General features: G+C 33.5%; 1 long non-coding RNA gene across 1 annotated transcript; it reads left to right on the top strand.

The window, feature by feature from the left end:
- Positions 1-75864: 75864 nt before the first annotated feature.
- Positions 75865-133804, top strand: LOC127540710 (uncharacterized). The gene is made up of 2 exons (XR_007948267.1): positions 75865-76114; positions 133651-133804. It is a non-coding gene; the product is annotated as an uncharacterized LOC127540710 (long non-coding RNA).
- The last annotated feature ends 10375 nt before the right edge of the window (positions 133805-144179 follow it).

The raw sequence follows: 144179 nt of genomic DNA, 5'->3' as shown, positions 1-144179 counted from the left end.
ATTTCCCAACTCATAGAGCAGTTCTCTCCAATGGGTTCTTAGCGAATCTCCATCTAATTGAAATCATAATTCACACACCAATGCCAATTTGTTTACCTTCATTAGACAGATAGAGAACACAATTAGTTAAAAGAAAATAGAATCAATGAAATATAATAGTAAGTAAAATAATGATAAAATAATATCATATAAAACTGAAGCCACCTTCACAAACATACAAAACATACCATTGACAAAAAATTAATACACATAGAAAACATGAGTACCTTCACTTTTCTTAATTCCAGTGTTTTCCTTCTCTTAATGATTCGCTATTTAACTTTTATCTCATTTACTTTGTATATATTTGCTTGCATGTCATCCCTATTGAGCTGTAAGTTTCTTGAGGTAAGTGACTGTCTTTTAAAATCATTAGCATTTAACACAGTGTATGGTACATAGTATCCATTAATAAATATTTATTGAATTGAATTAAATTGAATATGTGAAAACATATGTGACAAAGAAATATTTTCAGAGAGAATACATAGAGCATACATATAACCAGCTTTTATACATTGAATAACATTATCTTAGCAAACATGAGCCAAAGATTCATCATTCATGGAGGTACAACTCATACCTCCATCACTTCAAAGTTATTCATGTCCTCTGATGTCATCTGTTTTCTCCTGCCAAACCTAGTTATTAATCTCCACTGGATACTTTGTTTTTACTGACTACAAAGTTTGCTCATAGCACTTATTAAAATAATGTTTTTAGGGAATAAAATATAAAATAATACAAAGGAAACCAACTAAATTGGAATATAGTCATCAAAGTATTTTAAAAACAAATTTATACAGTATCTTTTGTAGATACAAAGGATGAAAGACCCTGAGGATAAATATCACTTTCTGTTCAAAGGTAACAGAGCTGCTGAGGATCAATATTACTTGGGAATCTTCCTGAATAAGATGAGAGTACATACTGGTAGGGATCACTCCTCTCCTTGGATCATACCACCTGAAAACTTCCAAATGCCCAGAACAAGTTCTGGAAAAAGCAGTGAAAAAAAGCCTGAAGCTTGAGACAGTTAGTTTGCCCCTACCTTCCCCATCCCACCTCTCTATGCACACACTGGAAACAGAGTTCAACATAAACAAAAAGTTTCAAATCAAGACATGGAGTAGAAAATTAGAAAAAAAACATAAAAAGTTTCTATGGTGATAGGGAAGATCAAGAAACAACCTCAGTAGAAGGCAATGATGGCAAAACATTTACAATAACAATCTCAGATATAAAAAAGAAGAAGAAGAAAATTGGAACTAAGCCCAAAAAGAATTTTTGTAAAATACTGGATGAAAAATGTCAAAATCAAATGAATGGTAGAAAAGAATGAAAAAAGAAATGAGAAGAATTCAATAAAATTATGAAAAGACAATTGTTTGGTGTTTTTTTAAAACACAAAAAACACTGAAGAAAATCACACCTTAAAAATATAATTAGACAAATGGAAAAAAAAAGTATAAAATTTCATTGATGAAAATCATTCCTTAAAAATTAGAATTGGGCAACTGGAAGTTGATACTATGAGACAATAGAAAACAATAAAAAAGTAGAAAAAAACGAAAAAAAAAATGTGAACTCTTCCATTGGAAAAAAAATAATGATTTGGAAAAGAAATTGTGGAAAGACAATTTTTAGAATTATTTAACTTCCTTCAACCATGATCAAAGAAAGAACCTAGATATATTTCAGGGAATTATAAAGGAAAATTGCTGCAGTAGCCTGTAACCAGGCTATTTAACAGAGTAAAATAGAAATTGAAAGAATCCGGTGGAGCCAAAATGGTAGAGTAGGTGGAGCCAAGATGTGGAGTAAAGTGAGGAAGCTGCTCAAATGCTCCCAATCTCCTTCAAGAACTACATGAATCCAAGCCTCTGAACAGAGTGCAATGGAATGAAACCACTCATCAGCTCAAGATAGACTGAAAAAACTTCAAGAAATGTCATTCTCACAGGTCAGACTCTGAGAAAGCCTGTGAGAGGATCTTACTCATAGCACATCAGCAACTAAGACTCTCAATTCTGGCTCAGTAGAGGAGCAAATCAGTGGGGGCAGCCTCCAGTTCCACCTCAGAAGGCAAACTCTGGGAAACCAGGCTATTTCCTTAACAGACTAGGAAATACTACCTCCTACAAATATAAGGGTCACTGTACCCAAAGCCAAAGCTCAGAGACGCACAGGAAGTTTGAGACAGCACCACCTTTACCCCCAGCAGTAGAGCTTTACCTTAATAGTAAAAAAAAAAAAAACAGAAAGAAAGAAAGAAAGAAAGAAACACCAAAAGGAAAGGAAAGGAAACATCAAGAAATAGAAAAGAACCTTGACCATAGAAAGCAACTATGGTGACAGAGCAGACCAAAACACAAACTCAGACTAGGAAAGAGTATATACAGAAGAAATCTCAGAGTGAGATAAATTGATTTCAAGCCCAAAGAGGCTTTTTGGAAATAATGATAAAAGACTTTCAAAAGGCAAATAAGAGAGGTAGAAGAAAAAAAATGAGAGATATGCACAAGAGAGTTAAGAGTTTGGAAAAGGAAGAAAAATTTGTCTGAAAAAAAAAAAACTCCTTAAACAGTAGCATAAATCAAATGGAAAAGATAACTGAAGAAAATCACACATTAAAAATTCAAATAGGGCAAATAGAAGCTAATGACTTTGTGAGACAGCAAAAAGCTATCAAACTAAAAAGAATGAAAAATGGAAGAAAGTGTGAAATATCTCATTAGAAAAAAAAGCTGACATGGAAAATAAATCCAGAAGAGACCATTTAAAAATTATTGGCCTATCTGAAGGCCACAACCAAAAAAAAAAAAAAAAAAGAACCTGGATAACATTCTACAAGAGGTCATTAAGGAAAACTGACCCAAACAGAAGGGGAAATATGCATTTAAAGAATCCATCCACCATTTCTGGAAATAGATTCCATAAGGAAAACCCCAAGGAAAACTTTTGTGAAACTCCAAAACTATAATCTCAAGAAAAAAATACAAGCTGCCAGACCAAAGCAATACCAAGGAGAAACAGTCAGAATTATCCACAATATGGTGACTTCTTTTTTATCTTTTTTTAATTTTTTTTATTTGCTGAGGCAATTGGGATTATATGACTTGCCCAGGGTCACACAGACCATGTTAAGTGTCTAAGACCAGATTTGAACTCAGGTCTTTCTAACTTCAGGGCTGGTGCTTTATCCACTGCTCCTCCTAGCTGCCCAGATCTGGCAACTTCTACAATAAAGGATCAGAGAGTCTGAAAAGACTATTCCAGAAGGCAAAATACCTGGGGTTACAACTAAGAATTAACTACCCTGCAAGATTCACCATCATCTTTCAGAGGAGAAGATGAAGCTTCAATGAAGTAAGAGACTTTCAATCCTTTCTATTGAAAAAACAGAACACAACAGAAAATTTAATCTACAACCATAGTACTCAAGAGAATTATAGAAATGTAAACAGGAGGAAAATATACATTTAAAGGCTAAACTGTTTACTCCCCTAGATGGGAAAACAATATCTGTAACTCTTGAAAACTGCATCTGTTACTGGGCCAGACAGAGGGGAGCAGCACATGGACAGAGGGTGTGGCTGTGACACTAAAGAAAAAGACATTATGGTGTGGGGAAATGCCTATACTGGTAAAAGAGGAAAGGGGAGATATATGGGGACAATTAGTTCAAATCAAGAGGTTCAAAAGATTTATTACAATGGAGAGATAAAAGGGAGGAGGATGGATGAGAATTGTCTGAAGCTTAATTTCATCAGTTTTGGCTCTAAGAGGGAATAACTTAATCATTCAGTTGGGTATAGAAATTTATCTAGTCCTATGAAGAAGTAGGAGGAGAAAGAGGAAAAGAAAAATGAGGGATAGAATAGAAGTGAAGGCAGAAACACTAGGGGAAAAGTAAGAGAAATGGGGATGGTTGATAGAAGCTAAGATAAGTGGATGGGGTCATTAAAAACACTAGTATGAGAAGGAAGGGGTGATAGTCATTAAGGTACTGTAGTGGGTTTAAAAAATACATTGAGAATAGGGTGGAAAGAGAGAACAAAAGTATATACATGGGAGAAAATAGAATAGAATGAAATAGAGAGCTGTAACCATAATTGTTCATGTGAATGGGATGAACTCTCCCATAAAACAGAAGCAAATACCAGAGAAGATTAAACAACAGAATCTTACAATATGTTGTTTACAAATAAAGACAGACACATTCAGAGTATGTGGCAAAGATAGACACATCCAGAGTATGTGGCAAGGATAGACACATACAGAGTAAAGGTAAAAGATTGGAATGGATTTTATTATGCTTCAGCTGAATTTAAAAGTCAGGGGCAGAAATTTTTATCTCAAATAAATAAAAAAATGAAAATAAATCTTATAAAAAGGTATAAGGAGGGAAAGTACATCTTTGTAAAGGGTGCAGTCGTTATGGGCCAGAACTTGAAACAAGGTGCTAAGTCACTGGAATTAATAGAAATAATGCTTATGTATTTGGTTCACACATTTGGAAGTTCACACCTTTGGGAGAGTTCACACATTAGAGTTCACACCTCTCACACCTTTAGAGTTCACACATTTAAAAGATCATATGTAAGGAGTTCCCACAACCCAACTAGAGACTTTGGGAGATTCACAAGTCAGGATTCAGTAGAAGATTCACAAGTCACAGCTCCCACAAGCCTACTCTCTTGGGGGAGGAGTCAGATCCATTCTATATTCCACCATTGTGCTGGCTGGAGGCTTTGGATTCAGAGGGAGCTGGAGGCTGAAGCTGGCAGAGGCAAAGGACTAGCAATAGGAGCTCTTGGAACCAAGGAGAGAGATAGGCCTCTAAGAAAGCTAACCAGGCTATTTTGAAGGAGACAATAAATGATCTGAACTTTTAGCTCCTGGCTGAATTTGAGGTGATTGTTACTTTGAACTGAAACTAAGGCTGCTCCCAAAAGCCCCCCCAAGAAACCTGCTCCCAGAGAATGATTATATTTTAGAGAAGAGAAGAACACTACATGCAGTAAATAATGAAGTATAATGATAAATGTATATGTAATAAGTGGTAGAGCAAACAAATTTCTAGAGAAGATTTTAAGCCAGTTACAGGAAGAAATAGATAGCAAGACCATACTAGTGGGGAACTTCAACCTTCCCCTCTCAGAATCAGACATATCTAACCACAAAATAAACAAAAAAGAAACTAGGGAAGTTAATAGGATCCTAGAAAACCTAGATATGACAGATCTTTGGAGAAAATCAAATGGTGACAGAAAAGAATACACATTTTTGCAGTACATGGCACTTATACAAAAATTGACCATGTAATAGGGCATTAAAAACCTCACAAGCAAATGCAAAAAGGCAGAAATAATAAATGCTTCCTTTTCAGACCACAATGCAATAAAAATTATATTCAATAAAGAACCAGGGAAAAATAGACTAAAAACTCATCGGAAATTAAATAATCTAATTCTAAACAATGAGTGGGTCAGACAACAAATCACAGAAACAATCCATAATTACATCCAAAAAAATGACAATAATGAGACAACATAGCAAAACCCATGGGATGCAACCAAAGCTGTACTTAAGGGAAATTTAAAAATTTTAAATAGCTACATAAATAAAATAGAGAAAAAGAGATCAATAAATTAGTCACCAAGGAGAAAAAAAGATAGAAAAAGAGCAAATTAAATCCCCTAATTAAATACCAAATTAGAAATTTTGAAATTCAAAGGAGAGATTAATAAAATAGAAACTAAGAAAACCAATAAACAAAATTAAGAGTTGCTTTTATGAAAAAAAGAACAGAACAGATAACCTTCGGTTAATTTTATCAGAAAAATGAAAGAAAAAAAATCACTAGTATCAAAAATGATACCACCAATGAAAAAGAAATTATAGCAATATTTAGGAGCTATTTTGCCCAACTCTATGGCAGCAAGTCTGACAACTTAAACAAAATGGATGAATATTTATAAAACTATAAATTGCCGAAATTAACAGAAAAGGAAATAAAATACTTAAATAGTCCCCTTTTAAAAAAACAAATTGAGCAAACCTTTAATGAACTCATAATGGTGCATAAAAACAGATTTGAATTTGCAAATCCCAAAAGCATTCTCTCTCAGCAGAATAAACTATTTTTTGAAACTTTATGCCCCAGCAGTCTTTTGTCTCCATCCAGATGTAGGTTCAAGATTGCATTCTTTGATAAAAACACACTAGTTTCATCTACATAAAGATTTTCTCCAGCAAGTAGGAACATTTATCTATTATTTTTGCAGGAACTCTAGGAACTTCTTTGATGCTTCATTATTTGTACTAGCAGCCTCTCCTGATACTTGCATATTATGAAATCTTACACAGTTTTTGAATTGTCCAAACCAACTACTGTCTGGTGTAATTGTGTTCCTTCAGGGAACTTTGAATCTTCAAAAAGGATTTGAGTCTTGGATTGAATTGTCATCAAGTTCAAAGAAATATCCTTCTGAATATGGTCTTCTAATCATATAGTTAATAATTTCTCTATCTCTAGAATAATATTCTCTTTATTTCAACAGACATGTCAACTTCATGCAAGCACTTTGTTTTTCATGTTTTTTTTTTACACAGACAGCTTCCTTCACTATATTATTCACAAATAACACAGAAAACTAGGCTGACATGTTACTGATTACAATTTTTATTCCTTCATATGGCCTAATTATTTCCATTTTCATTTCCAAGTCTATTGGCTTACATTTAGGAGTTGGCTCATTTTTCCCTTAAGAGAACTTTTGCCACCAACCATGGGAAAAAATATAATGATCACTATTGAACACAGGCAAAAACACTGTTTTATCCACTGTCTGCAGAAATGTAGGAACTGACTTAGAAAGGCTTCTCAGCTTCCCACCATCATTTACACTGCCCTCATTATAGTGTATTTTAACATACAGTGTCTACATTGTGTAAAAAATTATTGTAATTTTTTTGGAATGTGGATGCCTTTCAGAATTCTTTATATAATGTTGAATTTGCATAATGCAAATTTATGGAAAGTGAGAACTGTCGGTATATTGGAATGATCTCAAAAAAATGAGAGATAAGAAAACAGGGATGCACTAAGAGAAAGAGAAAGCAGAGGAAGAATGGAGAAAAGTATCTCACATAAAAGAGGAATATAAAGAGGGGCTCATATATACACATAAACATACATATAAATATGTATGTATTTTATATATATTTGTGCTTTTACATACATGTGTGTATAAGTATGTATTTATAGACACACTCAATTTGAATGGGGAAATCTATTTCACCCAACCAAAAAGTAAGAAAAGAAAAATATTTTTTAAAAAGATAAAAGAAAGGGGGAGTAGATAAAAAAATGAGGACAGATAAAAGAAAGCAGATAAAACAACCAAAACAGACTTTTGAGCAGAAACAGAGTATAAAAAATGAGAGTGAATACTTAATGGAAACAAATAGGATGTAAAGAAAGGCAGAATAATTATAACCATAAATGTGGATGAAATGAATTCACTCATAAAAACTGAAGCTGATAGTAGAATAAGTTGGAAACCAAAATCTAACAATATATTGTTTACAAGAAACCCATTTGAATTAGAGAGATATACAGAAATTTAAAATAAGAGGTTGGATAAAAATCTATTATGCCTCAGCTGAAGAAAAAAAGAGGTAGCAATCATGATCTTAGATAAAGCAAAAGGGAAAACAGATCTAAATAAAAGAAATAAGCAAGGAAACTACATTTTATTTAAAGGTACTCAATATATTAAAGTAATATTCATACAAACATATATATACCAAAAGGCATAGCACACAATTTTTTTTTTTTACAGTGAAAGCATTAAAGAAGGGATTAATAAAACTATGCACATGGGGGACCTTAATCTCCCCCTCTCTGAATTAGATAAATCTAACTATAAAATAAATAACAAAATTAAGATGAATAGAAATTTACATGTTCAATTTTAGATTTAGATTTAGATATCATAGATTGGATATTATAGACCTTTAGAGAAAAGTGTATGAGAACAGAAAGGCACTTTCACAAAAATTGATCATGTATTATAGCCTTACAAATAAATGCAAAAAAAATGCAGAAATACTAAATACAACTTTTTCAGACACTAATGAAACAGCAATTATATTCAATAAAGTGTCGTAGATACATATATTAAAAAATTAATTGGAAAGTAAGTAATCTAATCCTAAAGAGTGATTATATCAAAGAACAAATCACAGAAACAATCAGCAACTTAGTTAAATGTAAAAATAATGAGATAACCTACTAAAATTTGTGTAATTCAGTTAAAGCGGGATTTAAAGGAAGATCAATATCTTTAAACATGTACATCAATCAAAAAGAGAAAGAACAAGTCAATGAATTGGGCATCCAACTAAAAATAAAACTAGAAAAATAACAAATTAAAAATCCCCTATTAAGTATCAAAATGAAAATCTAGAAATTTAAATGACATTAATAAAAATCTTTGAACTAATTAATAAAACTAAAAATTGCTTTTATGAAAAGATAAAACAGATAAGTGATGGGTTATTTTTTTCAAAAAAAGAAAGAATAAAGCTAAATGAACCATTTCAGATATAAAAAGGGTACTTGCACATGATAAATGATAATTATTATAAAGCAATTAAAAAAACTATTTTGCTTAATTTTATGGCAGTTGAACTGATGGATGAATATTTACAAAATTATAAATTGTTCAGATTAATAAAAGAGGAAATACCAGTTATTGCAATGAGAAAAAAGAAATTGAAGGAAAAATTAGGCAATGAGGGGAAAAAACCATCACTGCAGATAAAATGATGGCATACTTAGAGAAGTTTAAAGAATTAATTTAAAAAACTAATAAAAACAATTAACAACTTTAGCAAAGTCACAGGATATAAAATAAACCCATAATATAACATCAGCATTTCTATATCTTATCTATAAACTCCAACAGGAAGAAGTAGGGAAAAATATAATTTTAAAAAACTGCAGACAATATGAAATACTTGGGAGTCTCCCAGTCAAGACAAAACACTTTTCACATGAATAAAGAGAGATCTAAACAAGTAAAGAAATAATAACCATACATGGGTAATCCATACCAATGTAATAAAAATTGTAATTTTACCTAAGTTAATTTCCTTATTCAGTGCCATACCAAGTAAACCACCAAAGAATTACTTTAAACAGCAAGAAAAATAACAAAATTCATCTGGAAGAACAAAAGATTAAGAATATCAAGGGAATCATTTTTAAAAAGTAAAGGAAAGCAACTTAGCATTTCCAGATTTCAAAGGACATTTCAAAGTGGTAATCATGGAAAAAAAATTTCAGTACTAAGAATTAGAGTTGTGTATCAGTAGAATCATTTAGATAGAAACTACTCATTAGTAAATGATCCCAGCAATACGTCATTTGGTTAAACCAAAGCTCAGATCTCTTAGATAATGATCTCATAATTTCACAAAAAATTCCTTGGAAAATTGAAAAGTAATTTGGAAGAAGCTAGGCATAGATCAACATCTCATACCATATATAAGATAAAGACAAAATGGATAAATGGTTTAGATCTAAAGGGTGATATAAGCAAATATGGAAGCAATGAAATTTACCAGTTACTTCTATGAAAAACAAAGCATTCATGAGTAAAGTAGAATTAGAGAGGATCATACAAGCATAATGGATAATTTTGATTACATAAAATTAAAAATTTTGCACAGATAAAAACAATGTAGCCAAACTTAGAAGAAAAACAGGAAACTGGAAGGGGCAAGAATTATAGCATTTTTCTCTGATAAAAATCTCATGTCTCCAACATGCATGCACGCATGCACACACACACATACACACATTCAAATATACTGCATAATAATAGGAACCATTCCCAAATTGAAAAGGTAGTCAAAGAATATGAATAGTTTTCAAAAGAATAAAAAAGCTACCAATAGCCACATGAAAAAAATACTTTAAATCACTATTGATCGGAGAAATGCAAATTAAAACAATTCTGAGGTACTACCTTTGCACCAATCAAATTGAATAATTTGTCAAAAAAGGTAAATGATAAATAAGTGATGATAAATAAAAACATTAGGACACTAATGCACTATTGGTGGAGTCATAAACTGGTCCAACCATTCCAGAGAACATTTTGGAACTATGCTGGCTGTAAAACTATATTTGCCCTTTGTTACCATGTGCCAAAGAGATCAAAGAAATAGAAAAAGGTTTATGTTATATATGTGCAAAATATATATAAAATGTTTATGCCACTTTTTTGTGGTGTTAAACAATTGGAAATTAAAGGGGTGCCCATACATTGAATAGTGACTAAAAAAGTTACATAATCGTTATATAATGCTATTATTGCTATAAGAAATGATAAGCAGAAAGGGTTCAAAAAGGAAAAAACTTGGAAATACATATGAATTGATGCCAAATTAAGTAAGCAGAAGCAGGAAAACATTTTACACAGTAACAGCAATATTGCATAATCAACTGTAAAAGAACTGGTTACTCTGTTCAAGACAATGATACAAAATAATTTTAAAGGACCAATTACTATATATATATGTATATATATATATACACACACACTTAGATAATATACTTAGAGAATGCTAAAAAATCATCCAAAAATCTACTAGAAACAATTCACAGCTTTAGCAAAGTTGCAGGATATAAAACTAACCTATACAAATCATTAGCATTTCTATGAATTATTGACAAAGTCCATCAACAAAAGATAAAAAGAGAAATTACATTTAAAATAACTGTAGACAAAGTAAAATATTTGGTGGTCTACCTGCTAATAAAAAACCAAGAACTATGAACACAATTACAAAACACTTCTTACACAAATAAATTTAGATCTAAATAACTGGGAAAATATCAATTGATTGTACATAGGCTGAGCTAAAGAACAAACATTACAATTCTGCCTAAATTGATCTACTTATATTGCCATACCTTTCAAATTGCCAAAAATATGTTATAGAACTAGAAAAAAATAATAACAAAATTCATCTTGAAGAGCAAAATGCCAAGAATATCAAGGGAATTAACTAAAAAAAAAAAAAATACAAAGGATGGTGGCTTAGCAGTAGCAAACCTAAAATTATATTATAAAGCAGCAGTCATATAAAGCTTTTGATACTGGCTAAGAAATAGAGTAGTGGATCAGTGGAATAGATTAGATATACATGACACAATAATTAAGTGTATAGTAATCTAGTATTTGACAAACCCCCAAATTGTAGTTGTGGAATAAGAATTTACTATTTGACAAAAATTGCTTGGAAAATTAGAAAATAATATGTCAGAAACTCAGCATGGACCTACATCTCACAATCCTTATCAAAATATGGTCAAAATAGGCATTTGATTTGGCATGGGGGATGAAACCATAAACAAATTAGGAGATCAAGGGATAATTTCCCTATCAGATCTTTGGAGAAGGGAGGGATTTATGACCAAAGAAGAAATAGGAAACATTATGAAAGACAAAATGAACAACTTTGATTATGTTAAATCAAAGTTTTGTGCATAAACAAGACCAACAGAAACATTAAAAGGCAAGTAAAAATCTGTGAACAAAATCTTCACAAAAAGTGTTTCTGATTAAGGCCTCATTTCTAAAATATATTAAAAAATGTGCCAAATTTATAAGAATATGAGCTGTTCCCCAATTGATAAGGGATCAAAGGATGTGAACAGACAATTTTCAGATTACAAAATTAAGGCTATCTTTAAACATACAAAAAAATACTCTATCATTGAGAAATGTAAATCACTTAAAGAAATGCAAATTAAAATAACTCTGAGGTACCACTGATCAGATTGACTAAGATGACAGGAAAAGATAGTGACAAATATTGGAGAGGATGTGAGAAATTTGGGACACTGATGCATTGTTGATGGAGTTGCAAATGGATCTAACCACTCTGGAGAACAATTTGGAACTATGCTCAAAAAGTTATCAAACTGTGCATACCCTTTGATCCAGCCATGTTACTACTGGGCTTATATCCCAAAGAGATATTCAAGAAGGAAAAGGGATCTGTATGTACCAAAATGTTTGTGGCAGCCCTTTTTGTAGTGGCTAGAAACTGGAAATTGAATGGATGCCCATCAACTGGAGAATGGTTGGGTAAATTGTGGTTTATGAATGTTATAAAATATTATAAGAATTATTCTTATATATAATTATATATATATATAAAATAATAATATATAATATATAACTCAATATATATTATATATAATTATATAAGAATATAAGAATTATAAGAATATTCTATAAGAAATGACCAGCAGGATGAATACAGAGTGGCTTGGAGAGCCGTACATGAACTGATGCTCAGTGAAATGAGCAGAACCAGGAGATCATTATACACTTCAACAACAATACTGTATGAGGATGTATTCTGATGGAAATTGATATCTTTGACAAAGAGAAGATCCAATTCAGTTTTAATTGATCAATGATGGACAGAATCAGCTACACCCAGACAAGGAACAGTGGGAAATCAATGTAGGCTACTTGCATTTTTGTTTTTCTTCCCAGGTTATTTTTACCTTTTGAATCCAATTTTTCTTATGTGACAAGAGAACTGTATAACTCTGCACACATATTGTATCTAAGATATACTTTAACATATTTAGCATGTATGAGACTGCCTGCCATCTAAGGGAGGGGATAGAGGGAGAGAAGGGAAAAGTAGGAACAGAAGTGAGTGCAAGGGATAATATTGTAAAAAATTACCCATGCATATGTTCTGTCAATAAAAAGCTATAATAAAAAAAAGAATAACTAATAAGGAAATGTGTTTTGCAAAAACTCATATGTATTAGTGATATCTTCCTTGTATTCTTAATGAATGGTTGAAGAGCTTTAAGAAGGAAGAAAATTTGGGACTCAAAATTTTAAAGAGCTAATATTAAAAATAAAATTAAAAAAAAAAAAAAACAAGTTCAAGGACCAAAGGTTAAGATCCCCTGACTAGTGTAATCTCCTCAATTGATAGTACATAATTTGGATCTAGTTACACAAGTATCAGTTGATAGAGTCAAGATTCTCACTTATCATCTCAGGTTCTAAAACCAGATTCCTGATTCTTCAAAACCAGGATCCTTTCCATTTAACAATTTTTCCTTCCAAAAGTTACTGATAAATCTGGAAACTTAGATAAGGCAGAGAAGATAAGGTCTGTGGGTATATACATACATACATACATACATACATACATACATATATATATATATATATATAGAGAGAGAGAGAGAGAGAGAGAGAGAGAAAGAGAGAGAGAGAGAGAGAGAGAGAGAGAGAGAGAGAGAGAGAAAGAGAGAGTAGAACATAGTAGATGCTCCATAACTGCTTATTCCTTTTCCTTTCCAACACCTTGTAGGTGATTAAGTCAAGAAGATCTAGAAAAAACTAATCTTTTGTCTTCTAGAGGAATATGAAAAATCAGAGCCTTCATGAATAAAGAAGTACATATTTTAATTAGAACTGAGCATCCAAGGCTCCAGCTCTCTTCCATCTGCTGATTTGCTTTTCTGTTTTTCCCTTTGTTTCTCAGGTTGTCAGGGCTGATTTTAGGACTGTGCTTTTCCATCAGACCTTTCAAAGCTTGCTATTTGAGGTTGGCTTTAGGACAACACCACAGATGCAAGCCAATCTCCCTGATTCTCTTTTCCTCCTGTTCCCCAATGATTTTTCTCTGAAGATTTCATTTTTCAAAGGCAAGAATTATTACTATGTCTGTGTTCTAGCCCTTTCCCTTTCCTATCACTATGAGGAATGATTCAGCTCCAAGTGGACTTACTGATTTGCAGACACCTCTGGCCATCCCTGTAGTCAGGCTGACATCACTGTAGGCTGTAAACTCACCTTCCATTCTTTCCAGAAGCATCTTGCTGCTTCTGCTGTCTCTACAGGGTGTTAATCACTACAATAGGGAGATGACCTCATGTCAGCAGCTTTCCTGTGTCACTCATGTTCTTCTGCATGGAGTGTCAAGCATCAGCACAGTGATAATTTTAAGCCTTACAATAGTTTTTATTTCAGACTAACTCTTCTAATAGGTAACATACTTTAGTGGCTAAAGAGCCAATTTCAGAATCAGAGTTCAGAATTCAAGTCCCATTTCTGACCCACACTGTCTGTGACCCTGGGCAAGTCCCTTAAGCTCTCAGTCCTACAGTCAACTCTCAAAATCAACACAATACAGTGCTAGCAATATCTCTGTTGTTGGAAGGAGTTTCCTCACCATAATTGCCCTACATTAATAAAATTAAAATATAGAACAAACAACAAAAATCAAAACTTTCCAAAGCACACTAACAGTTATTACCAACAAGTCACAAGGTATTTAGGACATATTCTATTGCTCTTCACATAGGAAGAATGTCAGAGACAAAGATCAAGGATAATATGCAGTGGACAAAGCAGATAAGGTAATTTAGCAACATTAGTCTTCAGAGGGCAAGTTATTTCATTTTATTACACAAAAATCTTTGAGCTCCAAATTTGATTAAACACTAGAATAGGCCATTTGCTAGGAACAAATATGTTTTGATTCAATATCTATGTATTTAGGAAGATGGTTTATAAGCTACTATTTCACCATGTATTTGTGTGAGATAAGGAACTGAAAGTTTAATTAACCTATCTCTTTTCCTTCAAATGGTATTTAGAGCATATGTAAATATGAGACTAAGATGAAGACCATGTCACAAAATGGAAATGGGAATACTTAGTCTAGGAAAGAGATGACTACAGGGGAGGGATAAATATATCTGTATTCAAGTATTCTAGGGCTATTAAGTATGTGTTAGAAGATTTGGACTTGTTTTGTTTTACCTTAAAGAATAGAAGTACATAGAAATTGTAAAGAGGTAGACAAATTTGTTGTTGTTGTTGTTGCTATTGTTGTTGTTATTCAATTATTCCAGTCATGTCTGACTCTTCATGATCCTTTTTGTGATTTTCTTGTCAAAGACAATGAAGTGTTTTCTCATTTTCTTTTCTAACTCATTTCACAGATGAGAAAACTGAAGTAAACTGGGTTAAGTGACTTGTCCTATGTAATACAGCTAGTATCTGGGGCCAGATTTGGTCTCATGCTCTCCTTTGTATTCATTCTATCACCTTGATGCTCAGAATTATAGCTATCCCAAAGCAGAATTATCTGATTCAGGAAGTATTAGGTTCTCCCTCATGAGAATTCATCAAATGAAAAATGTTTCTAGGATATTTTTGAATGATCCTGATTCAGATAAGAGATGTCTGGAACCTTTTTTAGCTCTGGCATTCTATGACTCTACTATCTTATTAAAACTAGTCCAAAAATAACCAAAATCTATTTTTTCTAATCTTTCAGAGAAAGGGATTCAGCATTCTACATGTTTTCTAAATATCTCGTTCTAATATACAGTAATTATTGTTTTGACTACTTAATAATCTACTTTACAATTTATGACTTTTTATTTTGTTTATGTTTTTAATCATTTAAATCTAAGATCTAAGATTTTCTGATAAGTTCCTTCATAAAATAATTCTCCAAATACTCATATAGTGTTAAGGGACAGACCAGTTCACCAAGCTGTAGATCATAACATCTGAAGGAGCTGCAGGGCAGCCTTTGCTAAATAGATATTGCAGACTGGGAATGAGATAAATTGAAGGTAGAGGGAAGAGGAGAGAGGTCAGACAACACAAAAGCCTCTCTGTAAGAGAGGTCAGAGAACAGCAACTGCCTCAAACTCCTTGTATCATCTTCTCACGAGAGGAGATCCATTCTGGACTGGATTTTCAGCAGCCACTGTCAGGTGGCTCCTGTATTCTCCAACATTCCTGTATATTCCAACAATATATAGAGAGAGATATAGATAGATATAGGCAGTTTTAGCAATTAAGAATACTAAATCCTCACTCTACTTCTGTCACTAAGTAACTGAATGACTTTGATATGAGTCACTTAAAACATATATAGCCTCAGTTTCCTAATTTAAAAAACAGGAAATTAGGCTAAATTTATTTTTAAGATCCCTTGGCTCTGGGTATAAAGCTAGGAAGAAGGCTTGACATTCATTCCATTGGTCTAGGTGACCACTAGTTGCAGGCCAGTAGTTTCTCTACAACTCAGAGTTGTTTAAAGCATTGAGAGTTAGAGAGACTTGACTAAAGTCACATAGCCAATATTATTCAGAGGCCGAATTTGCATCTAGATCTTCCTTTTTAAAAGATATGTTTGTATTCACTGTAGGCTATCTATTACCATTCATTCATTCCTTGACCCTAAGAAGAATTACAAAACTCAAAAGATAAAATGATATCAAGGCAGTATTTTATTGTCTACAAAGCTTTTGGCATGCAATCTGTCATCTGGTCATCACAATAAACTCATTTGATAAATAATATAAATTATAGTGTTATTTTTATCCCTATTTTATAGATGGTATACATACACATATAACAGAAATAGCTATAATAGCTATGTATTTCTACTATATATAGACAAAGAAAAGACAAAGATGTGAAGAATATCTTAATTATTCTATGAACATACAAAGGCAATTCGTGAAGGCAATACCAGTATGATGGTATTAAGAAAATAATCCCAAAAGAGGTCAGGTTATCAAGAACTTATTAATAACAAAGAAAAGCCAACTAAGAAAATACCCATAACTGTAATCCCACATACATTCAGTCAATTCTAAAAAATATTTACTCACAAATTCAAGGGTTATTCTCAATGAAGGTATGAGAAGAAACGAATAAAATCTCTCACAAATGAATTTGTGTAGGGGGCTCTATCTCCATAATCATACAGTTGCCTTAAAGATATAATGATACGAGCCCATTACACACACTATATGTTAACTGCTAAACGGCATTTAATTGAGTAAAGAAAAATGCTACCTAAAATGATTTTTTCTCAAAAGAGGTCCACTATCACACATAAGTTAAAATCACATAAGACACATAGATGATCAAGGGATATGACCAAAAATTTCTCAAAGGAGGAAATTATGTGTTGTTAACATATGAAAGAATACTCCAAATGACTGAGAGAAAAAAAAAGTCAAAACAATTCACAAGTTCCACCTCATAGTTAGCAAATTGACAAGCATGGCAAAAGAAGGGAATTTTTATGTAGAAGAAGTTGTGAAAAGATAGATTGGAGTTGTAGATTAATATGACCACTTTGGGGAAAAAATTGGAATTATGCAAAAAAGGTGTCAAAAGTAATCATGTCTTTTAACCCAGGGATTCTTCTGCTAGGCATATATGTCATGGATGTCATTTATATTGTATAAACAATATTTTTGGCAGTATTTTTCATTTTAGCAAAGAGCTCTTTAAAAAACAGTACATGCCTATCAATTGGGAAATGGCTAAGAAGATTGCTGTTTCTTGATGGAATAGAATATTATTTTGCTGTTAAAAAAATGATGGGCATATTGAATATAGTGAAACATCGGAAATTTTGCATTAACTAACAGAACAAAGTAATTGGTAAAAAAGGAAACAAGAAAAACAATGACTAAAAAAGTAAATTAAAAAAAATCAAAAAAGAACTGAAATTGAATGTTGAAAAATTACAAAGAACAAAATTTACCCCCAAAAAATATTAAAAGACACCTCTCTATAATCCTTTAGACAGTTGGTGTAGTGACATTAGAGCTAATGAACTAATCACAGACAATTTCAGGAATTTCTGTCTGAGCTAAATGTTGAGTATAAAGATATTCTATATCACAGAAGTCCATTGGCTGAGTTGAAGGAGAGTTTTGAAACGTTTCTATAACTTACTTCCACAGATTACAATTTTTCTGCTTTCAAAAAATAAAGAAGTACCAGAGCTCAATGATGCAGAATGGAAATGGCACCTTGCCTTTCTGACAGATGTAACAGAGCTACTCAACAATTTCAATATGCAACTTCAAGGAAAGGGGAAGCTCATCTGTGATATGCAATCACATGTCAAAACATTTGAAGTAAAATTAAGCCTCCTCATCAAACAAGTGAAGGAGGAAAATTTCTGCCATCTCCCCACAACTCAAAATCTGTTAGTAGAAAAACCGCTGCTTACATTCCCAAACAAAACATGTGTGGATTCACTGGAAAAATTGCAAAAGGAGTTCCAATTTATATTTCAAGAGCTTCATGTTCATGAACAGGACATACAGCTTTTCTGTAACCCATTTTCTATTGACATTCAATTTACCAAATGGAACTGACTAAACTGCAGAATTGTAACTCTCTGAAAGACGCATTTAAGTCAAGCAGCCTTCATAATTTCTATGCATCTCTCCCCTCTGAGACATATCCTCATCTCAGTAACCATGCATTCAAAATGGCAAACATCTTTGGCAGCATTATGTCTGTGAACAGACTTTTTCTAGAATGAAACATTTGAAATCTCCAACCAGATCAAGACTAATGGATGCACATTGCATCACTTGTTATGACTAGCAGTGACAAATATGGAACCAGACATTGACCATCTCATTAGCCAAAAGCAGGCCTATCATTCCCAACAAAATACTGGTAAGTTTGTTGATTTAATTTTACTTCATTTTAAATATTGCATTTGTTCCCATTTTGTTTCTTCCCTTCAAAATAAGACATATGCAGCGTGCATAGGAATTTGTTCATAGTTTTTGTTTTTACTATAGTCTGGCCCTCCAACAGTCTGAGGGACAGTGAACTGGCCTCCTATTTAAAAAGTTTGAGGACTCCTGGCATATACAGTCAAAGTTTTGTGAATTGTTGATCAATATTGCTAGTATTTTTCTTTTTAAATTATTGTTATAATGGATGGTTCCCACTTAAGGGGGTTGAACCAAGGATTTAGGGGAAAATTAAGACAATGTAAAGTTTCTACAAATGTCTCTCTTTGTGAATGACATTAGGCTGATGAAGTCAAGTCCATGGAATGTTATGGAATCTCATAATATAATACATAACCACTTCAAAAAGATTGGCCTAAATATCCACACAGGAAAATGTAAGAGATTAAAAAATAATTTCATGCCCATAATATGTAGGTGGATGAATAACCAACAGAGCTCATCTAATAGTATTCACATCTTGGACACACTACCCATGGCTAATAAACCAATCTCAAAATTTAACTGAATAGGAGAATGGGCTTAATTGCCTTTCAGAAATTGTTTAGTACTTTTGTTTACTCCCCATCTTATTCCTCAAACACCATCTGTTTTGACACTATTATTCTTCCAATGATGCTGAACACATACAAGTCATGAAATGCCAAAAACTCCAAATAATTAATGTATAATGTCATACAGAGACTAACTAGATGGTTCATAGTAAATATAAGGATCTTGTAATGTTAAAGAATGGTAATGTAGAAGAATTGGAGCAAAGAATAGCAACAAAAAAGTACATGTCCAAAAATATATCTTGGTCAGTCATGTATTAAGTGTAAAAGCTCCACTATGTATGTGTTACTTTTTTTTAAATAAAAGGTAACTCAGAAAGTCCAGAGAAAGTCCTTCAATACTTTAGCTGTTATCCTTATGAAGAAATTCTGCAAACAAGGGAACCAAAGTCATATAGAATAAAAGTTTTATTGGCTTGCAATCTGTGCCACTCACAGGGCTTAACCTATACATTGAGCTCTATTAAACAAGAAGCATTTATGAAGCACCTTATATGCTGGGTATTGCAAAGACAACCCACACAGAATTAAATAACATTAGTTCATAAGGATTTGCAATTTCAGTAGGAAATCACACTTGAGTTCATAGCACTGGCATTTCATAACATTGAGGCTCTTCATTACTGAACAATAAATAGATAATTTTCATTATATTAAGTTTAAAAGTTTTTGTACAAACAAAACTAATGCAGACAAGATTAGAAGGGAAGCAATAAACTCAGAAAAGATTTTTACATTCAAAGGTTCTAATAAAGGCCTTATTTTCTAAAATATACAGAGAATTGGCTCAAATTTATGAGAATTCAAACAATTCTCCAATTGATAAATGGTCAATGGATATGAACAGACAATTTTCAGATGAAGAAATTGAAACTATTTCTAGTCATATGAAAAGGTGCTCTAAGTCACTATTTATTGATCAGAAAAATGCAAATTAAGACAACTCTGAGATAGTACTACACACCTCTCAAATTAGCTAAAGTGACAGGAAAAGAAAATAATGAATGTTGGAGGAGATATGGGAAAACTAGGGCACTAATACATTGTTGGTAGAATTGTGAATGGATCCAGCCATTCTGGAGAGCAATTTGTAATTATGCTAAAAAATTATTAAATCATGCATACACTTTAATCCAGCAGTGTTTCTATTGGGATTATATCCCAAAAAGATCTTAAAGGAGGGAAAGGGACCCACATGTGCAAAAATGTTTGTGGCAGCCCTTTTTGTAGTGGCAAGATATTGGAAACTGAGAAGATGCCCATCAGTTGGAGAATAGCTGAATAAGTTAAGGTATATGAATGTTATGGAATATCATTGTTCTATAATAAATGATCACAGGATGATTTGTAGAGGCCTGGAAATACTTACATGAACTAAGTGAAATAAACAGAATCAGGAGGACATTACACACAATAACAACAAAATTATATGATGATTAATTCTGATTGACATGGCTCTTTCCAACAATGAGATGATTGAAGCCAATTTCAAGGATCTTGTGATGAAGAGAGCCATCTACACCCAGAGAGAGAACTGTGGAGACTGAGTGTGTGCACCACAACATAGCATTTTCATTCTTTTTTGTTGCTTGTTTACATTTTTTTATTTCTCTTTTTTTTTCCCTTTTTGATCTGATTTTTCTTGTGCAGCAAGATAATCATATAAATTTATATGCATATATTAGATTTAACATACATTTTAACATGTTTAACAAACATTGGGTTTCTTGCTATATAGAGGAGGGTATGGGGGATAGAGAGAAAAATTTGGAAAATAAAGTTCTACAAGAGTCAATATTGAAAAATTTTCCAAGCATATTTTGAAAATAAAAAGCTTTAATTAGAAAAAGAAGAAACTGAGGTTCAGAAGTTTGAAGTGACTTTCCAAATGATACAGTTAAAAAGCATCAGTGCTGTGATTTGAGCCCAAGTACTTTGACTATAAATCCATATTTCTTTCCTCATGTTCACACATAGCAAGAAGTCCTTTGTATCATAAAATCTTCTCTCAAAGCAAGCAGTAATTTGATCATTCAGGATATATTGGGGGTTAAATTACCTGAGAAGTCAATCATATTTCATCAGTATCCCTCATCTTTCCACATTATCTCCTACATCCTGCGATGGATGTTTGACAGTGCCATCTCCATACTTCATCAATAAACATTAATTTTCTAGATAATATACATTCCTCCAGAAAGAAGCATATATCTCGTCTTCAGCATGATTATTTCTATCCTGTTAAAAAAAAATCCTGACCTCATGATCTTACGTGTTGTAACACCATTATCATCATCAATTATGTTAATAAAACAGCTAAAAGTTAATAAAATAACTAAAAGTTAATAATCTTATTGTTCAAAGATCAAAATTTCATTTGCCTAAATAAGGTACCACCACTAATTTTAGATAGGTAGACAGATGCTTAGAAAGATAGAAAAATAGGTAGGTTGATAGATTATCAATATATATACTATGTATGTATACACACATATGCACATAAATATGCTGATTTTTCAATATACACACACGTATAAGTAATTAACTAGAAATATATACATATGTATGTGTGTGTGTTTACACATACATATACACTTCAAACTAATCTCAGACATTCTAGAATCTACAAATGACTTGGACAATTCAGCTTGTTTAAATGTCATATGTATAGCAAAGTATCAGCATATGGAAGTTATTTTTAAAAATAAAATAATTACATACCTTCAAATGAACTAGATCACCAGCATTTATTATGAGGAATGATGAATATTTCAACCAATATGTGTATTATGCCATTTTGGTATCTACATCCTTCTAGAAATGCTATAAAGCTACAGATCTTGTCACACGACGCTCAAAAAATAAAATAATTTCAAGAAGCAGGGTTTGGAGGTGGGGAGGTGAATAAAGGACAATAGAAAGATTGATGATAGGACTAGCTAGATATGGAATATTGCCAATAATGAATTGAGTGCAAGATTCCTTTCATTTATGAGTTGGACTAGTGGCTGTTGAGATCCCTATAAATTCCTAAATATCCTGATAGTATAAAGATATGACATGAAAAGTATCTTTCAGAAAATTTATAACTTTATGACATGATAGATGGTATACTAGACAGAGTTCTCAGCCCTGGAATCAGGACGATCTGAGTTCAAATCTGGCTTCAGACACTTATTAGTTGTATGTTGCTAGGCAAGTCACAATCCCAATTGCTTCCCCTCACAAAAAAAAAAAATTACAACTTTAAAAGACGGTATACTAGTCATGGAACGAAAGCAAGGAATTATAGATAGACAGGCAAATGATTTTCTACCCTTTGAATTGTTAAAACTTAGATTTCTAGTGTGTTGAGGTATGCCTTTGGAAATGGTGTTGAGATATACCTCTCTAGGGGCAGCTAAATAGCCCAGTGGATAGAGCACCAGCCCTGAAGATTTGATTTGACCTCAGACACAACACTTCCTGGCTGTATGATCCTGGGCAAGTCACTTCAACACTGAGATATGCCTCTCTGGAAATTATCAATGGAAGGCGTTAGTCAGGAAAGAGATAATTACTACTCATACAACAATTGTTAATCATTAAAGGGATAACATTGTTCTACCATTCTTCCTTCTTTTCTCCTTTTCAACTTACCTTTCTTTTACCTTTTTTCTCCCTTCTTCCTTACTCTCTCTTTCCTTTTTTTTTTTTTTTTTTTTTTTTTTTGGTGAGGCAGTTGGGTTTAAATGACTTGCCCAGAGTCACACAGCTAGTAAGTATCAAGTGTCTGAGGTAGTATTTGAACTCAGGTCCTCCTGAATCTAGGGCTGATAGTCTTTTCACTATATCACCTTTCTATCCATATACCATATTTTCATTGGAAAAATAAACTAGAGCACATAAATTAAACCCAGTACCATGGAAAGCTCCTCTTAGCACATGCTTCTTAGCATGGCCAACTTATTTTTCCAGTGTTCTATGTGAAGCCCAGTATTTGATTAAGTCATGAGAACCCCTTAAAAAATCTGATTTTATCCTGTCTTCTCTGGACATAAATCCACTTAATTATGATAGTACTGTGCCACTTTGTGGAATACATTTCCTTTCCTTTGTGTTCTCTACTTATGTGCACTTCAGAAATGGAAGACTTTTCATTTCCATATCAGATAGTACATCATTTTCCTTCTTTTCCTATGCTCTAGATCTGAAAAAAGAGTTGTTATTTAATTATCTACACATTCTTAAAATCCATTATAAACTTTTCAGAATGGACTTAAAATTTAAATCTGTTATTTAAATGTTTTGAAGTCTTTATAATTTTGCTTTTACAGAAATAAAAACTGTAGTGCAATTATTTGAAACGAGAATACTGTTTTGTTGAAAGTTTATGTTAAAAAAAAGGAGGAGGTCAATGACAAGGGCTGTATTGTTGATTATTTGGTAATGGGAAATCTAGATCAGGAAATTGCTATTATTTGTGCCAACTCACACCATTGCTGTAATTTAAAGTTTTAGAGAGTTGCCTAAAGCAAAGAAAGGATCCCATAGGGAGTACATGCACATCGCAGTGGGGAGATGAACCCAGATCTTCCTGGCTTTGTTCCAACTCCTTATCTACCATGTTTTGCTGATCAGATACAGCTGCCAATCTACTACATCATATCAATAAGAGACTTTATTAATTTTCTGTATGGCATAGGCAGCTACCTACATAATGACAAATAAAACACAATAAGAACTTTTCTGTCATATTTTCCCCTTTGTTTCATAGGAGAGGGATAAAAGGAACATGGTGGGAAAGTGTAGACGCTAGCATATCATCAACCAAACATTGTGCAGGAAAAAGTTAAAATAATGTCATAATAAAAAAATGTCCCCTTTAAAAAGAGGGGAAATGCAGTCATGTCATAACAGCCTATAGGTTTGGCAATATCCCTATAATGTCAAGAAAAGTATAAAAATATCTCTAGCATGTGCAAAGTTTAGAAGTGGACATTGATAAGAGTTTCATAGGATGAAGAAGCATAGATGGGTTATGATCTGTATTATCAGAGAGAATATCCATATTTTTTAAAAAAATCCCAGCTATATTAAAATAATAAGTATATCATTAGCTATGTCATCCAGAGCAAGTCATTTAACTCCAATTGCCTTGCCAAAAAAGGAATCAAATATAAAAATAATAAGTGCAAATGAGTTAAATTAATTGATGGAGGGTTTTTAATTAAGAGGACCATTCAATCTAACCAAAATCTATTATGCAGGAAAGAGCATTGGATTTAAAGTAGGGCAGAATTTAAGGCTTCACTGGTATTCACTCTCTAAGCAACTGTTGACAAATCACTTATTTATACATTTCATTTCATCCATCTATAAAATGGGAATAATATTCCCATAATTCCCTTCATTCTGTAACTATCCCATTGCCCTTCTATAAGAACCAGTGATTATTTTGGGATTAGGGAAGTGAGAAAGGAAGTGACATAGCTGGGTAAGTGCAGGAAGTAGTGATTAAGAGAGTAGTGAAAGGCGATTCTAATAGAATTCTGAAAGAGAGAACCATATGAATTTAGAGAAAAGACTTTGAGAAGTGAATGCAGAACACACCATAATATTTTTACCTTTTTTGTTGTTGTTTTTGCTTACTTGTTTTTCTTCTCTCACCATTTTTTTCCTTTTTAATCTATTTTTTCTTGTATACCATAATAAATGTGGAAATATGTTTAGAATTGCATATGTTTAACTCAAGATTGCTGTCTAGGGGAAGCGAGAGGGGGTTAAAAAGGGAAAAGATATGAAACATAATGTTGGAAACTATCTTTACATGTATTTTGAGAAATAAAATGCCATTGTAAAATGTAATTTGGAGATATTTAACAAAATAAAATGCAATAAAACAGAAAAAATGAATGTATTGAAAGGCTCACCATGACACGCTATGTGTATAGCTCCTTTCTGCAGGTGATTGCAGATTCTGTTCATTTTGTTCTATGATAAATTAACTATGGTAAGATGAAGTTAGACATTTTTTCCAATGAATACATACACTCATCATAATGAAAGTATCAACTTTCTTGAGTTTTTATTTATACTAGATCCCACATCTCACACTCTTGTGCCATACGTGAGCAAAAGCTCTTATTCTTGAGTTTCTTCATCTGTATTTGATGAACAATCCTATTGAAAATTCAAAATTCCTATGGGAAATAGATTGTTATATTTTGACTGGAAGGATCCTAGCTCTACATAGTCATAAATCTTGTATCCTACAACTGGAGAATGGTAAGGCTGCCTCATAATCTATAATATTAATTGTTTATGTGCATCATTTCCTTATTATTAAAATATATTTTAATAACCTGATTCTTTGCACAATAAAACATTGTAAACCATTTTCTAGTATGTACATCAACTTCTCTTGATAATGACCACCATTATTTAAAGGTCATGCAACTAATATTCATAGAAAGAGAGCAAGTTCAAAAGGAAGTAGAACTACCTAGTAGGTGAGGGTTCAGAGCGAAGTTTTAATTGGAAGATTATTATCACTTACTGCACAAATAGAAATCTGTAGTGTGTTTCTGGAGCCCCCAAGTTGGGATCCAAAATATGCTATGCTTTCTAGAGTTCCCACACTGGGGTGCCAAAATATACCATCTGGACTAGCTCTCTTTGGAAGTAGCCCGAGTCCTTAGTCTTAGTGGAGGAGTGATGAAGGCAGGAGATCCATAGAGATTGTCAAAGATGGAGTCCTTTTCTTCAAGTTCCCTCAGTCCTTAATTATCTTAGTATGATTACATCACCACAGCACACTGAGCATGTGCCAACTATAGAACCATTACATCACCACATCATCACTGCACATTGAACAAGTGCTAAGTATGGTAGCATTACATCACCACAGCACACTGTATGGGTGTTAACTATAAGTACCTTGCTATTGAAATGTAAATTCCTCTTACTGTAAGTATCCCTTGCTTCAAGTGGAACACAGGTAGTCACACCCTCCTTGACTTCTCAGGAAGGGTGAGAGCACCAAAGGGAGGTGGGGAGCCAAATCAGACATTGTCAGCAGGTTCCCACTTACCTGAAGGGTCTTATACCTTACTCAGAGTTCGCCCACTATCTGCGGTCCTCTACAGAAATCCATCTGATGAATAGATAACTTTGGACACAATGATAACAAATAAAACTACGATACTTTCTCAGTACTTCTGTGCTGTCTAACAAGTGGCTATTCATGCCACCTAAAAATTAAATTACTTTTACCATCTACCTCCCAGAGATTTTCTAAGGGAGGTGCTTTGTAACCATAAAACATTTGGAAAATTTGACTCATTTTTATTTTTGCTAATATTGGGCTCTTCCTGTCTCCTATCACTAAAGTATTATAAAAGATCGAGAGTTTGAGGGTCTCTAACAGCAGGTAAGTAGCAAAGGCTGACTGTTTCTCTGCATTCTTGGAGACATTCCTTTGTAATACATGTAGCCTTTTTTATCCAACTTATTTCTGATCACTATGAAAAAGAAAGATGGTTATAATGGGCCATTGGCAGAATGATAATATCTATTTTCTCAACAATGGTACTCAGCAGGTGATAAAGTGCTCCCTCCCTTGTAAAGGGAAAAGGGCAGCTGCCTACAAAACAACAGTGATCTTCTGTGGAGAAAGGAGGAGAAAAAGCATTGTGCAATAAATCTACTAAGCAGGGAGTTATTTCAGGAGTGTCGGATGACGTCAAATATGGTCTTTTGAAGGTCAGCAATTTCGTGATCGACGTTATTAGAAATTTCAAGGAGCACAGCAATTCTTTGATCTGAATAATTTGTCATGGAAATTATTTTCTTGGCCTTTACAACCAATTTAAAAAAAAACTACTTAGGGACATAGTGTATCCTTACTCCTCAGAAGTCCCACAATACCTATCTGCTCCTAATTTTAAGAATTGAGAAATAGGTATGCAATTGGTGCTGGGCTTTTTGATAAAATTATTACTTTTTTATTTAGCAATGATCACTGAATAAGTAAAATAATCTCACTGATTATTACCCTTCTTCCAATGAAGAGACAAAGATGCCTTAGACTGACAAAAATAGATACCTATAGATTGATAGACAGACAGACAGATAGGTAGTAGATAATTTATTAATGCCAAGTTTATTGATAAATGTGGAATATAAAACTGTAAGTAAGAGAGCCCCTGCCTTCAAGGAGTTTACATTTCAACGTAGCAAACCAACACATAAAGGGGAAAGAGGGAGATGTATACATCATAAGATATGTAAAATTACCCAGGTAATACAAAACATTATATAATGTCACTAATCTGTCTTTAAACACAATAGTATTTTGACCATTTCAAGAAATAATTTTCTGAATTACTAAGCAAATAAGCTTGCTTTGCCACTATGTATAATTCCAAATGCCATATTAACCCCATTTCAGAAAGCACTTTTTTAGAATCCTAAGGAAATATTATTTAATGAAATGGTTATCCTCAACTCTTGATTATCTCTCCTTTTTGATATCTAATCTGTTACTAAAAACCTGTCAATTTTATGTCTGTAATATATACCATTCTCTTTTCTGACAAGGACTACACTAGTACAAGCCCTCATCACTTCTTGCCTGGACTACTGCAACAGTTTATTGGTGGGTCTGTCCACCTCCAAGTATCTCCTCAAGCTCAATACACATTCAGCTACCAAAGTGATTTTCCTAAACTATAAGTCTGATGTTGTCATTTCCCTATTTTATATATTGTATTGACTCCCCATTATTTCCAATATCAAATACAAAATGCTCTGTTTGGCATTCTTTATACCCTATCTCTCTTTTCAGTCTTTTTATACCATATTTTTCACCATATACTCTTTAATTCAGTGTCACTGGATATCTGGCTATTTCACAATTCTATTGCCTAGAAATTTTCTCTGGATTTCCTCCATATCTATAATGTTGTTGCTCCTCATCTCTACCTGCTGACATCTCCATATTCCTTTAAGTACTAGTTTAAACCACATTTTACAAGATCTATCCTATGCCCTATACACTTTTACTATCTTCCCTCTATTATTTCCTATTTATCCTGGAGATAGTTTGCTGTGTATGTGTATGTATATATATATGTGTGCATATATAGGCACAAGTTTTCTCCCTTATAAAACTGTAAGCTCTTTGAGGGCAGAGATTGCCTTTAGCCTCTTTTTGTATCCTCAGTAACTGGTATATAGTAGGTACTTAATAAATGTTTGTTGATCGTAGCATTTATATAGCACTTGAAATTTGCAAGGTATATTATGTTATCTACATTAGCTCATTTGATTAAATTTAAATTCTGTGTCATATACCCAAAATTTCCTAAAATCCCTTTAAGAAAGCAAGATATCAACTTGCATGGCCATGCTATAAAAAGAAATGCTACAACTAAATTACTTGCTCAAAGTTCTTAGCAATGTTTTCAAAATGTTCATATCCACAGATGAAAGATGACATTAATGGAATTACAGATTTGTTACTGCATTAAGCCATCAAACACTGTATAAAACCTCTTCAGAAAAAAAAGAATGATTTTATTTGAAAGCAAATATTTAACCATTCACACTATAAAAATAAAGTGCATAAAACATTAATTGACAAGATACACTGTTGAATGGTCCAAATTGGTCCAAAATATTTGCAACAAAGAATGGATGATCCAACTGGAACTGAGTAGAAGGTAGAGATCAAACTGAAAAACAAATGTTCTTCACATACTCAAGGCTACACAAATTCAAACACAATTCTGTATAGATGTGAATCACAGAATTTAACAATTTGAGAAAAAATGAAAATATAAAGGACCCAGGGGACAATATAAAAACTCATCATCATTCTCAAGTAATATAGTTTCCCTCAAATGTGCTCCTGAGAACGTTACCACTTATCAACAATATAACTTTGATCTATTAACTTTTCTCTGAATACTATCTTTTCCTATGGCATTTGAGAACTGACACAGTTAAGCATTTTACAGCTGTGAGACTTTTGTCTTTATACCTCCTCCCTGCCCAAAAACTAATTTTCTAGTATGCCATGCCTATTTCTTATATGAACTTAATAAAAATTTCATGCTGTCTTATAAATATAATCTTGTGCCAGATCTCACTATGATAGCAATCAATGATTTCCAGTATCAAGAAGATAACTTGATGCTTTTATAATATGGAAAGTTATGATTTAATGATCCAAGACAGGCATAGCAACACTCCATTTTCCCCCTACATCTGTTTATTTTCTCTAGGGATTCTTAATCCTAACAGTACAGTGGGTGTAAAAAAGCTTCAACATATTGCCAAGAATAATTTATCATCGAGAAATAGAGTGAGAAAAATCACTGAAGACAGATATCACTGTAAAAAGAGGCTGGCATAGAATATAGCAAGAATGGAAGGTAAGAGGTTAAGAATGCAAGATGGGCACTATTTCTCACAGGATATCCTGAAAAAAGACATGCATTTTTGGTTTAAAAGATGTATAAAACAATTAAAAATCTCTGTTATAAGTAGCTAGCTGTGCATTCTTCATTCTCCCACTAACAATAAAAAAGAAATGGGGTTCTGAAAGACCACATCCATCTCTATCATTAGAACTGGGTCAAGGAAGAGTTACTGCTCTAGTCAATGTCTCTACTCCTCCTTTTTGTTCCTCCCTCACCTGTGATGCAACAGAGAAGAGGAATATTCTTCATCCTCAGGCACCTACAATTACAAACACAATAAAATACCGGCTCATTTATTCAAAGAACCAGTTTCCATTTTAAAGGATCTCTGCCCATGAGTACATTTATGAAGAAAATTAAGAAAATACATCAATATCTGTTTTCAGTCTGTTTCTCCTCATTGCCAATGGCATGGCTTTTCTCTACCAAACACACATACAAAAATCAGTGGGAAATAATCATGAAGAAGGAATATTAGAAATAATTCTGGTACAATATGGTATTACATATCATTGGTCTTTAATTCAGGGGAAGCTGACTGGACATCAGTAACCAAAGAAAGAATTAAGCCCTAGTACTAATGAACAAGTCTCTTGACTACAAAATACAGAAATTTAAAAATATTCCTTACCTATTCCACTTTTTCTTTTCTTCCTCTTTATTTTTTCAAACAAATTTAAACAAATATTTTCTCTTCATTTCATAGTGATCTATATTGTTTAATGAGAATGTTAGTAAACCTTTGTTTCCTAGGTAAAGGAAATTACCTTTGATGTTCTTTAATACTAGAAAGACCAGGTATGACAACTGACTAAAAACTTAAAATTTTACATTTACAAAACATTTCATTCAATTATCTTTATTTATTTGTCATATGGATAGTAATAATGCACCATGTCAAGACCTTCAAGGTCCTCTTAAATCCTAGTCCTTCTATTCTTAATTAAAGTCAGAATATGCATGTTCAAAGACTCTGAAGGGAGTTTTAGATCATAGAGTATAATTAGCTAGAGATCTCTCATTCCAATTTGGTGGCTTAGATATCTTTCCAGTCCTAGTAGACATGTTATCAGACAGCCAAAACCATCTGACTCTACATCTGTTCTTTCATTTTGATCATAAGAATTAAGTAGCTGGACAGTGAGCTTATTTTATTTTAAATTGCCACAGATTGATAGAATTCTCTTTTGTCACATAAGAGCACTTCTCTCAGGTAAAAAAAAATTACATATACTCTTATTAATAGCCTTCTTAGCTTTAATAGAATATGCAGTCCCTGAATTAAGGTTTATATTGCAACATTTTTTCCTGAAATTTACTGACTTCTCTAGCAATCTGAGTCGTACCATCATTTTCCAGGAATTCTAAGCCTATACCTAATACTGTGGCATTCTGTTGCTGAGATCTTTTGCATCATTCCCTCTTTTTTTATTCACATTGCAATAATGCAATAATGTATAAAGGGTATAGATTCATTATCTCACACCTTGATATTTTCAATAGAGTTTTAATGGATCTTCTCACATTTCATACTCTCACATCTTGAATTGATTTTATACACTCGGGGGTAGAGTCAAGATGACAGAGAGTAGACATGACTTTCTGTGACCTCTTCTGACCTTCTCTCAAAGTAATAGCAGATTAACCCCCTAAACTGGTTTTAGAGTCAAAAAACCCACAAATATTTGGAGTACAACACATTCCCAGAAGAGGATACCTTGGAAGAACATAAGAATAGATCTGTTCCAAATGGGCAGGGAGACAGTGTGCAGAGCCTAGACTGGGCTCTCAGGGAGACTGGGGCAAGGAGCTCAGGCCAGGAGTCATAGTGTTACAGCTTCCATGCACCTGGGAATCTTCTGTGAGTCTCTTAGGTTACTCTGTTGCAAGAAGGTGGTTTGGTAGATTTGCTACAAAAGGCAAATTGTAAATCACTGAGGCCCAGAAGAACGCCAGACCTAGCCCCAATTACCCAGCATCAGAAATCAATCAGTGAACTGCCCCAGGGCAAATTAAAGCAACTGCTGATCCTCTGCATTGAGCAGATCTCAATGAGTAAAAGAATGAGTAAAAACCCCAAAATAACTCTCACCATACACAGCTTTTATGGAGAGAGAGAAGAATAGCTCTCAAATACTGAGATTATTAAAGGCAAAGCAAAGGGAGATATGAGCTGGTCTCCATTTCACAAGGCTTTCTTGGAAGATTGCTTAAAGTATTTTAAAAGAGATACTCAAAAGCTACAGGGTAGGTAGGTGGCACAGTGGATAAAGCATAGCATCAGTCAGCAGGACCTGAATTAAAATCTGGCTTCAGACACTTAACACTTCCTAGATGTGTTACCCTGGTCAATTCATTTCACCCCAATTGCCTCAATGAGAGAGAGAGAAAGAGACAGAGAGAGAGAGAGAGAGAGAGAGAGAGAGAGAGAGAGAGAGAGAGAAGAGAAGAGAGAGAAGAGAAGAGAAGAGAAGAGAAGAGAAGAGAAGAGAAGAGAAGAGAAGAGAAGAGAAAAAATTGGGGAAAGGAAATGAAATTATTGAAAGAAGGAATGGAAAAAACATATAAATGCCCTACAAAATAGATATGAAAAAGATGCCAATTCATTGAAAAACAAAATTTGTGAAATGGAAAAAAATGCAATGAACAAAACATTTCAATTGGCCAAATACAAAAGGAGCTAGAAAAAGGTAACTGAAGAAAATAATACACTAAAAATTATAATTGAACAAATGGAAGTGAATGACTTAGTAAGACTTCAAGAATCAAACAAAAAAAAAAATGGAAACATAAAAGAAAATGTAAAATACCTCACTGGAAAAACAACTGACTTGGAAAATTTCCCTCTAGGAGAGACAATCTAAGGATTATTGGACTTCTTGAAAGTCATGATGAAAAAAAGAACCTAGATTTATCTTACAGGAAATAATAAGGGACAATTGCCCTGGAATCTTAAAATCAGAAGGCAAAATAGCCATTGAAAGAATTCACCCATCACCTCCTAAAAGAGACTCCAAAATTAAATCCCCAAGGAATATTGTGTCTAAATTTCAGAACTATTGTACCAAGAAAAAGATATTGCATGAAGGTAGAAAGAAACAATTTAAATACCAAAGGGCCACAATTAGGATTACCCAGCACCTAGCAGCTTCTGCCTTAAAAGATTGATGGGCCTGGAATCTGATATTACAAAAGGCAAAGGAACTTGGATTACAGCCAAGAATAAGCTATTCAGCTAAAATAAGCATTATCTTTCAGGAAAGAAGATGGACATTCAATGATATAGATGAATTTCATATATTTCTAATGAAAAGACCAGAACTGAACAAAAAATTTTATATCCAAACACAGAGCTTAAGAGAAATATAAAAAGGTGAAAAGGAAAGAACTCTTGAGAACTATATTTCTTTATGGGATACTTAGAGAGTGCAGATATAATTTGATTTTTTATTACGATAATATGAAAAAGAAACTAGAGATGGAAAGGAAATCATACTGGAAAAAGAGGGAAAAGGAGGTAAAATAAGGGAAATTACATCTCATGAAGGGGCAAAGAAGACCTATTATAATTGAGGGGGAAAAGGAAGGAAAATTAACAATGTGTGAATCTTACTTTCATGAGATTTGGCTCAAAGAGAGAATATCAGACATATTTGTTTTCACAGAGAAACATGTCTTACTTCATAGGGAAGTGGGAGGGGAAAGTAGGCTACAAATGGAAAGACTAAAAGAAGGGAAAAGAGAAGTATTATGGGAAAAGTGTAAAAAAAAGGGGAGGGTTGTTTAAGGGAGGTGGTCATCAAAAGCAAAATACTGGGGAGGAGGGAAGGAGGAAAGGAAAAAGGAAAGCATAAATTAGGGTAAATAAGATGGCAGGAAACACAGAATCAGTTATTTTAACTGTGAATGTGAGCGGAATGAATTTTCCCATAAAATGGAAGCAGATAGCAGACTGGATTAAAAGCCAGAATCCTACAATATGTTGTTTACAAGAAACACATTTAAAGCATAGTGATACATACAGAGTAAATCTAAAGGGCTGGTGCAGAATCTATTATGCTTCAGGTGAAGTTAAAAAAAAAAAAAAGCAGGGGTAGCAATCCTGATCTCAGATCAAGTAAAAGCAAAGACAGATCTAATTCAAAGAGCTAAGGAAAGAAACTATATTTTACTAAAGGGTACCACAGATAATGAAACAATCTCAATACTAAACATATATGCACTAAATAGTATAGCATCTAAATTCCTAGAAAAGAAATTAAGAGAGATGCAAGAAGAACTTGTGATCTCAGAACTAGATAAATTGAAAAACAAAATAATTAAGAAAGAAGTTAATTAAGGAAGTAAACAAAATGTTAGAAAATTTAGGTATGATAGATCTTTGGAGAAAATGGAATGGAGACAGAAAGGAGTTTACTTTTTTCCTCAGTGGTTCATAGAATCTACACCAAAATTGACCATATAATAGAGTATAAAAACTTCAAAAACAAATGCAGAAAGGCAGAAATATTAAATGCATTTTTTCAGATCATGATATAATAAAAATCACATGTAATATAAGACCAGGAAATTAATTGGAAATTAGGTAATCTAATCCTAAAGAATGAATGGGTGAAACAACAAATTGTAGACACAATAAACCACTTCATTCAAAAGAATGACAATAATAAAATAACATATCAAAATTTGTGGGATGAAGCCAAAATGGCTACAAGGGGAAATTTTCTCTAGATGCTCACTTGCATAAAACAGAGAAAGAGAAGAACAATGAATTGGGCTTACAACTAAAAAGCTAGAAAAAGAATAAATTAAAAACCCTCAATTCAATACCAAATTTTAAATTCTTAAAATAAAAGAGGAGATTAATAAAATTGAAAATAAGAAAACTATTGAATTAATAAAACTAAGAGTTGATTTTATGAAAAAACTAACAAAATTGATAGACTTTTAGTTAATTTGATTAGAAAAAGGAAAGAAGAAAATCAAATTGTTAGTCTTAAAAATAAAGAGACAACTTTCCACCAATGCAAAAGAAATTAGAGCAATAATTAGGAGTTATTTTGTTAAACTATATGTCAATAAATTTGATAATCTAAATGAAATGGAGGTATATCTACAAAAATATAGATTGCCCAGGTTAAGAGAAGTGGAAAAAATTATATAAATAGTCCCATTTCAGAAAAAGAAATAGAACAAGCTAATAATCAACTCCCTAAGGAAAAGTCTCCAAGGCCACATGTATTTACATATGAATTTTACCAAACATTTGAAAAACAATTAATTCCAATGTTATGTAAACTATTTGAAAAAAAAAAAAAAGGAAAAGAAGGAGTCCTACCAAGTTTCTTTTATGACACAGATATGGTGCTGATAGCTAAACCAAGTAGGGTAAAAACAGAGAAAGAAAATTATAGACTAATTTCCCTAATTAATATTGAAGGAAAAATCTTAAATAAAATATTAGCAACAAGATTACAAAAAATTATTCCCCAAGATAATACACCATGACCAAGTAGGATTTATACTAGGAATGCAGGTCTGGTTCAGTATTAGGAAAATTATTAGCATAATCAATTGTATCAATAAACAAATTAACAAAAATCATATAATTATCTCAATAGATACAGAAAAAACATTTGATAAAATTCAGCACCCATTCCAATTAAAAAACATTAGAGAGCATAGGAATAAATGGACTTTTCCTGACGCAGCATCTATTTAAAACCATCAGCAAGCATCTTATGTAATGGGGACAAACTAGAATCATTACCAATAAGAGCGGGAGTGAAACAAGCCTACCCACTATCACCACTACTATTCAATATTGTAGCTTTGGCAATAAGAGAAGAAAAAAGAGATTAAAGAAGTTAGAGTACGTCATGAGGAAACCAAATCATCACTCTTTGTAGATGATATGATGCTATACTTAGAAAATCCTGGAAAATTAACTAAAAACTACTAACAACAATTCACAACTTTAGCAAAGTTGTCAAATACAAAATAAATCCACGTGAATCATCAGCATTTTTATATATTACCAACAAAGCCCAGCAGAAAGAGATACAAAAAGAAATTTGATTCAAAATAACTGTCAATAGTGTAAAATATTTGGGAATCTATCAGCCAAGGGAAAGTCAGGAATTTTATGAACACAACTAACCATTTTCCACACAAATAAAGTTACATCTAATCATTTGGAAAAATATCAAGTGCTCATGGGTAGGCTGAGCAAATATAATAAAAATGTCAATACTACCTAAATTAATCTACTTATTTAGTGCCATACCAATCAAATTCCCAGGAAATTATTTTACAGATCTAGAAAAAAATAATAACAAAATTCATCTGGAAGAACAAAAGGTTGAGAATTTCAAGGGAATTAATTTTTAAAAATGTCATTGAAGATGGCCTAACTGTGCCAGACCTAAAACTGTATTATAAAACAGTGGTCATCAAAACCATTTGGAAATGCCTAAGAAATAGAGTAGTCAATCTGTGGAATAGGTTAGGATCTCAGGACAAAATAGTCAATAACTATAGCAATCTAGTGCTTGACAAATCCAAAGACTGCAGCTTTTGGGATAAGAACTCACTATTTGACAAAAACTGCTGGAAAAATTGGAAACTAATATGGAAGTATTCAGGGCTTGCTCCTCACCTAACACAACTTATCAAGATAAAATGTAAATGGGTTCATGATTTAGACATAATGATATTATAAGCAAATTAGAAGAACTTAAATACAAAATAGAAAAAAAGAATAGAAGAATATTTCCATGTGCACAGCAGAATATAAGAGAGGATTCAAAATACAAAACAATAAATTTCCACTTCAAAAAAGCTTGTATAATAAATACTATATATTGTCTTCAGGGATGTCTATTTTTTCTTCCACTGTGCATTTTTTACTCTATTTTTCCCCCAACAAGAAGGCTACAATTAAGTTCATATATTTTTCATAAACATACATACACACATATACACATGCGTACACACATATATACATATATATATATATATATATATATAAAATCAAACACATATATACACATAACAGTCTTATGCATCTATGTAAGACTATACTATGCTTGTTTGTCCTCTCTTTCTCTGGAGGTAGATAATATCTTCCTTCATAAGTCTATCTTTCAATATTTTTCTAACTCCACCAATTTATCATTTCTTACCCCACAGCAATATTCCAACTTTATTTTACCTGATTAGTTTAAATAATCTAAAGCAATATGGGTTAATATGGCTGACATATAGTGCAGTTTCCCTATTTTTCTCTGTTTATTAAATTTTAGCTTTAACTTTGTCTGAAATCATGATTACTACTCCCTTACCGAATAAATTGTACTTCTAATCCTTATTATTATGTTTGTGTATATCTTGTTTTCTAAACCTCCTAACTTTTCTGTTTTAATTCTATCCACTACTTTGCTCCCCTATTTCTTAATCTATCCTCTCTCCCAGAATTCCTCCCTTATCCTCTCTGCCCCATTATTTTGTTCTCATTGATCTACACAATTTATCCCTTTAAGGTTAATCTACATACTCTTCTATTAACATCCCCCTTTATTCAATTCTCTCAACTTCTTATTTCTTAATAAATTTAGAAGATTCTTATTACATTCTGAATGTATATATTGTTAATTCTTTAACCCTGATTGGATATTAATAGAGTGATGCTAAAATTCTGTTCCTTATCCACTTCACTTCTCATGCTCTAAACCTCTTATTTCTTTCTGAATATAGATGATCGAATAATTTTTAAATTATCTCTTTTAGATCTATTTGGGTTGCTTTTCCAATTAGATATTTCACATTGTCTTCTGTTTTTTCATTCTTTTTATTTTGTTTTATTGTTTCTTGATTTCTCATAGTCATTAATTTCCACTTATGCAAGTCTAATTTTTAAATAATGATTTTCTTCAGTGTACTTTTATATCTCCTTTTCCTTTTGACAAATTCCATCTTTAATTTTTTTTCCTTCAGTGAATTCTGTATCTCTTTTTTTATTTGACCAATCAGGGTCCAAACTTCAGAGGTTTTGGATTATTACTATTATTCTAGAATTATTACCACTATTATTCAACATTGTTCTACAAATGTTACCTATTACAATAAAACAAGAAAAATAAATTGGAGAAATAAAAATAGGTAATGAGGAAAAAAAACTATCACTATGCAACTGAAATAATGGTATACTTAGTGAATTCTAGTGAATCAACTGAAAAACTAGTTGAAAAAAATTAACAACTTTAGAAAAGTCAAGGATATAAAATTAAACTACATATCAAAACAGCATTTCTATATATTACCAACAAAGCTCAGCAGGAAGATATGAAGAGAGATTATCAATTTAAAGTAACTTTAAAATAATTACAATTACCTAATACTTTCCATGCAAATAAAATTCTAAATAACCCCAAAAATATTAATTAGAGGTAGGCTGAGCCAATACAATAAAAATGACAATTCTATGAAAATGACTTTGCTTATTTGGTGTCATACCAATAAAATTACAAAAGAATTATTTTATAGAGCTCGAAAAAATAAAAATAAAATTCATCTGAAGGACAAAAGGTCTAAAATATCAAGGAAATCAAGGCAGAGGGTGGGGGGGAAACATATGGAGTTGGCCTAGCAGCACTAGATCTCAAATTAGGTCACAGTGATAATCTTCAAAACAATCTGTTAATCACTAAAAAAAAAATTAATGGTGAATCAGTAGAAGAGATTAGGTACACAATGCATAGTAGTAAATAACCATAATAATCTGATAATCAACAACAACCCTTCACCCCCCTCAAAAAAAAAAAAAAAACCTTTTAGGACAAGAACTCACTATTTGACAAAAAAAAAAAAAAAACACTAAGAAAACTAGAAAGCAGAAATAAGGTACAGACCACCATTAAACACTACATAACAAAATAAGATCAAAATGAGCACATGATTTGGACATGAAGAGTAAGATCATGACTAAATTAAGGTAGCACAGAATATTTTTGCCTATCAGATTTAAGTGAAGACTTTATGACCAAATAAAATATAGAGTTTTATAGGAGGTAAATAGATAATCTTAATTACATAAAATTTAAATGAATTAATTTTGCACAAACAAAATAGCTTCTGCCAAGATTAGAAGGAAATCAGGAAACTGGGGGAAATTTTAATGCTAAATTTATTTAATGAAGGCCTTCTTTTTCAAATAGAAAAAGTAAAGTCAAATCTATAAAAATATAAGTCATTTTCTAGTTGATCAATGGTCAAAGGTTATGAAAAGGTGGTTTTCAGATAAAGAAATCAAAGCAATTTATAGTCATAAGAAAAAAATGCTCTAAATCACTGACTAGAGAAATTCAAATTAAAACACCCTGAGATAATACCTCATTCCTATCAGATTAGCTATTATGACAGAAAATTAAAAAATAAATATTGGGAGAGATGAAGAAAATTAAGGATACTAGAATACTATGACTGGAGTTGTAAATAGATTGAACCAGTGTGAAGAACAACTTGGAACTATATCAAAGTGTTACAAAACTGCCCATACCTTTTAACCCAGAAATACTACTACTAGGAATGCAGCATCAAAAGATCAAAGACATGACACAAGAACCTAATGTGCCAAAAATATTAGTAGCAGCTTTTTTGTGTGATGGCAAAGAATTAAACAGTGAGATATGCACATCAACTGGCAAATGGATGAACAAGTTGTGATGCATAGTTATGATGAAATACCATTATTCTATAAGAAAGGATGAGCAGAATGTTTTCAAAAAATCCTGAGAAGAATTATGTGGAGTGGTGCCCAGTTGAATGAGCAGAACCAGAAGAACATTCTAAACAGTAACAGCAACATTGTATAATGATCAATTGTGAATGATTCAGCTATTCTCAACACGATGATCCAAAACAATTTTATGACCACAATATAAAAAGTTACATATGGGTGGGGGGAGGAAAGAGAGGAATGAGTGGATAATAGAAAAGATTGTGACCAATATAGGGGTGATATGGTGGATAGATCACTGTGCTGCAGGTCAGGAAGACCTGAATTCAAATCTGAACTCAGACACTTATTTATTGTGTGATCCTGGGTGTAATCATGTTTGCCTCAGTTCCTTAACTGTAAAATGAGCTGGGAAAATTGTAAACTATTTTGGTATCTCCAGGGGAAAAAAAAAACAAAAACAAAGGTTACAGTTTCACACAACTGAACATGATTAAATAATAAAAACTACTTCCTGGGTCATTTCCTTGCCTTGGCAGAGAAGTGTACAAAGCCAATGAAACTATTAGCTATGTTGTATAAGGTTATCCAAGATGGACATATCACAGTGGAGAGGTCAAACAAAAAGTGATCCATTGGAGGAATATTTTTGCCAAGAAAACTCTTGTCAACAATATTAAAATAATAATAAAAATATGACTTTGGAAGATAAGCCCCTCAAGTCAGAAGCCATCCAACCCATTAGTAGGTAAGGCCAGAGGACAGCTACAAGTAGATCCAGAAAGAATAAAATGTTGGACCAAAGCTAAAGTCTGAGAGTGCAACAAGTACATAGGAAGCTGGAATGTAATATAAAGCTAGATGTGGTCATACAGGAGACAGAAAGATTAAACTTCAACATATTAGCTCTAAATTAACTTAAATGAATAGGAATGGATGAATTCAATTTGTTGATCATTACATATACTACTCTGAGCAAGGATCCCTTGGGGAAAAAAAACGAGTAGTATTAAGTCAGTAAAAAGGATGAAAAAAGCAACTCTGGGGTATGGTCTTCAAAATATAGATTATCTGGAGCAGCTAGGTTGTACAATGGATAGAGCATCAGCCCTGAAGTCAGGAGAATCTGAGTTCAAATCTGATCTCAGACACTTAACACTTCCTAGCTATGTAATCCTGGGCAAGTCACTTAACCCCAATTGCCCCAGGAAAAATAAAGTTTAAAAAATATATTTGCTTCAAATGGGAAAGCAAAGTCTCTAGTCATATATAATAGGGAATATGAGTGCCACTTCCAGGATTAAGGGATATGCCCTTCTTTTATATTAAACATTAGTAAATTCTATTTTAATTTTTTTTTTAATTTTTCTTAAACAAGACATGTTTTGGATGGTTGTTAGAAAGTTTTTCCAACATCCAAATATGTTATCAGTATGTTTTGAAAAATATTAAATTAATACCCCTTAGGTCCCTCTCTGCCTTGCTTTGTTGAAATATCCAGCATCCTGTTTGAAGCAAAAGAGAATATGTGCTCATAGCAATTCTAAGAACCAGATGAAGAAGCAAACTAATTGGTTAAGTCCATTTTGGCATATGGCTGCCAACTGGCAAACCAACAACTGGCAAGGAAGATAAATGAAAAAAGTGCAAATAAGTTAGACAAGGAGTGACTAGCAGTTGATGAGGCTTAGCACCAGTATCTCTTCCTTAGGCAAAGAGCCAATGACTAGTCCCTTAAAGAAAAGAAGCATTGAAATTTAAATGTCATGCTCAATAACAGAGGGGGTAAGAAATCATCTTAGTCAATGGATGCTAGTGTGATTATGCATATTCAATTGAATTTCTACTTACCAATATCCTTCTTGTCAACCAACCAGATTGCTTAGTGATTTGGATAGACAGGATGAGAAGTAATAGAGAAGAGCTATTTAAATCATGGAAAAATGACTAAAGAATATAAAGTGTTATAACTATGATATAATGGAAAGTAATACAACCATGAGGATTCTTAAGAATGAGAAAATTAGGTTCCTATTTTAGCATCCTTTCAAAGTTACCAATCACTAAAATTTAAGAAACTTGAAGTGCAATATGGCATTATAGAAAGAGAGCTATCCTCCAATTCAGGAAGGCCTGGGTTCAGATTCTGCTAGAATGATTCCATGCAAATAACATAACCTTTCAGAGGTAGAAGGTGTAGCAATATACCAAATAATGAGGATGACTTGAAAATTTTTTAATATGTAAGTGATAACATAAAATGCAAAAATGGATGTTTCCTGACTTTTTTTATGGGGAAAAAAAGTGGGATCTTGATTCACAAGTCCTAGATTTAAATGCTATGTGAGGCCTTGAACAAGTAATTTTACTCTTCTGAAATTCAATTTCTTCACATTTAATACAAATGGAGTGTTCTAAATGACTTTTAATATTTCACTTAGTCCTAAATTCATAATTCTTTGCTTTCAGGAAGAATGACGACAGAGTTGGCTGCAAGCAGGTGGTTTAGCAAATTTGTTACAAAAGGCAAATTGTAAAAGATTGAGCCCAGAAAGAACAATGTACCTAGCCACCAAAGGAGCTGTTGCTCCTTTGCATTGAACAGACTTCAAGCCTTAAAAAAAATGATAAAAGACCAAAAAAACTCTCACCATAGACAGCTTTTATGGAGAGAGAGAAGAACAGAACTGAGGTTCCTAAAGGCAAAGCAATTCCAGATGAAGCCCCAAAGGTCCCCATTTCACAAGGCTTTCTTGGAAGATTGCATAAAGGATCTTAAAACAGAGTTAGAAGGAAAATGGGGAAATGAAATGAGATCATTGCAAGAAGGATGGAAAAAGCATATAATGCCCTACAAAAGAGATGTGAAAAAACATCAATTCACTGAAAAACAAAATGTTTGTAAAATGGAAAAAGAATGCAATGAACCAAAAATTCAATTGGCCAGTTACAAAAGTAGCTGAAGAAAATAATACACTAAAAATTAGAACTGAACAAATGAAAGTGAATGACTTAATAAGACTTCAAGAATAGGTCAAACAAAAAAAAATGAAAAAAATAAAAGAAAATATGAAACACCTGCTAGGAAGAATGATGACAGACTGGAAAAACAAAAAAGAAAAGGATAAATAAAAAAGTATAATACAACTTCTATTACTGGGTGGGATGACAAATTTTAAAATTTTGTATAAGTTTCCAGTCATCACGAAAGCTGTGAGAAATATTTTAGTGAAATGAAGCTATAATTTATGAAAAACATTTTATTTACCATTGTTAACTCAAGGTTAATTATATTTAACCTAGCCAGGTATGGTGGTATATAGCTATAATTGCACTACTCGGTAGTCTGAGGCTGGTGGATACCTTGAGTTTGAGAGTTTTAAGTCCTAAAACAACTGGATATCTGTACTATCTTGCAGTAATATCTTGAGACCCCATTCTTATATCTGCTTAAAACTACATTAAGACTTTTAAGACACACTGTATATATGGAAGTAAGTGAATTATTTCCCCCAGTAACTCCTAAAATTATTGATTATTGGCACATTATATATTGTATCTATAAAGCCAAATGGAAAATTTATATATTTGATTCTGAAAATAATAGCCACTAGGCTCTCTGGAATAGGGAATGGCAATGGTCAGATATGCTCTTTAGGAAGATTAATTTGACAACTGAGAGGAGAAGAAACTACAATGAGGAAAGACTTGTAAGAGGCAAATCAGGTAGAAGCTTATTGTAGTAGTTCTAGAATAAGGTAATGAGGAATTGCATCAGAGTAGGAGCAATATTAAAGGGGAAAAAAAGGAAACATGAGAAATGTTTAAAAAGGTAAAAGTGAATAGGGATAAAGCAGGGAGGAGAAGGAGAGAGGGAAAGAGAGAGAGTTTGAGAGAATAAAGAGGCAAAGGATGAAACCTAGATTGCAAGCCAGAGTATCTATGAAACAGTAACTAAAAGTAGAAAACTAGTAACAGTAATAGGTAATTTCAGGAGAAATAATGAGTTCACTTTTGGATATGTTGAATTTAAGATGTCTCCAATTCAAAATGTCCAAGAGTGTTGGAGATGAGTATCAAAATAAAGAGAAAGGTGATTTTTTTTAGTTTTTATGACTTTTTGTGACCCTACTGAGGTTTTCTTGGCAAAGATACTGAAGTGTTTGCCACTTCTTGCTCCATTTCATTTTACAAATGAGGAAACTGAGGCAAACAGGATTAAGTGATTTGGCCTGGGTCAACACAGCTAGTAAGTGGCTCAAACCTAATTTGAAAATTGAATTGAATTGGCCTAGAACTTTATCCACTATGCTGTTTCACTAGCCCAAAAGAAAAGGTAAGACTAGATAAGCAGATTTGAGAATCAGCAGCAGAGAAAATAAGTGAATGTATATTTTACATATAATTATATTATATACTTTTCTCCCCTTTACCTCTACCATTTCTTTTGAATTAGCTGCTCCCTTCCAGAGTCATTCCTGCCAGGAGCCTCAGGTCTCAGTGACCTCAATAATATGTAATTTGCTCCAGCTCCTAAGTTGCCTTCCTTGTTACTAATATTCACTACAGTTGTGTACTGACATCTTAGGCCAAAAATTTTATTTTTGGTGCTTTTCTTAGATTTTTGTCTCCTGTAAATTTTTACATTTTTCTATTACTATTCTACATTATAGCTAACCTCTATTAAATCTATCATGGCATATATTCATAGGCATTTTTTCTCCATGCTGTTTAATTTAAATTCCTTTTGATTGGATTTATTACATTCCCAGAAAATAACTCAGTCATTGTTATGCACCCTGGTGTTATGTAATATTCCTATATTTTAAGTTATGTTCTAGAAATCTAAAAGCCATTCTCAGATACCATCTTCTTAACAAGCTGTTCACTTTTCAGGTCTTTCCTTTTTTAAATTCTTCTATGGCTTTTGTTTACCATTGACAGGAGTAATGAAAACAGCACCTTTGCTCCTAAAGTCTTCAATTTCTCGTTTGGGGCATGGCTTTCTAGACTTTTTCTGGCAGCATCATTTGGCTCTGTACCAATTACTAACTGTCTGTATGAGACATGAAGTTTGATAAGCATTTGGAAGCTTTTAATCATGTTTAGGATATACACAATAGGAAGAGAACAGTTCTTTTTATTGTTGTTATCAGGTTGTCCAATATCCACTTTAGTATTTTGTAGCAGAGTAAACATTCATCACTATTTGACTTTATTTTCTTCAGAATCTTACTAAGTGAGCCCTCATCTGATAACATCTAGATATATAGACCATTGCTCCTAAGAATTTCTACAACTGGTCTAAGGGAGCCAAGATGGCAGAGAAGGCACATATGACTTTCTAAGCTTCTCATGACCAACTATTAAATTCAGCCTCAAAAATAGGATTTGACTACAAAAATTCATGAAGATTAGAAGCACACAATTTACCAGCCAAAGATAATCTGGAAGATTGCCAGAGCAGGTTTGTCCTGAGGAGTGGGAACAGACTAGCTTGGGCAGGGAGATAGGAGAAACTAGCATCCTGAGCAGACCAGGAGCAGGAGTGATCTCTGTGGCAAGAGAAGTTATAGAGACGACTCTGCTATAGGCTAACTGCTCTGCCTTGATTATAAAGCAGTAAACTGCTTTTATTAATTAAATTAATTATTAGAGAAATTAAAGCCTAAAACAGAGAGTACTCTAAAAAAATGCCAGAACCTAACAAGATCTGGCTATAACCACCCAAAACCAGAAGTGACTCAGGCAGACCCGCAACACAGCCCTGCAGCCACATCCTGTAGTATGGGACTTTAATGGGGGCAGTTACAAATCTGCACAGCAGGGGGGCACAACCCAGGGCAGCATCTAATCTGCACAGTGAGGGGCTTGGCCTGGGGCAATAGAACTTTCACAGCATGACCCTGCTTCCCTGGGCAGGGACACTTCTAGTTCCTGAAGGGCTATTCACTGCTCAGGCTAATACCCACAGCCCCAGGGTGGGCTTTGGCTTGGGGTAGTGAAACTTTCACTGCTCAGTGTCTAGCCTCAGGGCAAGTATTAACCCACAGGTTACTTTCCCAGCTCGGCCCTGCAGATCTGAGTTACTTCCTGGTGGGGAACTCTTTCCCAGAGCACTCCTGTACCTTGCTGCTCTTTGTAGCCAGTTGGCAGGACAGCTACCTGTCCATACACCATCACTGCTCTGCAGAAGAAGCTGGTAACCTCCTGGCCCTGAAAGCAGAGTCTACAGGATCTAACAAAATGAGTAAAAAAAATCAAAAGGAAGATTGATAGCTTCTATACAGAAAGAGAGCAGCTTTTCAACCCCGAGGAGACTAATAGCAGACAGACTCCAGACAACTGTTGGTCCTCAACACAAAAGGCTATCCTAGAAGAGACTATTAAAAACCTTAAAAGAAAACTAGAAGAAAAATGGGGAAAGGAAAGAGAAGCTATGCAAGAGAGCAACAACTTCCCAAAATGTGAATTGGAAAAGGTAAAAAACTCCCAACAAGTGCAGGGAAACAGAATTTGTAAATTGGAAAAAGAAAATAATTCATTAAAAAAAATTAGTGAAATGGGAAAAAAATCCATAGAGCAAAACAACTCATTTAAAAACTCAATTGGACATACACAAAAGGAAGTAAAAAAATGCAATGAAGAAAATAACTCACTAAAAATCACAACTGAACAAATAGAAATGATTGATTCATTGAGACATCAAGTATCAATCAAGCAAAACCAAAAATATAAATAAATAAATAAATAAATGAAAAACTAGAAAAGAATGTTAAATATTTATTTGGAATAACAACAGACTGGGAAAATAGCTCTAAGAGAGATAACCTAAGGATCATTGGACTTCCTAAAAATCATGATTAAAAAAAAAAAAAGCCTAGATACTATTTTCCAGGAAATCATCAAAGAGGACTCCCCAGAAGTAACAGAACCAGAAGGTAAAATAGGCGTTGAAAGAATTCATTGAACACCTTCTGAAAAAGATGCTAAAATAAAAACTCCAAGGAATATTGTGGCCAAATTTTAGAACTATAAGACTAAGGACAAAATATTACAAGCAGACAGGAAAAAAACAATTTAAATACTGAGGTGCCACAATAAGGGTCATTCAAGATCTGGCTGCCTCCACATTGAAGGATCGAAGGGCCTGGAACCTGATATTCTGAAAGGCAAAAGAACTTGAAATACAGCCAAGAATAAACTACCCAGCTAAGCTGAGCATTTTCTTCCATGGAAGAAAGTGTACATTTAATGAAACAGAGGAATTCCATTTCTTTTTAAGGAAAAAAACAGATCTAAACAAAAAAATTGATCTCCAACAATAGAACTCAAGAGAAGCAGAAAAAGATAAAAGGAACTATTGAGAACTGTATTTCTGTCATGGATATACATAAAGACCACATGTATAATTTGATTTTACTGATATAACATTAAAGAAGGGAAGTAGAAATGGAAAAGGGATAGTGTCAGAAAAAGGGAAAAGAGGAGATTAAAAAGAGGGAAACTACATCCCACAATGAGGCAAAGGAAACCCTTCATATCTGAGGGAACTTAGGGGGAGAAACATTGTGTGAATCCTACTCTCATAAGAGGTGGCTCAAAGAGGAAATAATTGACATATTTATTTTACAGAGAATCTTCTCTCATTCCATTAAAAAGTGGGAGAGGAAAAGGGAAAAGGAAAAAGAGTAATAAGGTAAGGATACAAGAAAGGGGAAGGGATTCAAAGGGAGGAGGGAAGGATCCTAAAGAGGGAGAGCTGCATGCCACAAGTGGATCCCATAAGTTTAATACTAGGGAAGGGGATGGGGGGGGGGGGCAAGATAAAGAAAAGCATAATCTGGGGATATGGGGATGGCAGGAAATACAGAATTAGTAATTTTAACCGAAAATGTAAAAATTCTTCCATAAAGCAGAAGCGGATAGCAAACTGGATCAAAAGTCAGAACCCTACAATATGTTGTTTACAGGAAACACATTTAAAGCAGGGAGATACATACAGAGTAAAGGTAAAAAACTGGAGCAGAATCTATTATGCTTCAGGTGAAGTCAAAAAAGCAGGGGTAGCCATCCTTATCACAGATCAAGCAAAAGCAAAAATTGATCTAATCAAAAGAGATAAGGAAGGAAACTAAATCTTGCTAAGGTATACTATAGACAATGAAGCTATAAAAATACTAAACAAATATGCACCAAGTGGTATAGCATCTAACTTCCTAAAAGAGAAGTTAAGAGAGTTGCAAGAAGAAATAGACAGCAAAACTATAATAGTGGGAGATCTCAATCTTGTACTCTCAGAATAAGATAAATCAAACCACAAAACAAATAAGAAAGAAAATAAAGAGGTAAATAGAATATTAGAAAAATTAGATATGATAGATCTATGGAGAAAAGTGAATGGTGACAGAAAGGAATATACTTTCTTCTCAGCAGTTCATGGAACCTACAAAAAATTGACCATATATTACGACATAAAAACCTCAAAATTAAATGCAGGAAGGCAGAAATAGTAAATGCTTTCTTTTCAGATCACGATACAATAAAAACTATATTCAACAGAAAGTTAAGTGTAAATAGACCAAAAAGTAATTGGAAACTAAATAATGTCATCTTAAAGAATGATTGGGTGAAAAAGCAAATTATAGACATAATTAATAATTTCACTCAAGATAATGACAACAATGAGACATCATACCAAAATTTATGGGATGTAGCCAAAGTGGTAATAAGGGGAAATTTTATATCCTTAGAGATTTACTTGAATAAAATAGAGAAAGAGAAGATCAATTAATTGGGCTTGCAACTTAAAAAGCCAGAAAAGACCAAATTAAAAACCCCCAATCAAATACTAAATTTAATTAAAAGAAGAAATTAATAATATTGAAAGTAAAAAAACTATTTTTTAAATAATTTTTATTGACAGAAACCATGCCAGGGTGATTTTTTAACCCATGCCAGGGTAATTTTTTACAGCATTATCCCTTGCACTCACTTCTGTTCCGATTTTTCCCCTCCCTCCCTCCACCTCCTCCCCCAGATGGCAAGCAGTCCTTTACATGTTGAATAGGATATAATATATCCTGGATACAATATATGTGTGCAGAACCGAATAGTTCTCGTGTTGCACAGGGAGAATTGGATTCAGAAGGTAAAAATAACCCGGGAAGAAAAACAAAACTGCAAGCAGTTTATATTCATTTCCCAGTGTTCTTTCTTTGGGTGTAGCTGCTTCTGTCCATCCTTGATCAATTGAAACTGAATTATCTCTCTTTATCAAAGAGATCCACTTCCATCAGAATACATCATCAAACAGTATTGTTTTTGATGTATATAATGATCTCCTGATTCTGCTCATTTCACTTAGCATCAGTTCATGTAAGTCTCACCAGTCCTCTCTGTATTCATCCTGCTGGTCATTCCTTACAGAACAATAATATTCCATAACATTCATATACTATAATTTACTCAACCATTCTTCAATTGATGGGCATCCATTCATTTTCCAGCTTCTAACCACTACAAACAGGGCTGCCACAAACATTTTGGCACATACAGGTCCTTTCCCTTCTTTAGTATCTGAAAGTAAAAAAACTATTGAACTAATAAATAAAACTAAGAGTTGGCTTTATGAAAAAAAAACAATAAAATTGATAAACCTTTGGTAAATTTGATTAGAAAAAGGAGAGAGGAAAATCAAATTAGTAGTCTTAAAAATGAAAAGGAAGAACTTTCCACCAATGAAGAGGAAATTAAAGAAATAATGAGTTACTTTGCCCAACTTTATGCCAATAAATTTGATAATTTAAGTGAAGTGGATGACTATCTCCAAAAATATAGGCTTCTCAGATTAACAGAGGAAGAAGTTAATTGCTTAAATAGTCCCATTTCAGAAAAATAAATAGAACAAGCTATTAATCAACTCCATAAGAAAAAATCCCCAAGACTAGATGGATTACATGTGAATTCTACCAAACATTTAAAGAACAATTAGCCCCAATGCTATATAAACTATTTTTAAAAATAGGGAATGAAGGAGTCCTACCAAATTCCTTTTATGACACAGACATGGTACTGATACCTAAACCAGATAGGTTAAAAACAGAGAAAGAAAATAATAGACCAATCTCCCTATTGAATAGTGATGCTAAAATCTTAAATAAGATATTAGAAAAAAGACTACAGAAAATCATCTCCAGGATAATATACCGTGATCAAGTAGGATTTATACCAGGAATGCAGGGCTGGTTCGATATTAGGAAAACTATCAGTATAATTGGCCATATTAATAACCAAATTAACAAAAACCGTGATTATCTCAATAGATGCAGAAAAAGCATTTGATAAAATCCAACATCCATTCCTATTAAAAACACTTGAGAGTAAAGGAATAAATGGGCTTTTCCTTAAAATAATCAGTAGCATCTATTTAAAACCATCAGTAAGCATCATATGTAATGGGAACAAACTGCAACCATTCCCAGTAAGATCAGGAGAGAAACAAGGTTGTCCATTATCACCATTACTATGCTATTATTGTATTAGAAATGCTAGCTTTGGCAATAAGAGTTGAGAAAGAGATTAAAGAAATTAGAGTATGTAATGAGGAAACCAAATTATCACTCTTTGCTAATGATATAATGGTATACTTAAAGAACCCCAGAGATTCTACTAAAAAGCTATTAGAAATAATCCACACCTCTAGCAAGATTACAGGATACAAAATAAACCCACATTAAGTCATCAGCATTCTTACATATCATTAACAAAATCCAACAGTTAGAGTTACAAAGAGAAATTCCATTTAAAGTAACTACTGACAGTATAAAATATTTAGGAATCTATCTGCCAAGGGATAATCAGAAACTTTATGAGCAAAACTACAAAATTCTTTCCACACAAATAAAGTCAGATCTAACCAATTGGAAAAATATTAAATGCTCTTGGATTGGGCGAGCAAATATTATAAAGATAACAATACTACCTGTTTCTAATCTATTTATTTAGCATTATACCAATCAGACTCCCAAAAAACTATTTTAATGACATAGAAAAAATAACAACAAAGTTCATATGGAAAAACAAAAGGTCAAGAATTTCAAGGGAATTAATGAAAAAAAAATTCAAATGACAGTGCCCTACCTAAACCATATCTCAAATTACATTATAAAGCAGTAGCTACCAAAACCAGTTTGTGTTGGCTAAGAAATAGACTAGTTGATCAATGGAATAGGTTAGGTTCAAAGGACAAAACAGCCAATAACTTTAATAATCTAGTATTTGACAAACCCAAAGACTCCAGCTTTTGGGATAAGAACTCACTGTTTGACAAAAATTGCTGGGAAAATTGGAAATTAGTATGGCAGAAACTAGGCATTGACCCACACTTAACATTGTACACCAAGATAAAGTCAAAATGGATTAAGACTTAGGCATAAAGAATGAGATTATAAATAAATTGGAAGAGTATAAGATAGTTTACCTCTTAGACCTGTGCAAGAGGAAGGAATTTATGACCAAAGAAGAACTAGAGATCATTATTGATCACAAAATAGAAAAATTTGATTATATCAAATGGAAAAAGTTTTTGTACAAACAAAACTAATGCAGACAAGATTAGAAGGGAAGCAATAAACTGGGGAAACATTTTTACAGTCAAAAGTTCTGATAAAGGCCTTATTTCCAAAATATATAGAGAACTGACTCTAATTTATAAGAAATCAAGTCATTCTTCAATTGATAAATGGTCAAAGGATATGAACAGACAATTCTCAGACGAAGAAATTGAAACTATTTCTAGCCATATGAAAAGATGCTCCAAGTCATTATTAATCAGAGGAATGCAAATTAAAACAACTCTGAGATGCCATAACACACCTATCAGATTGGGTAGAAGGACAGGGAAAGATAATGAGGAATGTTGGAGGGGATGTGGGAAAACTGGGACACTGATACATTGTTGGTGGAATTGTGAATACATCCAGCCATTCTGGAGAGCAATTTGAAACTATGCTCAAAAAGCTATCAAACTGTGCGTATCCTTTGACCCAGCAATGTTACTATTGGGCTTATATCCCAAAGAGATTTTAAAAAATGGAAAGGGACCTGTATATGCAAGAATATTTGTGGCAGCCCTCTTTCTAGTGGCCAAAAATGGAAACTGAGTAGATGCCTATCAAATGGAGAATGGCTGAATAAATTGTGGTATATGAATATTATGTAATATTATTGTTCAGTAAGAAATGACCAACAGGATGATTTCAGAAAGGCCTGGAGAGACTTACATGAACTGATGCTAAGTGAAATGGGCAGCACCAGGAGATCATTATATTCATTCAATATATATATATATATATATATATATATATATATATATATATATATATATATATGTTCTATAACTTTCTTTTTCGGTTTTTATTCTCCCTAGATGACATATTAATACTAAATCTGTAACAAAAATAAATGGTAGAATCTCTTGCTACGCTTGCAAAAAAAAACCCAAACAAAACATAATGTTGGAATTTTTTTTGAAGATTTGCTAGAGTTCACTCAGGAGTCCATTTGATCCTAAAAATCCTCTCGTCCTTTGAAAGTTCATTTTTTGTCTTGTTCAATTTCTTCCTTTGTAATTTGGTTGTTTAAATTCTATACTGTGCCAATTTGGGTAGTTTACATTTTTGTAAATAATTATCTCTTTCATTTTAGTAGTTGATTTTATTTGAATGCTGGCAAAACTATTTCTAATACACTGTTTTTGTTAAATTGTTATGAATTCTCCTCTTTCATTTCTGATATTTATTTCACTTTTTTTCATTTTAATAAAATTTGCTAATGGTTATTGTTGGGAAAAATGAGCTCTTAGTTTTATTTCTCATCACAATTTACTGTTTCCAATTTTGTTCATTTTTTTCCTTAATCTTCAGGATTTCTATATTAGTATTTAACTAAGATTTTAAAATTTTTATTTTTTTAGTGTAGTTATATTCCCAATTCATTGATCCATTTCCTCTTATTATTATTATTAAAAGTATTCAAAGACTTATATTCCCCACTATGGATTGATTTGGTGGCAATCGGAATTTTGTTTCACTGTTTTTATTAATTTAAGTGAAATTTTCTGTGTGTTTTATTTGTTCTTTGAACAAATGATTCTTTAGAATTAAGTTATTTAATAACCAACTGACTGTTGACAGTTTTTAAAATAGATCTTTATTTAATATGTTATGGCATTTTGACTAATAAGGGATATACATATAGATAGATAAATGAAAGATAGAGATACAATATTTCTGATTTTTTTAGTATTTCTATTTAATATTTTCATGCTCCATATTCTTCAAATTTTTGAAGCATCTCTCCTTATCTAGGTCATGGATCTATTTTACCTTACTTGATAAATGCTATAAGATTTTGGTCTGTGCCCAATTTCTTCCCGATAACTTTTCAGCTTTATCAACAATTTTTACCAAATAATGAATACTCATCCCAAAAACTTAAATCATTACACATGTCAAACAGAATGTTACTACAGTCATTTGTTATCATAAATTATATACCTACTCTGTTCTTTTGCTCTTCTTTTATATTTCTCAGCCAGGACCACATAAATTTAATAATTACTACATTATAACATAGCTCAAGATGTGATACTATTAAGACTTCTTCTTTTACATTTTTTCATTAGCTCCTTTAATATTCTTGATTGTTTTATCTTTTAAGTTAATTTTGTTCTTTTTTCTAACAGTAAATATGTTTTTAGTAATTTAGTTGGGATGGCATTGAATATAAAAACAAGGTAACATTGTCATTTTTTATTATTTGGCCCTGCCTACCCATGACCAATTAATCCTTTCCAATAATTTAAATCTGATTTTATTTGTATAAAAGTTGTTTTTAATATAATTCTATTCATAAGGTTTCTAGATTTATTTTGGCAGATGTAGTTCCAGGTAATTTATAATATCTAGAGTTTTTCTAAATGGGGTATCTCTTACTATCTCTTCTTGCAGGGTTGTGTTTATGATATATAGAAATGGTGATTATTCATGTGTATTTATGTACTTTATATCCTGCTACTTCATTAAAATTATTAATTCTTTCAACTAACTTTTAAGTTGAATTTTTGGCATTTTCCAACAATATCATCACATTGTCTACAAAAAGAGATACACAATAAATTCCTATATATCATGGGCTTTACCAATATTTCCCCAGGATACAATGCTCACTCTGATAACAATCTTTACTGTATTTTACCAACTCCTACATTATCAGTATTCTATTTCCACACTGTAAATAAATGTTCCATCACCAGCACTCTATTTCTATACTTCCAGACAATGAGTTAGAAAGTTTCCTTCCTCAGATACTTACTAACCATAAGCATATCATTTAACCTCTCAGCCTCAGTTTCTGCATATACAAAATAAAATGATAGCAACTACATCATAGAGTAGTTGTTAAAATCAAATTAAGTAAAAGATATAAAATATTTTACAAATGTTTAGGTACTATAGAAGTGCTAGGAAGTATAATTACTATAGTTCTTCTCAATTAATCACCAAACAACAAGTGCCTGCTAAGGGCACAGATCCAACAGATACAAAGCCCCTAATAGAACAATTCCTCTTTTTATGCAGCTCACACTGTGTCAAAAACACTAACTCTCTAATGTTTACTAATTTTAATGTATTAGGTTTTTTCTGTATACATATTAAAGTTATATAAGATACTATGTATATGACATGTAACTATAAAGATAAATTTATTCAATCATCTGATGTTCTGACTCCAAGAAAAGGCTTAAATTTGGAATTATGTGCTCTCCCTGCTGTTCACCAATGCCCTAAATATTATTCTTTGTATTTGTGTATATAGAGTCTACCACAATGACTGACATATTGTAGGAGCTCAAAATAAATGTTTGCTAATTGATTGATAATTTGCAAGGAATATTTCATTAGTTTGGGAGGAATTATATGGAAGAGGGTACAAATCACCTGCTTTTTGTCTTTGCTATTACAATTAGTAATTTGAACAGCAAGGGCCCAAAGGAATAAAATGGGTTATTCAACAGTTCCCAGATAATTTTTATCTTCCAGAAAAAGTCAACCATAGTACTCTGAATCACAGCTGGAGCAGGTAGCTGGAACAGTATAAGATTCTACAGAAAAGAGGAATTCACTGGAATGCTGAAGTGTTATTCAAATCCTAAGTTCAGTTTCCTTCCAAAGAAAGCAAATCAAGTATTGAATGCTTTATATGATCTTATTTGCTTTAGATCTCCCATGAATCTTTTGTAGATCTTATACATTTTACTTGTTCATAATCTTCTATAAATTCATGCCTTTTTTCATTTTCTGTGTGGTGAAAAAATGTTGTTACATACCCCAAAAAATTAACAAAAAAACACTATCTATTTAGTGATGTTTTTCAACTAAAAGTGGAGAAGGTTGAACTTTTATTATGTACAGATTGTCTTCCACCCTAAATCTATAATCCTATGTATGTACTTGATATATTTTATCTTAGGGCCAGCAGAAATTAATGTGTGAAGTTCTCTTTTATATTCAGGTGTTCCAGGTTCCCCTCATGATTCTTGTAGGACTATGAGGTTAATATTATTGTAAAGACTGGCAATATTATGATCAAATGTTTCTAACTTATTAGAGAAAATTAAATGGCATTACTTTCAAAAATTAATTTTACATATATTTTCAAATAACCCTTCAATTCTGTCCTCATACATTTTTGACCTACTAATATAATGTCAGTGATAGCAAAATTCTCTTTTTCAGTAAGGGTCAACACTGAAGTCATTCTGTCAAAAGTTTCCCGCAGTAAAAAAAAAAATGGCAATTTACCAGAACAGGAGGCAAGAATTACCTTAAGATGCTTATATTTTTTGACTGAGAAGAAAATGTTTCTATGTAAGTAAAGAACTTTAAAAGTAGATTCATATCACAGAGCTAGAACAGAAGGCTGATGGGAAACACATACTCAAATAAGAAATTTGGGGGGCTCTCTTATTCATCTATCATACTTTGTAATGGCAGGAGGACTTATAAAGTTTGTAATTTGGAGAAATCATACTTTCCAATGGCAACCTGATGTGATAGCTAAAGAGATAACCTTGAAGCCAGGGTTCAATTCCCACACTGGCAAGTTACTTAACCTCTCAGTGCATTAGGACCTCTTTCTAAGAATCAAAATTGGAGAGAATCCATCAGTCTACACTGGTAGAAGGAGTTCTCTATATTAAGGACTCCTATCTTCAATTACTTCATGCTCTTTTCCCAAAATAGGGTACAATCTCTCAGAAACAACAACACAGAGATGCATGTGTGATGAAATGTCATAAGGGAGGAGTAGCAAGAAAACCAGTTTATTTGAGTTTTAATATGTTTGAAGAGAAAGAGAAAAGTTGATGGAAAAGTTGTGAAGGACATTATATTACAAATAATATTTCATCATAGAATTAATATGTAGTCAATGGAATTTTGTGAACAAGGGAATGGCATATCAGAGCAGTATTTTAGGGATATCATTTTGGTGGCTGGAAATATTTTGAATTGAAAGAGAGAGATTTAAGACATGGAGGCCAATTAAGAGAATTGCTTCTAGCTTTGTCCTTTATGACCATTTCCCAAGAAGCCTAATTCTGGTTTTGTAGGGCAGATGCTTGAAGACAGTAATAATGTTCCCTTTTGTTATTGCTCCTCCAATTTTTCTAATGATATTCAAATAGGATTTTATCCATGTCAAATAGATATGATTGCTTCATAAGAAGCAATTTAGGAAATAACTGAATCTCATATGGTCAAATATTCACAGACTAGTTATAACTGACAAGATATTGTTACAGATGTTCCAGCCTTCAACAGAGTTGAAAAGCAGGTTTCTGGCATTATTACCATTCTGCAAATCTAGCATTTCCATTAAACTGATACCCATAGACACAATTTTGCTAACCTTGCTACATCCTTTCATTAGAGACCATCCTGTCTAGGTTTTGCAAGGAGCTGGATGACAATGGTATATTAGCAAGTCTGATTCAGCTACTAATTCAGTCATGTGTTGAGACAGGGGGAGACAAGAGTCTTTAGTACAGATTCTTTTTAAAAATATTTTGATAATGTGTTAAGGTTGGTTTCATTTATTAGGAATACTCCTGAGATTTTCAGAAAGTCTCCAAAAAGTAAGAATTTATTTATGAATTAAAAAACTAACAAATTACAGACTTTGGGTTAGAAAGCTGGTTCACACACCATCTATGTGTTAATATAGATGCTTTACACAAAACTTTGAGGGGTCCAAGGTCACTAACTATCAGGGTCTTGTGATCACTGACAGCCAGGATATCATGACCACAGCCATGGATATCCAAAATAGATTAGGAAAGACTCAAAACAAATTGTGAAATAAGACTATTGATGACCATGAGATAGAGTCATCATAATACTGGCATTTCGTTTTTTTTTTACAACTAAGACTTCTAGCTGTTTACAGCACAGGTATTCAGATAACATATAACATATCTGGACAAAACAGAAAAATCACACAAGTAGCTTAATGTCACAGAGATATTTGACATGCCCCCAGTGAGCAATAATTTTGCATTTTCTGTCTTCTAACATAATTAACTTTTTGAATTGCTTTATCTGGATTAAGGAACATAAACCTCCAAATCTGGTCTGGTCCTGCTTTTATTTTCTGTCCATAGGCAGCTGCAAATTGAAAGTGAAATTGAAGATCCCATTTAGTGCTATTGACAGCTGCTAGTTTTTTTTTTTTTTTTTTTGCTTTATAAGCTACTTGATTTCATTAAAAGTGTGAAATCCTTCCAAAATTATGACCAAGCTCTAGTTATAATAGTAGATGCAATAGTAATTATATTTTAGAGAACTGACATTCAGAAAATGTGTCACTTATCCCTAGTCACACAGAAAATATATGTCAGAATTGGGACCTGAAACTATATCTACCTAAGACACTTTAGTATAACAGGTAAAGTACTGAGCTAAAAGGGTGAAGAGGGAAAATAATTATGTCAGTACTTTTCCTTTTTGAAAAACATCATTATTTTTCAATTAATAAGCACTTTTTTATTTTTTCACAAAAGTATTTATATAATCACTTATCTGTCTTTTGTGCTGTTGTTTTTAAATGAAAAAATAAAACCTTCATTACAAATATGCATGGTATGGTAAAACATTTCTGACTACCCATGAATGTCTTATTCTGCATTGTAAATTCATCCCCTCACATGATAGAAGAATCATATTCTTCAGCTTCAGTCCACTAAAATTGAAATTTGTCATTGTATTTATCATAGTTCTAAAGACTTTCAGAATTGTTTTTCTTTACAACATTGTTATCATTGCTAAAATTTGTTGAATTTTTTTCTCCTAAAATTGCAAAAATTATTTTTTTTCTCTCCTTGCTCATCCTATCTCCTACACACACAAAAAAAGTAAAAAAGACTGTATGTAATCAAGCAAAACAAGTTTCCATATTGTCCATAGGCAAGGCCAGAAAATTACTGCTAAATTATAAACCCTCCTATGTCTAACAACACATACTTCTAGTAAGTAAACACCTTATATTTAACATTTAATTGTGCATTATAAGGACCTAAGCTTATACATGTGTTTAATTTTTAAGAAATGATTTGAAACTGTGCTTCTGACCACTTCTAAACATCCCAAAATACTACAACTCTCAAACCATGTCTGAATTTCACTCCTTCTTTATCTCTCTTTGATTCTTAGAACCCCTAGTTTTTTCCCCAAAAAGTCTAGTCATCTCCTCCTGTTTGAAGCCCCAAAATTCTTGTTATAATTTTCATTTATTTATATTTTAATAGTATTTCATTTTTCCAAATACATGCAAAGATAATTTTCACCATTCATCTTTACAAAAATTTGTGTTACTCATTTTTTTTTCTCTCTCTCCCCAATCTCCCAGGTCAGCAAGTTATCTTATATAGATTAAGCATGTGAAATTCCTTCTTTTTTTCTTTTTTTAATTAAAGCTTTTTATTTACAAAACATATGCATGGATAATTTTTCAATATTGACTCTTGCAAAACCATGTACTCCAATTTTTTCCCCTTTCCTCCTATCCCTTTCCTAGATGGCAAGTAATCCAATATATGTTAAACATGTTAAAATATATGTTAAATCGAAGATGTATACATATTTATACAATTATCTTGCTGCACAAGAAAAATCAGATTAAAAAAGGGAAAACTGAAAAATGCAAGCAAACAACAAAAAAGAGTGAAAATATTAAGTTGTGAGCCAACTCAGTTCCCACAATTCTCTCTCTGGGTGTAGATGGATCACTTTATCACAAGATCACTGGAATTGGCCTCAACAATTTCATTGTTGAAAAGACTCACATCCATCAGAACTGATCTTTGTATAATATTATTGTTGCTGTGTACAATGTTCTCTTGTTTCTACTTACTGCACTTTGCATCAGTTCATCTAAGTATCTTCAGGGCTCTCTGAAATCATCCTACTGATTGTTTCTTATAAAACAATAATATTCCATAACATGCATATGCCACAACTTGTTCGGCTATTCTCCACCTGATGGGTGTCCACTCAGTTTCCAGTTCTTTGCTACTACAAAATGGGCTACTACAAATATTTTTACACATGTGGGTCCCTTTCCCTCCTTATGATCTCCTTGGGATATAAGCCCAAAAGAAACACTGCTGGATCAAAAGGTATGCATATATTTATAGCCCTAAGAGCATAGTTCCAAATTCCTCTTCAGAATGGTTGGATCAGTTCACATCTCCAGCAACAAGGTACTAGTGTCCCAGTTTTCCCACAACCCCACCAACATTCATCATCATCTTTTCCTGTCATCTTAACCAATTTGAGAAATGTGTAACAGTATCTCAGAGTTGTCTTAATTTGCAATTCTCTGATCAATAGTGATTTAGAACACCTTTGCATATGATTAAAATGGTTTCTCTTTATTCCTGAAAATTATATTCTTTGACCATTTATCGACTGGAAAAACCCTGAATTCCTATGAATGTGAGTCAATTTTCTAAATATTTTAGAAAAGAGGCCTTTATCAGAACCCTTGAGTGTAAAAGTTTTCTTAATGCATTGCTTCCCTTCTAATCTTGTATCACTATGCTTTAAATAAGTTTATTGTAAACAACAAATTGTAGGATTCTGACTTTTAATCCAGTCTGCTATCTGCTTCTTTTTTATGTGAGAGTTCATCCCATTCACATTCACAGTAAAAATCACTAACTCTATTTTCTGCCATCTTATTTTCCCCCAGTTATAATTTTCTCTGCCCTTCCTCCCTTTTCCTCCTCCCCTGTATTTTGCTTCTGGCCACCCCCCCATCAACAAGCCCTCCCCTTTTACAGCCCCTCCCCATTTCTTATCTCTTTCTCCTTCTATGTCTGTTCTCCTTTCTATCAGCCTCCCCCTTTTCTTTCCCCTTTCCCATCCTACTACCCTATAAGGTTTAATAAGTTTCTATGTGAAATTAAATGTGTCTGATATTCTTTGAGCCAATTCTGATGAGAGTAAGATTAACACAATGCTCATTTCTCTCTCTTATTTACCTCAATTGTAATAAATCATTTTTTTCCTCTACATGAGATGTAATTTGCCCCATTTTAACTCTATTTACCCCTTCTTCCAGTAGAATCACCTTTCCTCCTCTAGTTTCTTTTTTATATCATCATCCTGAAATCAAATTATACCCGTACCCTCTAACCATACCCATAAGAGAGATACAGATCTCAAGAGTTAAACATATCATTTCCCTATATAGTGATATGAGCTTTTTAACTTTTAAGAGAAAGTTATTTTTTCTTTCCTTTTTACTTTTTTATGCTTCTTTTGAGTTGTGAATTTGGAGATCACATTTTCTATTTAGTCCTGGTGATTTCATCATAAATAAATGTAATTAATCTGATTCATTTTATGTCCACCCTTTTTTCCTGAAAGATCATGTTCAATTTTGAAGAATAGTTGATTCTTGGCTGCAATCCAAAGTTCATTTGCTTTTTAGAATATCAGATTTCAGGCCCTTTGATCTTTTAGGGTGGAAACTGCTAGGTCCTTGCTAATCCTAATTGTGGCTTGGAGTTTTCATTTTTGGGTCTCTTTCAAGATTGGTGAATTCTTTTAATGACTATTTTATCCTCTGGTTCTAGGACATCAGAGCAATTTTCCTAGATGGTTTCCTGAAAGATGATATCTAGACTTTTTTTTATCATGGTTTTCAGGAAGTCCAATAATCTTTAGATTGCCTCTCCTAGATCTATTTCCTAGGTCAGTAGTGTTACCCGTGAAGTATTTTAATTTTTTTTCTTTTTTTTAGGTTTCGTTTGATTTTTGAAATTTTTTTGTCATTCCCTTCCATTTGTTCAATTCTGATTTTTAGTGAAATTATTTTCTTCAGTTAGATTTTTTAATATCTTTTTTCATTTGGCCAATTTAGCTTTTGAATGAAGTGTTTTATGCATTGCATTTTTTCATTTCACAAATTCTGTTTTTCAAGGAATTGTTTTTTTTTTTACCATCTCTTTTTTACATCACTTATAGGCTTTTTCATTTCATCAAATCTATTTTTTAAGGAGTTTTCTTCAGATAATTTCTGTTTCTTTCTTTTTCAAATCCTCTTGCAAAGTTCTCATTCCCTTTCCCCATTTTTCTTCTATCTTTTAAGATCCTCTTTGAATTCTTCTGAGGGAGCTTTGTGAAATTGGGTCCAACTCATATCACTTTTCAGGGATTCATGTGGATATGATTTGCCTTTAGGATTCTCAGGGTTTGATCTCTATACTTATCTTTCTCCATAAAAGCTTTCTATAGTCAGAATTGTTTTTGTTTATTTGCTCATTTTTTACTCCTTGAGGTCTACTCTTAAAGTAAAATGATGATGCTCCTTTAGATTGCCCTGGGGTTGGTGCTATGAATTGACTTCCAGTACTTGGTAGGTATGGCCCAGTCTTTTGTTTTCCTGGGGTCCAGAGTTTCACTATCTGTCTTTTGTATTTGCTTTGGATGTCTTACAGCTAATCTGCTTATTCATTGGCTTGTAACCAAAACAATGTAGCCTAAGAGCTTCCCAGCAGATTCCCTGGTTCAGAATGTCACAACATAGCTGGCTCCCTGCCCTAGCTCCCTGCTGCACTGCATCTGGTCTCAGCTGCCTCCCTCACTGCCCAAATGCAATAGACCTTTTTTGAAGTTCTTCCAAAGTATATTCTTTTGAAAATTTGTTACACTCCAAACATTTCTCCATTCTGTCATTCCAAAATCAGTTCAGAGGCTTGATCTGGTGTTGACCTGAGGGACACTAGGAGGAGCTTAGATAAATATGTGTCTATTTTTCACAGTCTTAACTCAGCCTCCTGCAATTCTTCTAAATTATTTGCATATTCATCATGCTCTACAAGAAAAATCCAATCAAAAGAAAAAAATACAAGAAAGAAAAAAGCAAACAAACAAAAAAAGTGAAAATATTATGCTTTGATCCACATTTGGTCATCATAGTTCTCTCATAAGATGAAGATGGCATTTTCTATCACAAATCTATTGGAACTGAATCAACACAATGTTGAAAAGAGTCAAGTACATCACAATTGATCTTCACGCAATCTTATTACTATGTACAATGTTCTCTTGGTTCTGCTCACTTCACTTAGCATCATTTCATATAAGTCTGCCCAGGCTTTTCTCAAAACAATCTGCTCATAATTTCTTATTGAATAATAACATTCCAATGTAATACATTCATATGTCATAAATTATTCAGCCATTCCCAAATTGATGGAAACCCCCAAATTCTAATGTCTCCCATCATATCCATTTTATATACTTTGATGCATGCATGTTATGTCTTCTAATAATCCATTTTTTTCAGGGATAAAACTGTTCCTTTTTTTCTTTTTTTTTCCCAGTGTTTGCCTGGCAAATAGTAGGCATGCAAACTTTTTTTACTGATTGATTCTAATCAAAGGTCAAAAGGCAATGTTTAGTTCAGGATAACTGAATGGTGCAGTTCATAAAGGGCTAAACCGGGAGTCAGAAAGACCTTACTAGAAATCTCAATTTAGAAACTTTTTACTTTAGGCAAGTCCCTTAACTTCTTTTTTCTTCAGTTTCCTCATATTTATAATGGGCATAAAATAAACCTACCTCTGAGATATTTGTAAACATAAAATGAAATACTATTTTGTAAATCTTTTCAGTCTCAAAGGACTATATTAATTCTAACTGTGTTTTTAAAAGTATTATCAATACAGAGACATCATGTGTTAATTCTCCAGGAGTTATCACCCCACAATTTGGGAGCTATTAGGTTGCACTAAATGGATTCTAAATTCCCTGTCAATTCTATTTTACAAAATTTCTAAGACTCGACATGTAACCAAAACCCATTTCATCTGGGAAAACAAGATTTAGGAATGAACATGAAAAGAGGGCTGATAATCTTACTAAAGACATTCTGTCTAAGGATGTCAGTCTCAGTACCACCACACTGAAAAAAATTGGTAGAGATTGGGAATAGTGAGGTAATAATCAATAAGCATGGGATGCATTCTAGATAGCACCAGTTGCCACATAGAGGTCTGTGTCTAATAGCCTACAATCTATTGAGAAACATAAAGGAAAAAATAGAATAAAGAGAGGAAAAGGGAAAAGAAGGGATGAGGGAAGAGAGCCAGAAGGAGTCAGAACTAAGGGGAAGTAGGAGGAGAGAAGATGGATGGAAAGAAAAAGAACTTTAATACCATTTAAAGCAAACTAATCTTATCCTTTTTCCCCCTATCTTATTAGTTTGATTCTTTTTCAGTTCATGTCTTGAGATGACTAACCTGTAGTGATGCAAACACAAATACCACTCAACTACCACCAGAAAATATCAAGTATTTATTTGCTATTCTTTATCATTTACTAGAATTAGACATTTTTAGCCAGTTTTAGAACTAGCCACCCACTGACTGATCCTTGAAATGTTTTTGGAAAACAGATACATGAATCTATCCATGATTTCATCAAAGAAAACTTTCTCTTCACTAATGTCAATATCTCCACATTTATTCATTCTGTACTTTTCTGGTTCAGTCTCTTCCATAAATCCTATATGCAACACAATATATTATTTCTTTCACTTCTTTCCATATTCAATGGATACCAGATAAACACATGGATCCCTCACACTCATTATGATTGGTCACCTCATTTTCTGAATATACATGTCTTGAAACTATAATATTTTTTCACGAACAGGTTGCTTTTGCCAATATAGTACAGCACATTTCAACTTCCCACACCTTTTTTTGTCCTTGGTTCATATGCAGTTTGATATTTTGTGATCAACCAACTTGGTGATGAAAATGTCAATGTCTTTTTTTTAATATCAGTATTCTTCTAGGGCAGGGAAAGAGGAAAGAAAGTTAATATCAAAATATTTGATCTGATGCTTTCATGTAGTGTTACCTCATGTGAACTCATAGTATAATGGGAATTAAATTACTCTTCTTCTGAATCACAGAACAATTGTCGAAGGTGAAAATATGTGTATAGTGCTGTGGTTTAAATATGTACATTATTACTGTGCATTATGTGTATACACATATGCTTGGCTGAACATACACTATAGATGTAAAGGACAGAACTCCGGAAAAGTATACTTAAGGCTCAGTGTAAAGGACTCTTGAGTCGATGCACTGATGCTGGACAACCGAGCACTTAAGGCTAATTACTGATTGCACAATACTCTATAAGCATATGCTTGGAAAATGGCCCTTCCCATTATCCTGTGCTGGCTCAATAATTGGTGTATACAAAGAATTGTAGGAGGGACTAGAGGGTGGAGTAAGACTAGCCAGGGTCACTTCTGGGCAGGAGATGAAGGAAGGTCACAGAGATTCTACTTTCATCCAATTCAATTCTACCTCTAAAGACTGAGAATAAAGACCAAGGACTTTTGCTTATCCTGACTCTGTCTGATTCTAAGGTATCCAGGGTGCTAACATGGTCATCACAGCTCAGTATGATTGATTTAGTCCTACAACAAGGTGTTAACTCAGTGGAAATGGTAACACAATGGTTATCTAGTTTAGCATGTGAGTTCTCTACTTCAATATCTTACAACAAATAATGGGTTCCTTAGTGATGTAATGATTAGTTTATACTCAGTATACTGTAAGTGATATAATTGTAATAGAGTATATAAACTGGGATAAACTCAGCCAGAGACAGACTCAGAGAAGACAGAAGACTGGAGGCTGGAGCTCAAGCTCTGGGACTGAGACAGACTTCAAGATGGAAATCTTCATGCTGGTGGAGAACCTCCAGAAAGCAAGCCAAGTCCCACATGAAGGAGACAGACTGTGAAGGAGGTAATAAAGAATTTGGACTTTATCCCTGGCTATTCTTCTGGTGATTACTCTGCTGAAATGAAGACCTCAGAAAGCTAACCACAACATTACATATAGACATTTAAGATACATGTATAGGCACAGATTATATATTACGCAGATTTTCCTTGGCGAATGGGCTTTGCTTTGGCTGAAACATCTTCCTAAAATCCAGGTATAACTATGCTATTCCCCTGTTCAAGAATCTTTGTGCTTCCCTATTACCTTTAGACTAAACTTCAAAATCTTGAGTTTGGCACTTAGAAGCCTTTAAGGTCTAGCTCTAGTTACTTTCCCAAATGGCTTAAATTGTCACTCACCTATCCCAATCTCACCCAGTTTCATACCCTTTCACTTCAAATCAAACTGGCTGACTTTTTCTTTCCAGTGCTCTGACTTCCATTGCCTACCATTTTACTTTTTCATAAGTTTTCTTGCTGTCTCCTTATAATGATATTCAAATTCTTGACTTCCCTCAAGGCTCAACTGAGGCATTTTTGAGTATTCTCTCCTTTCTCAAACTATCTTATATTTCTCTTCTTAAATAGTTTTGTTTTATAGAGGGTTCATTTTTATTTTATCTTTGTATCCTAAACACTTTGTTTAAATTGGAGTTAAAATGGGGGGAGCCAGTGCTTGATAAATCGTAAAGACAAACAATTTTAAAAGATTTCAGAATAACGATAGATGCAATGACCAGCCACAACTCCATAGTACTATTAATGGAGAGTGTTATGAAATTCCTGAAAGAGAAATGATGAATGTAAGGAGAAGAATGGGTCATGTGTTTTTAGATATGCACTGTTAACTTCTACTCTAAGTTTTGCTTCTAAGAGAGCATATTTTTCTTTTTTTTCTTAATTTGGGGTGGATGGAGACTCCAAGTTATTGAAAACAAATGAAATGGGTGAGTATTTGAAAAGGAGAAGGGAATTAATGATGGTGATGCCCCCCCCAAAAAAAAAAAAGAAAAAAAAAAGATGCATATAAAGAAACTGAATATCAGAGGGAGGAAGTGACTTTTTTTTGGCAAGGCAATTGGGGCTAAGTGACTTGTGCCCAGGGTCCCACAGATAAAAAAGTATTAAGTGTTTGAGGTTGAATTTGAACTCAGATTCTCCTGACTCCTTGAGTTGGCTCTATCCATTGTGCCATCTAGCTGCCCCTGGAAGTGACTTTTTTAATGTCATGAAGATAATAAAACTAGGATTCAAATTTACTTCCTTTGATATCTAATCCAGTTCTCTTTTTTTCTTCAACTGAAGAGGGCAAAATTAAGATTCATAGAAATATCATTTACACACCTTCAGCTATACATTTTTTTTCTCTTAAGGCATTCTTTATATGAGAGTTGTCAAACATACAGCCTGCAAAAATTCTGAGTGCAACCAAAATCAAATTAAACTATAATAGTGAAATGTTTAATGAATTTAACAAAAATGTAATATAATAGATAATGTTAATTTGTAGTACATAGATCCTTATTTAGAATACATTTTGTAGCCTGATCATATCTACAATAAACCTCACCATTGCAATTTGGTTTATCCTCAACTTCAGTTCTTGGAAGATGGGTATTCTATGACTTACACTGTCACAAAATCACCAGAAGAATGTTGGTGGTTAAAAAAAGATGGGTTTTTTGGTTATCATTTTTTCTAGGATTTAATATAAATTTTATATTCTTTGAGCTATAAATAAACCTGTTCATTTTTGGAGCCTTGTGAACCAATTTGTTTGCAAGAATTGATAACAACCAATTGGGTGATAGCACACAAAAATAACCAGATTATCTGAGTGAGAGTAACAAATTGGAGAAATCTTCCAAGTTGCATACAAATTTTACTAATACAAGGCTTATGTGTAATCCCAATTAGACTACTGTTCTAGAGAGTAAGAATTGTGTCTTATATTCCTTAGAATCTTTCAGTGTTCTCAGAAAAGATGCAATAATAAATGTTTTTGAATTAGATTTCATTTCTTCTACACCAAAAAGAAAGAAAGAAAAATGAAAAAAAAAAGAAAAAATATAAAGACCTTTGTTTCAAAAAGAAGTTAAGAAATAACAGATTTTCTTATCATTGTCTAGCATGGAAAGCTACAGGCATAGTTGGGAAGCATTCTATGTATTGTTTAATGTAATTGTATTGTTTAATGTCATTGTTTAATGTGAAGTGCACTTTTGGCTGAAAATCTGCTGTTGTTGAAGCAGAGGCGGAAGAAGGAATTTACTGAATAGAATTCTCGATCCATCTCTGTCTCTGTATCCCTTTCTGTCTGTCTGTCTGTCTCTCTCTCCCTCTCTCATTCTTTCTCTGTCTCTTTTTCTTTTTTTGTCTCTTTTTTTTATTTTTCTTGTTCTTTCTGTCTGTCTCTCTCCTGTCGTTCTTCTGTCCATCAGTGAGTGTATTTAAAAAGCAACTGGAAAGGAAGTGGAAAATGTTTTCCTCAAAGTACTTTAATGCCTATATTTTTGTTTATCCTTTTGTGTTTCTTAAATGCTTTTCTCCCAATGAAACTAACCCATCTTTTCCCCCCAAAATAACCCAATACATCATCATAAGCCAAGGGATCTAGAACAAAAAGATTATGCTTGCTTACGTAGGTGAGTATGTGTGCATGCTATGCACAGACATTTAGACACATACAGCCTCACACATTCACTTCAATGACATTCCAAAGAACACATGCACCAAGGAGACTAAAGTATATTGCCAGATCAATTTGTCATTTGAAAAATATAAAATCTAATAAGTTGTTTCTCTTAACATAGCAGTCTTAGGATTTAAAATAATTTAATAAAGATTTTAAAATTAAGTTGCAATAGGCAGTGACTCATAGGTCAGAAGTGGGTGGCAGGTGACAGAGGGGAAGGCCTAAGGCAATAATGAGACTCTTGGAAGCTGCCTTCTATTCCCAATGTTGGAAGGTATTATTTCTTCTGTCATTTTAGCAGTTCTTTTTTTCACACATCTGTTAATGAAAGTCACTCAGGAATACATTTGGAGAATTTCTGCAAAGAAGAATTGCCATTCCTCCCCCCAACCCAGAAAAACAAAGCAACAACAGAAAGGTTAAATGCATTTTTAAAAGATCCATAACATTGCTTGCTGTGGGGGGAGGGGGGAGGGAGAATAGGGGGAAGGAAGCAAGAGAAAATTTTGGAACACTGGGTTTTAGAGGGGTGAATGTTGGAAATATTCCATGCATATATTTTGAAAATAAAAAAGCTTTAAATGATTAAAAAAAAATCCATGAGGCTAGGATTAAAGTTAGTGTTTTTCTCCCAAGCCAAACCCAATAGCATCTGCTGCCTTTTAAAGAGTTTTATACTACATATATTGTATTTAATTTATACTTTAACATATTTAACATGTATTGGTCAATCTGCTATCTGGGGAATGGAGTGGGGAAAAATTGGAACAAAAGGTTTTGCAATTGTCAATGCTGAAAAATTACCCATGCATATATCTTGTAAATAAAAAGCTATAATAAAAAATAAAAATAATCAAAAGATAAAAAGTTGTATACTTTCTCAAAAACAACTTCATATTTATGAAAATAATAATAAGAAAAAAAAGAATAAGCATACTACCATCAAATAGCAGTTGCTAACATCTGTAATGTGCTTCAAGGCTTGCAAAGGGGTTGCAGATATTATTTCATTTGATTCTCCAAAAAATCCTGAAAAATGAGTTACTATTATCCTCATTTGGTAAAAAGAGAAACCAAAGCTTGTGATGGTTGTCATTTGCCCAAAGTCAAGAAACAACTAAGTCTGAACCAGGACTAGAATCCAAGTGATTTTAAAATAACATTGGAGATGTTGAGAGTGACCTTCAGTAAACATTTAACCACCTGCTGTGAAAAGATCATTGAGTGAACTGGGGAAGATATGTAAGTAGAAATCATAATCTTGGACCTTATGGAATTTACCATAAAAAGGATGGATTTTGATAGGTATACAATCATAACACCCAAAGCCTAAAGCAGGAACTTAGGAACTGGGAGAGATCAAAGAAGGCTTCATGAAGATAACACTCAAGCTGTGTTTTGAAAGATTAGGAGCATTTCAACAAGGAAAACCGGGCAGGGTATCATTCTTGCATAGGGGACTTTTTGAACAAAGTCACTTACATGAGAAATTTCTTATGAGTTGTAAATTGTAATCTGCATAAGGGATGAATGAAATTATTCTCATAGCTCTGTCCCAAGAATTCAGAAGGTCAAAATTAATCATCAAAAGTATTTAATATTATAAAGAAAACTCTACAATACTCTGAGGTTCTAAACTACAGTGAGAAAGTAAATTGCCTCTATACAAATGAACTCACAAATCCAATCAAAATTATGTCAATATATTGGCATAATATTGTCATAATGGATAGAATTCTGGACCTTAGAGTTGAGAAGACCTAATATCAAATATTTTTAAGATAGTTATAATCAGTATAAGTATGAGCAAATCACTTAACATCTTTGAGTGACAGATAATTCCTGAAGAAGATGACTTATGAATCAATTGCAATATATTTTGGTGGTATCTAAACCAATGACATATCCCATCTTTGGCAGAAAGTTGATCAATGATATGTGTTAACATGACATCAACCAGCTACATTGGAAAGCAATTAAGCTATAAATTTTGATAAGAAAATTTCTTTGAATATATCTGTCATTTAATATTTTATGGATTACAAATCACCTTCTAAAGTTTAGGTATAACCAGTCCCCATATAGAAAAGAGATAATAAGACAAAGTGTTTTGCTTAAGGTCAATTTATAACTAAGAAAAATCTGAGCTCAAGCCTTTAAAGTTCAAGGACAGTATTCATTATACCACATCACATGGCTTCTCCAAAACCAGACTTTATAGTACCAGTCATTATAATAAAGAATTCATTTAGTGAGTGTCAATAAATCTACAAAGAAATTATAATATTCTCAGAAATAGAAAGCAAAGATATACAAAGTAAAGAGAGAATATTCAGGTAAGAGACTGTGTGATTCTATGTTTATCTTACTCCATTGGTGATCTCATCCACTCCTTTGGATTTAATTATCATTTCTATGTTGATGATTCTTGTCCTAATTTCTCTTCTGATTTTTTGGCTCTCATATACAAATTCTTTTGTGACATCTCAAATCAGATATCCAGTAGATATCTTAAAATCAATATGTTCAAAATTTAACTCATTATATTTCCCATTAAACCCTATCTCCTCCCACCTTTTGCACAGATATTTAGGACATTACATAATTCTTCTCATAAGGATTGTGCTCATCTCTTCTTTATGTTTCATACTCCATATTCAATACATTCCAAGGCTATTCAATTTCACATCTGCAACATCTCTCACAAATAACCACTTCTCTCCAATGACACTGCCAACACTTTGGTACAGATTCTCATTATCTCATACCTGGACTTTGTGATAGCCTGCTAGTGGATTATCTACTGTAACTTTCTATTCACTCAGGGTCATTTTCCATTCAACTATCAAAGTAATTTTCCTAAAGCTAATCAGACCATTTCAGTTCCATACTTAATAAACTTCAGTAGTTCCATATAACTTTTATTATCAAATAGAATATGCTTTGGTACTCAAAGTCCTTCATAACCTAGATCCTTCATACTTTTCTAGTATTCTTATATTTTGCTCTGCCTCTCAATTTTTAATATTCAATCCATTATTGCTAATCCACGAACAAGATACTCCATTTCTCAGCTATGGGCATTTTCTCTGACTGTACTCCATCACTGGAGTTCACTCCCTCCACACAGGCTTCTTTGAAGTCCCTCCTAAAATTCTATCTGTCATATTAAATCTTTTCCAACCCTTCTTAATCCTAGTTCCTTCCCTTTGTTATTTCTTATTTATATTATGTATAGCTTATTTGTCCTTAGTTGTTTATATGTTATCTCCATCACTTAGTTGTGAATTTCTCAAAGGCAGGAACGTTTTTATTTTCTTTGTATTCCCAGCTATTAGCATAGTTCCTGGAACATAGCAGGTTCTTGATAAATGATTATTGACTGATATTTACAATGAGTACAAGAGGAATTCAGAGAAAGAAAGGATGGATTTAAGTCTGAAAAATTCAAAGAAAATTTCATAGAGGACATAAGTCAACCATTGATAGATGGGTATGTTTTAGACAGATGAAAGAAGAATTAAAGGGGAAAAACTGCAAGTAGTATAAAGAGAATGAATAAAAATTCAAAAAGGAGTTAAGGATGTGCAAAGAATTGATAGGCTAGGGAATGGAGTATAAAAAATACTAGCCTAACAAGAGCTGAGGATGTTTTGTGTGAGCAAGGTTGTAACAGGTTATAGAGGTTCCTGAAACCTAGGAATTGGAGTTTGGAATGGATGGAATTAGCAACATTGAGTCACTGTAGATTCTTTTATGTAACAATGGCATGTTAAAAGTGATGTTTATCAGCATAAGTCTGGCAGACATATACAAAAGGTGCAAAAAGGTAAAGAAATGAGAAATGAGGTTAACAAAAATATTCTTGCAAAAATGCAAATGTGAAAGGTTGAGTATCTAGGTTAGAATAGTGTCAGGCAAGGAAGAAATTGAAAACTAAGGAGATACTTTAAATATCAAATGATGAAATGACTTAAAATATGTAAACACTTTATAAATATTAACGTATTTCTGTATAAAATTACTTCAGGGAAAGAAACAACACAAACCAAGGACAAGATAGATATAGAGAATAAAGCTAAAGGAAGAACAAAGTAGAATGCAATTTTTTAGACTAGAAGCATAATGGCACCAGTGATATATTTGGGAAGGAGAGTTCAGTTTGTTAAGACCATAATGATTCAGTTTGAAATATGTTGAGTTTGCAATAATGGTAAACATTTAAGTAGTTATGTGAAAAGGTTGCTAAAGTTATAGAATGAATAAAGTTTTTCTGATGAATCCTAGTGATGGAGATTTGTATTTAACCATATAGAAATAGTTGTAATCTTGAAGGTTGCTTTGAGGAGGGATAGAGTGAGAGAGAGAATAAATGGTGGAGAAATACAATTAGCAATAGTAATTTGAAAAAAAATTCCAAAGTATGTTTCTTTGATAAGGTCTAATTTTTCAAACAGATGGTACTAGTCAAATTTATATAAAAAATAAGAACCATGCCCCAATTGATAAATGACCAGAAGATAATGATATGTATCCAAAGAACTGCAAATTTATACATATCTTATGACATATCTTGTGATCTAATAACACCATTACTAGACATAAATACCAATAGGCATTTGGGAAAAAATAGAATGTGCACACAAAATATTCACAGAAGCTCTCTTCTCAGGACAAAAAAAAAATAGAAATTGAGGGGAAGCCCAATAACTGGGGAAGAGATCAATAAACTGTGGTATGTGTTTGTGTTGGAGTATTATTGTTCTCTGGAAAAGCTGAGAGATTTATAATGAAAAATCCTATCCATGGTATGTATGAATACTGATTGAAGTATTCTTTATTTATCTCTTTCTTTTTATCTTATTTTTTCTTGAGGGTTTTTATTTTCATTAGGGTGAGAGATCTATTCTTTATTTTTCAACACGACTTTTTTGGGAAATGCTATGCATAACTTCACATGTCATTTCTTAATTATGGGTGAGGATAAGAGAGAGAACCTAGAACTTAAAAATCTTAAAAATGAATGTAGAAAAATTATTTAGAATGTAACTAGGGGAAAATATTAAACAAATATATAAATGTTTAAAATAATTGAAAAATATTAACCTAATAAAAGAAATGTTAAAATTATTAATATAAGAGAACTGAAAATGAGTCAAAGATTTTACTACACACAGAGCAAATTAGTAAAGACAACAAAAGAAGGGCATAGTCAAAAATTATACCATATCAATGCATAGTTGGTAGAGATATGAATTACTATAACCATTCTGGAATGGGAGGAATAGAATTATGAAAATACAATTTATCAAATATCTCTGCTCTTTGATACAGAGATTATACTGATAGATATATAACTCAAGACAGTCAATGATAAAAGAAAAAATTTCATATGAAGCTGAGGAGAAAATGAGGCCAAAAGAAAGAGATGAAAACAATTGCTAAATTGTGTACTAATACCTTTTTCATAAAGTAGAAAACAAAATAATTCCCCAACACTGAGAATTGGAATGGGAGGGCAGGAAAAAGAATGTAAAAAGAGAAGTTCTGGAATGACATATTAAATAGGCAATTAAAAATGAAGAAGAGTACTGATGAGTATGAGCAAGGTCAGATGAGAACAACATGATATTAATTTTTAAATCACTCTGATAGGCCATTTCACATTTTGTTTTAGCAATGGTCCAAAAGAAAAAGCAAAGAAATCTTATAATGAAGGCTGGAGTGCAGCATGATGGTGATTCAATATTGGAAATTGAACATTTGTATCTTTTAAACTTAAAGAAATATATAAAATATCTATTGGTGACTGGTTTAAGTGAAAATTCTTTAAATATATGTGAATGTGGATATGTACTTTTACAAGATATGTAAAAATATATGGGGATATACTTTTGTATATAGATGTAAATGAGAGACAATGATGATGATGATTCAACAAAAATGTATTAACTGCCTATTGTATATCAGGTATTCAGCACACGAAGAAATGATTAAACCATTCCTGCCCTTATAGAGCTTGTATAAGAATACAAATTCTAAGACGGTTAGAATGTATACAAATTATATAATGAAAATTGTTCAAGGTTAAGGATAAATGGAGAGTCAAAATTGTTGCTGAATAAAAATAATCTGAGTTGAGACTAAAAGGAAGGCAAAGATTCTGAAAGGAAAGTATGAGAAGTGATGGATTCCAGGCATGAAAGATAGCATGCATAAATCAACTATCATCGTAGATGGAATGGCAAATTTGAGAAATAGTGATCCAATTTGGTCAGAACAGAGGAGAATAGAAGAGAAGAGTTGTAATTCATTAAACAAGGTACAGAGAAAAAAATGCAGAACTATTGGGCAGAATATTGATATGGACAAATGCAATTTAAGATGATTATTTTAGGAACTCAAAGTTTAAAAAATGCTAAAAATTGTTTTTACATGTAACTGAGGGAAAATGAAATACTAAGTTTACTTTTTAAAAGATTATTTTAGCAGCCATGTGGGGGAAATTTGAAAGAAGGAAGATTAATTAGTAAGTTCTTAAGATAATCCAAAAGATGATTAGCAACACATCTAAGATGGTGCTAGAGTGAGCAGAATGAGGAGAAGAAATTAGATGTGAGAGATGTGAAGAGAGTAATGGCATGAATTGACAACTGATGTCATATGATTTGAGGATAAAGGAGAGAGAGAGAGAGACAGCACTCACCAAGTGATTGTGGTCTAGAAGTGGTAGTAGAAAACAAGCCTATGCCAATTCTTTCTTCTGGCCCAGTATTTTTAGGGACATGAAGAAGCCAGAAGCCCTAAAGAGTGGCCAGGAAACAGTAACTTCTGAAGAATAGTATGTTTTTATACACACAATATTGAAAGAGTGGGAAGAGAAAAACTTGAAGATGAAAAGATATTGATGTTTTTTAATGTTATGGGTTTTTAACATATGTATTGACATTTTCTATACTCCTCCTGGTTGTCTTCCGTTCTTCTTCCAGAAATCTATGTCTTAAAATAAATGTTTTTTAAACAAAATGAATTTATGACAAGTCTTAATATTAGCCCCATTTCACAGGTGTAAAAAATAAATACAAGGCAAGTAAAGGGCTTATAGGTAGTTACAAAGCTATAGAGTATCAGAAAACCAATTCAAACTTCATTTTAGGCTAATTCTAAATCCAGCACCCTGGAGCTGTCCTTTTTTAGGACACATAAAGCAGGATGAAAAAGACAGGCTCATTCAACATAGGATTTTTATATTAATTGTCTAGTCCAACTCCAAAAACCTATCCCTTTATGGGGTAAGAAATGGCATTTCTTATGTTATTATTCAAAGAAACCCACTCTGAGGCACAAGCCACATTTCATAATGTCTCATTTCTCCACTAGCAACAATTTATAATCCTATCATATACTTAGTTAATTCACCTAGATTTACTTCTCTAATTTTTAACTTCAGCTTCTTTTTGAGTATGTTTATCTCAGAATTTTGAATACAGTTATCATGATTTATTTGTCCTCTGTCTTTGTCTCTCTCTCTCTCTCTCTCTCTCTCTCTCTCTCTCTCTCTCTCTCTGGGTCTATGAGTCTCTCTGTTTTTCTGTGTGATTTCATGACTGTCTCTCTGTCTCTATGTCTCATTCTCTCCTTTCCTCTATCTTCTTCCCTCCCTCTCTCTCCTTCTGTCACTCTATCTCTTTTTTCTCCCTTCCTTTCTCCCTCTCTCCCTCTCCTTCCTTCCTCCCCCACTCTGTCTCTCTCTCTATGTGTCTCTGTCTTTCTCTCTGTCTCTTTCTATTTCTGTCTCTCTCTCTCCCTCTCTCCCTCTCTCTTACACACACACACACACACACACACACACACACTCCATAGCTGATCTGCTATGGGCCTTGTGTGAAGACTAAAGATGATCTAGTTTAATTGCATATCCTATATGAGAAATCTAAGTCAAGCCCAGAGAAAGGAAGTCAATTGTCTAAGAAAAAACAATCCGAACTCAGGTATCACACCCATAGAGCTTTGAAATTAAATCATCCAGGCCCTGGCTTCTGAAAACTTTCCAAATCTAAAGTCCCTTCCTTGAAGGACTAAAGATGCTAATAGCATATAAGGAAGATAGATCCCTGTTTATGTGGAATTGAGATGAAACTTAGTAACCTGATGGAATATTTTGGATGTTCAGTCTCAACCACAGGAGTTACCAGCAGGACATAGTCATGGTAGTTAATAAGCTGAAAGTTTCCTTTAACATCAGGCTTTGTGACCTCACAGATCTCACATTAGAGTCAAATGTCCCAAGCTACCACCTATGTATGACTTGGCCTGGTTAACTCTGCTATATTTGTACTTACTGAAACTCAGTACAACTATCACCCCCACCCCTCTTCAATCCTGATCCAAACAAGGAACTTGTTTTAAATTGGATCTTCACACTTGAGTCAGATCTATGCAGGGACTCAGCAAGACAGGAAGCTTGTCCAGTGTGAGTCATAGCTTCAACAACACTGTTAACCTGTAAAGATGGGAAACTGACAGAGAACTTCTCCCTGCCATTGAAGGTCATATCCCAGTACAGATGATTTCAAGGTACTGTTCAGGCTTTTTAATGATCCTAAAACTTAATTGGCCATAATATTGCTTGAAGTAAATAGACCATTGCATAGGACTTGGTTATTATGCTATAGGAAGAGAGATCTGCTATATGCCAGAAATTAGATGAATGAATGAATAAATGAATAAAAAATACTCTCTAGCTATGTGACCAAGGCCAAACCATTTAGCCTCTTTGTTCCTTAGGGAATTCTAGCATCAAAGAATACGAGGCCATAGAGTCCCATCCCTTTTTGAGCAAATGAGTCAAGTAGGAGCTCATCTCCTAAATCATAAATGAATTATGTGTTATATCAATGGAGGAATCTTATATCAGCAATTTGCCCTACTAAAGAAATCATGGATGTTTCATGCATTTGTCTTACTAATACAGAGACTCAGCATGGAAATGTCATCTGAGCCCAGCAGTGATGGCTCTAAAGTCAAGAGAAAGTCAGAGAAAAAATAGTTGACTAATATTAGTAGACCTCTGCCTTTAAAGTGGTGGTTTACTTCATTCAAAGGCTTAACTTCAGATAGCATCATTTTATACATGGATGGAATGTAAAGTTTTGACCCTCAACTCAGTTGAGCAACACACAGCTATGGACTCAAAACTATAGTTATCTTAGGACATGTCTACTCCCATTCAATATTCAATAGTACCCCTATAAACCTAATACCAATTTACATTGAGGCAATCTAAAAAAAAATCAAGATATACTTAACTTCATGGAACATTCCTATATTTACTAAAACAATCCAACTAAGTTAATTTGCCAAAAACTTACTTGGCTCACAAGCTTTCCCTCCTAAATTTTGCTCTGATCACTTTCACTTTATCCTATATCCCTCTCCACTTTAGCTAGATCATCACATTATAGCATAGTGTGGTTAATAACGTAACATAGAGGGGGAAAATTGGATTTAGAATCCCAGGCCAAGGGACCTGATTCTTCTACTATCTAGCAAATTACTTTCTCTTTCCATCCCTTTAGACAGATAAATAAAAGTAGAATGTTGGATCTGGATCCAAAAGTATCTGTATTCAAATCCTGAGTCAGATAATTACAATCTATGTAATCTATGTAAATCACTTTCTCTCCCATTTATAGTTTTTTACCTGTAAAATGGGGATAATATTCCTTACATCATAAGATTGTTATGAGCATCAAATGAGATGTCACATGCAAAGTTCTTTGCAAAATTAGAAGCATTATATAAATGTTGCTCAGTTCCTTTTTCAGTGGATTGTGACTCTTTGTGGCATCATTTGGGGTTTTCTTGGCAAAGATACTAGAATGACTTGCCATTTCCTTCTCCAGCTCATTTTACAGATAAGGAAAATTAGGCAAACAGGATAAAAGTGACTTACCCATAATCACACAGCTATTATGTATCTGAGGCCAGATTTGAACTCAGGAAGATGAATCTTCCTGACTCCAGGCTCTGCCTTTTATTTACTGGTTATTTCTCTATAAAAATGAGAAGACTGGCCTAGATGATCTTTTATATTTCTTACAGTTCTAAAATATTATCATCTGGGATCAGAATCAAGATAAGAGGAAGATAGGCTGCCACTCAGCTGAACTTTTCCAGTATTCCCCTCCAAACAACTTTAAAATAACCACACAAATCAAACAGTGGCGTGGCAGAGAAAACAAAATGTTCAGATGAAACATTTTCCTAGTCCAAGACAACTTATAAAGTCAGCAGGAAATGCCTATAATAACTGATTTGGGGGCAGCCCACAGCACAGTGTACCTAGTGAATACCAGCATTAGACCTTAAAAGTAATTGTGACAACAGCAGCAGCCATTTTGGGAAAACTAATCCCAGAGAGGGTAAATTGGTTAGAAAATTGGTCAGGAAGAAATTACAAGGGGCCCTTGGCAGTGGGTTTAGGGCCATGTAAATATCTATATCCATGAAAAATGTTCTGTATCACTGTTGATTAGATAAATGAAAATTAAAATAACTGAGCTATCACTTCACACCTATCATACTAGAAGAAAAGGAAAATGACACGTCAGAGGGAATGTGAAAAAAAATAAGGACACTAATGTATTATTGAAGGAATTCTGAACTGATCCAGCCATTTCAGACAGCAATTTAAAACTGAATCCAAAGAATTATAAAACTATCTATCCTTTGATCCAGAATTATCACTATCAGATCTGTAGCCCAAAGAGATTTTTTAAAAGAGGAAAGAAACCTATATGTACATTTTTTGGAAGCAAAAAGTATAAATTAAATGGATGCCCATAAATTGGGAATGTCTGAATAAATTGTGGGATATGATTGTGATAAAATGGCATCATGTTATAAGAAGTGATGAGTAAAATGTTTACAGAAAAATATGGGAAGATTTATATGAGCTAATGCAAAGTAAAGTGCTCAGAAGCAGGAGAACATGGCAATAGCCATTTTACGCAATAACAAATTATAAATGACAATTATTCATCAATACAAGGGTTAAAGACTATTCTAACGGATTTATGATGAAAAATGGCATCACCTTCAGAGATAGAACTGATGGAATCTGAATACAGATTGACGCATTTTTTTTAACACTTTCATTTTTCTTGCTTTTTTGTTCAACATGGCCAATAAATAAATACTCTTGAATGACTTTAAATATATAAATAATATCACATTTCTGGACTCCTTACTAAGTGAGCGAATGATTGGAGGGAAGGAAAGAATTCATGACTCACATTAAAAAAATAAATGTCAAAAATAAATAAGAATTTTAAATAATAATAAAATAAACCCTATAATTCCAGAGAAAATGCTAATTCATTCTGCATTTTTTAGCATAGCACCACTTTTATAGTAGCTGGGAATAATTTCTATGGCTGACTCTGTAACCTACTTCCACAGATATTTACTTTTGGTACTTATTAGATATTCAAGGATTTCTATTAAAATGATGTTGCTGTACTAGGGATGTAGCAATGCGTCATGTGGATATTTTTGATGTCAAGCTGAATCTAAGTTTTCTAAAAAAGAAAGAAAAATTGTCAATACTTTTCAGTCTTCAAAAAAAAATAGAAAATTGATGAATAGTGGCAAATGTGACTTTGTATGTATTAAATGTGTTTTAAGTATTCTCCAATAGATTTGTTAAGGGCTATCATTTTTATAACTGAAAGCTAATTGTTTTATAATGCTTTAGAACTCAGTTATAAACAAAGTATACTTACAGGTTAATTATTATCTAATGAGGCATTTTAAGAAAATAATTCACAATAATGAGGGAAAAAGCAATATCTTTAACTAGGAGATCAAGATGAATCATAAACTGCTTTTATTATAAAATTAGTAAATATCTATATAGTCATCTTTTCATTATTAATTTGTACACTACAAAGATGCAATTAATGTTTGTAATTTTTTAATTTACAAGTTCAAAATACCAGCAAAGCCCTGCTGCTAATTTGAGTCTTGGTTTAACACTTCTTTTACCTCATTTTACGTAATATCACCCAACTTAATTCAGAGGAGAATTTCTATATATAAACAGAGAAGGTAATTTTAGAAATTTAATTAGTGATCCCTCCCACACCACTGGTTACATTTGGCTTGGGCCCATTGATTTCCCCCCCCAAAATTTTTCATCTCTAAAATTTCCATGAGCTGAAAAAGATTATTTATTCAATATCTTACCCCTCATTTTTTAAATCTAAAATATAATTCTTTGAGTTGAAGTCAGTACTTATTTTCTGCCATTTGTGACCGACGTTTATAAAGCATAGTGGCATATCACTGTATGTTTGTGTATGTTTAAATATGGTTGTGTTCCTCCCAAATACTTTGAATTATGTTATGATGTGTGTAGTGGGGAGGGAGTTTTGATGCTCTATGAAACAGTCCTCTTTTAAAAAAATATGTTAAGTTTAGTAATTCTAAAAACACTCACTATCAGAATAGTCTAAGTACTTTATGATTATAAATTCCCTTTCTTAATTTTTTTTTGAATTTAGGTAGCAAACAGTTGAAGAGAGAAATCAGAGCCTAACTTGGTATCAGAATACATTCTAATCACACCATTCTGGAAGGACTAATTAGAAAGAAATAGCTATGCAGAAACCTCAGAAAAACAGAATTAAGTATATAGTAGGTGCAGTCAATACAGAAAATGACCAGGCTGCATAAGATAGAACTTACCCATTTTCAGATTTTTTTTCCAACCTCAGGCCTGTGTGCCAACTGTACTTATTCTGGATTCCTACAAAAAAAATTCAGCTTAAAGGGCAGCAAGAAATCAGAGGATATTGCTAAAGTTTTTTTTTTTAAAAAAAAAAACACCTAACATTGTTGGTAATATTCTATTACATTATCTGAAGAATTAAAATTAAGGAACAAAGTCAATGAGACAGGGAGACATTGTGTCATATGCTAGAATATTACAAATGAGTTAAAATAAAAAAGTTGTATAAAGCATGGAATCATAGAAAAGTATTGCTGGAAGAAAATACAAGTCAATTACATTAAAAGAATATTAAGTAAATATATTTCTAGATAGCTCACTATATTATTTCAAGAGAAAGAATAAGACTGGTTCAGTTCCCTGTGAGATATTAAAAGGAAGCATGTGTACAATATACATGGGATGGGTAGGATCAGGTGAATTGCAATGTATCATTAGCAGAAATACCAACATGGATACAATAACCTCGACTACAGTGTGGCAGTATTTCTGTAATAACAAATAAGCTACAACATACAAATGACCTTCAAGGTTTATTTAAATCCATTTAACTAGCAATGAATAAAGGATAAGACTATTCTAGAATTTGAAAAATAGAAAAATAAAGAAAAAACTCCTCATCAGACAAGCAGGTCTCAAACCTGGGGTGCAAGGAATTCTAGCATTTAGGTGCTGTTTAATCACAGATAACATTTATTTATCCCTTTACACAAATTCATTCATTTCATCCTCACAATATCTATGCAAGGCAAGGAAATTTTCGTCCTTATTTTCTAGATAGAAAAAAGAGCCTCAGAAAGATTAAATGAGTTTCCCATGATCCCACTGTTGGTAGGTACGAGAAAGAATGAAAACTTCCATTTGCCAGATTCCAATTTCATCACTCTATCTAATACACCAAACTGTATCCCAAGGTTTGATGAAGAAATAAAGCAAATCAGGTTAAAATCCAACTTGAATGAGTATCTTCACTATGCAAGATACCATCCTAGGCACTAAAAATATCTGGCCTCTCTATCCCTTCACACACTCTGAAAAAGGAAGTCTTTATCTCCAAGACAATATGTTGTATTGTATTCCTTCCAGGAAGGAAGAAAAGGTTTGGATAGAGAAAAGTTATTTATCAATCTAAATTATTCTAATTCCTCATTAGCACATCATTTGATTTTCCTTGTAAAGTGCTCTTGAGGAGGTTAAGGTCTTAACTTCAGAACATGGCAGTGTCCCAGTAAGAAGTGGGATAAAAAAACTATTACTGGTAAAGACAAGAGGAAAATATTTCTGGAAATGAATAGGGCAAATTTCAGCAGGTATTGGGTTTCTTGTCCATGGAAGAAAACTAACCAGCATCTTTCTTGATTTCTCCAGTGTTTCTAGGTTACTCAGCTATGTTGCCTAGCAACCTGGACTCCTCATTACCAGGGGTTTCCCCAAGGGTGATGCCAGCCCCCTTGTGAAAAAGAAATCTCCATGCTGCCCACTTGAAAATGAGGGTGGGTTGCTCTCCCTCACTGAGGGAAATATCCCCTACTGCAGAAATCAGATGGCATATAAGAGAAACATTTTAGGGTTAACAAAAAGCCATCCTGGTACCAGATTTTTTTAAAGGGTGCAAAATCATAGTATCCTCATAATAAAAAGGATGCTAGTGAAATTTGGGGAGGAGCATGATAAAATCAAAGAAATATTTTTATCTCACTAAATCCACCCCTGTCACATATAAACAGCAGCAATATTTTCTCACCCTTAACAATATGCCCTGAATACTTCATATGTAATTTTTTTTTCTTTTTCCTGTGAATGATTATTTTTTTCCCATCACTAAAAAATCTGTCTCTGAAATCACAGAGATCAGTCTTCTCATTTGTTTTGAAGTCTCTCCTACAGCTCTTCCTTGCATCCCCAGGGGCAACCCTTTACAAAGTCCAAGAAAATAATAAACCTGTCAATTGTCATATTGTCTTTCTTGGCAACCCCTCTCCCCAGCATCCATCCTTCTCCTTTGGATTCCTTCTCTGGAAGAAATGTTGCATTTCAAATGAAGTGAACCCAATTCTATAGCCACAAGTGACTAAAAGATCTGGAAAAAAAAAAGACTTTCATTGGTATGTTTTGGCATAACAAGCACTGGATGGGTCCAATTACCTCTTCCTTACAACACCAGGCCTTCATCTGTGAATGGACAACTACTTTGCTACTTCAAACAAGGCCACCCTCTGCTCAGCAGTTTCACTCTTGGACCAAAGGCCTTCAACTGTCTTTGGATTCAAACAATGTCAGCTTAAAACCTCACCTCAGAAGAAATAATTATTCTAAGAAAGTAAGCCAGTTTCATGTACATCTTTGGCCAGCTTCCAAAGAAGAGGGAAACAGATACTTCTAAAATATTATCCTCGAACTATTCTTCCAACTGTTTTACCAAACTCAAGAACCACTTTATGTACAAAATATTTTGCATGCAAATTGGAGCATATTTCATTCAATTGAAAGAAGAACTTCAAAGTGTGCTAAAACAATTTAATTTTAGGAAAATTATAGGATATTAGAACTAGAAGAGACTTAAAGGTTTATCTTCTTCAGTTAAATTATGTCATTTTGATCATGGTGGAATGGATTCAATGTTGGATTTAGAAAAAGGAAAATCTGTATTCTAAGCTTGCCTGACATTCTATATATAACCATGGACAAAGCACTTAAATTCTGTGAACCTCAGTCTTCTCATCTGTAAAATAGAGATAATATGAACTAGACCAAAACTCACAGTATTGCCATCAAGAATGAATAAAAATATTAAAGGTTTTTTTTTGGAAAACCTTAAAGTAACCTTTAAATGTAATTATTGTTATTATCATTTTAAAAATTGTTGATCCTATTTTCCAATTCAAAAACAAAAATAGCTAGATGATGTAATGGAATCAGCTCTATACCTGAATCTAAATTCAGCTTCAGATGCTTACTAGCTACTATATAATTCTGACCAGTCATTTAATATCTTTGCTTTAGTTTTATCAATTGAAAAAATGGAAAAATTATAATATCTATTGCCTAGAGTGGTGAACAGGATCAAATGAAATAATACTTGCAAAATGCTTTCTAAATCTTAAAGAATATATAAATGCTAGCTATTAGCATTATTATATTGAATGCCTACTATAATTAAAGCATGTCAAAGGCTGGATTCTAACCATTTATTTATTTTTTTACTTGTTAAGTTCATTTTTATTGATATAATAGGTAACATTGAAGGTTTTTCCTTTCCTACAAAGTATCTTCTCTAAAACCAGAAGAACGAGACTTCACCTAGGAAAGACTTCATGCTATAAGCTTCCTAATCTGACATCAATATGATCTGCTATATTGAAAGCAAATTTTATTGAACTAGTTTTGACTAGTTTTATTCTGATACAATATACTGTATATAATTACGAGAATTAAATAATCATACAGATTATAACAACCACTTAAAAAGTAGAATTGCCCAAATGGAAAAGGAGATATAAAATTCAAATGAAGAAAACAATTCTCTACAAAGTACAACTGGCCAAATTAAAAAAAAGGAAGTATAAAAGTTAATTGTGGAAAACAATTCCTTAAAAGTTAGAATTGTGCAACTGGGAGTTAATGCCTTCATGAAACATTAAAAATGAAACAAATTTGAAGGAATGAAAAAATAGAAAATAGAAAATACTTCGAGGGAAAAACAATTGAGCTGAATTATAGATCCAGGAAATATGTTAGAATCACGGCTACCTTAAACTCATTAGCAAAAGGAGGATATGGACAGTATCTTTCAAGAAGTTATCAAGGAAAATTGCCCAGATATTTTCAAACTAGAGGGCAAAGTAGGAATTAAAAGAATCCACTGATCACCTCAGAAAAGAAATCCCAAAACCAAAACTTCAAGGAACATTATAACCAGATTATAGAATTAGTGAGTCAAGGAAAAAATATGCAATTGTCCAGAAAGAAACAAACTATCAGGAAGCAGCAATCAGAATTACTCCAGACTTAGCAACTGCAAACATTAAAAAATCAGAGATCATAGAAAATGATGTTTCAGAAGGCAAAGAATTTAGGGCTACAACCAAAAATGACCTACCTGGCAAAATTAAGCATATATACACCAAGGGAGAGAAATGGCCATTCAATGAAGGATTTTAAGGTTTTATAAGACCAAAATTGAACAAAAAATTTGATCTCCAATAACAGGACTCAAGATGAGCCTAAAAAATAGAAAAGGAGAAAAGAAAATATAAGGATTCAAAGGAGATGGATTTCTTCCTACATGAGAAGGTGATACATGTAAATCTTAACAATTGAATCCCTAATAATAAAGCTAGAAAGAACATTCATAGAGGGTTTGGGAATAAGGTAAATTTGAGGAAATGACAACAAAAATAAGGCAGGATAAAGAACAGTGGGTACAGAAAGAAGAGATAAATCCTATGACAAATTATTTCACATGAAGAGGTACAAAAAGAATTATTAAAGTGAAAGAGAAAATGGGAGGTTGCTTTTTGGACACAGTTCAAATCACTATAAGAATAGTTGGATCAGTTTACAACTCCATTAAAAATGCATTAGGTTTGCAATTTTTCCATATCTTCTCCAACATTTATCCTTTCTCTTTTTTTGGTCATATTACCCAACCTGGTAGGTGTGAGATCAGAGTTATTTAAATTTGCCCTTCTCAGCAGCAAAATGATCCAAGGCAAGTATAGAGAGCTCACAAAAGGAAAATGTTATACACATTTACACAAAAAACTTATGGATGCTGAATGCAGATTGAAGTATATTTTTTCTACTTTATAATTTTTGTGTTTTTTCTTTTGATATGTTTCTTCGTTCATAACTGACTAATATGAAAATGTTTTGATGATAACACATGTATAAGTTTTATCAAATAACCTTCCATTTTAGGAATAGGGGAAGGAAGGGAAGGGAAGGGAGAACTGGAACTTGAAATCTTGTCAAAGTAAATATTAAAAATTATCTTGACATGAAATTTGAGAAAATAAATATTTTAAAAGGTTTTTTTTTTTAACAGACCTGAGTTCAAATCTGACCCTAGACATTTACTAATTATATGACCCTGAGGAAGTTACTTATATGACCCGAGGAAGTTACTTAACTTCTATTTGTCTCAATTTCCTAATCTGTAAAATAGAGGTAATAACAGTACCTATCCCCCAGGGTTGTGAGGATCAAATGAGATATTAATTGTAAATTGCTTAATACAGTGCCTGATGCATAGTAAGCACTATACAGATAAATGTTTGCTATTTTTATTATTAAAGAATTTACTGGAGGAGCAGAGCCAAGATGGTGGAGAGTAGACAGATTTTTGAGCACTACTTGACTTCCCTAAGATCAATACCAGATCAAGCCTGGGAATGACTGAACAAAAATATTTGGAGTATAACAAGTTTCCAGCAGAAAATATTTTGAAAGAACTTCAGAAAAAGCCAGTTTAATTGAGCACTGGGGGGATGGAGAGAGAGGTGGCTGAGTGTAGGTGCAGAACAGGGTGCCAGAGCAGTATGATTCTGCACATCAGGGGAAATCTAATGGGAAAATACAGCAGCATTGGCTACTCAGTTCTGGTTCACAAGCTACTGGATCAACAGACGAGCTGTGAGAAATCCAATGCAACTACAAAAAGGCAAATAATTAGCTTCTGAATCCCAGAACAATGTGGGAGTTTTCACATACACCAACATGGGAAGGAAAGTCAGCAGCATTGACACCAGGGCAGTGAGAAGCCACTGGTACCTTTAGAGGAAGCTTGGAACAATCTCCCCCTTGCCCTAAGAGTAGACCTCAACCTTTAAAAATGAGCAAAAATGCTAAAAGATTTTTGACCATAGATATAGCTTTTATAGAAACAGAGAAGAACAGACCTCAAACCCTAAAGACAATAAAGGAAAAATGTCTCCAAATAAAGCCCAAAAGGTAATATGAGTTGGTCTCTATCTCACAAGGCTCTCTTGGAAGAATTCAAAACGGATTTTAAAAGAGTTAGAAGAAAAAATGGGAAAGGAAATGAGAACTTTGCAGAAGAGTTTGGAAAAGGAAACAGAAATTATCTGAAGAAAACTTTTTTAAAAATAAATTTAGCAAAGTGGAAAAGGCATATAACTCCTTAAAACAGATTTGAAAAAATGGAAAAAGAAAACAACTCATTGAAAAACAGAATATGTGAACTGGGAAAATACATTGAACAAAACAACTCATTTAAAAATTCAACTGGCCAAATACAAAAGGAGCTAAAGAAAGGTAATTGAAGAAAATAATTCACTAAAAAGTAGTACTGAACAAATGGAAAGAAATGACTGAATGAAACATCAAGAATCAGTCAAACAAAACCAAAAAAAAAAAAAAAAATAGAAAAAATATAAAAAACACATTGGAAAAACAACTGATCTGCAAAATAGATCTGAAGAGATAATCTAAGGATCATTGCACTTCCTGAAAATGATGATGAATAAAAGAGTCTAGACATTATCTTTCAGGAAATCAAGGAAAATTGCCCTGATGTCCTAGGACCAGAAAGTTAAATAGCCTTTGAAATAATTCACCATCACCACCACCCCCCAAAAAAAAAAAAAAAAAAAAAGAGAAGAAAAAAAGAAAGAATTCACCAATCACCTCCTGAAAAAGACCCCAAAATGAAAATTCCAAGGAATATCATAGCTAAATTTCAGAATTATCAAACCAAGGAAAAAATATTGCAAGCAGCCAGAAAGAAACAATTCAAATACCAAGGAGCCACAATCAGGATTGCCCAAGACAGCAATTTCCACCTTAAAGGATCTAAGGGCCTGGAATGTGATGTTTCAAAAGGAACTTTTTGAACTCGCAAAGGAACTTGGATTGCAGCCAAGAATCAATTTGCCAGATAAAGCAAGCATTATTTTTCAGGAAAGAAGATGGATATTCAATGATACAGATGAATTTCATTTATTTCTGATGAAAAGGCAAGAGCTGAAAAAAAATGATTTTCAAATAAAGAACTCAAGAGAATCATAAAAAGGTAAAAAGGAAATAACTCTTGAGAAATATATCTGTTATGGGTATACTTAGAGAGTGCAGGGATAATTTGATTTTATTGTGATAATACAACAAAGAAGCTTAAGGTAGAAAGGGGATTGCACTGGACAATTGGAAAAAGATGAAAAAGGAGTTAAAATGAGGGAAATTATATCTTATTTATTATACATTTTTATTTACAAGATATATGCATGGGTAATATTGCAGCATTGACAGTTGCAAAACCTTTTGTTCCAACTTTTCCTCTTCTTCCCCCCACTCCTTTCCCCAGATGGCAGGTTGACCAATACATGTTAAATATGTTGAAGTATAAGTTAAATACAATATATGTGTACATGCCCAAACAGTTATTTTGCTGTACAGAAAAAATTGGACTTTGAAATAGTGTACAATTAGCCTGTGAAGGAAATCAAAATTGCAGGTGGACAAAAATAGAGGGATTGGGAATTCTATGTAATGGTTTATAGTCATCTCCAGAGTTCTTTCACTGGGTGTAACTAGTTCAGTTCATTACTGTTCTACTGGAATTGATTTGGTTCATCTCATTGCTGAAAAAGGCCACATCCATCAGAACTGATCATCATATAGTACTGTTATTGAAGTATATAATGATCTCCTTGTCCTGCCCAGGAAATTATATCTTATGAAGAGGCAAAGAAGATATATTATAATTAAGGGAAAGAAAGAAGGAGAGTGAACATTATGTGAATCTTACTTTCATCAGCTTTGTATCAAAGAGAGAATATCAGACATATTTGACTCCACAGAACAACTTCTCTTACCTTATAGGGAAGTGGGAGGTGAAAGGGGAAAAGAAAGGGGGAGGCTAATAGAAATTTAAAGACATAAAAGGGAAAGGATAAGAAAGGGTGAGGGGCTATAAAGAGAGAGGGCTGTTTGTGGGAGATGGTGAACAGATGCAAAACACTGGGGAGGAGGGAAAGGGGGAAAGGAAAGGGAAAAGCATAATTTGGGGTAAATAAGATGGTAGGAAATACAGAATTAGCATTTTAACTGTGAATTTGAATGGGATGAATTCTCCCATAAAATGATATTGGGTAGCAGACTGGATTAAAAACCAAAATCCTATGATATGTTGTTTACAAGAAACACATTTCAAGCAGAATGATATACACAGAGTAAAGATAAAAATCTGGAGTAGAATTTATTATGCTTCAGCTGAAGTTTTAAAAAAAGCAGGGATAGCGATCCTGATCTCAAAATCAAGCAAAAGCAAAAATAGATCTAATTAAAAGAAGCAAGTAAGGAAACTATATCTTTCTGAAGACCATAGAGTACACTAGAAAGTATAGGAATAAATGAGGTTTTCCTTAAAATGACCAGTAGTATCTATTTAAAACCATCAAGAAACATCATATGTAATGGGAATAAACTAGAACCATTCTTATTAAATTAGGGGTGAAACAAGGTTGCCCACTATCACCATTACTATTCAATGTTGTATTAGAAATGCTAGTTTTGACAATAAGAGAATAAAAAGAAATTAAAGGAAATAGAGTAGATAATGAGGAAATCAAATGATCACTCTTGCAGATATAATAGCATATCTAGAAAATTTTAGAAAATCAACTAAAAAACTACTAGAAATAATTCACAACTTTAGCAAAATTTCAGATCACAAAATAAATTCACAGAAGTCATCAGCATTTTTGTGTTACCAACAAAGTCCAACAGCAAGAGATATAAGAGAAATTCCATTTAAAGTAGCTGTAGATAATATAAAATATTTGGGAGTCTATCTACAAAGGCAAAGTCAGGAACTATATAAATACAATTACAAAACACTTTCCAAACAAATAAAGTAAAATCTAATTGATTGGGAAAAAAATCAAGTGTTCATGGATAAACTAAGCTAATATAATAAAAATGATAAAGACTATCTAAATTCATCTACTTTTTTTAGTGCCATACCAATCAAACTGCCAAGAAATTATTTTACAGAGCTAGAAAAACTACTAACAAATATCATGTGGAAGAACAAAAGTCAAGAATTTCAAGGGAATTAATGAAAAAAAAAATGGAAATGAAAGTGGCTTGACTGTACCAGACCTAAAACTATATTATAAGGAGTGGTTATCAAAGCCATTTGGTACTAGCTAAGAAATAGTTGATCAGTGGAATAGGTTAGTTTATAGGATACAATAGTCAATAACTATAGTAGTCTAGTGTTTGATAAATCCAAAGACCCCAGCTTCTGGAATAAGATAAAACATGCTGGGAAAATTTGAAATTAGTATGGCAGAAACTAGGCACTGACCCACACCTAACACATTATACCAAGAAAAAATCAAATGCATTCATAAATGAGACACAAAGAGTGATACTATCAGCAAATTAGAAAAACAAAGGATAGGCTACCTTTCAGATCTGTGGAGAAGGAAGAAATCTGTGGCCAGAAGAGAACTAGAATACATTATGGAATGCAAAATGGATAAGTTTTATTATATTAATTGAAAAGCTTTTTTACAAATAAAATGAATCCAGACAAAATTACAAGGGAAGCAATAAACTGGGAAAAATTCTTACATCCAAATATTCTGATAAAACCCTCATTTCTAAAATATAAAGAGAATTGACTAAAATTTATAAGAATTTTAGTCATTCTCGAGAAATAGTCAAAGCATATGAACAGACAATTTTCAGATGAAGAAATTAAAATCATTTCTAGTTATATGAAAAAATACTCTAAATCACTATTGATCAGAGAAATGTGAATTAAGACAACTCAAGGTTACCAGTATATCCCTCTCAGATTGCCTAAGATAACAGGAAAAGATAATGATGAATCTTGTAAGGGATGTGGGAAAACTAGGAAACTTAATACATTGTTGGTGGAGTTGTGAACTGATTCAATAATTTTGGAGAACAATTTGGAACTATATCCAAAGGCTTATCAAACTGTGCATACCCTTTGATACAGCATTGTCTCCACTGGTCCTGTATCCCAAAGAGCTTATAAAAAAGGGAAAGGGCTTACATATGCAAAAATATTTGTACTACCTCCTTTTGTAGTGGCAAGGAACTGTTAACTGAGTCTATGTCTATCAGTTGAGGAATAGCTGGGTATACTTTAAGAATGTTGTGGAATACTATTGTTCTATAAAAAAAAAGAATCAGGAGAATGACTTCAGAGTAGCCTGAAGAGATTTACATGAACTTATAACTAAAGTGAGTAGAACCAAGAGAACATTGTACACAGCAACAGCAAGATTATAAAATGATCAAATCTGATTCTTGCTGCAGGTTATTATTTTCCTAGATGATTTCAGAAGCCACTTCCAACTCTGAAAAATGATTCATTTTATAATTCTGAAATTTAAATTGGACATCTTTGTGTATTATAATGATTTTTTTTTAAAGAAAAGGAAACTGGCAATAGTAAGAAGTGAGCAACCCAGCATATTAATGCATGTTAGGTGAAAATGTGATCTGGCAACCATATCCATAAAGTCCCTAACCTATATGGATGTATCCTTTGATCCAGTGATACAATCCCTAGACTTACACCTCCAAATGAGTCAAGGATAAATAGAAAGGACCATTTGTATAAAAATATTTGGAACAGCCCTTGTATTGTTATAGAAAACAGTTTGGAACAAAGTAAGCATCTATCAGTTGAGGAAAAGAATGTTGAAAATTAAAATATGTAGAGGTAATGGAATATTATTAGCACATAAGATGTGGCAAAACAAATGGATTTAGAGAAACCTGAAAGGATATGTATGAACTGAGAGAATGAACAAAATCAGAAAAACAATTTATTCAATTAATTATAGCAATATAAAAGAAAAAAATATGAAACTAGCTTTTTTCCCATCACTAAAGACATGTCTCCCTCACCATAAACTGTGGTCAATCATAACTCTGGAACACTGAACATGAAGCAGACTTTCTTAAAGAAGTGACGAACTGAACATGCAGAATAAGATTTTCAAATACAATCAATGTATATATTTGGTTTGCTTAATCTATATCTGTTTTATAGAAACGACTTTGATTCTATTTTAATCAGAGAAGAATTAAAGGAGACAGTAGAGCAGTAGTGAAATCACTGTCAAAAGTGAAAAGAAGAGTCATGAAAATATACAGAAAAGAAGTAAATTTATAAGAAGACCCATAAATAGGGATATGGTGGTCCTGTGGTGTAAAATATAATGTATGTTTTAAAAATGATCTACATATGATACATTAATTATTTAGAGGTCATTTTTTCTGTTCTCTATATGGATTTATTCATATTTGTTGATGTTGATGAATTTCATCAGTAAGAGGGAAAAAGTAATGGGAAAAAAGCTTAAAGAAGACAGAAAAAAAAGAAATTATCATATGTATATATGTATTTATCATATTCACTCACCATAATAATGATTGTTGTTATATGGGCATCCTATTTTCATATGCATATATAGTGGTTATTATATAGGCATCCCACCTTAATATTTGCATATACATACATACTTATATATTTACACATATAAATGTTTACATTAAAACTTTGCCATCTTGTACACTTTAGCAACTGTTATTAATTTCTTTCTCCTCAAACCCAAAATGATTCTTCCATTTGCCTCTTTCTTGTCTCTCCTCCTTTTCATCTCATATAGCTCAGACCTCTTTCCTCACTATCAGTTCCAGATAATGAAATTGAGACGAGATTAAATGACATACTCAAAGTCATATAGTTAAAGATGGAGCTTGAATATACACAAAGTTGTTTTGAAATAATTCATTGAAAAAGGGAAAATTGATTGTTAGAGATGTGACCTAGAACAGGCAAAACTGATGGTTAAAAGTGAAGTTCAGAGAATAAACAAAACATAAAAGGAATGAATTATGGTAAACTGAAACAGATCATAGCGGGAAACATAATCCATGATTTGGGAGAGCTGGAAATCAGTAAGTACTTACAATAATTGTTTCTGTTTTGTTTTGTTTTGTTATAGATTTCTATTTGGAAGGTGCTCCAAGTACATTGTACTGTCTCATTAATTATTCCAGCCCCACTGTGGCCAAGCTCCTCAGTCTCTGATTATCTAAGTTGCTTAGAAAGATCAAGTAGCTTCTGACTTAATGCTTTCCATATAAAAACCTTTAATAGTCTCCATTTCTACATCAATTCAAGATTTACACATAATTTGTTGCATAATAGTCTGTAGGTAATAGTTATTATTATTTCCATATACAGATAAGAAAATTGAAGTTCAGGAAGTTTGGAAGAGCTCCATTAGTGAGCTCCTTAACAGGAGGGAGTATTTCTGTTGTTTTTCTTTTTGTAATTGTTGGCATCATTTTGTTCATCTTCTTTTTGTTTGTTTGTTTCTAGTGTTTAACACAGAGCTCAGTACATAGAAAGTATTTTAAAAATTTTAGTTGACTAACTGATTAGCCAGAAGTCACACAACTAGTATGTATCAGATTTAAGTAAGTATAACTCAAGTATCTTGATCCTAAGGCCAATGCTCTTTCCATCACACAACACTATCCATTTCTTCTTCCCTAACCTTGCCCAACTTTTGGCTGACTATACATCTTGGCACCAGCTTCTACAAGATTATGCTAAGCTTGGTTTTAGTTGTATTATTTGCAATTTTTTACTTCAAAAAGAAACAAAATACTCAGATTTTTAGTGAGCTATTCCAACTCCCTGGAAATAGAAACAGGGAAGATCTGACTTTTCCAAGATTCTTCCAAAGGCTTTTATTTTTGTAGCTATTTCTGACTTCTTATAGCTGTCTATAAAATTAGGCCTATTGTTTCATTTTATGAAGACCTCTAGCTATTTCCCAAATACTACTTTATAATCTGTTTTTTCTCATAATATAACTTTCAATAATTAAAAATAGGTACCACTAACCCTAAACCAGATGATGGTTTTATTTTTATGTTACATACACACACAACCACAAACTAGGAGAATATAATCCACATGTCAGACAAAGCAATTCAAGCAGCAAAGAGTGTGTGTGTGTGTGTGTGTGTGTGTGTGTGTGCGTGTGTGCATTTAGAATGAGAGGGAGGAATGCCCTCTAGTTACGTTCAGCATAAATGAGCCCTCTCACAAGAATTATTCACACCCAAATAACTGAGGGATTTTCTTGGAATCCATATCATTTCTCTAAATTTGGAACAAAGAGTCACAGGGTCACAGATTTAGGGTAGAAAGGTCTTTAGAGGCTATCTGGTATACTTCTTCATTTTAAAGAGAAGAAAACTGAATAACAGAAAGGACCTTTTTTTGGAGAGGCTTTTTATCTTCCATGTCTGCCTTATGATGCATACTGTTCTTAATGATAAATATTCTCTGTCCTCATCTCTATTCATTGGAATCTACAGTTATGAGCAGCCTCAGATTCAGTGGCTCCTATATGTAATCTCACTTGGAAACACAGAGCATGAAAGAAAAGCTATTCATTGATAAGAGTAAGGACCTCAAAACTTCTTTACTACCTCTAACATGAGAGACCCTAGGGACCCAAAGATATATAGTAGTAACCCATTTAAGCAATCTAGCATTGAAGAAATCTTTTCAAATTCCACATTCCATTCTCTAGAAAGTCTTCAGGAATTTTAACTGTCTTTTACAAATTATAAATATATAACCTATATGTGTTTACTGAGTCATGTATGAGCCCAGCTATTGTTGCTATTATGAAATTAAGAATACTTGGCAGGGATTGTTCATATGTCTTTTTTTTTTTGTATTCCCAGTTTTTGCATAGTGGCTGGCATATAATAGGTGCTTAACAAATGCTTACTAAATGACTGAATGGCACATGCTTATAATCTTTGCTTCCATGTACTCTGGCCTAGCAAATCCTTTGAGTTTGGGAGTTCTGAGCTACAGAAAGATAAGCCAATTGGATATCTACACCAAATTTGGCATTAACACAAAGAGCCCCAAGAATAGAAGTCCTTTAGGTTGTCAAAGGAAACCCATAAGTTCCTATGCTGATCAGAGTTTTGTTAATCTCATGAGTAGCCCCTTATCTCTTATACTGGGCAAGATGGAGAAGCCCAGTCTTTATATATGTTTTTAATTTTTTAAAATAATTATTTTTAAAATTTTAATTTTTTAAAAAAGTAACTAAAATTTTAATTTAAAATTTAATTTGTTTTTTAAAAAACATTAGAGTCTAAGAATCAGACTTCAAATCCTGTTTTAATGTCTATTGTGTAATATTGCCCATATCATTTTCTACCTGGAGCTCAGTTTCCAAATCTATAAAATGAGAGGGATAGACGAGATGGCCACTAAAGTCCTTTCATCTCTGAATCTATGAATCATTTATTCATCTTCTAACATGTTTATCAATAAGAGCCATCAAATCATTTTTCCTTCCTTAAGTGATCTTCCCAACAACTTTGATCAGTAAATACTATTAGTATTATTATCCATTTTACAAATAATGAAAATGAGGCTGAAAAGGTAGAATAATTTGCTGAGGGTCACAGAACTTGTAGATATCTGTGGCAGGATTCATGTCTTTGTGAATAAAAGTCCAATATTCTATCGACTGGGCCATCTAACCATTTCCTATCAGATAACTTACTTTATACTATCATGTATATTAATCATTATAAAGACTATTAAATTCAACGTGATTTAAGGAGAGACAGGATGAGAGCAAACTTCAGAGAGTGGATGGATCTGATGTGAGCTTAAAAGAAAGATGATGTTTCCAAGAGGTAGAATTGAGGAGGAAGAAAATTCTCTTGTTTGATGTAGCTTATGGTGATATTTAGAGGTAAAAGAGAAAACATTAAGTTCAAGGAATAGCTAGATGTAGAATCATAAATGGGACAATAAAGCAATATAGCTGGTAAAGCTTGGTATCAAATTGTTGAGGATCTTTATATACCAAATATTTCATCACAGTGGTGAATGGGGAGGCAGAGAAGGTTACTGAATCTTCTGTCACCTATGATCCTAGGTTCATCCTTGTGTCAAAGGAAGATTATTTTCACATCTATATATAATGGTGAGTTGCAGAGGAAAGACTTGGAAGTTTGACATCACCTATTTTGTATTGTTACAACAACACCCATGGGCCCAAAATATCTTTGCATGAATGTGAAGGAATATCCATTAAGAAACCATATGTCCAAAAATCATCAGCTGTGCAATATTTTTTAATATAATATCTGTCCCATGACTTCTTTCCCAGAGTGTTTCCTCCTTGAACTCTCTACCCCACTCCATTTCAGCTGAGGACAGTCAACTGATGCCCCAATTAGCTCCCAACTTCAAGTTAGCTTGCCCTAACTTCAGCAAGTGCTGGTGAAGAGTTACTTACAGTCTCACCACGAGCTCCTGTCTTTCCAGCAGGTGATATAGTAGCTATATTTTACATGAAGATTTATCTAGAGTGGGAAGAAGTCTTTCTTTTCCATAAGTGGAAAGTAGTCAATCCTCCTTCCAGAGCAAATAATAATGATAATTTTTAAAATAATAAAACATCTATATAGTACTTATTATGTGCCACACATTGTACTAATAGATTAAAATTTGTTATTTGATCCCTACAATCTTGGAAGATAGGTGTAGAGGGCTGAAACTCCAAAAAAGTATGCTTGAATCAGACAATTAAGCACTTATGGTTAATTAATTATTTGATGTGAGACAATGACTCTATTAGCATATATTTTGGATAATGGTTCTTCTCACCATTGGTACTTGCTGAATGTTTGGTGTTAAGATAATCATAGGCAAGGACTGGGGGAGGAGAAGAGAAGCAGAGTCACTTGGCTGCAGGATGAGGAGAAGAGAGGTTGTTGACTCCTGACTCCAGGATCCAGTATTCTGCTTGCCTGTCTCTTCACTTCTCCCCCTAAAGACCAAGGACTTTAATTTATCCTGACTCTGGCTGACCCTGAAGCCCTCCAGTGAGCTAGCCCACACTTTACAGATAGGGGCTATTATTATGTTTACTTTACAGATAAGGAAACTAAGGCAAACAGGTTAAGTAACTTGCCCATAATTACACAACTAATACATCATATTCATTTGAATTTTTCTTCCTGATTCTGAGCCCAGCACTCCATCTACTGGACCACCTATCTATTCTAATTAGTGGATGATCATTAATTAAATTTCATCTTTTTCAGAAAGCTAGTTTTCCCTCTTTAAGCTAGTGCCTCCTCTCTATAAATTATCTTCAGTTCTTCCTGTATAAAGTTTGTTTGGATATAATTATTTGTTTGTTGCCTCCCCATTAGATCTGTTGCTCCTTGAGAGGAAGGATATCTTTCTTCTTTCTTTGTAGTCTCAGTGCTCCCACAGCAGCTAGCACATTATAAATGCTTTATAAATACTTATTAACTGACTGATTGATTAGGGATTCTTAAAAACATATAGCTAGGTCTCTTCTAACTTTGAGATTCTCTGAATCAAATATTAAAATCCTTTTTTATAAGCACTAGGGGAGAAAAGAGAGAGTTAAAAGAAAAAAAAACATAACCACCACAAAATTAAGAGCATAAATTTATGTAGTGAGAAGGGATCTTGAGGATTAAGATCAAGTCATCTTATTCAGAAGAAAAATCTGGAGCCCAGAGATGGGAATACATTTCCTCTAGATAACACAGCTACTAGCAGCAAGCTGAAAGTAAATTTCAGGTTTCCTAATTCAAAGTACAGTGAACCATCCAAGAGCCACCTATTTGCTCAAAGACTATGTGAATAATCCATATCATTAAAATATGGGCTCTAATGTGGAGAGGTAGCACCTAACATTTTGATTAGAATATTATAAAGTTTATTCCACTTCTTGGAAATTCAAGCTACTCAAAATAAACTAACTTTGGAGCTCTATCTAAGATGAAGTGCCTGAGTCTTGTCCCTAAAGACCCAATATTTGGGATGAAACATGCTGCCTCTCCCACAAAGTTTCCTAGGTAAATATGATTCTCTGACTATAGCTGATGGTCCTCCATTTGCCATGTGTAACACTTCTCCCTTCCCTCACCAGGAATCCCACCTTTCTCCAATCATCTTTGTCTTTGTTCTTCACCAAATTCCTTGATTATTATCTTTTTCAGATTTTTCAGGTGACCAAGGATTACCACTATTCAGCTATGTATCTTAATCTAGAATGGGACTCAATGCCAGCCAGGACAAACTCCACACTTTACTAACCTACCACCAACTGCATTTTCCCCAGGCATCAGGATCCCTGGTAAAAATTCTGACCCAGCACAAGAGAAAATTCAATTCCATGATCCAGCACATTCCCAGACAATGCACAATCCGTATCCCCAGCCAGCTGTGCATACAGAGGATCCATCATGCACTTTACCTAATTTGGCTTTGTCATTGCCATGAGACTTATCAACATTTTATCACAAGATGACGCTATTTTAAGCATTCTTTATTTTGTTTAAAATTCCATTCTTAGAAGCAGTCAGAACACTTTATGCCTCAATTAAGAAAAGTTTATGTCTTTAGACAATATAACAATGCCAAGAAAAATGTCTATTTCTAAAGCTAAGCTGAGCTTATGGCTCTAAGCAGATTTGGCTACTTAGTAGGCTGCCCATGCAAACTTAATTTGAATTTTTTTGTCTCTGGAAAATTCTGTCTGAAATTTTTTTCCACTTAATGTACCAATGTTCTGAATGTGTGCTTTAATTGAACTGTATCCTATGAAATTCAGAGGAAAAGTTGAAAGAGAGATGGATTTGGCAAGAGGTGAATTAGATATGAATCCTCAATTAACTACTTTTACCTTGTTACATTAGGCAGCTTATGTGACTTCTCTGAGCCAGTTTCCTAATTTGTGAAATGAAGGAATTGAAGAAAATTAACTCTAAGGTCCTTTCCACCTCTAGATCTATCATCCCATGATTACCCTTTCCTTCCAAATACAAACATGTCAAAATGTAAAAATGTTATCAGTTCCCTAACAAATTTAAGCATATTCTCCACATTTTCTCACACCTTATATTACAAAACAAATAACAATAATAATAAAACATAGGGAAAAAGTTAGAACTGAGATATATTTTCATGACTCCTAATAACTAATGGCATTATTTAGAAACTCCCTCATTTTCAAAGGCTTTATCTGTATAATAAATAAATACCAAAAAATAAAATTATTTAAACTATTTTAAAGATTGCTGTGAGGCTCAAATCAGATAGTATCTTTTTAAAAGAAAAATAATAATAATAGTGATTTATAATGATGATGACAATATTATATTATATTATGGAATTATAGAATATTATAGAATATTTACAAGTATGAAGAATGGACAGTCTCTATGATTAGATGACATCTATGCAATGTCAAAAATTGAGAGTACCATGCTTACAATAGTGATTCCCCCTATAGAAAAATATAGACATGATAAGGCATGAATGGATTGCAATCAATGTCACTGAAGGGAATATACAAATATATTAATCCCCAGATCCATCACATATTGAAGAAAAAGAAGAGTGGGCAATAACAGTAGCCTATAATCCAGCTGGTAGATTTAATTCAATTCAATTTAATTCAACAAACATTTATTAAGAATCTACAATGTACATGACACTATCAGGCTCTACAAAAATTGAACTTACATGTTCCTTGGCCTGCAGTCACTGACATTTACATGAAAGGAATAACATGGATGCAGATGAGAAAATGTAAAATATATGAAAAGTAAAGATGAGTAACTTTAGATTTACTTAATATATGTGTTATATTTGCAAAGCAAATACAAAAGCTCATTATATTGGAATGAAGGAAGTGAAATTAAATTCAGTAGGAATACATGTAAAATCTTACATTCAAACATCTGTTTCATAGCTACATAAAAAGTGGATGATGGTTAGGCAACAATTTGTCTGCAAAATAAAACTGTGGATTTTAGTGAACTATGAGGTCAATATAAGCCAATAATATAATATGGAAATCACAAAAGCTATGATCTTAGATTGAATCAAAAGAGATACTTTTGTTTATTTACTTGTTGATTGATTCATTTGTTTATTCACTTCTATTTATTTATCCATCTATATATTTATCCACCCATCTACCTTTCTATCTCATATACATCCATCAATTCAGCCTTCTATTTATCTATTATCTACCTAGCTAACTTTATCTAGCTAGCTAGCTCTTTATCCATTTCTTTTGATGCTTCAGATCTGTGATTTAATTGATATGTGGAATCCATGATGTGGAAATTCTTATGTACCATAGTGGATCAGTTTATTATGTGACCAAACTATGCTTACACAAATAATATGTATAAGATGTGGAACTTCAACCTAAGTTCTTCTTACTCTGAAGAGAGTTATATATGAATGAAATATGCTATCTAGCTTCCAAAAATAAGGAGATGTTCTTCTCAAATTAGACCATACTTGGACATATTCAGTTCTGGACACCACAATTTAAGATGGAAATGGTAAATTAGAGATTATTCACAGAATTAGAAATAGATAAACCTAAAAGGTAGTAAGATGCTTAACCTGCTTAACACTTCCTAGCTGTGTGACCCTGGGCAAATCATTTAACCCTAATTGTTTTAGCAAAAAAAAAAGTTTAACCTGGAAAAGAGAAGATTTAGTGGGGTCCTGAGTTCTGCCTTCAAGTATTTATGGGGTTGTGATGGGGAAAGGTAAGTGGATTTATGCTTTTACTCCCAAAGGACAAAACCAGGATCAATTTGAAAAATTGTATATTCCTAGGAAAAAAAGGTCCTGAATAATTTGAGCTATTAAAAAGTAGATTGAGTTGTCTCAAGAAGAGATGAGTTCCTAATCTATGGAAGTGTTCAAGTAAATGAACACTTGTAATGCATGTTATTGTATGGAGTCATTTTGTATGTAAATTGGACTAGATGTCCACTTAGGCATCTTACAAATATAAGTTCTGTTATTCTCAAATTTTGTAAATTTGGAAAAAATTCACTAACAAATTAGGGGTAGGTTATATAAATCTAGAATCATTAGTGATAGATCTGTCTAAAATGAAAACACACACATCAATAAGGATCCAGATTTATGCTGGTTGTCTAAGAAGCAGTAAGGAAATACTTATCATCAGACAGCACAATAGAGAATAATAAAAAATATTTCAGTCTTTTCAAATCTTGAAAATCATTTATCAGATATGAAGGATTTCTACTTTGTGTTTGTATAAGAAGTACCCACACTTTGATGAAAACATATAAATGAAGGAAGAGGAGGAAGAAAAGGAAGGAAGGAAGGAGGGAGGGAGGGAAGGAAGGGAGGAAAGAAGAAAGGAAGGGAAGAGAAGAAGGGAAGGGATGGAGAGAGAGAGGATGAGAAGAAAAGGAATGTAGAAAGGAGAGAAGAAGAGGGGGAAGAAGGGAAGAAGGAAAAAAGAAAAAGAAAAAGAAAGAAGAATGGATAAGTTTTTGTCTTCTCTTGTCTAGAACCACACTTCCATTCCCAGTCATCAGTCCATTTTGCCTTCTCTTTCCCACCCTTTCGAGTTCCTTTGCATTTTATTCCCCTATTAGAATGTAAGCACTGAAAGGGGAAGGAAATATTTTACTGGCTTACATTTATGTCTACAGAGTTTAGTATCATTTATAGTAGAGAGTGAATACTTAATTAATGTCTAGCCATATTTATATCTTTCTGCCTATTTACCTACCTATTATCTTTCAGGGATTCTTAACCTTTTGTGCCATGAACTCCTTGGGCAGTCAGCCTGATGAAGTCTAAGGACCCCTTCCCAGAATAATGCTTATAAATGCATAAGACAATAGGATTACAAAGGCTATCAATTATATTGAAATTGTTATCAAATATTGGGGGGAAAACAGATTCACAGACCCTAAGTTTAAAATCCCTTAACTGACTTTTAAATCCACACAACTACGTAAACATTGGACTGTAGTACACACAATATCCCACAATACACCCAGTGATATACTTGTTCCTAATTAAGTTCTATGAGCAGCAGCAGAATAAAGATTTCCACAATTCCCTTGGTATCAAGGGAAAAATGAATGAGCAAATGAACTTTTATTAAAATTTACTATATGCTAGAATTAGAAATAGGAAAAAGACATTCTGTGCTTTCAAAAAGCTCACATTCTAAACGAGACAATAGCATAGAGACATTAATTATCGATGTCAGTTAAACTCACAAAGTATGCAACAGAGTTTGCCATGTCTATACAGAAATTTGAAAGGCATTCTGACATCGCTTATATCAATATGCCAATCCAATATAATTCTCAAAGCATTTATTAAGCATCCACTTTGTGTAAGAAGATACCATTAGAGGTATGGGAAATACAAAGAAAATAAGAAAATTAATTGTTGGCTTTAAGGAGCTTTTATTTAACTAGCCAGTACAGATATATGCACATGATTTTGGCCTGATTGTATGTGTTTGTCCCAATCTTCCACTAGGTGGTAGGAAAGCAAGTGTTCAAATGAAGCCATCATTACCAGACTTGAGAGATATAAGGTATAACTGGCCTTTGGGATAATGGCAACTCATTTTGGAGGGAGGGCAAGTAGATGCAGAATGAGAGAATTAATAATTATTTATAGAGAAATTTTAGATTTATAAAGTATATTGCCTACAACAACTCTAAGAAGTTATACACATCCCTACTACTCTTAGTTTAAAAAATAAAGTGAGACTCTGAGAGGTTAAATCATTTACACAGTCACAAAGCTAATAAATGCCTAAGACAGGAATCCAACATAGATCGCATGACTTTCTATAAAAGCCAAAATTGTTCAGAATAACTGAATAGTTTATGAAGAGAAATTAAGGGATAAGAGAGCTACAGGAATGTTTCAGCAATGGACTGGCAAGTGCTATGTAATTACAATCACTAAATATGACCCTGGAGAAAAAAATTAAGAAATAAACCTCCATCCTTTGTTAGAGAGATGACAGACTATGTATGAGACATATAGCATATACAGTTCAACTAAATCTGATGAGGTCACAGTGTTATTTGACTTTCCTTTGTTACAAGGCAAATGTTCATTGGGAGCAAGGGTTTGAGAGTAGTAATATATCCAAAATTTTCTATGATATTGTTGGGTTTTTTTAAGACATAAAGAAAATAAAAAGAAACTGATACATTAAGATCATAACATTAGGATTAAGATTAAAAGAGCTGATACATTAAGATCATACCTATTCTTGCTCCCTAAAGGGATCAGTCAACTAGCAATTGGGATCTAAGAACCATAAAATTATTATATTGCATGACATCATATTTTGAGATAAAATATTATAATAGATAAAATCCTAGATTTAGAATTAGTCTGACTTGGGTTCAAGTTTCCCTAAGAGGGGAAAGAAGATAAATGTCAGAGTTCTACAGCAGAGGCTGCTTACCAGTAAAGGAAACAGAATTGGGTAATAATGAAAGAGGAACTCAAATGGGGTTTAGCCACTAAGGAAGAGAGGGAAAGGAGAGGAACCATGCCATCTAGTAACTTCCCATGTTAATTACTCTTGCCAAATAGTTGATAAACTTCATTGTTTCAGTTGTTCCTATCTGCTGAAGGAATTCAACTGCTATCAGCACTTTCCAAATTTTAGTGCCCTTAATCCAAGCCCCAGCTGTTCTGCCCTAGTTACAATTCTCCTAGTGCCACTATTCACTGCTTGTTTAACTTTATGTAAATCAATGCTTCTCTGTGAGTTATTATATTTCTTCATCAGCAAAGAAAAGTGATTCTAGTAGATCATTTTTAAAGTTTAAAAAAAAAACTTTAAATAAATAAGTTTAAAAATACATTAAATAATTACATTATCCCAAGCAAAATTTGAGTGGGGGCTATTTAAATAAGGTATGATAAAAAATATATTTTATACCTATAATATTCCAGGCCTTGTTCAGAGAAATAATGATAGAAATGCAACAGCAAAACAGTCTCTATTTTCAGGGAATTTCACATTCTAATTAAACCAGATTTCTGTCCTCATAAAGCCTTTTCCTCTAATTAGTTAATCAATCCATCAATGAATATTTATAAAGTGTCTATTGTGTTCCAGGCTCTATGCTAAGGGCTGGAGATACAAAAATAGGTGAAAAGATAATTCTTGCTCTAGAACAGTTCATAATTATTTTCTTTATATCCCATCATTTGTGTGGAGACTGCCACATAGTAAGTTCTTAATAAATGCTTCTTGAGTTAACATCTGCAATAGAGCCTTGCACAAGATCCCATGACACAAGGATTTCAAGGAATTTCAAAAGGAAGGTTTCCAGGAGGTCACTAAGAAAGATCTCTTCTAACTCTTGCTTTCTATGAAAATATCAAGAAATATTGGAATCTCTGAAGGACAAAATCTGTGACTTCTGCAGTGGAAATGTAAATTTTGATATCTCCAAAGTATACAAAATGCTCTTGTGGTTGCCTTTTTATTTAACTTACCTTCCAAATGACTTCCAAGGAACACTTAGAACAAACTTTTATTCTAAATTTATCAAATTCATTTAAAAATTACCAGAAATGACATAAGGAGATGAATGTAATAGACACTAATGTTCCTTGGAGGAGTCATGGGGCAAGAGAAAGAAAGAAACAGATTAAGATGCTGCTGACATTTGTTATTTGAATAGCAGCAGGATTGGGAAGTGCATAGGAGTAGAATCTCAAAGCTGTGTGTGGGAGGTACTTGCACAAAATATTTTGTCAACAGGATTTCTGCATGCACCTCTCACAGGATGCTTGGGGAAATTTACCATGGAAGAGCATTTCTCAACCCTTTCCCCACCCCCTTTGTAAATAGTAGAAATGTTGGAATGAAAATATCCTAGTCATTGAGCATCCAGGCAATGACAAATCTAAGCTGCCCCCACTCCCTTCTCAGAGGAGACTACCAGGGACAGAACAGGCATCGTCATCCCACCAAGCAGCCATTGTGGAAACACACTTCTCCCTGATCTCCGTCCTCCAGTGATCTCCCTTGTGGATTTCCTGCTGTATCACTCCAGCCCAGTACCATTTACATTGAATGTGAGAGCAAGAAGAGACTTTAGCTGAGAGAGTACCAAACCTGGAAGGGAGCATACAATAAGGAATATTAAAGCTGGAAAGTCTATTTGAACATTGAAGGTGAAACGGCAAAGCAGGAGTGAAATTTCAAACACAGAGCATTGAATAACAGAGTTGGAAAAGGACACATACCATAAAATATTAGCCCTGGAGGGGAGCTTACAATGTAGACATAAAACGCTAAATTTTAATGTGGATAAGGAGAAAAGATTGTCAAGGCTAGAAGAAGGCTTAGAATACAGAGTATAGAATATCAGAGCTTGGAGAGAACTTAGAATACACAATCTAGAATCCTAAAGTTGGAAAGGAATAAAGCACAAAACATTAGAGCTAAAATACAAAATATCAGAATTGTAAGAAAACTTATGACACAGAACTGAGAATGCCAAAGAAGGGGATCATAGAATTAAGGAATGTTGGTGATCAAGAGAACTCAAAGAACATGGATTATCAGAACTGGAAGGAAACTTAGAACACAAAGAAAAGCATGCCAGAGAATCCTGCAACAAAGAATTCCGGAGATGGAAGAGACCTTTGAAGAGAGAACATAGTAAAATGTCAAGTTGGGAAAAAACATTGAACATTGAACAGCAGATCTGGAAAGCACTTTAAAGATCATGTAGACTTACTCTTTCATGCATAAATGTTCAAAAACAAGCAGTAAAGTCTAGATTGAAAGCCAGATTTTCAAAGTACAAGATCAGTACTCTTTCAATTATGTACCATTCAAGGCATGTTCTTGTACTTTTTAAGCACTTTCTATGCATATTTTATAACTTAAAGTATTTTGACCATGGGAAAGTCAGACAATAAAGAAGTCCCTTTTCTGTGCTAACTATTATGCTAAGTACTAGGCCTATGTTGTAATTCAGAGGAATTCAGGGGAATAGGAATATGGATCTATATCCTGACATCATCACTAACCTAATTGTACAACTAGATAATGTTTCTAACCTTTATTTCTTCCTTTGTTAGAAGAGAGGATTAAACCTGATGAAATCAACAATTCATTTCACCTGCAAAATTCTATGGAATCCATAAATGTATATATTCTGAGATAAATATGATTTATACTTAAAATAAGTATGCTGTGTTTTTTCTCCTTCCAAATTTGAATTCACTATACTACTACTATTACCACCCAAAAAAATCCCTCTTCCAAATGTCTCTATTATTCTTGGAAGCACCATGACCTTTGTAGGAAATCATGTTCACAAAACTAAGTCATTCTTCCTTTGCCTTTACCTCCCCTATAGTAAATAAATTGCAGTCTTCCCAGTTCTACATCCACAACATTCTTGACTTTCATATCCTTCTGTCCACTTATACAACTTCTCACAAGTTTTCCCAACATTTTTCTAACCTTTATTTTTTAGAATTCTAATCTTCTTTCAAGACATAACTCCAGTGCCATCTCCTTCTTGAAGATTTCCCTAACTCTCTATCCTTAATTATTTGTGCTAACTCTTGACTCTGCTTTCAATGACATTTTAAATATACATTGCATTTCTTGAGCTAGCTGTATGTCATTTCTTCAAAATTCAGTGGTTCTTAATCTTCTCTGTAGCCCTTTGGCGATCTGATGAAATGTATGGACCCTTTCCAAGAATAATATTATTAAATGCATAAAATAAAATACATCAGATTACAAAAGAAAAGAGTCATATTAGAATCAATATTATATAATTTTGAGTGCATGTATGTCTTTGTTTCTTAACTTTGCACTTTTGAAACAGTGAGGTGCTCTCATTCTTAGAGGGATAGATTTAAATTTTGTTTTTTGTAAAATCTAAACATAATTTTTAATTTGTGATATGAAAAGTTTTATATAAGTAGAGGTAATATATATGTACACATATTTGTATATGTGTGGATAGTATATATACAATATGTATACATATAGATACACATATATATGTGCACAAACACATATACACCCACACACACACACACACACACATACACACACACACATACATATACTTGTGTATGTGAGGTAAAACAACAAAACAATGACAAATTCAGAGATCTGGGATTAAGAAGCTCTGCATATGTTAAACTTCAATTGTTTAGTTAGTCTATGCTAATTATCTGAGACTGAGAAATGTGACAGGGACTTCCAAGGGTGGAGCCAAGATGGCACAATAAAGCCAGGAAGCTGCTCGAGCTCTCTCAGTTTCCCTTGAAAACGACACAAAACCAAGTCTTTGAACAGAGTTTGACAGAATGAAACAACTCTCCCACTTTAGATGCACTGGAAAAACTTCAATAAAGATCAGTCTCATTGGGATGAAAAGGGTGTTCAGCCCAGCTCAGACAGACTCTGGGAAAGTAGGTGAGAGAGGCTTAATCACAGCAAATCAGAAACTAACACTCTCAGTTCTGGCCCAGTAGAGAAGCAAATCAGTGGGGCAGCTTCCAGTCCCAGCTCAGAAGGCAAAGTCTGGGAAACCATGCTGTTTCCTGAAAAGCTCAATCAAAGCTACTCCCTGCAAATACTAGGGACTCCTGTTCTTGAAGCCAAGGCTCAGAGCTGCACAGAATGCTTGGGACAGAGCCATCTTTGTCCCAGGACTAGGCTCCAATATAAATGTAAAAAAGAGGTAATACCAAAAGAAAAGGAAACAAAATGAGCAAGAAACAGGGGGAAAAAACCTTGACCACAGAAAGGTACTATTGTGACAGGAAAAACCAAAACACCAAGTCAGAGAAAGATAAAAAGTCCATAGAAGAAATCACAAAGAATGATATGAATTGGTCTCAAGCTCAAAGCAGCTTCTTGGAAGTGTTCATCAAAGATTTTAAAAGGCAAATATGAGTGGTAGAAGAAAAAAAATGAGCAAGTAAATAAAAGGTATGCATGAGAGAGTCAACAGCTTGGAAAAGGAAGGAAAAAACTGACTGAAGAAAATAACTCTTTAAAAAGTAGAATTAACCAAATGGAAAAAGAGATACAAAAGCTAATTCAAGAAAATCACATATTTAAAGCCAGACTGAGTCAAAATTAATGACTCTGTGAGACAGCAAGAATTTTAAAAAATTAAATATCAAAGTAGAAATTCTGAAACCCCACAAAATTGAAACTAAGAAAATTATGGAAATAATAAATAGAATTAAAAGTAGGTTTTATGGGAAAAAAACAAAATAGATAAACATTGGCTTAATTTGATTAAGAAAAAGAAAACAAAACAACAAATTACCAACATCAAAAATAAAAAGGGATAAATTAACATCAATGAAAAAGATATTAAAGCAACTGAAATGGATGAATATTTACAAAAATGTTCATTGCCCAGAGCAGCAAAAGAAGAAGAAATTACTTACATAGTCACATTTTATGAAAATGAAATTGAGCAATCCATTAATGAACTCTCTAACAAAATCTCCAGAGCTAGATGGATTCACAAGTGAATTCCATCAAACTTTTAAACAATTAATTCCAATACTATGTTAATTATTTGAAAAAAATAGGCAAAGAAGCAGTATTGCCAAATTCCTTCTATGACATAAATATGATACCAATATATAAACCAGGAAGAGCCAAAACAGAGAAAGAAAATTACAGACTAATCTTCCTAACGAATAGTGACATAAAATTCTTAAATAAAATATTAGCAAAGAAATTACAGCAACTTATCAGCAGGAGATCAAGAGGGATTTTTAACAGCAATGTAGGGGCTAGTTCAATATCATAAAAACTATACTATAAATTGACCATATCAATAATAAAACCGATAGGATCATATGATAATCTCAATAGATGCAGAAAAAGCTTTTGACAAAATGCAGCACCCATTCCTATTAAAAACATTAGAGAGCATAGGGATAAAAGGGAGCTTTCCTTTAAGTAATAAGCAGTGTCAATCTAAAACCAATAGCAAGCATTATTTGTAGTAGAGAAAAGTTGGATGCATTCCCTTATTGGGATCAAGGGTAAAACAAGCATGTGCATTATCACCACTATTGTTCAACATTGTACTAAAAATGTTGTTTTTAGCAATAAAAAAAGAAAAACAAATTAAAGGAATTATAATAAGCAATGAGGGGGGAACAAACTATCACTCTTGGCAGATAATATGATGATATCCTTAGAAAATGCTAGAAAATCTTCCAAAAACCTACTCAAAACAGTTCACAGCTTTAGCAAAGTTTCAGGATATAAAATAAACCCACACAAATCATCTTCATTTCTATATATTACTGGCAAAGGCCATAAACAAAAGATAAAAAGAGAAACTATGTTTAAAATAACTATAGAAAAAATAAAATATTTAGAGGTCTACCTGTCAAGACAAACCCAAGAATTATATTAACACAATTACACTTCTCATACAAAAAAAAAAGTGGTCTAGACAATTGGAAAAATATCAATTGCTCATGGGTAGTCCAAACTAATATAATAAAAATGAAAATTTTGCCTAAATTGGTCTACTTGTTCAGTGTCATATCAAACTGCCAAAATATCATTATTACATAGAACTAGAAAAAATAATAATACAATTTCATCTGGAAGAACAAAAGATCAAGAATATCAAGGAAATTAATGGGAAAATATAAAGGATGGTGGCTTAACAGTACCAAACCCAAAACTATATTATAAAGTAGCAGTCATCAAAACCATTTGATACTGGCTAAGAAACAGTGATGGATCAATGGAATAGATTAGAAACATATGACACAATAATCAAGGCCTATACTAATCTAGTACTTGTAAACCCCCAAACTCTAGCTTCTAAAATAAAAATTCACTATTTGACAAAAATTGCTGAAGAAAATGAAAAATAACATGCCAGAAACTTGGCATCAACCTACATCTCACACTCCATACCAAAATAAGATCAAAATAGTTATTTGATTTGGGCATAAAGGATGATACTATAAATAAATTAGGAGATCAAGGGATAATTTACCTATCAGATCTTTGGAGAAGGGAGGAATTTGTGACCAAAGGAAAATGAGAACATTATGAAAGGCAAAATGGACAACTTTGATTACATTAAATTAAAACAAACACCAACAGACACCAGATTAAAAGGGAAGTACAAACCCAGGGAAATATCTATAGGCAATGTTCCTGATAAAAGTCTCATTTCTAAAATATATAAAGAACTATGTCAAATTTATAAGAAGATAATTCATTCAATTGATCAATGGTCAAAGGATATGAATAGATTTCAGATGGCAAAATTAAAGCTATCTGTAGTCATATGAAAAAATGCACTGTCACTATTAGAGAAATGCAAATTAAAACAACTCTGAGGTATCACCTCACACCTCTTAGATTGCCTAAAATGACAGGAAAAGAAAATAAGTGAAGGAGGGGATGTGGGAAAACTGAGACACTAATGCATTGTTGGTGGAACTGTGAAATGATCCAAACATTCTGGACATCAATTGGAACTATGCCCAAAGGACTATAAAACTGTGCATAGCCTTTGACCCAGCAGTGTCATTACTGGATCCTTAACTCAAGGAAACTATAAAGGAGAGGAAAAGGCTCACATGTGCAAAAATGTTTGTAGCAGCTCTTTTTGTTATAGTATAAAGAATTGGAAAAGGCGTGGACACCCATCAATTGGAGAAAGACTGAACAAGTTGTGATATATGAAGGTAATTTTTCTATAAAAGTGATGAACAAGCTGATTTAAGAAAGTCCTGGAAAGTTTTACATGACCAAATAAGCAGAAGCAGGAATACATTGTACACAATCACAGCAAGAATGTGCATTGACCAACTATGAAAGACTTGCTTCTTCTCAGTGCTTCTGTAATCCAAAGCAATCCCAATACTTTGAAGAGAAAATGCCATCTGCATCCAGAAAAAGAACTAAAGAGACTGAATATAAATCAACACATGCTTATTTTCACTTTTTTTTCTCTTTCACTTTTTTTGTTTTTTCTCTCTCCCGTGGTTTTCCCCTTTTGCTCTGATTTTTCTCTCTCAACATGATTCATAAAGCAATATGTATTTAAAAAATAAAGAATTTAAAAAAAATAAAAAGAGAAAAGTGACAGGACTGGAATTCAAACCCAGGGCTTCTGCTTCCACATCTAAATCTGCTTTCCTCTCCTCTTGTGTCAGTCTCCTCTAAACCAATATGAAGACTGAATTTATAGATCTGTGTGTTTCATTTCTATATCCCCTTCAGTCCCTGAAAACATCAGGTATTTGTTATTCTTTCTCTTTACTTCCCCATCTTTGGAAAAGATGAAGTCATTCTGGACAATTTCCCTTTCTCTTCCCAAAGCTCAACTCTATTGCCTGAACAGTTAGTAGTCACAAACAATATTAGCCATGTGGGAAGTTTCATATCTTTGTCTTCTCTTTCCCAAGTATTTACATCTACAAATAAGAAAGAACAGAAATTATTTTATACATCCCCATTCATAAGTTCCAGGAGAAGGTTAGGATTAAATACAACACTTAGAAAATATCCTTTCAAGTAAATTTTTCTTCAGTTCAAGTCAAGATGTTTCAAGTTGGACATCTGAAGGGAAAATGTCAATTTTCCCTACACCTCAAAAATGATAACTTTAAGGAGGAAACCATTCAAGAGTGTTTCATGAAACCCTTTCATGAGTGTTTCATCACTCACAACAGGCAAAAACAGATGAAATTGAGGCAAGGGGTAGCCAAATGAATGGCATAGATAGAGTATAGGGCTTTGTCAAGATAAAAGGAAACATGCTGTTTTCCAAAGCTAAAGCTTAGCAAAAAAGCTTGCCCTGAGTTTAGCACAACAACAATCCTTTGGGCTCATGCTTTGGCTGATCTGACCCTCTAGCAAAATCACATAATTATTTTATTGCTTTGACTAGCACTAGGTATTCTCTGAACTCTAAATTCTCATGAAACTCTACTATTAATCAAACTTGTCACATTGTTGTTACATCTCATTATCAGGGCTACAGCTCATGGCATAGACAGAAGTATAAGTAGTAAGTTTTACCCACATTGAAGCAAGTCCCTCCACTAGAGGTAGGGTTTTGGAATGTGTTCTTGCTTATAAGTCATTTCCCTCAACCTAAAATCAAATTTCTGTTTGATTTCTGATTCTGTCTCTATTCTGCTCTGTTTGGCTCTGGCCACCCACAGATTAGAGGCTAGTTCCATCCAGTCGACAGCTCTTTGTCTGTATAGAGTTACCAGCAGTGAACAGCAACTATCTTGGCTCCTTCCTTAAGGGGACAAGAGAGCTGTAATAATGAGGATGTCAAGATACAGAAAAAGATATTGAGCAATCTCTGAGTCAGTTCTCCATGTTGGCAATAAAAGGAAACTTCAAAGAAAACTACAAAAACCCTAGAAATAAATCCAGACATTGTTTTGGCATCTACAAGTGAACAAGAAAATTGACTTTATAAAAAATAAGTATGACCTAATAAAATGATTTGCAATCATTTTTCTTAAGGTTTAAAAAGTATAGTTTGGTGAACAGGTCTATTTTTTAGTTATAGACCTATGCCTAAATTGTGATGTGGAATTCCCATTGAAGAAGATTTCCTTTACCAAAGCAGAACCACACTGCTCTACAGCTTATTATTGAAATAAGAGAAAGTCAATCCACAAATCTTTTTTCTCAAAAACCTATTGTATTTTTTTACTCAAGAAAAATCCATCTTCCCTCCTTTTCAATTCCCCCTACCAAACTGAGAAGAAAATATAAACAAAAATCTTATTACAAATATGTAAATTCAAGGGGACAAAATTCCATTGATCATGTCTATCCACACATACAGAGAGAGAGTCCAGTAGAATGCATAGAATGTTGCAGGAGTCCTCTGGAATCTTTGTTTTGTCTTTAGAGTATTATTTCTGTAAAAATCAACTTTTTAGTTTTGTTTATCTCATTCTGCTCAAAAAGTTTTCCCCTAATTTACCTAAAACTATCTTTTTATCATTTCTTACAGCATAATAGTATTCCATCATATTGATATGTCATAACTTGTTTAGTCATTCCCAAATTACTAAATACCTTCTCAGTTTCCAATTCCTTTGTCACTGGGGAAAAACAAAACAACGCAAAATGAACCCCTGCTATTAGTAGTTTTATACAGCTTTAATTGAAGTTTGTTTTACTTAAAACTAATCCCTTCCTTAATCTACTTTCTCTCTTATTTTTTCCTCACCCTTATCCTCTTTCTTTCCTCTTTCTCCATTGAGGGAGATATATTTCTATAGCAATTTCATGTGTGTACAAACATCTGTATGTTCCTCCATCTTTAAACTAGTTCAGAGGAGAGTGAAATTCAAGTGTCACCTGCTCCTCCTACACCTTACTCTTTGTACAAAAAATATTTGTACCTTTCTATCTTGTATTTATGTTTTTTTATTTTTACATTTTTATCTTGTAAGAAAAGTTTCCCTATTCTTTTGCTCACTTTCTTTCTCTAGGGTATTTCCCTTACCACTTTTTTTTCAACTTTATTTTCTTTCAGCATAAAACAGAACCATTCCTTGGTCTTGTCTAACTAAACTGCCTTTATTACCTTTGGTGATGAAAGAGTACACATGCATGATTTCCTTTTATAGTCTCTTATGAAAGTTCATTCATAATTACCATTTTATGTACTCTTGATTCCTATGACTATATCCATGCAGCTCTGGCCTTTTCATAGTGAATGCTTGGAAGTCCTTTTTAAAAACCCGCTTCTTGCCTTCTGCTCCTCCCCACATAGAATTATATTAAATTCTGCTGAGTAATTTATTTTTTCTTATACTCCTATATCCTTTGCATTTTAAGATATCATGTTCCAAATTCTCCGTTCTTTATAGGAGTAGCTTCTAAATTTTAAGTTATATTCACTATGTCTTCTGGGTCCTTAATTCTTTCTTTCTTACTTCTTGAAATATTTTTTTTGCCCTGGAAATTTTGGATTTTAGTTATAATATGACTGGGAATTTTCAATGGGGGTTTATTTCAAGATATAACTAATGACTTTCTATTCTAGGAATTCCATTCAAACTTGTATCCAGGCTGTGCTTTTCTTGGAGACTGTTGTAGATGTTTCAAAATCATTCTCTTCTTCTATATTTGTATTTTGAGGATCCTTGTCATTAGAACTAATTGGAAAAAAATTTGTTTGTTCTTCCTTCCAGTTTCTTTTATGACTTCATATTTTGTAATACAACAGTCTCTATTCATTTCTGGGTGAAATGCTTGTGATATTCTTGCTGCTTTCTTGAGGTACTGAATGTTGTAATTCCTGGATTTCAAGAATAGATCAGACTGGGAATTAAAAGTTTTCAGTACTTCCAAAGTGGTTTAATCCAGAGCAAAGAATGATTTCTTTCCTCTTGGTGTCATCTCTACAAGTTCTTGACCTGGATTTGGATCTGAGCAACATGTCTATAAAGTTGTCCCAGTTGGAGTTCCAGTAGAATTCTGTTGGATTCTGTCGCTGGTTCAGTGAGAAAAGCTCTCCTTTGGTCTGTGACTCCTGACTTAGTAATTCTGTTCCAGACCTAAGATTGGGATAAATCTTAGAACCGGCACCCTACTTCACTCCTGCCATTGGAGACATATAGTAATAGTACAAATGGATCACTCCTCAAGGGTGGATGCTACCCTTAGGTGCAGGTCCTTTTTTCAGTCAGTCCAGGAATTATGAACTAAAACTTCGTAAAAAGCAAAGTAAAATTTCTATTTGGTATCTATCCCTTTTCCCTACATAGGTTTATACTCCTTTGTGATAAATTTGGGACTTCTTCATACCCTGGTACAAAGCCTTTCTAATGCTAGGATGCTCTGTATGGCCATTCCTAGTTGGATCTTGTCTACAGTGTCCACAGACCTCTCTTTCTCCCTATACCAAACGAACCTTGAAAATTACTTTGCTTATTTGGAACTATGCTCAAAAAGTTATCAAACTGTACATACCCTTTGATCCAGCAGTGTTATTACTGGGCTTATATCCCAAAGAGATCTTAAAGAAGGGAAAGCGACCCACATGAGCCAAAATGTTTGTGGCGGCCCTTTTTGTAGTGGCAAGAAAGTGGAAATTGAATGGATGCCCATCAATTGGAGAATGGCTGAATAAGTTGTGGTATATGAATGTTATGGAATATTATTGTTTTGTAAGAAATGACCAGCAGAATGAAGATAGAGAGGCCTGGAGAGACTTACATGAGCTGATGCTGAGTGAAATGAACAGGACCAGGAGATCATTATATATTTCAACAACAATACTATATGATGATCAATTCTGATGGACACGGCTCTCTTCAACAATGAGATGAACCAAATCAGTTCCAATTATTCAATAAGGAAGAGAACCAGCTACACCCAGTGAAAGAACTCTGGGAAATGAGTGTGAAGTACAACATTGCATTTCCACTCCTTCTGTTTTTGTCCACTTACATTTTTGTTTTCCTTCTCAGGCTATTTTTACTTTATTTCTAAGTCCGATTTTTCTTGTGCAGCAAAATAACTGTATGGGTATGTATGCATATATTGTGTTTAACATATACTTTAACATATTTAACATGTATTGGTCTACCTGCCATCTAGGGGATGGGGTGGGGGAGAAGAATGGGAAAAGTTGGAACAGAAGGTTTTGCAATTGTCAATGCTGAAAAATTACCTAGGCATATATCTTGTAAGTAAAAAGCAAGACTCACTCTCTCTCTCTCTCTCTCTTTCTCTCTCTCTCTCTCTCTCTCTCTCTCTCTCTCTCTGTGTATATATATATATATATATATATATATATATATATATATATATATAATTTCTTTGCTTGGTCTGGTGAATTTTATAGACCTGTTGACAGCAGGAGGTAGAATTCAATCATACTTTCTGCTACCATTTTGGTTACATCATGCCCATGTGGATTTATCTACAAGGATAGTTAACAGCATCTATATAGCACCTACTTTGTGCCAAGCACTGTACTATTTTACAAATATTATCTAATTTGATCCCCACAATAACTGTAACATGCTAATATTACCCTCATTGTGTGAGAGAACTGAAGTTCATAGATGTAAAATTATCTGTCCAAACCTCTTGGGTATGAGATGTGAGATTAGAATCCAGAGGTCATTTAGAAGAGGTACTTAGGGTGTTGTGTAAGCCCAAGATCACAAAACCAGAAGTATGAGAAACAGGACAAAGAGTCAGGTCCCTCAGTTACATAGAACTTTATACTTTATATCTAGCTTTCTTCACAGTCTATAAAATATATATTGTAAGTTGTATAAGGGATGTCTTTTCCATGAAATAAGAGAGTGTCAATAAAGAAAATCAATATGTCCACAGCCACCCAGCAGAAAAGGAATTCAAATTCAGATTTCCTGGTGCATGTCTGTCTCTCTATTGGGAGGATATGTGTGTGTGTGTGTGTGTGTGTGTGTGTGTGTGTGACTACTCATGTCTATATAGATGATAGATATGACTATGTGTGAATGTGTTTGTAGCTTTGTATGAGTATGGATATGTGGAAGGATAGATGAATGGAGGTATATGTTGAATAAATAGAAATCAATGTGGCTGTGAATATGGTTATATTTTTCCCAGCCCACCACAATGTTCCTCTAATACAAAAACTTTTTCATGTGCCCATTTGTAATGGCTGCTCTAGCACCCAGGATACCCCAGAATCAGCCAGAGTCAGGATAGGCAAAAGTCCTTCTTTATTCTTGGTCTTAGACTCAGGATTGAATAGGATGGAAGAAGAATCTCTGCGATCACATTCCCTCTCATCTACCGCCAAGAGTGTGTGTCCCTGGCTAGCTTTACTCCACGCCCCCGCCCCCCATCCCTCCTACAATCCTCTGTATACACCAATCATTGAACCATCACAGGATAGTGGAAAGGACCATTTTCCAAGCATATGCCCATAGAGTATTGTCCAATCAGAAGTTAGCCTCAAGTGCTCAGCAATCCTGACCTCAGTGAATCAACCCAATAGTTTCAGCCCTCTATACCCATTGCTAAAGAATACTTTCTATCTAATAATAACCATGTATTTACACAGATCCACTCATATCTTTTCTTCTGTACCATCTTATAACTTTGAGCATTCATTTCCAAGAAACTTGGCAAGTTCGAGAGGCTCATTTCAATTTTTGAAATGCTTAGTAAGCACTTACAACTATAAAGTAATATCCTGGTTGCTGAGATAACAAAGATCAGCAAGACATATGTCCAGCTCTAATGGAGTTTACAGAATAAGAGGGGTGCATTCTGTGATCAGGAATATTATTTGGTATGTATATATGTATGTATGCATTTTCCACTGGGGCAACTATGATATAATGTTAGTAGATTACTTACATTTTGCTACTCTGAGTTCTATAAGTTGTACACACCTCTATGTAGCTTAAAATTTCACTAAGACTTGGGGCATCCTGTATAAATTTACATTGATGGCAGATTAGCCCAAAGTTATTTTGCAGCAAAATGCTATTGTAATATTAAAGGCCTGCTCATTTCTCAAATTGACATTTCTTTTCTGGTGTCAAATTCAATTCAACAATTCAATTAAAGAACTACTTCTTAACTAGGTATTGTATGAACTACATGATACTGAATATTGGGGGAGATATATGAATGTGAATAAGGTATGCTTCTTGTACTTGGAAGAGGAAAGGCATGAAAGCAGATAAATACAAAACAAATCAGATAAAGATACATGAATATAAAAGGCAGGTAGATGGTACAGTTGTTTGTATACTGCACTGGAGTCAAGAGGTTTGAGCTTATATTGAGGTTCATATTTGTCCTCAGATATTTATTAGCTGTGTGCAAATCATTTATTTCTTGACTCAAAATAAAGATATGTATTTATGATGAGTATCACATTCTTTAAAATCATGTAAGAGAGAGATCACTATTAGTTGGATAAATTGGGAAAATTTTATGAAAGAGGTAGCCACAGACAGCACTTAGAAGAATACTTATGGATTCCTTATCAAAATTCTGAATTTACTCTCCCAATCACATACAGGAGTGGATCCAGGCCCAAAGTGAATCTGGATACTTATCTACACACAAGATTTTTGGGGCAGCATTGAAAGTCAATGGTGTTCTTCTGATGTTAAATGGGCCAGTAAATAGAGTGCTGGAGACCTAGACATAGAAAGGTCTGAGTTGAAATCTGGTCTCAGATACTAGCTGTCTGACTTTAACCTTAGTTTCCTCAACCATAAAATGAGGTAATAACAGTAACAATCTCACAAGGTTGTTATGGGAATCAAATAAGATATTTATTAAAAAGTGCTTAGCATAGCACTTGATACATATTAGGTATTATATAATTGCTTATTTGCCTTATTGGCTCAACCCCCACCTCTGATGTGTTTCTCTGAAAATTGTGATATTTGTGCCCTGGTATCATTAGCAAGTCAGTATTTCCCCAGTATTCTCAGACATCTCTTCAAAATCTGTTCAATATATTGAAAAGTAGTTAATATTAATTATCTTATATAGAAAGATATTTATGAGAATACATAGCAAGAACAGAAATCCTTGAAAAAAAAAAACTTTCAAAACTTAGAGGAGCTTACTTTCCTCTACCCTCTTGGTCCCTGGGGGACCAAGTTCATTTTCAAGTGTCTCTACAAACATTCCTCTTACCAAGTTCATTTTGAAATCAGCATGGTGGATAGATGAATAGCTTCCCTGTTTGAAGGACATGGCACCCTGGCTGCCAGGTTGATTCCCTGCTAGGTTGGATCATTCAGGTCACTAGCTCCTTGGAGATGTACTAGCTCCTCATCCAGTTTGACTGCAGTTGCTATGGCAATCTCTTCTATGGAATCCTATCACTAAAATTCTGATGGCTATTTCAAACTTGTTCCATCTCAAATACTCATTCATGTAAGATCAGTAAGCTGTAAATGCATCAAGGTTAAAAGATAAAGCAATTCCATGCATTCACATGGAGACTTGGGTAGGGAAATGAGGCAATGAATTGGCCACCCCTTTCCATTTACCCAGAAATTTATAATAGTTCTTTTAACTCACTACTGGAGAAGGGGGAGAAGGGAAAGAGAGAAAGAGATAGACAGAAACAGACTTAGAGGATGAGAGAAAGAGAAAAGAAGAGGAAGGGAAGAGAGAAAAAATGGTATTTCTCTTTTGCAGGCCTTTGCATGTACTCTTAGTTCCAATTCAGTAGCCAATTAAAAGTTTGTTCTTCACCACAAAATAAGTGATCAGGAAAAAGATTATAAAGTATCCCAAAAGTCCCAGTATAATTTAGTACTTAACCAACTTAGGACTTCTCCCTTATGTGTCATGGTACATTTTAGAAAGCAGATTTTCCAAGCATTCATGAGGGCTGACACCAGGCAGAGAAGATTGGACATGTCAAAGAATGGAGCCCATATTGTCCAGTCCTCCATAACATGTATAATGTCACCAAATGGAAACAGTAGGGAGAATACTTCACACATCAATGGGTAAAAATTAGAGCACAAGATATATTTATTTGATGGCAAATTTGACCCAGAGAATATGAGAAGTGACAAATTCCTTTAAAGATAAATTGGGCCCAAATTGTAGAAGACCTCTAATGACTTAGTAAAGAAAATTATCTTTATTTATAAGATCATAAGTATGGAGGATGAAGGAATCTGAGAGGTTCTTTGGTCAATCTTTCCTACTTCCCCTTCCAATCTCCCAATGTAGAAACTAAATCCCATAGAGTTTAAGTATTTTGCATAAAATCATATAGTAACAGGTAGCTGAAGCAGGATTTAAATGTAGTTCCCTGAATCTCAATATAATTCTCTTTTCTTTCTACCATTTGCCTCTTTTGAAAATGAAGTCATTGAGGTCCTATATCAGTGGACTGATATGATCATACCTATATAAAGTAGAATTCTGTTAAAACTGTACAGTCCAGTATATCAAGGTGGTACACAGTGGATAGAGCACCAGCCCAGGAGTTAGGAAGACCTGAGTTGAAATTCAGTCTTGGACACATTAACTGTGTGACCTTGGGCAAGATACTTACCCACAATTATCTCCAAAAATAAAAACATCAGCAACAACTGTATGATAGGTAGTATGATCATGTTTTCAAGCACTTCTGGTAAACAAAGGAACATGTATTCTCCCCCATAACCACCTCCTTCCCCACTATGTGAGTATCCTCTTCTTGAAATGTTTATTTGGAGATAGACTAAAGAATATAATCTCTGTCAATCTGCTTTCTGAGTCACGTACAGGGAGATTGATTCCTTAGGACCATTTCTCTCATTCACTATGTATTCTTCAATATCATTCAGTCACCAATGGTGCAAATTATCCTAGGAAGGTGAATGGCTTACTCACAGAGTAAGTTTCATCAGTTACATCACAGAGATGTTTCTACTCATAATCACTAAGAGGATATAAGAAATGTGATTACAATGGACTATTTTCTGTGTGTTCTCTGAGGAGCTGAACAATTACAAGAAGAAACCAGTATCATTCCTTCTTTTGTTCTAAGGAGAAAGTATAATAAACTAAAGCATTTAAACAAATAAGGGACTTCCATACCAGATGCATGATTAATGTTGTTAAAATCTTCATGGAAAGGTCAGATTTAGAAGATAAGTACCCTGTTAATCAGTCATTTGATCATCATTCATACCTTTTGCTTGTGGCATATCAATTTCTTGCTGATTTCACAGGGGAGAAAGAAAGATTTTGCAAAATTTGTTTTTGCCCAGGTTTATCTACAACAAATCATTGCCTAGAAAATCAGCATCAGATGAGGGACATTTAAGATTAGGAGCCTCCTCTTAAGAATTTCATTTGCAACAGGAGTTTTCTAACACTTGCTTTCCAGGAACCACAGTCATATTTACTATTACTTGGGATTATACATATACAATTATATAAAGTGTTTTTATATTAATCATTTTGTACAAGATGACTTGATAAAAAAATGAAAGTAAAAAATCATGTTTCCATCTGTATTCAAACAATATCAATTCTTTCTCTGGGGGTGGATAGAATGCTTCATTATTAGTCCTTTGGGATTGTCTTGGATCGTTGTATGACTGAGAATAGCTAAATAATTCATAATTCTCCATCAAACAATATTGCTCTTACTGTGTACAATTTTTTCCTGGTTCTATTCACTTCACCATACATCAGTTCATGTAAGTCTTTCCATAATTTCCTGAAAACATCCTGCTTATCATTTTTTATAACCCAACAATATTCCATTCTAAGCATATACCACAGCCTGTTTAGCCATTCCCCAGGTGTTGGGGATCCCTTTGATTCCTGATTTTTAGTGATAAAAAAAAGCTGCTATAAATGTTTTCATACATCTTTTCCTTTTTTAAAAAATGTCTTTGGGATAGATATCTAGCATTATTATTGCTGGAACTATGGTCTTATAATGGACTACTCATGAAATCAAAAGACAATGAACTAGCTGAAAGCCCTTAGGAAATACTACAATGTTTTAAGACAATAGGTATCCACATGAAAACACACAAAAGGAAAAAATGCAGAATTATTCTTTCCAATGTCATTGTTGTAGGCCACAATTGAATCCATAAGGGTTTGAGAAGTATCCAGCACTATACGTAAAATATGGTAATTGGTTTCAGCCCAATAGAAATATGAAGTACAAATTCAAGCAATGCAACCACTTCATGGGATTCATTATTCACAGTAATTGGAACCTGACTGTGTGTGCAAACCATATGACACCTCCTTCCAGAACAAATTAGGAACTTCAAGCCTTTCTCTTGCCACTCAATGTCTTTGTTTTTCTTCTGTTATTTAGAGATCTCCTCAACCACTGGAAGCAGATCATCAATAACATCAGAAGCACATGAGGACATTGTCCAGGACATCAAGTAGATATTGATTTCTGAGTTTGTGGTAGTACCCTGAAATAACTACCATTTCATACTACTGATACTTTAACTTAGCATGATGGAGTAATGTTTATCCATAAAGTGCCAGATGGCACTAGGGCACTAATTGCTTGCTACTCCAGAACAATGTCACTGGCAGAACAGAACTCTGCAAAAATTGGCAAAGATGTCCTTAGTATGTTCATGAATTTTAAAATTCCAAACTTTTTAAAAATTTTAACCCATTTTTAAAAATTTTGAATCTACATTTTCTCTCTAGCCTGCTCTTCTCATACCCAATGAGAAGACAAGCAATATGATATCAATTATACATGTGAATTCATGCAAAACATATTTCTATATTAGCCATAGTGCACTAAAAAAGAAAAAAACAGAAAAAAATGTATGCTTCCATCTGTATTCAGAATTCATCAGTTCTTTCTCTGGAAGTAGATAGCATTTTTCACCATGGGTCTTTTGGATTTGTCTTGAATAAAAAAAAAAAAAAGGCAAGGAAAATAGAGAATTTTTTTTAAAAGTGTGCTTCAGTCTGCCTTCAGAATTCATCAGTTCTCTCTCTGGAAATAGATAGTATTTTTTACCCTGGGCCTTGTGGGATTGTCTCAGATCATTTCCTTGATTAGAATAGCTTAAATCTTTCACAGTTGATCAGCAGTTGTTACTGTGTAAAATGTTTTCCTGTTTCTGCTCATTTAACTCTGTTTCAGTTCATATAAAACTTCCCAGGTTTCTAAACTATTTTTAAAAGTTGTGCCTTTATAATTTGTACTATAACATGTACTAGTTAACATTTATATAGTGCTACTTATGTGCAGGACAGTAGCAAGCATTTTACAATTATTATCTCATTTGACCCTCACAACATCCCTGGGAGATAGATGCTATTATCATCTCCATTTTACAGATGAAAATATTGAGTCAATGAAGTGATTTGCTTAGGATCACATGGCTAATGTCTGAGGCTAGATTCAAATTCAAGATTTCCTTGCCTTCAGGTCAGACTGACATTCTATCCACTGAGCTAAATAGACACCTAAGTCTTTGGTATTAATTATCTCAACATAAAGCAGCATCGCCTCCCTGATGCCATGGTCCTCTTCAAGAATGACGGAAAAACAACCATAATAGAGCACTAGAGCCTTTTTGCCTGTTGTTTATGACTAATTATGTCTAGAAACCTGGAAATATAATGTTGAAGTTTGTCCTGTTGAGCCCAAGGCCATGACAGATCCAAGATTACAATGGATCACTTCTTTTGGAAGCTTTTTGGTTAGGAGACTTTCTTGACCCACTGTATCCATTTGTTTTAACTGAACAATTCACATCATTGACTGAACAAGATCCCAAACTAATTTATATATTGAATGGAGTATGAAGGGGAATCCAAGAGACAAATTGTCAGAGAAATCAAATTCATTACTAACCAGCAACCCGAGTCATTTTTTTTTCCCATGGTCAAAGCAGAAATTGCGATTCTACAGTAAGAGATCCTGCTCTCAGATTCTTGCTCTGATGAATAACCATAGGACACTGGGGCAAGTGATTTGACTTCCTTGGGACTCAGTTTTCTCATCTGTAAAATGAGTGTATTGGACTAGATGTCCTCTGAGATCCCTGCTAGATTAGATTTGTTAGTCTTTGATCCTTTCTTGAGGAAATTAGCTTGTTATTCTAGGAGGTGGTTATAACATTTTCTTGTTCTCATTACAGGCATCACATTAAAGAACAGTTGCCCTGAAAGCAGGAATTTGCTTGTCAACATTAAACAATTATCTGGTGCTTGGAGGGAATTGGGAGAGGGGATAGAATATAGCCTTTTTATTTTTAATCTAAATTGTTAACATTTTATGCATCACTTCATTAAGTCTAGAAATCAACAAAACAATCAATCAAATCCTGATCACTTGCATTTGCTAATTACTAAGAGGTAAATAGTCCCACTGAATATTTAACAATTGGCTCTTGGTTCCAGCATACCTCTGCCTAAGGCTACTGACTATAAGCTATTGAGGCAACAGAGTATTTCAGAAAGTCCTCTGGACTAGAAATTACAAAGCCAAGGTTTTATCTTAGCTAGTCTCACTTATGAGCCATGAAAAAAAATCAAATAATTGAATCTATAACATTGTGAAAATAATGTGTCATGGTTACATTATAAGATTGTTAAGAGGAGAATATTTTAAAACTCTTAAGTGATATATGAATTCTAGTCATTCAGTTAATAAACATTTATTAAGTGTTTACTAAATACCAAGTAGTGTGTTAAGTACTGGGGAAATGAATAAGTAAATGATAGTGTCAATCTTCAAAGAACTCACTTTCTTATAAGAAACACAACACAAAAATAACTAGGCATATACAAGATAAATTCATTGAATAAAAAGGGTAATCACAGAGGGAAGGTACTAGTTTGGGAAGATGTGGAGAGGATAAGAAGGGCTTCCTACAGAAAGCAGACTTGGAAATGAATTTGAAGGATATCAAAGGAAGCTAGAAAATGAAGGTAGGGGCGGTAACTGTTCCAAACATGACGAACAGTCACAGTCAGCGTGGGATCAAGAGACAGACTGTCAATTGCATAGAATAACAAGCTCACTGGTTTAACTGAAGCGTGGTGTCCCATAACTCATTCTAAGAGAAAGATAGCCATGTATCACACCAAAAGTAGCTGATTTTCACCTTAAGTTACCAAGAAAGCTGGAGTAAAATTTTTATCTGGCAGGACTGTTTGAGGAAAAGATTGCCATGATTTCTTCAAAATGTGGCTTGAATTGCCCCTGGGTTTGTAACATATCTTTGCTACCACAATCGCAATTTTGTACCAGTTTGTTGTCTGTTGTTATCATTTCTAATAGCACTGGGCCTGGAATCAAGAAGACTCAATCAACCTGAGTTCAAATCTAGCCTCAGACATGTACGAGTTGTGGGACCCGGAGCAAGTCACTTAATGCTGTTTTCCTCAGTTTCTTCATCTGTAAAATGAGCTGGAGAAGGAAATTACAAATCACTCCAGTATGTCTGCCAAGAAAATCCCAAAAGGGATCACAAAGAATTTGATGTGACTGAAAAACAAACTATTTCTAAAAATTGGTCTACACAGTCATCAACAGAGATTAGGGGGATAATTTTTTTTTTTTTTTTTGCCTATTTACTTCCATGATATGCTACTACTCTTAAACAAATGATCAGACTAAAAAGATGATTCTTACTAAGGATAACCTTAAGTGATTTCTTGATAGAGATTGTCCAACATGACTTTCTAGTAATATCATCACTTTGCTATTGCAAGCTAAAAAAAGAAGGTGGGATTTCAAGATTTGCCTTGTCTTAAGGATTTATAAGATAATATATAAAATAATAATTTGTAAAATAAATAAAAGATAAGCAAGTATTTCTGGATGTTGTTCTATTTGTACCCATTGATTGCCCATTTTTGCCACCAGAGTTAATCTTTTCTAACTAATACACGGATGGATCAAAGGGGCTCTTTCCCTGAAAATGGAATAGCATAGCATATCTGTATTGATCCATTTTGATGTAGGAAGCTAATACCAGAGTGACTTATAAGCAGCACCATTAGAAGTTCCTTATCTAGAGTCACCTGGTATTGATTTTTTTCAAATGAGGACTTCAAAACATAATGCATCTTTACCAATCTCATTATTAAAGTGAAAATATATCTATAACTAGTCTATATCAGTGGTTCTCAAAGATTGGTGCACAGAATTCTGGGAATTTTTGAAACCTTTTCATAAGATCTACAAATTAAAAATTAATTCATATTTCTAATAGAATAAGCATCTATACATATAACCTATATAAATTAAAACTCATCTATTAAGAACATATCTTCAATAATTTTAATAGTATAAAGACATTGAAAACAAAAGTCTGAGAACCACTGGTCTATACCACAGTCACAGTCACAAAAGTCAGCTTGTGGTCAAAAGGTGAACAGTGACTTGTGTAGTCATATTTGAAAACCATATGACATTAGTATCATTAATATATATATGTGTGTGTGTTAGATATAACATATGTATATGTAGACAGACAGACAGAGACAGAGGTAGAGAGTGTTAGTTTTGTAGTACAGGTCTGCAGTAATTCCCAGAGGACATTGGATACCAATAAATTTTTCAGATATAAAATACTGCTATTGAAAGTGGCTTCCTGTTGTACTTGTATCAGGAGATAATTTGAGGATAAAAAGTTGTGCTCAGAGGAAAGAAGTTTAGAATTGTGTTCAAATCAGCCCTAGATAATTACCATTCTGGAACCCTGAACAAGTCACTTCATATCTGTCTGCTTCACTTATTTCAATTATCTGGGGGTCTTTGTGGTACCTATCTTACAGGCTGTTGTGAAGATCAAAGATAATATTTACAAAGTGCTTAACACAGTCTCTGACACATGTGTTGTTCAGTAATTTTTTAGTTGAGTCTATCTTTTTATAACCTCACTTGGGGTTTTCTTAGCAGAGATACTATTTTCTTCTCCAGTTCATTTCACAGATGAGGAAACTAAGGCTAACAGGGTAAACTAAGGCTAACAGTGACTTACCCAGGTTTACACACCTAAGAAGTGTCCGTATTTGAATGCAGGTTTTCCTGACTCCTGGACCATTTGTGATATGTAGCAGATGTTTAATAAATGCTTGTTCCCCTCCCTCCATTCCCCTTACTTTACCCTACCAACCAATATGTTTCAGAAAGAAATCAGGCATCCCAAGAATTCTCTAAAGTTGAATGGCTATGGCATGGGATCTTAACTTGGTATCTATCAATTTTTTAAATGACTACATTTCATTAAAATAAGTTTCTTTTGTATTATTATATATTTTATTTTATGTATTTAGTATAAGAAGGGATTTGTAGGCTTTTCCAGACACTCAAATAGATCTATGATACAGAAAAAAAGCTAAGAACTCCTGGTCTCCTGGCATAAAACAATAGTTGGCACAACGATGTGCCAATGGAGCCACTTTTAAAATAGGAGATGTTGATTTGACTCCCTGCTCAGAATTATTGATAGATGAGTAGAGAGGAATGACTGAAAACAACTTGGGGAATAATAGAGCCTTCCCCATAACAAAGCCCTGGCTTACTTCCCTGCCCTTGTGGTCACTTGAGCCAGAAATGAAAGCTCAGTTCCTGGAAGGTTTGGGAGGACATTCAGGTTATGATCTTAGCAGTTCAGGTGTGAAGAATTCAATATTATCAGAGTTTCAAGGCCTATATTCCCAAAGTCAAGGCATGTCAGGTAACTTTTATTCTTACTTCCACTCTACTCCATCCTAATTTCAGTAGACTACTTTGCTCACTGGGTATACATGGTATTTTGCCAACTTGGGAAACCCTCCCATTCCTTGTCTCACTAAGAGAGATGAAGATGTGTTTGGCCCAAATTCAACTAGATAAACCCTAGATGACATCCCAGTATGACTCTGGTACTCTCAGATGTTTCTATTATCTTGTCAATCTAGCTTAATTTAGTTTAACTCAATAAATATTTATAAAGCACTTGTTAATTTCTTCAAAGCTGAATTAGCCCATTCATGATGCTTCAGACTACTTCCCTGCTGTTGCTCAGCAGCATTTTTCTAACACACTCACCTCTATGCTTATAGCCTCTCCCTCTGATTGGTAAAATCCTCTTTGAATTTCCATTGGAGTAATACTCAGCATCATGCTTTGTTAAAGCCCAGAGTAGCCTATGGCAATACTGATCACCTTTGTTCCATGCCCCATCAGGTACCCATCCCTCATCCTGGCCACTTCATTGTTTTTAATGTTATATCTTCAGGAGAATATTAGCTGCCTGAGGGGAGCAACTATCACTTCTGTGTTTATATTTGTATCCTCAATGCATAGACAGTTCATGACAGATAGTAAAACATAATAAATAACTGTTTAATCAATCTATCTCTAAATGTGTTAGCTAATTATATTTATCTATCCATTCATCATCAGTCCATATCTATCTATCTAAGTAGCTAGATAAGGAATTGAGGCACGATTAAGTGAGTGGCCTAGAGTCACACAGCTAGTTTCTGAGGCCGGATGACTCCAGGCCTGTTACTCTATTTATTGTGTGCCATCTAGAAGAGATCTGGATTCAAATCCCACCTCTGACAGTGGTATTCACTTATAAGTAAGTTACCTAAGGTGTCTGAGATTTAGAGGTTTTTTTACATTTAAGTTGAAAATATTAGTGTCTATCTCAAAGTGGTGTTGTGATGATCAAATGAAATAATATATATGAAAAGTTTGTAAATTTTAGAGCACTATGTATATGCTATCCTAGTGTTATGAAATATGGCTAAGCAATGTACATATAATTAAACTCTGTGTACACATACTTACAAATATAAATTCATATAAATAACATTTTTTCACAGCAGATCAATCTGACAAATGAGGTGTGTCAAAAAGAAGGAGCAAAATTAAGGACCATTCTGAAAAATCATAGCATGAAAAAAAATTTATTGTAAATTTTGCTTTTCTTTTAATTTAATCAATAAGTATTTCACATTTCTCAAATATACATTTTGTGCTCAACACTGTAATAGAGAGATTCAAAGAGAAATAAGAAATAATCCTTATTCAAAAAAAACTTGTATTTATTTTCCATAAATGCTTTATTTCTTGAGATAAAGATAACATTAAGAAGAAGGAAAAGAAAAAGAAGAAGAAGAAGAAGGAGGAGGAGGAGGAAGAGGAGGAGGAGGAGGAGGAGGAGGAGGAGGAGGAGAAGGAGAAGGAGAAGGAGAAGAAGAAGGAAGAAGAGGAAGAGGAGGAGGAGGAGGAAGAGAAGAAGAGGAGGAAGAGAAAGAAGAGAAGGAGGAGGAGGAGAAAGAGGAGAAAGAGGAGAAGGAGAAGGAGGAGGAGGAGGAGGAAGAGGGGGAAGAGGAGGAGGAGGAGGAAGAGATGGAGGAGAAGAGTAGGAAGAGGAAGAGAAAGAGAAAACGAATCCAAGCTTTACTTGCCTCTAGACCTAGCACAAAATTCACATAAAAATGATATTAATATTATTATAATCCATAGATTTTATGCAAACTTAGTTTCAGAGTTATAGATGGAAAGTAGGATGTTAAGTACAGCCTGTATTGTATATGTGTGTTTTGTTTAGCAAATGCTAACAGTAGTTTGAATTGGTTTTGCTCTGTTGATTGGATTTTTTTTCCTGTCCCTTCATCCCAGAGAAACAGTATTATATAGAATCTTAGTAAATGCAATGACAACTAGTCGATTTGCATTGGTACCAAAATTTCTCCCTCAATGGAAAGTAGATAGATAGACAGATGGGTAGATAGATAGATGGATGGATAAATATAAATAGATGGATAGAAAGATATTAGATACATGGATAGATATAGATAGATAACAGACAAGTAGTTGGTAGATAGATGTCTAGATAAATTGATAATAGATGATAATATATAGATAGATGATAAATACCTATTATTTATATTATTTACTAATTAGGTTAAAGATCTATAGATGGATTGAGAAGTTTCTCCCAATCCCAAGAGAAGCCTAGGAGACATTGCAGTGAATAGTTTTAGACAACCAAGCCTAAAGACAGAAAGACATAAATTAAAATCCAGCCTCTGGCATATACTATCTGTGTGACTATGCACAAATCATTTAATCTCTGTTAATCCCAGTTTCCTCATCTGTAAAATAGGGCTAAATAATAGTTCCTATCTTCTAAGAGTTGTTATGAAGATCAAACTATGATAATTATTGTGAAGAGCTTAGTATATTGTCTCATAATAAGCACCACATAAATATTAGCTATTATTTTTATGATTAATATTATTCCTAATGCAAAGATCAGTTAGGCTGCCAACTTGCATCTCCATTTTTGCACATAACTTGGTAGGAGAAACTTTGACAAAATAAAGTATTTTCAAATGATTTGGAAAAAATAGATATACTAAGTTAAGATGCAAAAAATTATCTCCGCAAGGTAGGGACTTGAGTCAAAATTATTAAAATAAAATTAAAGTCTTACCCGAAAAGATTTTTAAAAACAATTTTAAAGGCACAAGGTTTGAAAGGCATAACCACATCCCATTTCAAATGAATCCTTATTAAAATGGCCTGTCCTTCCTATTCATATATGGCTTTTCCAGGGCTGACAAAAGTGCATGGGACAATTAAAAAAAAAAAAAAAAAAAAAGGACTGAATCTGGATTCAGAAGACCAGTTCAAATTCTGCCTTTGATATTTGCTACTGATGTGACTGCACAAGTTACTAATGTCTATAGGCTTACTTTATTTACAAAAGGAAGAAATTGTAATAAATATCTTCTAAAGTCTCATCTAGCTCTAAAACTCTGGGTATTTAAATATTTTCAAGACTACTACCAGCCAAAGTTAAAAACAAATGTATCTTATTATTATATATCAGCTTCTTCCAGAAGCTTTCAGGACCTCCCTGTGGGGGAAAAATAAGACTCTTAGTCTCATCAGCACAGTGATCCAACTAGACAACATTTATATATGAGGTCATTTGAGGAATGGAGACTCTCTGTTGGCCTTCCAAACAACTCTTTCCAACCAACTCATAGAAACACAAAATTTTAGAGATTGAAAAGACTTCAGTAGCTCTCTAGTCCATACCATATACCAATGGAGACCTATTATAACATCCCCAACCAGTGATTATTATTAGGCTGTTCAAAGATCAACAAAGAAGGGAATTACATCATCTTTCAATTAAATATATTTCCTTTAGGAACTGATTTAAAATTTAGAAAGTATTGTTGTTTTCCTGACCCCAAAGTTGGTGGTGGTAATGGTAGTGATGGTGGTTATTGATGTTTTTGTTGTTGTCTGCACCTACTACTCCTGGGTTTACTCTTTGGGTCCAAATTAAACAATTCTCATGTTGCTTCCACAAGATCACCCTAATAATACTTGAAGACAATGATCTTATAATTCCTAATCTTCTCCTCTTATCTTCTCTTTTTATCTTCTCTTCTCTTAAAAACAAGTATGAACTTGTTCTGAGTCAATAGTGTGATACAAATGAGAATCCAATTCTAGTCTATATTAAGAGAAAGAAAATGCCCAGAAATAGGGAGGGAGCTACCCTGCCCTGATCGGACCATATCTGAGGAACTATTGCAAGTACCACATTTTAGGACGGACCTTTATGACCGTAAGGTTAGTGTCTAGAGGAGGTTGGCAAGGATGGTGAGTATCTTCAAAACCACAAAGGGCAACTGGAGCAACTGGAGATGGCTGGCCTCCAAAAATGAAGAACTAGGGAGACTCACAATAGAAATCTTCATGTATCTGAAGATATGTCATACAGAAATGGGATTCATTGATTTTACAAAGGATCAAAGTATTATATAAGGTTTAAAGAAACTTGTATAGAAATAAATTTAACTTTTACATAAGGAAAAAATAGAGCTGTTCTAAAATGGAAAAGAATACCTTTAGAGGGGGGTTTGCAATTATGTCAGGTCTTCAAGTAAAGGCTGGATGGATATAGTATAAAAGGAATTCCTTTGCAACAAGGATTCAACCTCTTTTCTGAATCATGGAAAGTCTTCCTTGGACTCTGGAAGTCTTAGGCCCCTTCTCAGTATTTTTTAAATTTAATTGAAGGAAGTGCTAAAATTTCGTGTGTGTGTGTGTGTGTGTGTGCGCGCGCATGCGCGCGCATATGTGTGTGTGTGTGTGTTTTTTCTTCAAGTTTATGCATCCTTCAAAATTGAGTCTGTGGATGCTAGATTAGGAACTTTTTCTCTGTAAATATAGCTTGCCTGAAATGATCCTTTCCACTTATAAGACTGTGATTGTGTGATGGTGGGATCTTGCTGTTCATGATACAGTTGAAGAAAATTGGGGTTTATAGCCTGACGACCTCAAGAGCACATAATAGCAGTACTCATGGGCCAATGACCATGAACACAAGGGATGAGATTTGCGATCCTTGACTCCAGATAACAGAACAATAAGAAAATTTACATAGAATTACTCAAAATCTCAGTTTTCCAAAAATAGAATGGATTGTCTTGGGAATACCACTTATCAATGCATTTCTCTATTGTAAAAGTTGGATGACCAGTTGTCACACATATAGAGGATTATGGGTCGTTCCAGATGGCCCCAAAAGATCTTCCCCACTCTGAGATTCTGTGATCATGTGACTCGTTGTTACAACCATTGATAATAGTATACACTCTGAACCAGGGAGTAGCTATTATAATTGGGAAATGACTTCCCATCTCCCTCACTGAATGTACAAGATGTTGACTGAGCTCCAAAGTGAATAAGAACCCTGGAGCTGTTTTCCTTTCCCACACTGTGTAGGATTTAGTCAGTAATAGTCACTCCATTTTGGTCTCCTGCGATTTCCACAGGAGAGCCAGAAAGTGAGTAAAATGTCTGAATACTTTATCAGTAACAAGACCATTTCAAAATAAGGATTTAATGTAGAGAACAACTTTCTAAAGTTTAATCCCCATGTTTCTCTCTGATTAAATGCTTCCTTTTCTACTTTAGTTTCTGTGGGCAAAGGTTTTATACATATAGAAGTATATGTATTTATGTGTATGCATTGTGCATGTATGTGTATATGGTTATTGCATATATTAAACCATATATACAATGTATTTATATATGCATACACAAATATATATATGCATGTATTTTGTGTTAATATCCTGTCCCACATACATACATATACAAACAGACCTCTTAGATAGGGCCTGTTAAAGTCACAAGCATGCAAGTAGATAATTAGAAAATTAGTTGGAGTCAAGAAAATATGGATTTAAATCCCATCCAAGATGCCTCCTAGTTGTGTAGCTGTGGGTAAATCCTTGCCCCTTCCAACTTTAGTAAAGAGAGGGAGAGAGTATTAAAAATACATGAATAACTACTTTACACTGTTGTGAGGAAAGTGCTTTGTAAATCTTATAATACTAAAAAAACATGAACCATGGCACTTTTAGAAAAAACACTTCTCATTTTTGATAGCCATCTAATTGAATCTTCTCTCCATCAGAACTAAACTTAGGGATAGGCAGAGAACACAAACAGCTTCCTGTACACCTACGACATTTACTCTATTTTCCCTCATGCCATCCACTTCAAAAGAAACTACTTTACCTACATTTCTACCATTAGATAGAGATTCATTTCTTTACATTTTAAATGTTTTTTGATCTTAAAAAAGATAACTATTGAAATGCAAATACTTCTCAGAGAGCTAATATTTCTGTTCCTTTTTATTTGATTTATTCTTGAAAATCAAATCAAGGTTGATTAGTTGGTATATGACTTAACATCTCCTGGAGAGGAAAGAAGATGATTGAGAGCTAGACTAAAAAGAGAGATTCAGGCTCAGAATGGATAAATATCAAAGAAAAATTGTACTTCCTTAACAATTAAGGCTGCCCCCCTGCTCTTCATTCTTTGCATTGATTTTGTCTCAATTCAATAAGCATTTGTGAGATGCCTATTATATGCCAGGCACTGGACTGGGTAATAGAGATGTGAAGGCAACAATGAATAAGTCCCTGCCTTTATTCTTCTGGGGAAGCCTCATAAATACATTTCTATTGGACTAGCCAAGGAAAACAACATGACAAACACAAAGGTGAATTATGCCCAATTTTTAAAACTCTCAGAAATCAAATAGTTAATACAGCATATAGTTATGCTGTAATGGAAAGAGTTCTAGATTTGGAGTCAGAAGAGTTGAATTCTAATCATGATGCTATTAACCTCTTACTTGTATGAAAGTAGCACTTATTCATAGATTGTAGATAACTGAAGTTATCTAGTCTAGATCCCTCATTTTTACAAATGAATAAACTGAGACCATGGTAAATGACAAGGTTCATCCATGGTCATAGAGGTAGCATTCAAATTCAAATCCGCTGGTGCTTAATCCAGGGTTCTTTGCCACTAGGCCTTGATGCTTTAACTGAACCTTCATTTACTCCTCTTGCAAAAAGGGCATGTTCTAAATCAGGGTTTCTTAACCATTCTGGATCTTGGACCCCCTCTCTGGCAATCTGGTGAAACTTCTGGATCCCTTCTCAGAATAATGTCTTTTAAATCCATAAAGGAAAATAGATAAGAATACAAAGAAAACCATACTATCATCAAAATATTTTAAAAGTTTATGCATCCCAATTTAAGATCTCTTGTTCTACATGATACTTAAAATCTCTTCCAGCTCCTCATTCCTCTGATTATATTGATCTGAATATAGATTGACTTTTTATATATGCTGTACCTCAAAACAACTCTTTTGAAAGGGGAACAATAAACTGAAAATGCTAATTATAGGCTTCATTCAGATTTGAAGGGGAATTCAAATAAACGTCTTGAACCTAGTCATCGGCATAAGACTCTCAATATTCTTTGCTATCTGACTCACAAACAGGTACAATACTCTGTATCCATCAGAAGGAACATCCGGGGAAATAGAAAGCTACAGGGGCACAATCTACTTATGAAAACCCAGAAGCAAACCACCCAAACCACAGCCTCTGATCCTCCCACAAGGGGATATTTTTACCACTCTCCATAATGCTGAGGTAGGTGTTTACCACTTTAGTAATGTCTGTCCATCTAAAAGGGGAATTGGGCAGACCAAAAAAAAGTGTATTGGGTTTGCTAGAGGAAGACACAGTAGATGCTATAATTAAAATAGAAAGAAACCAGTCATCAAATGCTATATCGACAAGGAGATACAAGGAACAGTCACGCACCATTTTTGTGGGCTTTGGGATTTACTGGAAATGGGAGAATATTTTTAGCGTGTTAAAAAGTCGAAAGGTGGTGTGGGCAGAGAGGCAGTTTCTAGAATAGATCTGGGTTCTAGTCCTGTCTCTGACACATACTAGCTCTATAACTCTCAACAGGGCTCTTAATTTCTCACTATTCTTAGGAAATGTGTCTTGCATGGCCCAAGGCACGTGCAAAACAAGTCACTAATCTGAATGGCAATGATAGCATTTATATAAATCTTTTATTTTCTCAAAATATTTTTTGGGGAGTTGTCTCATTAGATCTCCACAATAACTCTGTAGGTTAAATACTATTACTATCATCATATTAAAGATGAAGAAACAGATCCAGAAAATTAAGTGACACACTGACTACACAACTAGCTAGATATATGAGAAAGAATTGGAACTCAGCTCTTCTGCCTGCAAATCCTGTGCTCTATTTACCAAGGTACCCAGAAAGAGTTTCTTATACACAGGTTCTAACTCTTTGCACCACCCAAAAAGTCAAAAGTCACAACAATATTATTATTCCATCAAGCTCCCAGTTTTGGATAATTACTTTTTGTTGGCCAAGTTTCATTAAAATTTTTAGAATCTTCCTCTAATGCCTCATTGTGATGTGAAGTGATTCTAGACTCTTGAAGACAAAACTTAAGCTGAGGCATTTCCTTTACACCAGGAAGGAAAGACTTTGAGGAAAAAGTCAATGATGATAACAATGATAAAAAGAAGCATTTATTAAACACTATTTACCAGAAACTGGCATAAACCAAAGGATTACAAGGAAAAGAATAAATTTGATGTTTGTCCTCATGGAACTCACATTTTGCTCATGTATATTTATAAATAACTACATAAATGTAAGACATATACCGAGCAAATTAACTGTCTTTTTGATTGTTATCTAACTCTTCATAACCTTATCTGGGGTTTTCTTGACCAAGATACTTGAGTTATTTGCCATTTTCTTCTTAAAACCATTATACAGAATGAAGTATTGAGACAAAAATGGCTATGTGACTTGTTTAGGGTCACATGGTTTATAAGTGTCTGAGGCTGTATTTGAAATCAGGAAGATGAGGGTTTCTGATTCCAAACCCCATATTCTATCTACTATGCCATCAAGCTAGCCAGGGTAAATTGGAATAAAATTTTTAAAAGCCACTAGCAGAGGGAAAGTCTAGAAAAATGTCTCTTGCCAAGGGCAATGTTTCGGCTGAGTATAGAAAAAAGCCAAGTTAGGTAAAAGGCATAGGTATGGTAAAGAGAAACCACAGGCAAGAGAAAGAGAGCATATGTCTTTTGTCCAAGAATTGGCCAAGTTCAAATGAGAGAAGTTCTTCAACAGAAGCTATTCATGGATGAGTTTTGTTGAATTTTTTTTTCCTATCCAAAGTAACTCATAAAAACTATCAAGCTACAGCATAGAGAAGGTTGGAAGCTGAGTTGGTGGAGGGACTGCCCACACTAATGAATGCACATCCCACAGCTCTGAAGTGTTGGAGGAAAGTGACATTAATGAGCTTTTTTATAAGCTTGTCACTGAATTATGGCCTTTTAAAAAATATCATGAAAAGTACTGCCTTTGGAGTCAATACCATTTTTTAATCAGCCGTGTTCTTTTGCCTTTATTATCTGCCCACTCTCTTCTAACACCAATGTCTTGATACTCCCAGCTCCTTGGCATGTTTTACCAAGGAAACTGAGGGCAATTCATCAATAAATGTCAGGTTTGGTCTAATGATGGCCCACAACTTCTTACCCTCAGGGTTGGCAAGAAAGAAGCACATAAAATAGTCCTAAATTCAAATCCTGCTTCAGATATTTAACTAGCTATATGACTCTTGTCAAGTCACTTGACATCTCATCCTCAACTTACTCAATTCAACTACTCAACTATAACTAAAGTTATAGTGCTTAACTCAAAAGCTTGTTGTAAGGTCTAAATGAGAACAAATATGTAAAGTTCTTTCCAGACCTTAAAGCACTATATAAATGCTAACTATTATTAGTACATGCCGGTTAGAACAAGTTTCCTAAAAGGTTATAAAGTTCTACATACCCTTTGATCACTACTAGGTCTGTATCTCCAAAGAACTAAAAGTAAAAGAATCAATACATTAGTTATTTCACTTGAGCATAGGAGTGGTAGGTGCTATTATTATTCCTATTTCACAGATAAGAAAATTGAGGCTGAGAGCAATTAAATGGCTTGCCTAAAGGTCACACAGCTAATAAGTGAATAAAGCAAGATTCACACTTAGATCTCTCTTACTCCAAATGTCACACTCTATCCACTGCATTGTGACACAAGACCATTCCAAGTTTGCAAGTAATCAATGGTCATCTAGTCTAACCCATGCCTGGAAAGTGAATCCCATAGCAAAATAATTGTTTGATCTAGCTTTTGCTTTTGTTTATGGGATCCTCCTTAGGAAGAATGGGGATGGTCCATTTCATATCTGTATAATTCTATCGTTTAAAAATTCAGTCTCTACATCAAATCTTAACTTCTTTTATTGCTCCTATTTATGATCCACTGGGTCATAAAATAAATAAAAATTAGATTTCTCTTCCAGCTTTAAATTATTTTAAGATAGCTATCATGGTCTTATCCCTACCATTCATAATTTTGTCTTCTCGGGATGCACAAGTTTAGTTCTTAATTTTAACTTAATATGAAATGGTCTTAGTCCCCTCATTTTGGTTGAGTGTTGCTGGATGGTCTGCAGCAAATCAATATCCTTCCTAAATTATAGTGAACATAAATGAACGCATCACTACAAATATAATTTGAACAAAATGGGGGAAAGTACTTTTAGTAATTTCACATATTTCTTGCTAGAATTTTTGCCTTTCTCACTGCAACCTAAATATATCTTAGATATTTTTGTCTCCCGTGCCATTAAATGCCATGACATGGTTAATATACTTAGTTTACTTTAAGCTCACTAAAAATCTGATTATTTTTCAAAATTTTGCCTTTTCTATCTTATACTAGTGAAGTTTATTTCTTTAACTAAAATCTACCATTTTATATGTATCATATTTGTTGAATTTATTCTTATTATATCCAGAACAATTTTCTAACTTTTCAATGTCTTTTTAGACACATATTCTATAAGTCAATGTGTTATTCTTCCTAGCTTTGTGTCATCTGTAAATTTGATAGGAATGCTGGCTTTGTCTTTACATTCACTACAATATTAAAAGAGCACAGCATCAAACACAGTTTCCTGGAGCACTCCACTAGAGAACACCATCCAAGCTGACTTAGAACCATTAGTGTCTATTTTGAGTTCAGCAATCCAACTACTTCTAAATCTAACTGAACTATAGTCTAGTCCATGTTTCCATCTTTTTACTCCATTCATGTATTTCATACCTTTCCATCAAGACAAAGTTCAAGTCTCAAAATTCCCTTTAATTCCCCATAACTGTCACAAACAGACAATAGGAAGGGCTATCCAACCAAAATTCACATGGTATTGGAACTAATTATCAGTATCAGGATTGGAAAAAGGGAAATAGAAAGTTTCTAGCAAAAGGAGACAGCAAAAATAGAAGTTGAAAAGGAGAGTCTGGATCTACAGCATTGAAGGAGCAGAATTTGGACAAATAAAGCAAAGGGACAAGAGAAAACAAACAAATCAAGAAAAACAAAGAAATGAATCATACCAGGCCTAGGACATACTACAAGTTAAGCTTTCTGTTACTGCTACATATTTTAGGAAAGTACCCTAATAAGATTCATATATTAAGTTCAATCATTTCTCAATCCTGTCCAATTCTTTGTGACCCCCTTTGGGGTTTTCTTGGCAAAGATACTGGAGTGGTTTGTCATTTCCTTCTCCAGCTAATTTTACAGCTGAGGAAACTGAGGCAAATATAGTTAAGTGACTTGCCCAGCATCACACAGCTAGTAAGTTTCTGAGGCCAGATTTGAATTCAGAAAGATTAATCTTTCTGACTTCAGGACCAGAACTCTATCCACTGTACCACTTATCCATTCCTAACAAAATTCATTAAACACATGCACGCATATGTATGCAGGTATGTGTATATGTATATGTGTAACAGTGAAAAGAGCAATGGCATTGGGATAAAAAAGTCTGACATTCAAATCATGTTTCAGATACTTGCTAGCTATGTAATCTTGAGAAAGTCACAACCATTTTCATATCCAGTTTCTTCCTCTGTCAAAAAGGATAATAAATAGCACCAAGCTCAAAGTATTGTTGTGAAGATATGTGAATTCTACCAATTATTATTCTTATTGTTGGAGTTACAGCAAGTTTGTCTGATAAAGTCCTCGTTTTTTTCAAATATATAGGGAATTGAATCAAATTTATAGCCATTTCCCAATTTATAAATGTTCAATGGATATGAAAAGGTAGTTTTCAGAAATAATCAAAGTTATCAAGTTATATAAAAATTCTTAAAATCACATTGCGTAAAGGAAAGCAAATAATAGCAACTGTGAGGTACCATTGATCAGTATGGTTAAGATGATAGAAAAGGAAAAGAACAAATACTGGAAGGGATTTGGAAAAAAAGAGTATACTGTTTCAGTACTCTTGGTGAAATTACGAATTGGCCCATTCATTCTGGTCCAATCATTCTGGAGAACAAGTTTCCTAAAAGGTTATAAAGTTCTACATACCCTTTGATCACTACTAGGTCTGTATCTCCAAAAAACTAAAAATAAAAGAATCAATACATACAAAAATATTTATTTTTGCTATATTATGTTATAAAATATTTATAATAGCTTTTTTATTTCTTTTCTTTTTTTCATTAATGAGGTACAAAGAAAGAATTAATAATATCACCTGTTTTTGTAGAAACAAAAAATTGAAATGAGGAGATGCTCATCAATTGGGGAATGACTGAACAAGTTATAATATGATCACGATGGAACACTTTTGTTTCAAGAAATGATGAAGAGAATGATTTTAGAAAAGAAAAAAACCTGGGATGAATTATATGAAATGATACAAAGTGAAGTGATCATAACCAAAAAGTTCTAGAGAATAAAAGCAATACTGTGAAAATGATTAATAATGAAAGACTTAGTACTCTGTTAAATTCCAAAGGATCCATGATTTAAAAACTATTATTTACCTCCAGATAGAGAACTGATGGACTCTGAATGCAGATTTCAGGACATTTTTTCTCTTTAGTTTTCTTTCTTTTTTGCATCATGGCTAATGTAGAAATATATTTTGGATGACTTTTTAAATTACAAAACATCATCTAGGAAAAGAGATGAAGACATCATCTAGACCTTCAGATACTTCAGACTGCAACCCAGTATTTCAAAGTCACTAGAATGACATTTCAGTTTTCTTCTGACAAAATCATGTCTCCTATCTGTATGAATCAGAAGTTATGAACAAGTTTAATCTTTCTTCACATTCTTTCTATTATACCCCCTTATGTGTTCCAGGAAGACAACAAGCTTACTGATCATATCACATCTAAGGAGAATAGTTTCCATTCTCTTCAGCAAGTAGGCAATAGCTACTTCATCTAGTCTCCCATTCTTAATGCAGAAATAATTCTCATACCTGCTGGTACCTAATTTTATATATATATATATGTATGTATATATGTGTGTGTGTGTGTATATATATATATATATATATATATATATATATATATATATATATATATATATATATATATATATTTATATTCTCTGGAGAATAGGATGCTACTGTTTCCTTCCCAGTCTAGATTTAGTTCAAATATACAGGTATAGAATTACTTATATTGTATACATATACATACATGTACATGTGTATGCACACGCACACACACACACATGCACACATATACACACCTTACACAAAAGTACCTGCTTTCCAGAGTTGCTATGAAGATCAAATGAGATAACAGATGAAATCTATCTTTTAACCTTTAAAATGTGGCGTTTTGACTATCATCATCATCATCACTTCCAGATTCTGTGAGATGAGGATGACAGAGTTGGGTAAAAGAGACCAGCTTTAGTGAGGAATCTATGACAATTGTAGGGAAATCCAGTTTAAATATAATAGGAATGAAGTGATGAGAATGGTGACATCTAAGGTGTCTGTCTCTATATCTCACTCTGTCACTCTTTATCATAGTCTCAATCCTTATGTCCATCTTTGACTCGGTATGTCTACTTTCTCTGCTTGTTTCTGTCTTTGTCTTTCTGTCTGTTTCTACTTATCTCTATCTCTGTGTGTGTCTGTCTCTGAAACTCTTCCTCTGTCTTTCCCTTTCTTTCCCTCTCTCTGTATCTATATTTCTGTGTCTTTGTCTGTCTTTCTCTCTGTGTGTGTCTCTTCTCTCTGTCTCTGCCTCTCTCTGTCATTCTCTCTCTCCTTCCTTTCCTTTCTCCTTCCTTCCCTCCCTCCCTCTGTGTCTCTCTCAATGTCTCTCTGTGTCTGTCTCTGTCTGCCTCTCTCTCTCTCTCTCTGTATATATATAATCTGTCTGTGTGTGTGTGTCTGTCTGTGTGTCATGTCTTTCTCTTTCTGTCTGTCTCTCTCTTTCCTCCATCCTTTCCTCCCTTCCTCCCTTCCTCCTTCTGGAATGATATTCTTATTCCTAATGAAGAATTTGGAGAGCACAAGTAACAGATTCATGTGAAAAACCTCTATGATTCATATTCTTGCATACTGGCTAAAAGTACAATTAAGTATAGATTAGATTAGGTAGCTTTTGAGATTACTCCTCCACCTTAAGATTCTATGAATCTGTGTGTACAAGCTATTATAGGACTCTTATACTGTGGACTGTTCCTAAACAGTCCATGTGAATCAAAACCAAGAACTTGGAATGAACTGAACTGTATGCCTCAGTATTACCAGAATGAGTGAATTGAAAAACACTTTGTACCCAAACCTTAGGGTGAGTGCTGGGAGTAATAGCTTCTTAAGTTAATGGAACAGGAGGGGCAAGTATTTGATGGGACTTTGAGTGAGACTCAGTAAAACAATTTCCAGTAAAACATGAGCCAGGAAATTAATCATATAACAACCAAATGCAAACCCATCCAGCTTCTCTAAGAGCAACCTAATAACATGAAAAAAAGTACACTCTACTCTGCTACTTATGATATGTTCAGTGCTTGCTATGTATTAATCCCTTGTACTGATTGTACAGTATAAAAACCCATTATAAGTGAAATGGATGATTCAATGAGAACCAAAACTGCAGAATAAATGTTGGCCCTGTGCTAATATGCAAATAGCAAATGATGGATTGTCTTGGTATGATATACTAATAATAAGTAGAGAAAGAAAGCAGGAGTAATGGATAGAGAACCAGCTTTGGCATCAAAATCATGGGTTCAAGTCTCATGATAGCACATAAAGGCTGTGCCATGCTGGAAGTCATTAATTTCTCAGTGCTTTAGTTAACTTTAGAAGCCTCTAAGTTACTGAATGCTTTCTGATCTTCATTAGCAGACGGAACTTCTTCATTTTTCCATACATCATTGAAATCCCAATGTCTAGACCAAGAATAAATAAGAATTACCATGAAATGCCCCCTCCAAAAAAATAATAATGCTCACTACCACATAATCCAACAAGGTAGATCTTGAGGCTCTTCTTGAAGACTTTAAGCAAAATCCCACTACCCCTTTCACTTTTGAACAATAAAATGGTGCTAAATCAAATATAATTTGACATTTTTTACCTTCTAGCCATTGCCCATAGTTTTGTCCTTTAGGACCAAGCAGATTAAATCCAACCCTCTCCAAATAATGACATTTCTGCCTGTATCTTTCACATTTAATGGCATGTGATTTTATTTATTAGGTGATCAGTGAATTAGAAATGGAAAGGGTCTTAGGGAATCAATAGCAATCCCCTTTACCTTACAGATAAGGAAATGGAGGCATAAAAAGGTTAAAGTACTTGTCACATAGCTAATATGCAACAAAAGTGACATTTGAACCCAGATCCTTTTATTTCAGAGCTACTATATTAGAATATTTTATCATGTGGTCGATGTGCTAAAAATAGACTCTAATTTTAACTGCCATTCCCAGGCATTATAGAATCCTAGATCTGGATGTAACTTCAAGAGTCCAGTCTCCCACTTAACAAAGGAATCCCTTCTACAACATCCTGAGGTTGTCATTCTCTTTGGAGATATTTGTGTCTGCTACAATGTTCTTTCTTATATAGAGCTGAAATCTGTTCTTCTGTACTTTCCACTTTACTTATTGTAGTTTTTCCTTGTTAAAGAACACAAAACATAAGCTCCCTTTGCCACTCAACAGACTGGCGCTCAATGCAGTATTTTAGGTAATGTTGAATTAGGGCAGAGTGCAATTGAATATTCATTTGAGCTTTGACAGCATGCTTCTAACAATGCAGTTTAGAATTATATTATATAGATATAGACAGAAATATAGAAAAAGTTAAAAACTAAGTATAGAAATGTGCTTGCTTATACATACATTCATATGTAAATACATGTATGTATATCTATTGTGCATATTTGAATATTGAGTTACATCTAATTGTAGAATTAACATACTGTTCATACCTCCTTCTCTTGCTCATAATCCTTATGGGCATAGCAGGAACTAATAGAATACCATTTAGAGATGTTAAATAACCCAATCATGGGGGGGAAAAAATAAAGATGGCAGCATGGTGCTATGATGATGAAATGTTGCAGAGTGAAATAAAATGAACCAGGAAAACAAAAAATCATGTCTATGAAAATATAACTGAAATAAGGAAATGGAGAAAGGGAGGAAGGAGGGAGGGAGGGAGAGAGGGAGGAAAGAAGGAAGGAAAGAGAGGGAAGGAAGGAAAGGAAGAGAGGGAAGAAAAGAAAGGAAAAGAGAGAGGGGAGGAGAGAGGAGGAAGGGAGGGAGGACAGGGAAAATCAAACTAAACTAATTATAATCACCAAGTTTGTGCCTTAAGGAAAGATAAGAAAATGCATCTCTCTCGGTCTTCACTGAAGAGGAGTTTGGGGGGAGGGATGCTATATTTATAGAATGCTGTATGTACTGTCAGATTCACTGTATGTGTTGGTGAGTTTTGTAGACAGCTTTCTTTTTTCTTCTATTTCCTATTACAAGAGATAAGTTGCTGTGGTAAGTGAAGGATTAGTGACACATTTGTAAATAGAGATCAAGAAAGCAATAAATAAAAGAAATTAGTAATCAACCTCAAGTTTACTGGCTTGTAATTTCTAGTATTTGTTTTCTCTCTTCTGGAAATGTGTCTTCCTCCAGTTTTCTGACACCAGCTCTCATTTTCTATGATCACCAAAAGTGGTTCTATGGTCAAGTTTCTGCAGTAGCCTTAGATATAATTTATCCACAACTATAGACTTGAACTCATTTTAGATATCTACATCCTGTTTATGATCCCTCATCAGCTTCTAGGTTTCAAAGACTTTTTTGTGAATGAGGCAGTTCTGGGCTGGAGGAAAAAGGGCAGACCTGCATTGCAGTCTCAGCCTGACTGTTTCCTCTTGCTATCTGCCTGCATGATCTTAAGCAAAACACTTAACCCCTTTGGACCTCAATTTCATCTTCTTTAGGATCAGGGGATTAAACACCTGATCAATAAGATTTCGCCCAGCTTTCTCTCTCTCATTCTATTGTCTCATAATATTCATTATACATTTTCTAGTTTGAGGATTGAGCTTTCTATAAAAGTCCTCTCTAATTGCTTCTTATAAACATGACTATCATTCAGTAATATAGAAAACTTACATCATCGGAGTCTTTAGTGACTACCCAAATACTATGAAGACCAAATGATCCCATCTTTAATTCATTTATACATATATATATATATCAGCTACCTACTAGGCACTATGGAGGAAGTTCTGTAAGTAAGACATAATCCTTGTCCTGTAGAGGCATATTCTCTGGTACACTGAGAGAATGACTATATGAAAAATATATTTTGCTAGACATAATTGATATGAAGAAGAATAAGACAGCATCTTCATCATCAAACAGTTCACATTTTAATTGGGAAGATGGAACAGAGAGACAGAGACAGAGAGAGTATGGTTGATTGGATATTGTTCTTCTCATTTGAATGAAAATGAAATCACTATGTGTGAGTCAAGATACAGTGTGACTGACTTTGACCAGTCAGACCAATACAAACTTTTATCACAGACCAGATACAAATAGTCCATT

This window comes from Antechinus flavipes, chromosome 6 (genome assembly GCF_016432865.1).
Source record: "Antechinus flavipes isolate AdamAnt ecotype Samford, QLD, Australia chromosome 6, AdamAnt_v2, whole genome shotgun sequence".
In the NCBI taxonomy this organism is placed as follows: Eukaryota; Metazoa; Chordata; class Mammalia; order Dasyuromorphia; family Dasyuridae; genus Antechinus; species Antechinus flavipes.
Note: the sequence above shows the minus strand (reverse complement) of the source record. Positions and strands in the feature narration are given on the sequence as shown.